Here is a 144,173-nt window from a genome sequence, read left to right as displayed (position 1 = left end):
ATCCCTCATCTCTGGAAGCATTCTGGTAAATTTCCTCTGCCACTCTCCAAAGGGCCCTCACATCCTTCCTAAAGTATAGTGACCAAAACTGGATTCAATACTCTAGTTGAGGCCTAATCAGAGCTTTACAAGTCGTCAACATAGCTTTTATACTCAATAGCACTTTTTATAAAAACCCAAGATCCCATAAACTTTGTTAACTACTCTCTCATGTCCTGTCACCTTCAAAGATCTATGCGAATACACCCTCAGGTCCTTCTGTACCTGCACACTCTTTAGATCTGTGCCATTCAGTCTGTATTGCCTCTCCCTATCCCTTCTCCCAAAATGCATCACCTCACACTTCTCTGTACTAAATTCTATCTGTTACTTGTGATATCTATTCTGCTAGCCAATCTATATGCTGTTACAGCCGATTAGTATCATCCTCACTGTCTGGCACAGTTCAAGTTTGATATCAAACTGAACACTCTGAAGTAAGAGAAAAGGTTGATCTGGCTAAAAAAAAACTTGCCTGTATATAGGGACTTTCTCAACATCCATAAGCATTTTTCAGTCAATGAAGTTTTGAAGTGTAGTCACTGTTGTAATGAAGGAAATGCAGCAGCCAATTTGGACACAGCAAGCTCCCACAAACAGCATTATGACAATGACCAGATCATCTGATTGAGGGATAAATATTGGCGAGGACACCAGGGATAACTCCTGTTAGGAGGAAATTAAAAATGCTAAAAGAGTAAGAATTTTATGAAAACCCCTTAAAATCTCCAGGCAGACATGGCTGCTAAACATATTAAGAGCTGAAGATTACCAGATGAACATTGCACAGCCTTGAGAGTCAGACTGGAGACAGAAGTATGATATAAATTAGATTAAGTGTACTCCCCTCTCACATAGGGAAGGGGCAGAAGGTTTTAGCTTAGATATGGGAAGACAAACAATGGACAAAGAGGGAGCTTTGATGAAACACATTCTTGAGTTGTGGGAACCAAAGTCCTTGTGTATGTGTTTTAATTTTGATTGGATAATATAATTACGTATGCATCCTTTAGAATAATTGGTTAGCAAAATCACCTGTTTATGCACCCAGTAGGATAGAGTTAGCATGGGACCGGTGTGTCAGTTACCGATTGGATGTATTCAAATGCACTCAAATGTATTATGATAAGAAAAAGTACAAAAGTAATGAAATGTAATCAACCTGGGAGCTGGGTCTTCAGTTCTTAGGAATAATTGCATCTACCTTGCATATGCTTGAATAAAACCGGTTAAAAGGAAGCCTGATTCTCTGTGGTCATGGGATTGGAGAGTGTAACTTCTCCTCTTCAACTGGCCTATGTGATCGTTGCGGAATCTGAGAAGGTACCTTCTTCACAACCTTGAACTTATTCAAAATAATGTCGGGGGCCTTTTATGTCTACATGAGAGGGCAGACAAGATTTGGATTAGAGTTTCATGTAAAAGGCAGCTCCTCTGAGTGCCAGTTTAGATTTTTGCACTCAAGCGGGATACTCTCCATTGGCTAGGATGATTGCATCTCCAAAGACACTCATGTCCAACACTATCCAAGACAAAAACAGCCCGCTTGATTGACACCTGATCCACCACATTCAACATTCACTCCCTCCACCACCAACACACAGTGGCAGCAGTGTGTACCATCTGCAAGATGCACTGTAGCAACTCACCAAGGCTCTTTCAACAGCACTTTCCAAACTCACAGCCTCTCACAGAGGGACAAGAACAGCAGATACATAGGAACACCACCACCTGCTAGTTCCCCTCCAAGCGACACACCATCCTGACTTGGAAATACATTACTGTTCTTTCTCTGTCGCTGGGTCAAAATCCTGAAACTCCCTTCCTAACAGCACTGTGGGTGTACCTACATCACAAGGACTGCAATGGTTCAAGAAGACAGCTCACCACCACTTTCCCAAGCGCAGTTAGGGATGGCCAATTAATGCTGGCCGAGCCAACAATGCCCACATCCCTTGAAAGAATAAAAAAAATTGAATGAACAATTTTCTGATTCAAAGGTGCAACTGTTACCAATTGAGCCATAGCTGACTGTAGTACAATAGATAAATATATAAAAATAAGTATATATAAATATGAACTTTTGGAAGGCATTTGGCAGTGTGTTACACAGGAGGCTTATGAAGAAGATAGAAGACCATAGAATTAAACTGTTAAATGGGTGCTAAATTGGCACAGTGATAGGAAACAAAGGATGGTGTTGGATGTGTATTTTTCTGCTTGTGAGGTGGCTTGCAGTCGTGTCCCCAAGTTTGGGTCCAATGCACTTCAATGTTTTAATAAAAGACCTAGGCCAGAATACAATGCTTGTCAGGCAGGCGTGCGCCCGACCTGACCATGTGTAAAATGACGGGCAGTGACGTAGGGCGAGCGTCCCCGTGTCATTGCGCGGTATTTCAGTCGGCAGGTGCGCGTGGGAATTGGCAAAGCACCTGCCAATAATTAAACGGTCCTATTAAGGCCAATAAAGTTATAACTGAAAGAAATTTTTCGCTGCCCATCCAACCTTATGGTTGGCAGGCAGGCGAAAAGGCCAAGCAGCCTTTGTATTTTTTAGGAAATCTCATCCAAGGGCGGGGTGAGCTTTCCAACAGCAAATAAAAATAAAATATAAATTTTAACATTTCAGAGAGCTGGGAGACTTTGGCGTCCACATATACAATTCCTTCAAGGTGTGGCAAGGCAAATTGATAAAATTGTTAAAAAAGCACATGGCTTACCTGCATTTATAAATAGAGCAGTGGAATATAAAAGAGGGGAGATGAAGAGAATTTTTTTTCTTTCAGGGAGTAGTTGGGATCTGAAGCACTAACTGAAAAGGTGGTGGTAGAAGACTCTATAAATAATTTTGAAAAGGAATTGGACAGATACTTGAGGATAAGGAACTTGCAGAGTTAGGGTCAAAATGCAAGGTGTGAGACTTGGCACAGAACCATAGGAAAGTTAGGGTGCAGAAAGAGGTCATTCAGCCCATCGTCTCTGCACTGGACAGAGAAAAAAGAAAGTAGCCGCTCATTTTTAATCCCACTTTCCAGCACCTGGTCCGTAGCCTTGCAGGATAGAGCACTTCAGATGCAGATCCTTTTAAATGAATTGAACATTTCAGCCTCAACCACCAACTTAGGCAGTGAATTCCAGATGCCCACCACCCTCTGGGTGAAAAGGTTTTTCCTCAGGTCCCCCTTAATCCTTCTACTAGTCATATTAAAACTATGCACCCTGGTAATTGACCTCTCAGCTAAGGGAAACAAGTCTTTCCTGTCTACCCTATCTAGACCCCTCATAATTTTGTACACCTCAATCAGGTCACCCTCTGTTTTAAGGAAAACATCTCTAGCCAATCCAATCTCTCCTCGTAGATGCAATTTTCAAGCCCTGGCAATATTCTTGTCAATCTCCTCTGCACGCTCTCCAGTGCAATTATGTCCTTCCTGTAATGTGGTGACCAGAACTGTACATAAAATTCCAGCTGTGGCCTAACCAGCGTTTTATACAGTTCCAACATTACATCCCTGCTTTTGTATTCAATACCTCGCCCAATAAAGGGAAGCATTCCATATGGTTTTTTTACCACCTCACCCAGCTGTCCTGCCACCTTCAAGGACCTGTGGATATGCATTCCAAAGTCTCTCACTTCCTCAACCCTTTTCAATATCCTCCCATTTACTAAGTACTCCCTTGTTTTGTTTGCACTCACCAGATGCATTACCTCACAATTTTCCGGATTGAATTCATTTGCCACTTTTCCACACATTGAACAAAACCATTGATATCTTTTGGAGACAACAGCTATCCTTTTCACTATCAACTACAATTTTTATGTCATCTGCAAATTTCCGCATCATGCCTCCCACATTTCAATCCAAATTATTAATATACACAACAAACAGCAATGGCCCCAACACTGAAGCTTGTGGATCACCACTGAAAACCACTTTCCGTTCACAAAAATTTCCCTCGACCATTACCCTTTGTTTCCTGTCACTGAACCAATTTTGGTTCCAACTCGCCACTTTCCCCTGTATGCTCTCGGATCTCACTTTCCTGACCAGTCTGCCATGTGGGACCTTGTCAATTGCCTTACTGAAATCCATGTAGACAACATCCAGTGCACTACCCTCATCAATCCTCCTTGTTTTTTTGAAAAATATACTTTATTCATAAAATATCTGGAAGAACATTCCAAAACATTTCAAAATCACCATCACAAATGTACAATCAGATTCAACTTTTACACATGAAACACAGGGTGCATCAATACAATCAATGAATATTACAATCATTTCAATATGGTCAATGCAGACAATCAGACAATGGGATTGGAGTTATCAACATACATCATATTGCACTCTGAGGTGCTTCAATACAATTATAATACAATTAGTATTCAATGCATACTTTCATTTTGAGCTGTACAGCCCGAGGGGCTCTCAACATTTCCCAGCCCCTCGGTGCACTGTGGCAGAAAGGTCTTAGACAGCGACCCTTCCCCATTGGGCCTTTGCAGCAGCTGCCCCAAGCTTTAGTGCGTCCCTCAGCATGTAGTCCTGGACTTTGGAATGTGCCAGTCTGCAACAATCAGTCGGGGACAACTCTTTGCGCTGGAAGACCAACAAGTTTAGGGCAATCCTCCTTGTTTCTTCCTCAATTATTAAGTATTATTAAGTAAAATAAAATATTAAGTGAGTAAGGCACGATCTTCCCCTGACAAAACCATGGTGACTATCCCTGATCAATCCTTACCTTTGTAAGTCATAGTGACAGGCATAACTGCCCTTTCTAAGAGCAACCACAGGCATGATGAACTGAATGGCTTCTTTCTGCACTGTAATTTTCTATGATTCTCAGATTTGAGGTGACCAAAAAACTGGTAAAAAAAATATAGGTTTTAAGAAGCGACTTAATGGACAAGCAACAACTAGAAAGCTTTAGTGAAGGATTTCTCAAGCTTAAGGTCCAGGTACAGACATCAATGATGGAATGATTAAAATTGGGTAAAAGCAAAATACTGCGGATGCTGGAAATCTGAAACATATATAAAAATAACTGGATAAACTCAACAAGCCCCACAGCATCTGTGGAGAGGAACACAGTTAACGTTTCGAGTCCGTATGACTCTTCATCAGAATTGAGGAAAAATAGAAATGAGATGAAATATAAACTGGTTGAGGGGGGTGGGACAGGTGGAGTTGGATAGAGGGCCAGTGATAAGTGAAGGCAAAGAAGAGATTGCCAAAGATGTCATAGACAAAAGCAAAAAGGGGTGTTGACGGTGGTGATATTAGCTAAGAAATGTGCTAATGGTGACATAAAGGGTAGAAAGCAGGATGAGAAAGGTACATATAGCACTAGTGGGGATGGGGTGGGGGGTTGGGATCGAAATACGCTAAAAGGTGGAGATGAAACAATGGATGGAAATACATTTAAAAATAATGGAAATAGGTGGGAAAAGAAAAATATATTTAAAAAATATAAATAATTAGAAAAAGGGGGTGAGGATGGAGGAGACAGTTCATGATCTGAATTTGTTGAACTCAATATTAATTCTGGAAGGCTGTAAAGTGCCTAATCGGAAGATGAGGTGCTATTCCTCCAGTTTGCGTTGAGCTTCATGGAACATTGCAGCAGGCCAAGGACGGACGAAGGCATGAGAGCAGGGTGGTGTGTTGAAATGGCAAGCGACAGGGAGGTCTGGGTCATGCTTGCGGACAGACTGGAGGTGTTCCGCAAAGCGGTCACCCAGTCTGCGTTTGGTCTCTACAATGTACAGGAGACCGCATTGGGAGCAGCAAATGCAGTAGATTAAAATTGGGGTTGTGCAAGAGGTCAGAATTGAAAGGTTGCAGATATCTTGGAGGGTTGTCAGGCTGGAGAAGTCTACAGAGATAGGGACGGCTGAGGTGATTGATGGATTTGAAAACAAGGTTGAGAATTTTAAAATTGTGGTGTTCAAAGTGATGAGGGGTTTTGATTGAGCAACTAAAGAGATGCTGCTTCCACAGTTCCGAAGAAGAGTTATATTGGACTCGAAAAGTTTGTTTTTTTTTCTGATTTCGAGCATCTGCAGTATTTTGCTTCTATTTTACTGTTTCCACTACTGTTTTTGAGGGATTGACATGCGTGCTTAATTCGGGCCCAAAAAAGACTGTTGCTAAGGTAAAACCCAACAGCACTAAAGAATTCAAACAGAAAGTGCTGGAAAAACTCAGCAGGTCTGGCAGCATCTGTGGAGAGTGAAACAGAGTTAGCATTTCGAGTTGAATATGACTCTTCTTCGGAGCTGAAGAGGAGTAGAAATATGGTGCATTTTATGCTGTTGACAAAGTTGGGGAGGGGCAGGTGGTGCAAAATAGAAGGTCAGGACTAGGTTAGAGAGCATGGGAGATTGAATGACAAAAATGTCATGGAACAAAACACAAAGGGAGTGGTAATGATAATATTAAAGGCACAAAGCATTATCCAAAGCAGAGTAGGTGTTAAAAAGCATTATCCAAAGCAGAGTAGGTGTTAAACACGGAATAAAGGTCAGCGCTATCTGAAAGCAAAATAGCAGAATGTGGTAACAGGAGAGAAATGGTCAGCGCTCTCCGAAAGCAAAAAAACATGAGAACAAGATACAGACTGGCACTTGGGGGCAAAAAATCGAAAATGGAGTACAGAATACATGGTCTGAAGTTGTTGAACTTAATTTTGAATCCAGAAGGCTGTAACGTGCCTAACCAGAAGATGAGGTGCTGTTCCTCCAGCTTGCACCAGGCTGCACTGGACCATTGAAGCAGGTCGAGGAAAGAAACGTGAGCATGGGAGCATATTAATTCTCTAACATTTATTTATTTTATAACATTGCAAACTATATACATTGCATCCAATACAATATAAATATCTACCATAGCAAATTAATGACAACACTTCACATTGAAATCCTTCAAAATCACTCTGATCATTATCTGATCTGAATCACTGAACTATTTGTCCGAATAACCTGGCCGTATAACATCATCAAATGGATCTTTCCTCATCTTCATCATCATTGGTAATACCAGTAACCTTGGCATTATTATTCCACAAGTAACCAACCTCGGTACTGTATAGTGCATTCGATATTCCACATTTTATAAATGATTTTTTTAAACAACATTGAGAATGACTTTATTCCACACATCTACGACCCGTTGACACAATGCTGCTAGTGAGGGTGCTCATATATTTTCATCTTCAGTGAATTTTTTTACCTTTCAGCATCTAATTTTTCAACATCTTTCAGCTCCTGTCCTTGAGAGGTTTATTTATAGACACATCCAAGGGCTGAACGACACTCATAGGACCACCAGGAATAACTCCCACATCAGGGTTGGTTGATCTCACATCGTACATCATCGAGAAGCTTTTATTTGTTCATGTCCCAGATGAGCAAACACTCTTCTTTGCAAACCCTGCCTGGTCTCAAATTCCACACTTCTTTGATCGATTTCTTGCAACAGCCTTCATCCCTCTTACCTTTGTCGTGAACATGAATGACAATACCTTTCTGAAGTTTCTCTTTGGGGAGGACTTTGTGCTTGATTGTCACCATCGGCTTGAGCGTTGTACCATTCACTGTGCAAGATAGAACCACTGTGAGCCGTGTCTTCTTGTGGCCAGTCGTCTTTACAAGGATGGTGTTTCCACCAATCTTTGTAACAGTCTTAGTTGCCGGCATGTCAAAGTTCAACGGTGTTTCATCCATTTCCAAAGCAGACCAATCAATTTACATTCTTCCCTCTCCTTTGGATGGTAAAACGGTGGAGTTTGATGATTTTTACCATTGCCTTCAGGTAGCAGATGCTGTGAAATTTTTGTTTTCTGATGAGCTATTAAATGGGCTTTTTCATGAATCTTGTGCACCAACTGGTACTGGCCTTGACTTCTGAAATACCATCTTTCTTCACTTCTCTGAGGGCATAGAGGTGGATGGCTCCATGGGGTTTGCCCGTGCATCCACTCTGCCACCTTTTGCTCCAGTTCAAATTGAGCTGTGTACTTTTTACTCTTTCTCAAAGGAATTGTGATAGGTCGTGTGGTACACATTAGTCTTGTCGATTGGGTGCAAAACTGCCGCTAGAATTAGCGGAGAGAAAAGGCTAAAGATTTCCACATGTGCCTTTAAATTAATGAACCGTAGCAATTACCGACGAGTAATTATTAATCACAACGTGGTTTGATTCTGGAAAATCTAAGATCAACTTTTGCACAAGGTATATGAAAAATTATGTTTTTTCAGGAGAAAGTTCGTGGAGTTAACTCTTATACAAAATTGACTTTTACACTAATATATACAGTAGTCATTGGGCTGATAATCAGATGACACAGATTTAAGATAATTGGCAAAATAATCAGAGAGGTGACTATTTTTTAATGCGGAGTTGTTACGACCTGGAACGCGCTGCCTAAAAGGATGGCGGAAACAGATTCAATGGGCGGAATGTTCCGTGCCCGTTGGCAGCGGGCGTGGTTGGCGGCATGAGCGGAAAATATGGCGAGAAGCGCAAAAATTGGTTTCACGACATCGTGAAACAAGTTTGCATCAACCGCTCTGCTGGTCAATGACGGGCCGCGTTTCCCACCATCAAACATCAGGAACTTCACTGTACTATATCTGCGTACCATTATAAGCCCAGCTCGCCAGAATCGTCCACTACCCCCCACGCTGGATCACCCGAGCCCGACGTGTTTCACAACTGTACATAAGCGGGGTGGCGAGTTGCACTTCACTCAGGACCTCGAAGTTTTTTTGCCTCCCATGCTTTGGGGCAGCATTTGCAATCATCAACGCCAGGCATCGCAGGCAGCACCACATCACTTTTGGGGGACATCATGGGCCGGTCTCTGCCTACCACACTAACTAACTAAAAGGCGGGGGTGGCCTTTCAACAGCTGCAGGGCTAGGGTTTGCTTGGGGAAGGGGAAGAAGTGGCCACAGGCAAGGGAAGAGGCTGCAGGGTGAGGGCTGTACTGGGGAAGGGGTTTATCCCAGGGTGCAAATGGGGGCATAAGGATCTGTGCAAGTGGCCTCAAGGTAGTGAGGGCTGGGTAGGCAGCCTGCGGAGGAGATGAGGTCAGGTGGACACGTGAGGGTATGTGTGTGAGAATGACGGTGAGTGAGCTGGCAGTGAGTGAGATGCCAGTGAGAGTGTGGTGGGCTTGTGAGTGTGTGAGTTTAGAGCGATGAGATGGTTGCCTTACCCTGGCAGCATGGATGAGAACATTCATCCTCTTTCTGCGCTGGGTGGCTAACACCTTCTGTGCAGCATTGGCACTGACCACCACTGCCATCGCCTACCAAGCCAGAGCGGTAATGTTGCTGCCCCTCCTGCAGCCAGAGTGGGGTTAGAGGACATCATGGCGAGCCTCCATGGTGTCCAGAAGGCATTCCAGGGATGCATCACTGAATCGGGGGCTGCAGTCTTCTTGCCTTTCGGAGCCGTGTTTTCTCTGCAGCAGTCCTGGGCTGGAAGTGCTGAGAGGTGTGCACATAGCACCCGGCATGAGGAAGCAGCGAGGTGACAATGTGGTGGGCAAATGAGAGCCCACCCGCCCGCCTTGGAAACGGCGTGATTCCCGGGAATGCACAGTTAATGAAGTGGGATTGGGACGATACGGCATGGAAAGCCACCATTGCGGCCTGCAAGTAAAACGTTCTTTTTCCTGCCTGCTACTGCACTTAGTGCAAATCTGGGATGATTCTGCCCAGTAATAGCTTTCAAATAAAATTGGCTAAGTACTTGCAAGGCTATAAGACCATAAAATGTAGGAGCAGAAGTAGGCCATTTGGCCCATCGAGTCTGCTCCGCCATTCAGTGGGATCCTAGACTCTCCCACAAGGGGAAACACCTCTCAGCATCTAACCTGTCAAGCCCCCTAAGTATCATATATTTCCATTAGGTCACCTCTCATTCTTCTAAACTCCAATGAATATAAGTGCAACCTACTCAACCTCTTCTCAGAAGAAAATCCCTTCATACCTGGGATCAACCTAGTGAACCTTCCCTGGATTGCCTCCAATGCCAGTGTATCTTAGATAAGTTGACCAAAACTGTTCATAGTATCCCAGGTGTGGTCTGACTATGGTGATAGAGCAATGGAGTCCGGATAATAGGGTAGCTATTTCAAAGAATAGGAACAGAAACAATGAGCCACTATGGCCTCCTTTTGTGCTGTACAATTCAATGATATCCAATTGCTTTTTGAAACTTATGACTGAATTTGCTACTGTCACACTTTCAGGTACTGCAAATCACACCCTGTTTTTCTGGCCCTAAAAATCATGGTTTTCATATATTTGGCGTATATGCTGAACACTCACCCCGCCCACACTTTCAGCCGTGACCTGCTATACAAGCATACGAACAAGGAGCAGGAGTAGGCCTTTCAGCCCCTCGAGCCTGCTCCACCATTTAATAAGATCATGGCTGATCTGATAGTAACCTCAAAGCTGCACCCGCCTACCCCCTATAACCTATCACCCCCTTGCTTACCAAGAATCTATCTACCTCTGCCTTAAAATTATTCAAAGACTTTGCTTCCACTGGCTGTTCAGGAAGAGAGTTCCAAAGACTCATGATCCTCTGAGAGAAAAAATTTCGCCTCACCTCCATTCTAAATGGGCCACCCTTATTTTTAAAGGGCGACCCCTAGTTCTAGATTCTCCCACAAGAGGAAACATCGTCTCCACATCCACCCTGTCAAGACCTCTCAGGATCTTAGATGTTTCAATCAAGTCACCTCTTACTCTTCTAAACCCCAGCGGATACAAGCCTAGTCTCTCCAACCTTTCCTCATAAGACAACCCGCCCATTCCAAGTGTTAGTTTGGTAAACCTTCTCTGAACTGCTTCCAATGCATTTATAACCTTCCTTAAATAAGGTGACCAAAACTGTACACAGCACTCCAGATGTGGTCTCACTAGTACTCTGCATAACTGAAGCATAACCTTCCTACTTTTGTATTCAATTCCCCTCACAATAAATGATAACATTCTATTAGCTTTCCTAATTTTTTTCTGTAGTGGTATACTAGCCTTTTGTGATTCATGCACTAGGACACCCAGATCCCTCTGCATCTCAGAGCTCTGCAATCTCTCATTATTTAGGTAATATGTCTCTCTTTAATTCTTTCTGCCAAAGTGGGCAATTTCACATTTTCCCACATTATAGTCCATTTGCCAGATCTTTGCCCACTCACTTATATCACTACCTATATCTTTTAGTAACCTCCTTAGGTCCTCTTCACAATTTACTTTCCTATCTATCCCTATGTCATCAGCAAATTTGGCAACCATCCCATCATCCAAATCATTTATATAAATTGTAAACAGTTGAGGTCCCAGCACTGATCGCTGTGGCACACCACTCGTTACATCCTGCCAAACTGAAAAAGACCCATTTATGCTTACTCTCTGCTTCCTGTTAGCCAGCCAATCTTCTATCCATGCCAATATGTTACCCACCATACCATGAGCTTTTATTTTGATAATCTCTGATGTGGCACCTTATCCTTCTGAAGATCTAAGTACAGTACATTCACCAGTACCCTTTTACCTACAACACATGTTACTTCCTCAAAGAACTCCAATAAGTTGGTTAAACATGATTTCCCTTTCGCAAAACCATGTTGGCTCTGCCTGATTACCTTGAACTTATCCAAATGCCCTGCCATAGCTTCTTTAACAATAACTTCTAACATTTTCCCTATGACAGATGTTAGGCTAACTGACCTGTAGTTTCCCACTTTCTGTCTCCATCAGGACCCGGATACTTGTCAGCCAGCACCTTTAACAAAGAACAAAGAAAAGTACAGCACAGGAACAGGCCCTTTGGACCTCCAAGCCTGAGCCGATCATATTGCCTGTCAACTAATACATTTTGCACTTCCGGTTCTGTATCTCTCTATTCCCATCCTATTCATATATTTGTCAAGCTGCCTCTTAAACACCACTATCGTACCTGCTTCCACCACCTCCTCTGGCAGCGAATTCCAGACACTCACAACCACCTGCGTATAAAACTTTCCCTGCACATCTCCTCTATAGTTTTCTCCTCTCACCTTAAATCTATGTCCCCTAGTAATTGACTCTTCCACCCTGGGAAAAAGCTTCTGACTATCTACTCTGTCCATGCCACTCATAATTTTGTAAACTTCTATCAAGTCGCCCCTCAATCTCTGTCACTCTAGTGAGAACAATCCGAGTTTCTCCAACCTCTCCTCATAGCTAATAACCTCCAGACCAGGCAGCATCCTGGTAAACCTCCTCTGCACCCTCTCCAACGCCTCCATATCTTTCTGGTAATGTGGCGACCAGAATTGCACGCAATATTCCAAGTGTGGCCTAACCAAGGTTCTATACAGCTGCAGCATGACTTCCCAGCTTTTATACTCAATACCCCTGCCAATGAAGGCAGGCATGCCATATGCCTTCCTGACTACCTTATCCACCTGCGTTGCCACTTTCAGTGACCTATGGACCTGTACACCCAGATCCCTCTGCCTGTCGATGCACTTAAGGGTTCTGCCATTTACTGTATTAGACCTTCCAAAATGCATTACCTCACATTTGTCCGGATTCAACTCCATTTGCCATTTCTCTGCCCAGGTCTCCAACCGATCTATATCCCGTTGTATCCTTTGACAATCCTCTTCACTATCTGCAGCTCCTCCAGCCTTAGTGTCGTCTGCAAACTTACTAATTACTAGTTCTAAGGAGCAGAGTCAGAGGGCGGAGTTCCAGAGAGGTGAGTATAAAAACCTTACCTCAGGGATCCATGGCCTAGTTCCAGGGAGCAGAGTCATAGGGCAGAGTTCCAAAGAGGTGAGTATAAAAATCTTACCTCGGGGATTCGCGGCCTAGTTCCAGGGAGCAGAGCCGGAGGGCGGAGTTCCAGAGAGGTGAGTATAAAAACAATTTACTCAGTACCACTTCGCTGGTGATTATAATTTTCCTGAGTTCCTCCCTCCCTTCCATTTCCTGATTTAGAGCTACTAAACTTGCATTAATAGTCAGCATCAAGTTTTCACCCCCCCCCCCCAATACATTTTTACTTAATAGAAACATAGGAAGTAGGAGCAGGAATAGACCATTCCAACCCTTGTGTCTGCTCCCCCTTTCAATTAGATCATGGCTGTTCTGTTACTTCAATGCCTTTTTCCTGCATTAACTTAATATTCCTTGATGAATCTCGAAATCTATCGATCTCTGTCTTGAACATACTCAATGACTGAGCCTCCTCAGTCCTCTGGAGTAGAGAATCCAAAGATTCATCACCCTCTGAGTGAAGGCTGTTCCTCCTTATCTCAGTCCTAAATTGCCTACCTATTATTCTGAGACTATGTTCCCTGGTTCTAGATTCCCCAGCCATCTACCTTGTCAAGCCCAGTAAGAATTATGTATGTTTCAAAAGAGATCACCTCTCATTCATCACTCTAGAGATTGCCCAGTCTCCTCAATCTCTCCTCATAGGTCAATCTCACCATCCCAGGAATTAGGTTGGTGAACTTTCGTTGCACTCCTTCTATGGCAATTATATTCTTCCTTAGGTAAGGAGACCAAAACTGCACACAATACTCTAGGACCTGAACTTTCTGGTGGGTGTGTGGGGGCGGGTCCCGCCCTCCGACACGTGAAATGACGTGCGGTGACATCAGGGGTGTGTCCCAACGTCACCGCGTATCATTCCGATCCTCAGTTCGGCGGAAGTGCAGCGGAGTTGGCTGTATGCCAGCCAAACAGTCAGAGGCCTGTTAAGGCCATGATTAAACTAATTGAGGTACTAGGCTGGGCTGCCCGTCCAACCTAAGGTTGGCGGGCGGGGGATGAGCCTCACCCGGGGGGGTGGCGGGGATGAGGTTTCATAGAGCATTTATAAGTTTACTAAACGTTTTTATTAAAATTCATTGACATGTCCCAGCTCACATGACACTGTCACATGAGGGGACATGTCTGAAATTTAAAAAAATTCTCTTATTCAACTTTTCACAATCAAAGTAATCTTCCTGAGGCAGCTCCGTGCAAAATTGCGGCGTGCAACCGATCACAGGCAACGATCAGCTACACGCCTTACCGTGCCCGCGCCCACTCCCTACCCATCTGCCTGATGGGGGGAGAATTCTCCCCCAGGTGTGGTCTCACCAAGGCTCTATGCAATTGCATCAAGACATCTTTAATCCTGTACTCAAATCTTCTTGCAATAAAGGCTAACATACCTTTTGCCTTCCTAATTGCTTGTTATACCTGCATGTTATTTTTCAGTGACTCATGCATGAGCAAGGGACGCCCAGGTCCTTTTGGACATCAAACACTTGCCATTCTCTCACCATTTAAAGAACACTCTGCCTTTCTGTTTTTCCCACCAAAGTAAATAAATTCACATTTTCCACATTATACTCCATCTGCCATGTTCTTGCGCACTCACTTAACCTGTCTAAATCCCCTTGAAGCCTCTTTGCCTCCTCCTCACAACTCACATTCCCACTAAGTTATGTGGCCTTGGCAAACTTGGAAATATTACATTTTTCCCTGCATTCAAATCATTGAATTTTTTTATTCGTTCATGGGATGTGGGCGTCGTTGGCAAGGCCAGCATTTGTTGCCCATCCTTAATTGCCCTTGAATTGAATGGCTCGCTAGGCCATTTCAGAGGACATTTAAGGGCCAACTGCACTGCTGTGGGTCTGGAATCACATGTAGGCCAGACCAGGTAAGAACGCCCTACCTAAAAGACATTTGTGAACCAGATGGGTTTTTACGACAATTGACAATGGTTTCATGGTCATCATTAGATTTTTAGTTCCAGATTTTTTATTGAATTCAAATTTCACCATCTGCCATGGTATAGATTAAACAGCTGGGGCCCAAGCATTGATATTTGTAGTACCCCACTCTGCATAGCTGCCAACCTAAGAATGACCTGTTTATTCCTTCTCTCTATATTTTTCCCATAAAGTTGGGGAGGCGGCCACTGGACTGGTATCCCAGAAGGCCCAGGGTAATGCTCTGGGGGACCTAGGTTCAAATCCTACCATGGCAGATGGTGAAATTTGAATTCAATAAAAATCTGGCATTAAAAAGTCTCATAATGAACACAAAACCATTGCTAATTGTTGTGAAAACCCATCTGGTTCACTAATGTCCTTTGGGGAAGGAGATCTGCTGTCCTTACCTGGTCTGGCCTATGTGTAACTCCAGACTAACAGCAACGTAGTTGGCTCTTAAATACCTTCTGAACAAGTGCAATTAGGGATAGGCAATAAATGCTGGCCTAGCCAGTGATGCCAACATCCCATGAACAAGTAATTTTAAAAACTTCTTGATGCATGCCTATGTATTACCCACAATCCCATGTGCTCTCATTTTGTTCACTAACCTCTTGTGTGGGACTTTATCAAAAGCCTTCTGAAAATCCAAATACACCACATTGAATGGTTCCCCCTTATCTATTCTGCTAGTTACATCCTCAAAAATCTCCAACAAGTCAGTCATAATTTCCCTTTCATAAATCCATGTTGACTCTGCCCAATTGTACCATTATTTTCTAAGTGTCCAGTGATCACATCCTTTATAATAGATTCTTGCATTTTCCTTAGTACTGATGTCGGGCTAACAGGTCTGTAATTCTCCATTTCTCTTTCCCTCCCTCCTTAAGTAGTGGGGGGTACCATAAAACTGGGTGCACAGAATCAAGCAGGCAATACAGGCTCTGTTGCAAAGCTGCATGGGATGCACGTCCATTGTTTACATCGGAGGCTGCTGACATTTCAAAATGGCGACCACCCACACCCAGGCCAGTGGCTCACATTCCTCTTCAGCGTATAAGTCAACCTTTGTTTTTGGAGAGTGTTTTTGAGGCTTCAAAGGTCGACATATACAGTAATGCATTTCAGATCCAACCATATCTGTAAATGCTCCAACCTCGCACCAGGTGGCAGTCTCTTCCACAAGTTAACAGCTCTGAGGAGTTTTTTTTAAAAAGTAATTTCCATGGTCTAAGAATGTCATTTGAATTTGCTTTGTTTGCTTTAAGTTAACTGTTGAAACACAAGACAAGATTTTTCTTCCAGAATAGATAAAATACTCCAGTGAGGTGGATTGGAGAATGGATTGGGAAACTATACCATTCCCAGAGCTTTTTGAAGTGTTGACTCAAGCAAAAAATACCTCAAAAACACTGGGTGCTCAGTATCTGGTGTTCCAAGCTGATGGGATGAGGTTGTTAAATAGCCAAAGTTACTCCTCAGTTGGATTGTTGTGACTAATTCTGGCCACATTTTAGGATGTGAAGGTCTTGGAGAGGGCAAAAAGGAGATTCACGAGAATGGTACCAGGGCTGAGGGGCTTTAGTTGTGTAGGACTAATAGAAGCTGGGATCGTTCTCCTTTGAGCAGAGAAGGTTAAAAGAAGATTTAATCGAGGTGTTCAAAATTATGCAGGGTTTTGATAAAGTGAGTAAAGAGAAATTATTTCCATTGCTGGGAGGAGGTTATTCATAATATATATTAATGATTTAGATGAGGGAATTAAATGTAATATCTACAAATTTGCAGATGACACAAAGCTGTGAGGAGGATGCAGAGATGCTTCAGTGTGATTTGGACAAGCTGAGTGAGTGGGCAAATGCTTGGCAGATGCAGTATAATGTGGATAAATGTGAGGTTATCCATTTTGGTAGCAAAAACAGGAAGGCAGATTATTATCTGAATGGCTGTAAATTGAGAGAGGGGAATGTGCAACAAGACCTGGGTGTCCTTGTACACCAGTCGCTGAAGGTAAGCATGTAGTTGCAGCAGGCGGTAAAGAAGGCAAATGGTATGTTGGCCTTCATAGCCAGAGGATTCGAGTACAGGAACAGGGATATCTTGCTGCAATTATACAGGGCCTTGGTGAGACCACACCTGGAACACTGTGTGTAGTTTTGGTCTCCTTATCTGAGGAAGAATGTACTTGCTATAGAGGGAGTGCAGTGAAAGTTTACTCAGCTGATTCCTGGGATAGTGGGACTGACATATAAGGAGAGATTGAGTCGGTTAGGATTATATTCGCTGGAGTTCAGAAGAATGAGGGGGGATCTCATAGAAACCTATAAAATTCTAACAGGACCAGACAGGGTGGATGCAGGAAGGATGTTCCCGATGGTGAGGGAGTCCAGAACCAGGGGTCACAGTCTGAGGATATGGGGTAGACCATTTAAGACTGAGATGAGGAGAAATTTCTTCATCCAGAGAGTGGTGAGCCTGTGGAATTCGCTACCACAGAAAGTAGTTGAGACCAAAACATTGTATGTTTTCAAGAGGAGTTAGATATAGCTCTTGGGGCAAACGGGATCAAAGGGTATGGGGAGAAAGCGGGAGCAGGCTATTGAGTTGGATGATCAGCCATGATCATAATGAATGGCGGAGCAGGCTTGAAGGGCTGAATGGCCTACTCCTGCTCCTAGTTTCTATGTTTCTATGATTGACAACTAGCAGATGCAAATTTGAGATCATTAACAAAAAGCAGGAAGAAGAAGTGAAGTTATTTTTTTATCTCAGCGAGTTGTTAAGATCTGGAATTTGCTGCCTGCAAGTGAGTTGGAAGCGGACGCAATAGTAACATTCATGAGGGAATTAGGCAAATACTTGAAAAGGAAAAAGTTGGGGAACCACAAGGGAAAAAGCAAGGAGCTCTTTCAAGTGACAGCACAAGCACGATGGGCTGAATGGCGTCCTCCTGTTCTGTGGGATTCTATAAAGTGAACACTATTTACCAAGAGCTGGAGCACTAGTGATGTCGCTTATTTGGAACCTTTTCTGCTGATAGGGGAACCAGTAACATGGTGAACGGGAGCCCTTTAAGATGCGACAGGTATGATGAGCTTGCACCAGCATTCCCTACCCCTTCCATTCATCCCATTGATAAAGAAGAGCAGACTTGCAATTCACAGCCTCACAATTTGCCAATCCACTTTACAGCCAATGAAGTATTTTTTTTAAGTGTAGCCACCGTTCTAATGTAGGAAATGTGGCAGCCAATTCCTGCACATCAAACTCCCACAAGCAGCAACGTGATAATGATCAGAGCTGCTGGTTTTGAGGGACGAATATTGGCCAGGACACCAGGATGAATTCCTCTGCTCAACTTCGAAATAGTGGCCCTGAGACCTTTACAAGCACCTGAGACAGAAGGCAGGGCCTCGGTTTAACATCTCATCTGAAAGATGGCACCTCTGACATTATAGCACTCCTTCAATACTGCACTGGGAGCATCGGCCTGGATTTTGTGTTCAGGTCTCTGGAATGAGAGTTGAGCACTTGACCTTCTAACTCACACCCGAACTTGCTGCCCACTGGGCCATGGCTGATACTCTTGGAGAAACATTGCAACTCTGATTGAAGATGTTCACACCATTGAGATGGCCAAGCCTTAATTTAAAACAAGACTTCCCAAATCTCCAGATCCATGAAATTCAAATGGCACTGAGAAGTCAGCCTAGGATTTTTCCTGAGGTTGCGAAAGGCATTATATAAATACAAGCTGTTTTTCTTCATAATATCTTCATCGCTGCCAACTCCAACGAATCCCTCATCGTACCGGACTGCTCAGTGTGACTGCAAATCTGATAGCACCATTGAGATGAGTAACACCCTGAACAAAATGTCCTCAGCATGATCGATTTATCCTAGACCACTTATCACCCTATTTTGCATCTATCTGCTGCTTCCATTCTTATCCAATCAGTCACAGCAGAAAATTGGCTTCTCTTCCCATTCCCACGCCGTTGTCCCTCATGCCACCCAGTGATCAATCCTCGGCCTCCTCCGGTTTCTCAACTACACGCTGCTCCTTGGTGACATCATCTGAAGCCAGATTCCACATGTATGTAGCTGGCACCCAGCTACCTCACTTCCAGCTCTCTCTCAACTTGGCCAATGTCTCTAAATTGTCTAAGCAGCTTGTCTGATATTGTACGAGCAGAAATTTCCTCCAGCGAAATATATGGAAGACCAAAGTCATTGTCTTCAGTCTCTGCCACAAACTCCACTCCCTTGCCACTGACTCCATCCCTCTCCCTGCCAGATGTCTAAGGCTGAACCAGACCATTCACAATTTTGGTGTCGTATTTTACCCTGAGAAGAGTTTCCAACCACATATCTGTCCCATCAAGAGGGCTTTTGATAGGGTAAATAGGGAGAAATTTTTCTCCCGGTGGGCAAGACTAGAACTAGGGGTCACAAATATAAGACAGTCACTAATAAATCCAAGAGGGAATTGGGGTGAGACCTCTTTACCCTCAGAGAATGGTGAGAATGTGGAACTCACTACACAGGGAGAAGTTGAGGTGAATAGTGTAGATGATTTTAGGGGGAAGCCAGATAAACATGAGGGAGAAAGGAATAGAGATTATGTTGATAGGATTGGATGAAGGGGAGTGGGAGGAGACAAGTGTGGAGCTTACGCACTAACATAAAGCTGAGCTGCCAAATTGCTTGCTTCTGCACTGTAAACACTTTGCAATATTTATAAGGTGAGTCAACAGCCAGAGGCAATCAGCAAAAGAATCAGAAGGAAGGGAAAGAGAATTTGTACGCAGTTATGATCTGGAATGTACAGTCTACAAAATGTACAGCAGTAAATCGCCAAGGCCCCTTCAACAGCACATCTCAAACCTGCGACTTCTACAACCCAGAAGGGCAAGGGCAGCAGATACTTTGGAACACCACCACCTGCAAGTTCCCTGCCAAGCCACACACCATCCAGACTTGGAACTACATCGCCCTTCCTTCATAGCCGCTGGGTCAAAATCCCAAACTCCCTTCCTACGCCATGGACTGCAACGGCTCAAGAAGGCTGCTCACTTCCAACTTTTCAAGGGCATTTAGGGATGGGCAACAAATGTTGGTCATGATGGTGATGCTCACATCCCATGGACAAATAAAATAGAGTTGCTCGAAAGGGTGATGGAAACAGATTCAAAAGAAACGTTCAAAAGGGAATTGGATAAACAAAAAGAAGGGGAAGAATTTGCAAAACACTGGAGAATAGGAACTGGCAGGTGCCATTTTTCCCCTCGACCCTGTTCCATCGTTCAGTGAGATCATAGCTTATCAGCAACCTAACTCCATATACCAACCTTTGCCCATATCCCTTAATACATTTGGCATACAAAAATCTATCAATCTCAGTTTTGAAATTAACACTTGGCCTAACCATTGATCTAGGACAATGGGGCATGAGCAAGAGAGTAGAGCTAATTGGAGAGCTCTCTCAAAGAGCTGGCACAGATATGATGAAGTGAATGGCCTCCTTCTGTGCCGTGTCATCCTGAGCTTCTATGATAGTATCTGATTCTGATTATTATTCAATGGCTGCTGTGGACATTATGTGGACACTGGATTGGATTTGCAATATCAATTTGCAATGTGCATTAGCTTCGACTCACTTTGAAGCATGTTTTGTTTTGCCAATGCATTTGTAAGACAACACTGCCCCTTGAGTATTCTTCTCAGCTTCCCTTGCCCGTGTTTTTCTGCTTACCTCAGATGTCTCTGTGATGATTGGATGTTTATGGAATTTCAATAACATTTCCTCAAAGTCTAGCTACCTGCTTTATTTATTCAGTTGCAAATAGTTCATGGTTCACCAGCATCTTTTCAGTGACATAGTGCTTTCCAGCTGTAAACCTCCAGCCTGCATTTCCTCCCTGTTGCACATTGTTCTTTGATGTCCCCAGCAGACCTGTATGGTTATAGCAAAACTAATCCTTTTTTTTCCACGGGATCCCTCAGAGCTCTTGTTTTGATGTGTTAGACGCATTCTTGACTATTTGTTTCATTGACAAGTGGCTGAAGGATTGTTTCAGAGCAGGTAGCCATTCTAGATGAAAGTGAACACAAACTTTTCAAATACTTTGAAAGTCTCCATATCCCTGTTCCAAGCATAGACGTCCAATGGACCAAACCACTTCATATTCGCTCTCATTACATAGAATTTTGAAATACCTAATTTTTTCCAATTTGCTTCCATTTTATACAAGCCCAGTGGACAATACCCCTTTACAACGACTGTTGAATACATTTCCAATGAGCAAAAGACCTTTCCATTCACTTTAATTGTATAAAATATGAGGTGTCAACCTGCTAAAGCTACAACACAGGAGTACTTGCATGCCAAACAGCATAAGCAGCAAGTGATAGAGCTAAGTGATTTCAACGGATCAGTGTTAATCTCTGCAGTCCTGCAACATCCAGTTGTGAATGGTGGTGGACAATTAAACTTCTCACTGAAGGAGGAGGGTCCCCAAATATCCCCAACCTCAGTGTTGGGGGGGCACAGTACATCAGTGTAAAAGATAAGAGTGATGCATTTGCTACAATCTTCAGCCAGAAGTGCCGAGTGGATGATCCATCATGGCCTCCTCCAGAGGTCCCTAGCCTCACAGATGCCTGTCTTCAGCCAACTTGATTCACTCCATGTGATATCAAGAAATAGCTGAAGGCACTGGATACTGCAAAGGCTATGGGTCCTGACAATATTCTAGCTATGGTACTGATGGCTCGTGTTCCAGAATTTGCCGAACCCCTAGCCAAGCTGTTCCAGTACAGCTACAACATTGGCATCTACCCGGCTATGTGGAAAATTGCCCAAGTATGTCCTGTGCACAAAAAGCAGGACAAATCCTCACTCCAGTCTTGGTTCAAAAATGAACAAAAAGCTGAACTCAAGGGATGAAGTGAGAGTGACTGCCCTTGACAATAAGGCAGCATTTGACTGAGTGTGGCATCAAGAAGCCCTAGCAAAACTGGAGTCAATGGGAATCAAGGGGAAAACTCTCCGCTGGTTGGAGTCATACCTAACACAAAGGAAGATGGTTGTGGTTGTTGGAGGTCAGTCATCTCAGCTCCAGGACATCACTGCAGGGGTTTCTCAGGGTAGAGTCCTCAGCCCCAACATCTTCAGCTGCTTCATCAATGACCTTCCTTCCATCATAAGGTCAGAAGGGGGGATGTTCGATGATGATTACGAAATGTTCAGCACCATTTGCGACTCCTCAGATACTGAAGCAGTCCACGTCCAAATGCAGCAAGACCTGGACAATATACAGGCTTGGGCAGACAAGGGGCAAGTAACATTCGCACCACACAAGTGCCAGGTAATGACCATCTGCAACAAGAGAGAATCTAACCATCACCCCTTGACATTCAATGGCATTACTATCACCAATCCCCCACTATCAACAAGTTGGGGGTTACCATTGACCAAAAACTGAACTGGACTAGCCTTATAAATACTGTGGCTACAAGAGCAGGTTAGAGGCTAGGAATTCTGTGGCAAGTAACTCACCTCCTGACTGCCCAAAGCCTGTCCACCATCTTCATAGTCAGGAGCGTAATGGAATACTCTCCACTTGCCTGGATGAGTGTAGCTCCAACAGCACTCAAGAAGTTTGACAACATCCAGGACAAAGCAACCCGTTTGATTCGCACCCCATCCTCAAACATTCACTCCCTCCACCACTGACGTAAAATGGTAGCAGTATGTGCTATTTAGAAGATGCACTGCAGGACCTCAACAAGCCTCTAAGTCAGCACCTTCCTAACCCATGACCACTACCATCTGGAAGGACAAGGGCAGCAGATAGATGGGAACACCACCACTTGGAAGTTCCTCTCCAAGTCACTTACCATTCTGACTTGGAAATATATCACCGTTCCTTCAGTATCTTTGGGTCAAAATCCTGGAACTCCCTCCCTAACAGCACTGTGGGTGTACCTACACCACATGGACTGCAGCGGTTCAAGAAGGCAGCTCACCACCACCTTCTCAAGGGCAATTTTGGATAAGCAATAAATGTTGGCCCAGCCAGTGATGCCCACATCCCATGAATGAATAAAAAATAAATTCTAATTTATTCCTCTTCTGTGCAATGCCAATGGCCCAACTCACTTTCAGTTACTTCCAATTATTAAAAATTAATGTATTCACAGGATGTGGGCATCACTGGCAATTCCTATCTTCTGGCAATTCCTGCTTCTGCAGTGATTGTAGTTTCACCAATTACTGTAATGTTTTTTGTATCCTCTATAGTGAAGACAGAAGCAAAATATTTTATTTCATCAACCATTTTCTTATTATCTACTATTAACTCTGCACTGTCACTCTCCAAAGAACCAACACTCACTTTACTTACACTTTTCCTTTTTAAATACCTGTAGAAACAATTGCTATCTGTTTTTACATTTCTAGCTAGCTTCCTCTCATACTCTAATTTCATACTCCTGATTAGCATTTTAGTCATTCACTGCCATTCTTTATATTCTGACCGATCATCTGACCTGCCACTCATCTTTGCACAGTTATATGGTTTTTCCTGAAGTTTAATGGTTTCCTTAACTTCTTTAGTTAACCACAGATGGTGGGTCCTCACTTCAGAATTTTTCTTTACATATAATATATTTATTCTGAGTATTCTGAAATATCCCCTTAAATGTCTGCCACTGCTTCTCTATTGATCAATGCCCTATCCTAGTAACCCAGTTCAATTCAGCTAGCTCAGCTTTCATGCCCACATAGTTGTCCTTATTTATGTTTAAAATACTTATCTTAGACCCACTCTTCTCCCTTTCAAACCGGATGTACAGCTCAACCATATTGTGATCGCTGCTACCTGGAGTGCTTTCACTCTGAGGTCATTAGTTAATCCTGTCATATTACACAGTACCAAGTCTAATATAAGCTGCTCTCTGCTTGGTCCCAGAATGTGCTGCTCTAAGAAACTATCTCGAAAGTATTCTATGAACTCCTCATCCAGGCTGCTACTGCCAATCTGATTTTCCCAGTTTATGTGTAGATTAAAATCACCCATGATTATTGTGATCCCTTTATCACAAGCACCCAATATTCTTGTATACTTTGTCCTAAATTGTGGTTACTGTTAGGGGTCCTGTAGATTACTCCGACTAGAGACTTTTTCCCCCTACTATTCCTCATGTCTACCCAACCCGATTCTATATCCTGATCTCCTGAACCAAGGGCATCTCTAACTATTACACAAATGCCTGCCCTAAAGGACACTAATGAGCCAGTTGGGTTTCTATGACAATTCAATCACGGTCATATTTACTGATGCTAAATTTTCAAATTCTAGTTAACTGAATTTAATTCACATTTTCAGTTTAGTAATCCAGCTCTCAGGATTACTTGTCCAGCAACATCACCATTATGTTTCTCTGGTAATCTGATGTGTAATACACCTATAAGAAGAATGTTATAATGGAAGATCACATGATCTTATTTTCCAATAGAAGAGTAGCGTGGGCTACCTAGTCTATAGTTAGAGTCTGTAGTGTAAAGACAGAGTTTGAGTTGAAAGCACACAAGTGTAGCTGCTGAATACCTTTGTAAATAAACAGAATGTGTTCCACCTAAGAACTGTCTACTGGCCTACTCTGTTTATTGTACCAACTTGGCCATCCCAAAACAAGCGTGCAACTCGGATCCATCAGTCCGAACAGAACTGGTAACCAGGACCCAACAAACTCGCGACAAGGAAAAAGCAAGAAAAAAGCGAGGAAAACGGTGAAGATACAATAAACAGGCTTCGAGAATAAAACAAATTAATGAAAGAAATCAAGAGAAACAAAATCGAACTGTACCTTGCATGGCAATCATAAGTAGAATTTCTGTCCTAATGGTCAAAGCAATTCCCTCACAGAATGCCGCAATTCAGAAGAATTGATCTTTTCGATCCAGCCATGGACGATTGGTCTCATTATATTGAATGCCTCGCGTTAGTTTTCCAAATGACTGACATTGCAGGGGAAGAGAAGAGACAAGTGATCCTCTTATCCAGGTGTGGGAGTAAAACCTATGGATTGATTTGAAGTCTGACAGCACCCGGTGCCACTGATTTGAAAAGTTTTGAGGAACTGGTAGACCTCGTAAAAGATCATTAGCAGCCGAGGCCCTCGGTAACAATGCAATGGTCCAAATTTAACTCAAGAAATAGAGCCCCAGGGGAGACATTTGCTTGTTATGTGGCAAGTTTGAAACAGTTGGCAGAACATTGCGAGTTTGGTACATCTTTAAATGACATGCTCTGAGATCGTTTAGTGCGTGGTGTAAATGAAGACACAATTCAGAAGAGATTACTGTCTGAAACAAATCTGGATTTTAAGAAGGTGCTAGAGATAGCACTGGCTACTGTAATTTACCTTTAAGAAAAATGTTATAATGGAAGATCACATGGTCTTAGCATCCAATAGAAGAGTAGTGTGTGCTACCTCAGTAGTCAGTAGTTATAGTTAGAGTCTGTAGTGTAAAGGCAGAGTTTGAGTTGAAAGCACACAAGTGTAGCTGCTGAATACCTTTGTAAATAAACAGAATGTGTTCCACCTAAGAACTGTCTACTGGCCTACTCTGTTTATTGTACCAACTCGGCCATCCCAAAACAAGCATGCAACTCGGATCCATCAGCCCCAACAGAACTGGTGACCAGGATCCAACAGTTTCTATACCCATAACTGCACAGTGTTCTCATTCTTCTTCATGTAGAGATGCATTGTATGAATTTTCAGCACAAAATCTCTTATCACTCACTCACATTGTACGGAAGTGTAATACAGCACTTCCTTGTTGGGACCAAATTCAGTGGGTATTCTTAGTGATTGGAATGCAGTTCCAACGCCCCAGTTGCATTTTTTTGAGGACCCCTAATTTAGATATTCCCTTGAAAACTTAATCAGTTTTTTGGAACAGTTGTCGTTCTACCTTCCAATGCTCTATGCAGTGGCCAGCTATATTTAGGGATACCTTTGACCACCATCCCCAATTTTATGGTACGTTACATCATGGACCCCATTGTGACTCCACAACAAACACTACAACAATACAAAGCTACTCAGAAATGAGGAATTGCTTTAGCTCATGGATTTCAACTCTAAATCAATACTTAAAATGAGTTTTAATGCAAAATTTCTGCTTAATAATCTACTTTCTCATAGAATCTTACAGCAGGGAAGGAGGCTATGAGGCCATCTGTCCAACTGTGCTTGTGTCGGGTCTTTGAAAGAGCTGTCTAATTCAGTCCCACAACTCAGCTTTTCCCGCATAAACCTGCAAGTTAGTCTTCTTTCTTTTTCATTCATGGGATGTGGACACCACTGACAAGGCCAGAGTTTGTTTCCCATCCTGAGTTGCCCTTTTTTTTGAGAGGGATTAAGAGTAAGCACATTGCTGTGGATCTGGAGTCACATGTCGGCCAGACCAGGTAAGGACAGCAGATTTCCTTCCCTAAAGGACATTAGTGAACCAGAGGGGTTTTTATGACAATTGATGATAGCTTCATGGTCATCATTACTGAGACAAGCTTTTAATTCCAGTTTTCTTTATTTTCCAGTGACCATGGTGGGATTTGAAACCATGTCCCCCAAATATTAAAAACAAAAACAGAATTACCTGGAAAAACTCAGCAGGTCTGGCAGCATCGGCGGAGAAGAAAAGAGTTGACGTTTCGTCAACTCTTTTCTTCTCCGCCGATGCTGCCAGACCTGCTGAGTTTTTCCAGGTAATTCTGTTTTTGTTTTGGATTTCCAGCATCCGCAGTTTTTTTGTTTTTATCCCCCAAATATTAGCCTGGGGCTCTGGATTACTTGTCCAGTAACATTACCATGACACCACCATCTCCCCTGCAAGCAACTGTCCAATCTGCTTTTGCAAGTTTCTATTTAATCTGCTTCCATACCTTTTCAGGTTCTGCATTTTAGATAGGGGTAAAAATCTTTCTCTTCATTTCATCTCTCATTCTTTTGCCAATCAATGACCTCTGATTACTGACCCACTTTACCAGTAGAAACAGCTCACCCCTATTAACTCTAGTTAAAACATATGCTAACTCTGTTAGATCTCCCTTCACCTTTACAGCCACGAGAAAAGCAATCCCTCCTTCCAAATTGTTTTATTCCTGGCTTCCCTTTTTCTCTTGTATCAAATTTTTTTACCTTACTTTTATATAATATCCATCGATTAGGTTCTGCTCTAGGGCAGGTTCTAATTCAAGTCTCACATGAGATAAAAACAAAAAACTGCGGATGCTGGAAATCCAAAACAAAAACAGAATCTTGAGCCACTCACCGAGGAAAGGTAACAGGTCATCATGGAATCTATCTTTAGAGAACCTTCCCTAGGTTTTTTTCAATTCATTCGTTCATGGAAAGCGGGTTGGCTAGACCAGCATTTGTTGCCCATCCCTAACAGCCCTTGACAAGATGGTGGTGAGCTGCCTTCTTGAACCGCTGCAGTCCATATGGTGCAGGTAATTGCACAGTGCTGTTAGGGAGGGATTTCAGGATTTTAACTCAGTGACACTGAAGGAATGGCGATATAGTTCCAAGGTGGGCTACAAGCAAGGTTAGTGAACCCCATCTACCCTTTACAATTGGGGGATGGAGCCGCTTGAATGTAAGTACCAAGTATTCAGAGCAGGTGGTACAGTTTCTGCACATCTAAGCAGCCTGGAGCTGGGATAGGCTGGGGCTGTTATCCTTGGAACAAAGGAGGTTGAGGAGGCTTGAATTGAAGTTTATAAAATTATGAGATGTCTAAATACAGTCAATAGGATGGTCCCACTCCTCTTCGTTGAGGGGTCCATAAATTTAAGGTGAAAGATAGAAAGTTTAGAGGGGATTTGAGCAGAAAGGTGGGGATCTGGAATTCACTTTCTGAAAGGAAGATATAGGCAGAATCCCTCATAGCACCTCAAACGTTCTTGGATATGTATTTGAAGTGCTGTAACCTAAGGCTGTGGATTACAAGTGGGAAAGCAAGAGCTAGATGGCTTCTGTTGGCTGGTGCAGAAGCAGTGGGCTGAATGGCCACCTTCCATGTTGTACATTTATATGATTCTACAATATCCACCTGGTATTTAGAAACCAAATTCTAGTCTCCTCTCGCTGGAGTTGTCTGGAGCATGGCTCGAACCCTTCATCTTCTGACTGAGAGGCAGGAACTACTGCCATTGAGCCAAGAACTTGCTCCTTCTATGTAGCTATGTGCCCACGTGTCATGATGTCACGGTGTCCCCACACAAATGTAGAATTTCATTAAAAAAACCCAATTGAACAGCATCGATGTTCATTATCCGTAAGGTCATTCATCCCAAATCCCATGACCTACCCTGTTCCCATATCTATTCCTCCTGCCTTCAACCACCTATCTAACCTAAGGGCAGGATCTTCCCTTCATCAGGCTGGCGCAGGCCCGGGAATGGCTGTGAAACGGACCACGATCAGGCTCTGACCGCGATTTCATGCCAATTAATGTCCAGCCAATGTGAAATGAGCACTGAGAGCCTCAGCGCTGCCAGGGTGGGGGGGTGGAGCGGGAGGAGCACGAGCACTGAAGTTTGCTCATGCACATGGGTGCGCTCACTGAAAGCTCCCTGAAGGCTCAGGGAGCTGAAGAATTTCAAAAATAAAAAATAAAGATTTTACAAATAATATAAACATGTCCCCACATAAGACTCAGTCACATGAAGAGGGACATGTTAAAAATGATGCTAAAAAAATGTTATTTCTTTTTATTTACTGTTGGGAACCTCATCCCACCCATGGATGAGGTTTCCTAATAAAGATGCAAAGGCCGCTTGGCCTTAAGGTAAGGTTGGACGGGCAGTGAAAAATAACGTTCAACTACCTGCTTAATGGCCATAATAGGCCACTTAATTGTCGGTGAGCACATTGCCGACTCTCACGCATGCTCGTGTGAGTGTGCAATAGCGTCGGGACACTTGCCCAAGTCATCGCACACTACTTTACTCCCTCGCGCCCGCTCACGGGATGAAAAATTCTGCCCTAAGTGTCAACATGAGCTCTGTTTTGATCTCAACAATCATCTCTTGTATTTATATAGCACCTTTAATATAGTAAAATGTTCCAAGGCGCACCAAAGGAGTGTAATTGAACAAACTTTAACACCGAACCGCATAAAGGCATATTAGAACAGGTGGCCAAAAATAGGTCTTAAGGAGCAATTTAGAGGAAGTAGGGAAATGGAAAGGTTTAGGAAGCTGAAGGCACAACCAGCCAAGGTAGAGCGATTGAAAGTGGGAATGTCTGGAAGGCCAGAATTTGAATGAAATAGCTCACTAGCTCCACTAGTACACGCCTTTATAAGCCTTTATGTGAAAACACTTCTCTAGCCAGGAACTCAAAGCAGGTCTTAGAGGCACCAGTGTGAATCTTACCTCCTGACCAGAGGAAGCTGATTGGTAAGGGGATCAAAGGTTACGGGGAGAAGGCAGGAGAATGGGGTTGAGAAACTTATCTGCCATGATTGAATGGCGGAGCAGACTCGATGGGCCGAATGGCTTAATTTCTGTTCCAATGTCTTATGGTCTTATGGTCTAAGCTCTGGTGAAGGTGTCTAGTGGTCCTGGTTCATTCTGGACATGCGGACGAAAGACTAATTGAAACATCTAACAGCAGAATCCCTCCGAAGTTTCCCTCATGATATCAGGTGCTCATCCATGTGCAGTTTAATCTGGCACAACGAATGATTAGGGGACTTGGGATGGAACAATCTCAACCTGTTCTCAAATTGTATTCTAATAATCGCTTGGTATAACAGAGCCTTTGCGTGCAAAGGACAGAACACTGCATATGAATATATGTTGCTTCTAGCAAGCGTAGGTGAGTCACACTGAGCTTGATTGATAAGCTAAAGCAGATACTCATAGGCAGGGACCTGTCTTCTGCAGAAGGAACATGTCCAGGCATTGTGCGTTTTTTGAATTGAACAAAAGGGGACCATAGTTCCCTGGTGCATTCTCCATGGCAAGATCTCAGCCAATCAGAGCCAACTTTCCAACCTATCTGCACCCTTTTCTCATGTATTATAAATTGTTACTTCCTTTGAAATTGGGCGTTTTTGTGCCTGTCCTGATGAGTGAAAGACAAAAAGTTTCCACAGCACATCTCTTCGTTCGGCAACACTAAACTGTATTCTCCTAACCTCGATGTGAATTGAGAAGTGTTTCTGTCCGAACGAGTGAGGTATCAGAAGTCCAAAAACTGTATTCATCCGAATACCTTGCAGGAGGTGTCAATGCAGAGCTGAGGGAAAGAGAGGGAAGTTAATTTTTCCATTTTCTGCCAGAGGTGGGATTCCTGGATTATTCTTCTTTGTGCATGAATGGTGAGCAGAGTTAAATTTGGTAACAAGTTACTTCAGTGCCAGTGCTGTCACTTCAACCCAAGCTAACTCCACATTTGGGCCACCAGTAGTTAGCTGCAGAATGAACAATATCACAGGATAGATTGAGAGAAACTATCTCCGCTGGTGTGGGGAGTCCACAACAAGAAGGCATAATCTTAAAATTATTCAGGGGGGTGATATCAGGCACTCCTTCAAAGGTAGACGAAAGCTGGAACTCTCTCCCCCAAAAAGCTTTTGAGGTTGGTGACGGGTAGGTGGGAGGGGTGGGGGAGGCAACTGAAAAATTTCAAAACTGAGTTTGAGAGATGTATGTTAGACAAGGGCCTTAAATATCATAGAACCAAGGCCAGTCAATAGATATATTAAGACACGCATGTTGAGATATCGAACAACCATGATCTAACTGAATGGCAGAACAGGTATGAAGGGCTAAATAGCCTCCATCTGTTCCCTCAATATGTCACCCACCCCTCACTCCAGCCTCAACCTCCATATTTCCAAGGCCCACGCTTATCAAGTCTGACCCTATTGTCCCAAGTACAAAGACCCCTGACCATTTATCCGTGGGCCTCTGCACTAGTATCAGAAGCAGTAACCTTGCTCCAACTTCCCCCAGACCAATAACTGGAGCTCCTTGGAGATCACGATTTGCATGCAGTGTAATAACCCTACCACAGGGAGGATGACCCAAAAATGGTCACTCCCTGAATTTAACCATCAGGGTTTCCCCAGACAAGTTAGTTGTAAGCACTGAAGACTATTTGAGGTACACTATAATCTCTCCAGTCAGGTAATTTTAAGTCCAGAATCATCAGTTGTCTGGAAATTCTTTGAGCGGATCCATGGACTCCCCGCTCAACTGTTCACATGGCACAAGCAGTTCCAGTCCATTACAGGCAGCCCACCCAACAGCACTGAGGCAATCTAAGAGCTTCCGATCAGCAAGCACATCTGACTATTCATGTCGCTGCTGCAGAGGTTAGCTTTCACAATGGCAGCATGTCTCTCGATGGCGATTGCTGATGCTGCTAATGCGACAAACATATTCCCCTTGGGAAGAAACCACTGAAACGAGGTCAGCGTCATGGTCTGACCGGCCGAAAGCACAATCTTGAAGATGTCAGCACCACCCGCAAACAGATCAGAGCCTGCCTAGTTCCCAATGAAATAAAACACCGATGAGCGTAACTTCTTACATCTGCAGATTAGGAGAGTTTTAGTAGGGGAGATGGTAGTTTAGTGGTAATGTCACTAGACTAGCAATCCAGAGGCCCAGGCAAATGCTCTGGGACATGGGTGCAAATTGCACCACTGTAGCTGGTGGAATTTATATTTAATTAATAAATCTGGACGATAAAGCTAGTTTCAGTAATGGTGACCATGGGCAGAATTTTCGGGTCGGCGAGTGGGGGCGGGGAGCTCGCCGATGTGTAAAATGACGCGCGGTGATGTCAGGCGCGCTTCCGGCCTCACCGCGTGTCATTCAGATCTTCAGTTCGGCGGGCACCCACCGGAGTCGGCTGCACACCAGCCGAACTGTCAAAGGCCTATTAAGGCCATTTAAATATTGATTAAACTAATTAACAGAGCTGCCCGTCCAACCTTAAGGTTGGCAGGGGGCAGGAGCAGAGGCCAGGCGGCCTTCGCATTTATCATGAAACCTCATCCACGGGCGGGATGAGGTTTCATGAAGTGTTTATAAATTGAATGAAAGTTTTTATTAAAGTTCATTGACATGTCCCCGCTCTGTCATATGAGGGGAAACGTCTAAAAATTATTTTTGTCTTTATTAAAATTAAAAAAAAAATCAAACTCATCTCCCTGAGGCGGCTCTGTGCCTCAGGGAGATTTCTGTGTTCTTTTGTGCACATGCGTGAAAGGATGCAGGCCCCAACTCAGCCTTCCCCTCCCCCCCGAGCACAGGGAGCGCTCAGCGCTTGCGGGTTCATGTCATGCTGGGCGGGCCTTAATTGGCCTGTCCACCTAAAATGGCGGCATACAGCCAATCGCGGGTGGCGGTCAGCTGCGCGCCTGCTCCCGTCCAAACACCCCTACCCCCCGTGGGGAGAAACTTCTCCCCCCATGAAACTATCATTGATTGCTGTAAAAACCCATCTGGTTCACTAACGCCCTTTCGGGAAGGAAATCTGCCGTCCTTACCTGGTCGGGCCTACACGTGACTCCAGACCCACAGCCATGTGGTTGACTCTTAACTGCCCTCCGAAATGGCCTAGCCAGCCACTCATTTCAGGGGCAATTGGGAATGGGCAGCAAATGCTGACCCTGCTCACATCCCATGACCAGTAATTTTTCAAGGATGACGAAAGGACAGAGAGCAGAGTTGATACTCAGGTCCTGGGAATTGTGCTTGGGCTCCTCAAGATTCCCGTTCGGTTATAATGGAAAACTTATTAAGTATTCGTTGTATAAATGGGAACAGTGCGTGGCATTCCCCCCGTTTCTACAAAAGTATACATATTCTATGCTGTTTTCCTGTTCCCACACTTGTGGTTAGGTATTCTACCATCTGCCATCATTCTATAATCACAAAAATTCCAAAATCAAGTATTCCAGACTGGAAAATTTATAATGCATTAACACTTTGAGCAAAGTTTGCTCATGAGCCTATTTGCTTGCTGCCATTGACTGAATTTGCACAAATAAAACATCTGGTTAAGGCTTGACATATGTTTGTCCTCAGCCAAGTGCCTTGGGACATTTTCAATTTCTCTATCATTTAAAAGGAAACTGTTGTATCCACTCAATTGACTCATACTTGTTTTTAAAACAGCGCAAATAAAAGTTTGATTTATTGAGCTTTTTTTCAAAATTTTTTTTTTTTTTTGCATTGCATTAACCCTTTAGCAAGTTGGGTTTTTTTTTGCATGTGTGACAACCTTATATTTTACATTTTTAGAAGAAAATATTCCAGCCAGTAATATACAGTAATGTGCAGCACGATTTGGTAACCAGGGGGGTTTGAGCGTCTGTGCCAGTGGGGAGAAAAAAAAACCCAAAAGGATTGTCAGTTTAATGGTTGCTCAGACCACCGAGGCCACTGAGGTCACCGAGGTGATTTTGCTGTTGTCGTCAGCCCAGGGCTGGAGGTTCTGCAGGGCGTAAAGTGAGGCATTGTGCAGGCACAAGGGGTCCTGCTGAATGGGCTGAGTCAGCGATTTCTGGAAGGCCTCCTGCTGAAGCTGGATCATCAGTCGGTTCGCCTGTTGCCGCTCGGCTTCACGTTCCTCAGCCGTCTGCCTCCTGGTTTTAAAGACAATCACAGAGAAAACTGTGTATTAGGGAAAGTACTCACTCGCTTTCTTTCCACCACAATTGACACGCTTTCAAAGCCCGAGTTGGGCGTCAACACATTGCTCATTAGCTCAATTTTTTTTTCTGACTGTTAACCAGTGATGGTGACGCCCTTGTTAAAACATGTCTACCCTATTTATATGCTTATGAGTCTGTGTGTGTAAGCACATGTACTGTGTCTGTATGGTGCATGCATCAGCATCTTGTAGGTGAGTTAGAAACTTCCTAACCTGAAAGAGATGATATTCTTGTTAGATAAAGGCGTCAAGGGAAACAGAGCTAAGGTGGGTAGATGGAATTAAGATACACATCAGCCGTGACCTAATTCAATGGCAGAGCAGACTTGAAGGGTGATTGTGGCTCTGTGGTAACACTCCAATCTCTGAACCAGAAGGCTGTGGATTCAAGCAGTCCAGATACTTGACACAATCCAGGCAATTGGCCCCAGTGCAGTACTGAGAGTATGCTGCACTGCTGGAGGTGCTGTCTTTCAGGTATGGTGTTTAAAGTGAGGCCCTGTCTGCCCCCCTTGGGCGAATGTACAAGGTGCTATTTGTACAATGAGCCCAGTGTCCTGGGAGAATATTTACCCTTCAACTAAAATCTGTTTAGAAACAGATTATCTAGTCTTCATATATTTTTTAGGAGCTTGCTGTGTGCAAATTGGCTGCTGCACTTCCTAAATTATGATAGTGGCTACATTGTAAAAGTAGCTATGAAGTCCTTGAGACCTCCTGAAGTTGTGAAAGGTGCTACATAAACAACGGTCTTTCCTTTTTACCCCTGTTCTTGAGTACGTGTGTATTTCTTATTTACTCATGGAATTTATGCATTGCTGGTAATGTGATTGCCCTGTTATCTGCAACTGCCCTTAAGAGGGTGGTGGTGAGCTGCCTTCTTGAATACAACTGAGTGGCTTGGAAGGCCATGAGTCAGCCATGTTGCTGTGGGTCTGGAGTCACATGTAGGCCAGATCAGACTAACCCCCTTGAGGAGCTTTCCATCCCTAAAAGGGGGTTAGTTAACCTGGTGGCAATCCAGTTGTGAACTTAGATTCATTGCTGCTATAGTGGGATTGGAACTCATATTACTTGGAGCATTAGCCCAGGCTCTAGATTATTAGTCGAGTGACATAACCATCATGCTACCACACCCCTAAGTATATCAGTGCATGTAGGGTTAGCCAGAATTGGAAGAGGAAGGGTTGAGCTGAGAGCTAAGGGTTAGCAGAGATTGCAGATGCAGGGTGGAGTAAGCCCATAGATGGCTCTACAAATGAGTCCACATGGTTTTAGAAATGGATGCATTGCAGGACAAGAAGCCATTGCGATTTGGTTAAGATGAGTGAGCAAGGCATTTTACTGAGCTCCTAAACTATGTTTTAGGAAGATGGAAGGAGGTAAGGTGTTCCAGACTGTAATATGAGATTAAAGTCTCGTATCAAAGACTTTCATATGAACATACGAACATAATAGGAGCTGGAGTGGGCCATTTGGCCCTTCAGTGGTGTTCCACCATTCAACAAGATTGGTGACAGCCTTCCGTCTCTGAAATTTGCGCCATGGTGGTCAACGCTATGTTAAACACCTGGTGTGGTTAAGGAGCTCCGTCCAACATGGCAGGCTCTGCCACATTTACTGCAGAGGAAGACAGTGGGCTGAGAAGGTGCCTCTGTTTTCTCTGGGCCCTCTTCTCGGCCAGCTGAGCCTTTCGCTTCTGCTTGCCTCCTCCAATGCCCTTTCAAACAGTCAATCTCCAGAGGTCACGGCCCTCAGGCAGCCGTCTCCCAGTTGTCAGTGTCAATGTCTGCCACCTTCATATCTCACTTGCAGGTCTCCTTGTAGTGCAGCTATGATATGCCCAGCAGGTTGTGACCTGGTGGCCAGTTCACCGTATAGAAGGCCTTTGGGTATATGCTCATCATCCTTCCGATGAACGTGGCTGAGCCAACACAGACGTTGTTGGCTTAGCAAGGAGTGCATGATGATGGAATTAGCATGTTCCAGGACCTCTGAATATGTGACCTTGTCCTGCCAAGAGATGCCGAGGATACTGGGACAGTGCAGATGGAAACTGTTCAGCCTTTTCTCCTGCCTATCGTATATTTGCCAGGTCTCACCAGTGATGTTGCAGGCTCGTTAGAGTCACAGTTTGGTGTTCTCAGTCACATTGCTGTTGTTCCACACTCTCTTACTCAGCTTGGACACAACAGTTGCAGCTTTTGTGATGCGTGTGTTGATTTTAGCATCAAGTGACAGATTGCTGGCGATTGTGGAGCCTAGATATGTGAAGCTATCAACAATATCCAGTGTCACATTGCCAATGCTGATGGATGGTGATATGGTAACATCCTGGACCATGACATTTGCCTTCTTGATGCTGATGGTCAAACCAATCTCTTTACAATGACGAGAGAACACCACCACCTGGAAGATCCCCTCCAAGTCACTCACCATCCTGACTTGGAAACATATCGCTGTTCTTTCACTGTCGCTGGGTCAAAATCCTGGAACTCCCTTCCCAACAGCACTGTGTATGTACCGACACCGCATGGGCTGCAGCGGTTCAAGAAGGCAGCTCATCACCACCTTTTCAAGGGCAACTAGGGGTGGGCAATAAATGTTGGCCCAGCCAGTGAAGCTCACATCCCATCAATGAATTAAAAAAGAGTCCATCCATTTGCTACGGCAGGTATTTCTCCGTTTGGAATGCTAGTGTAGCATCGTCAGTGTAGAGCAACTCTCCGATGAGGACTTAGCGCACCTTTGTCTTGGATCTCAAACAAGCAAGGCTGAACAGCTTTCCATCAGTTCTGGTATGTAAGTAGACATCCTCTGTCGATGACCTGAAGGCATATGACAGCAGCAAGGAGGAGAATATGTTAAGGAGTGTCGGTGCCAAAACACAACCCTATTGACCCCACTGCAGATCTCTAAAGGTCCCAATGTTGTCCTGTCATAGTTGACCTTCCCCATCATGTTGTCATGGAAAGAGGAGATCACACTGAACAGCTTCAGAGGGCAGCCCATTTTCTCCAGCAGCTTAAATATTTCGCTCCTGCTCACACGGTCAAATGTCTTGGTGAGACTGATGAAGGCAATATATTATGGTCTCCTTTGTTCACAGCATTTCTCCTGTGGTTGCTGGCCTGAGAAGAATGCTGTTATGTCTGGTGATGGTTGGATCCAGCTGGTGCTGGTGCCCTGATCTTGGATGTCTCCAGGATATCTTATGGCACGGTTTGCTCTGAAAGAAGGTGTTAGTTACACAAAGCTCATGGTAGCACCTCAAGCAGTCTCTGTCCATTCTCATTTTTCTTTCCTGCGATGTCCAAGGCAGGAGGACCATGCCTCATGGTCCACCCCCATTCTTGCATTGAAATCCCCCAGTAAGTAAAGATGTTCTTGGCTTACGGATTTTGCTGATAGCAGTGTTAAACTCCTTATAGAACTGATCTCTCACCTCTGTAGTGGAGCACAGCATTGGAGCAGGAGCACATTAGGTTAACTGGCCCTGTTTGAGTTGAGAGGCGGATGGAGAGAACATGTTCTGAACCATTTGTGGGGGGTGGGGTTCTAGCATCGCGAGTGGTGCGTTCGTTACAGCGAAGCCTACACCTTGCTCACATTTCCTCTGAACTCCTCCCCTGCCAGACAAACATGTAATGTTTTTCTTTCAGTGATCCATCTCAGCGAGCCTGATCTCTAGTTGGGATGCTATATCAATGTTCAGCCTATCAAGTTCCCTGTTAATCCTAGCTGCACACGTTATCAAACAACTGCAGGTTTTCTCAGTCCCCTGCACGTGGTCCTGATGTTTCAGCTTGCCAACCGAAGAGCTGGCATCTTCTTTCTTCCTTCGAAGTGGTAGAGGTCACGGGTTTGAAGGTGCTGTCGAAGCATGTTCAAGGTTTGCCTGGTGCGATAGATTCCGTCCACTTGTAGAGCAGAGAATCTCGGCCCCCATTGAAGTAGATGGACTGTGGCAGGTCCGCACCTTACTAGTTGGGGGCTGCTCGACTTTAAGTCTTCAGGGCTCACCAGTGGGACTTGATGGTCCCTCTCACCCATCGAGCCTGCTCCACCATTTAAAAAGATTATGGGTGATCTTTTACCTCAACCTCTACCTTCCCGTACTATCCCAATATCCCTTAATTCCCTCAGTATCCAAAATTCCATTGACATCTGTCTTGAATATATTCAATAACTGAGCACTCAGAGCTCTCTAAGGCAGAGAATTCCCGAAATTCACAACTTTCTGAGTGAAGAAATTTGTCCTCATATCAGTACTAAAAGGCCGACACCTTATTTTGAGATTGTGCCCCTGCATTCTAGATTCCTTAGACATTGTTGCAACAAGTCTCAATTTCAACACAATGAACATACAGAGAGAGGGGCAAGAGTGTAGGAGGTGAGTCTGGTGCCAAGAGGAAGAACGAGGAGACATTTCCTCTTGAGCTGATTTTCTTTGTTTAACCTTGAGCATGTTGAGACTCCTTCAACAGCACCTTCCAAACCTGTGACTTCTACCACTTAGAAGGGCAAGGGCAGCAAATAGATGGCAAACCACCACCCATTGCAAGCTCCACTCCAAGCTACTCACCATCCTGATTTGAAAATATATCGCCGTTCCTTCACTGTCACTGGGTCAAAATCCTGGAACTCCCTTCCTAACAGCACTGTGGGTGTGACTACACCGCATGGACTGCAGTGGTTCAAGAAGGCAGCTCTGCACCACCTTCTCAAGGGCAACTAGGGATGGGCAATAAACCTCAAGTTCTGTCGAAGGGTCATGAGGATTCGAAACGTCAAGTCTTTTCTTCTCTGCCGATGCTGCCAGACCTGCTGAGTTTTTCCAGGTAATTCTGTTTTTGTTATGGGCAATAAATGCTGATCTAGCCAGCAATGCCCACATCCCATAAATGAATTTAAAAAATTCTTGATCAATACCAAGCAACAATAACATGCATTTATAAAGCACCTTTAATGTAATAAAATGCATGAAGGCTTTTACTGGGGTGTTATCAAACAAATTTTGATGTTGAACTGCACCAGGACATATTCTGTTCGCCCTGCTCTAAGATGTTGGTTTTAAGGAATATCGAAAATGAGGAGGGAGAGGTAGAAGGGTGGAAAGGTTTAGGGAGGGAATTCCAGAAAACATAAGAACATAAAAAATAGGAGCAAGAGTAGGCCATTTGGTCCCTTGAGCCTGCTATGCCATTCAACACAATCACTGCTGATCAATTCCACTTTCCCCCACTTCCCATATCCTACGATTCCGAGAGATCAAAAATCTGTCTCTCCCAATTTTGAATAGACTCAAAAATGGAGCACAGGAACTAGGAGGAGTAGTAGGCCATTCGGTCCTTTGAGCCTGCTCCGCCATTTCAATATGATCATGGCTGATCCTCTATCTCAATGTCATATGCCTGGTTTCTCTCTATACTCCATAATGCCCCTAATATCCAAAAAATTATCAATTTCTCTCTTGAATGTACTCAGTGACCCGGCCTCCACAGCCTTCTGTGGTAGGGAATTCCACAGGTTGACCACCCTCTGAGTGAAGAAGTTTTTCCTCATCTCAGTCCTAAATGACCTGCGCCATATCCTGAGACTGTGGCCCCTGGTTCTAAACCCCCAACCAGGGGAAACATCCTCCCTGCATCTAGTCTGTTGAACCCTGTTAGAATTTTATACGTTTCAAGCAGATCCCCTCTCATTCTTCTAAACTCTAGGGAACCCAGTCGAACCAATCTTTCCTGATACGACAGTCCTGCCATCCCCAGTATCAGCCTTGTGAACCTTCACTGCACTCCCTCTATGGCAAGTATATCCTTTCTTAGGTAGGGAGACCAAAACTGCACGCAATACTCCAGGTGTGGTCTCACCAAGGCCTTGTATAACTGCAGTAAAACATCCCTGCTTCTGAACTCAAATCCTCTTGCAGTGAAGGCCAACATACCATTTGCCTTCCTAATTGCTTGCTGCACCTGCCTATTTACTTTCATTGACTGGTGTACAAGGACACCCAGATCCCTTTGTACATCCACATCTCCCAATATATCACCATTTAAATAATATTCTGCCTTTCTGTTTTTCACACCGAAGCGTATAACTTCACATTTATCCACGTTATACTGCATCCGCCATGTGTTTGCCCACACACACAACTTATCTAAATTACCCTGAAGCCTCCTTACATCCTCCTCACAACTCACAACCCCGCCCAGTTTTGTGTCATCAACAAACTTATGTATATATCGTGAATAGCTGGGGCCCAAGCACTGATTCCTGCGGTACACACTAGTCACCACCGGCCACTGGAAAAAGACCCACTTATTCCCACTCTCTGTTTCTGGTCTGTCAACCAATTCTCAAGCAATGCCAGTATGTTACCCATGGTCCCAAGTGCTTTATTTTTGCCCACTAGCCTCTTATGTGGGACCTTATCAAAAGCCTTCTTGAAATCCAAATACAGCATATCCACTGGATCTCCCTTAACTATTCTACTAGTTAAATCCTCAAAAACTCCTGTGGATTAGTTAAGCATGATTTCCCTTTCATAAACCCATGCTGTCTTTGCCTAATCTTGTTAATGCTTTCCGAGTGTTCTGTTACCACGTGTTTTATAATACTCTAGCATTTTCCCCACAAGCCTTTGGGCTAGAGAATTCCAAAGATTCCCAACCCTTTGAGTGAAGAAATTTCTCCTCATCTCAGTCTGAACGGATCGATGATGCAATGAAAATTAGGGACAAGAAAGAGGCTAAGAATTGGAGTAGCGCAGAGAGCTCAGAGGGCCTTAGGGCTGGAGGAAATTAGATAGGGAGTGGCAAGGGCTTGGGAAGATTTGTAAACAAGGGTGAGAATTTTAAAATCGAGACATTGCTGTCTGTAAGTTGCAGATGAAGTCTTCACAAATACACTTACAGTGTTGCTAAACATTGAAGCATATTTCCTGCCTGAATGCATAAACACCTGCACTGAAAAGTATTCAGAGGAATCTAGTAGATACTTTGCCAAAAGTATTTTTATTTTGTTTGTCAAATACTATAAATCTGGGTCCTTTGGTCGCCGACTCTCTGGAAAGAGTTTCTCCTTATCAAAATGCCTGATCATTTTGACTGCCTCTATTAAGTCTTCCCTTCTCCCCTCCAAGAAGCTGGAGGTCAAAGGTAAAAGGTGAGACAGCAGATAAGCCAACAACCTTGTATCTAAATGGGCTGGATGAGGGAGCAAGTTGGAAGCACTCCCCTTTCACTTATTCTTACATTCTTCTGAAATTATCCTATTTATACTTTGCACAAGTGCGGCATGTTTGAACACATTGGCTGCTCAGCTAGCTGGCAGCAAAGTGAGCTGTAATTTACTGCACAAATTCTGGTAATTGCCATTCCCTCAAGGAGAGTATCAAGTTCTTATGTCAGTGACAGGCATTAAGACTGGTTCCTCAATAGCGAACATCACACAAACACCTCCCATGAACCTACTGACGCAGAGAGGGGAAAGTGACTGAATAAGCACCCCATACTTTAACTGACAGCCTTCAGTCCTCGACAAGGAGATCGCCAACATCAGATCAAAACTCCCCTTTCCATTTTCTCAGGGTAACAGGTGCTAGTAATGATTCGGCTGTAATCATTTACAACTCCTCCAGACCTATTACTTGTTTCTTTTCCCACCCACCATTTTATGTATTGGACTATTATTTCTTTTGTCATTGAATCACTCCTGCAATGCAGCCTATATCTACATCCTTTGCTCTTTACTCCACCCCCCAACCCTACGTCCCCATCCACAATCCTTCCCAAATAATTGTTCCTGGCCCTGAATTGCTCCTAAACTGCTCCATCTCTAACATCTTCTAGTTCTGATAAAAGCTCATAGCCCAGAAACGTCAGCAGCAATTCTAGCCTAACCCACCCATTGAGAAACTGATGAGTTTCAGTGCAGCTTTCAATATAGGGACAGATGGTAGCATCAGTGGTAAAGTCAGTAGCCTAGACAGGCCTAGGCTCTGGGGACATGGGTTCAAATCTCACCATGGTAGCCAGTAGCATTTAAATTCAATTAGAGTCTAGAATTATAAAGCTAGTTATGAAAATTAGCTAGATAGGGTTCTCCAAATTTTCCTGTCTTGCCCGTGACAATGGCCTCTGGTGTTGAGGTCAGATAATCCTGCCCTCTGTTTCTCTCTTGACAGATGCTGTCCGACCTGTTGGGTATTCCCCACATGTTTTGCTTCTGTTTCAGATTTCCAGTAGTCATGGTATTTTGCATTTGGGCCACCATGAATCTGATTCCTGCCTGCGATGTTTTTGCAGAATAATTCTCAAACTCTTCCCTTACAGAGAAACACCAAATTACCATTGAATTCACTGGTCAGTTTCAATTTTGTGCTGGTCTTCACCACTGTTCGGATGATGTATGCTGCTTCCTAAAAGGTACGTTGAATTTATATCACAGGCTTGCTATTCGGTTCAACTGCTCCCTGCTGATAGCTATACTCCACACAAGCGGGCTTTCCAATCTAACTATGTTTGCTGCCCTGCCCCCATATTTCTCTATTGTCTTCTGCTTTGTGTATGCCTCAAGCATGCCCTTAAATATGCCGCTGCTATCTGCCTCACCATTCCATGTGACAGTGAGCTCCACATTCTTATATTTTTAAGAGGAAGAGAGACTGATTACAAGAAGAAAAAAATACTTGCATTTATACAGCACCTTTCAGAACCTCAGGATATCCCAAAACACTTTCCAGCCAATTTGACATGGTCACTATGGTAATGTAGGAAAATCAGCTTTCAAATATCACACAGGAAGCTCCCACAGCCAGCAATATCATCAATGACCAAATAACTGGTATCAGTGTTGTTGGTTGAGTGATAAATATTAGCCAGGCTGATGAGAAGAACATTCCTGCTCTTGAGTATTGCAGAAAAAAGCTTTTTATCTTGCACTCATCAAGACAATTCTCAAGAAGACCAGATTGTAAAGGAAACAACAACTTATACTGCATGAGTAACCTGCCATTGACCGCGTGTTGATCCGAACCTCCGATCCGGAGTAACGGCCCGATAACCAAAGGGTGCCGGGGTGGGGGAGGGGGTGGGGTGGGGGGTTGGTGTGTGTTTGGTGAGAGGTTTCACAACTTTCCCTGGTTCATTGGTCTCTATACATTTTGTATTCTTGAAAATTGTCCTGATGAGTGCAAGACAAAAAGCTTCAACAATATCTCTTTTTTCATCAATACTCAACTTCTGTGCTACCAAGCAACTATTTATATTCCTGCTCTTCTGTGAAATAATGCCATAGGAACTTTTACATGCTTGGATTAGCTGATGGTCCAAGGACTAAGGGACACATGTTTAAGATTTTGGGTAAGAGATACAGGGGGTGTCAGGGGTGCTAGGGGGATATATGCAAAGGAAGTGGCCTATGAGAGTGAGGAAGCAGAGTCCATCAATGATTTCAAATGGACATTAGGTGGGCACTTGAGGAAAATTAACTGGTAGGGCTACGGTGATAGTGTGGGAAAAGAGGCCTGACTGGATTGTTCCACAAAGCGTCAGTCTGGACTCGATGGCCAGGTGGCCTTTTTCTGTGCTGTTATGACTCTGTGGCTCTATGAGAGAGCAGAGAGGTCTATGGTTTAACTTCTCAACCAAAGCATGGGTCACCCAACAGCGCTGCACTGGAGGATGAGGTTGCATTACGCACTCAAGTTTCTGATGTAGGAAACAAGCAACAATTTGCATTACGATAAGCGCCTTTAACAAAGTCAAATGCTCTCAAGGCACTTCAGAGAACTATTAATCAGTCAAAATTTGAATCAATAACCTTCTAACTCAAGAGATGAGAGCGCAAGCTGGGACTTGACACCCTAGAGTAGAGAAAGGAGGCCAACAGAAAAAGTTTATTGGAGAGAAATATTACCAAGAGTAAATTTACCATGCTTATGTTTCCTGGAATAGAAAAGGTTTAAGGGATAGTTTGAAGGAAGTTTTTTAGGATTTTGAAAGGAATTGATAGGGTAGATAGAGAGAAACACTTGTTGGTGGGGAAGTCTAGGACATAATCTCATAATTCCCAAAAAGGCCATTCAGGGGAAAAGTTAGGAGAAACTTTCTTTTTATTGATTCTTTCATGTGACGTGTGTTGCTGGCAAGGCCAGCATTTGTTGCCCAAACTGCCCTTGAACTGAGTGGCTTGCTAGGCCATTTCAGAGGGCAGTTAAGAGTCAACCTCGTTATTGTGGGTCTGGAGTCACATGGAGGCCAGACAAGGTCAGGACAGCAGACTTCCTTAAAGGGCACCAGTGGACCAAGTGGGTTTCTATGACAATTGTTGCATGGGCGCTATTACTGAGAGTAGCTGTATGTTTCAGACTTACTAACTGAACTTAAATTCCATAGCTGCTGTAGTGGGATTTGAACTTGTGTCCCCAGCGCATTAGCCTGGGTCACTGGATTACTAGGGCAGTGACATTATCAGTACTCCACCCCCTCCCTGTCTCCTCATGCAAAGGATGGTCTCACAAAAAGCAATAGGTATTAGCTTAATTAACATTTTTAAACCTGAGATTGATCAGTTTTTGCCAGTCAAGGTTATGAGAGGATATAGAGTGCAGGTGAAATAAAAACAGAAAATGCTGGAAAAACTCAGCAGGCCTAGCTGCATCTGTGGAGCTAGAAACAGAGTTTCTAGTTAAGTATTACTTAGACCACACCTAGAATACTGTGAACAGTTTGGTCCCCTTATCTAAGGAAAGATATTGGAGTAAGTCCAGAGAAGGTTCACTAGGTTGATCTTGGGTATGGAGGGATTTTCTTATGAGGAGAGGTTGAGTAGGTTGGGCCTGTGCTCATTGGAGTTTAGAAGAACGAGAGGTGACCTCATTGAAACATATAATATTCTTAGGGGGCTTGACAGGGTAGATGCTGAGAGGTTGTTTCCCCTTGTGGGAGAGTCTAGAACCAGAGGATATAATCTCAGAGCAAGGGGTCATTTTTACTTCTCTTTAGCTCTGAAGAAGAGTCATACGGACTCGAAACGTTAACTCTTTTCTTCTCTCCACAGATGCTGTTAGACCTGCTGACTTTTTCCAGCATTTTTTGTTTTTGTTTCAGAGTAAGGCGTCACCCATTTAAGACAGAGATGAGGAGGAATTTCTTCTCTGAGGGGGTAGTCAATCTGTGGATTTCTTTACCGTAGAAGCTGGGTCATTAAGTATATTCAAGGCTGAGATAGACAGATTTTTAATCAGTAAGGGAATCAAGGGTTCTGGGGAAAAGGCAGGAAAGTAGAGTTGAGGATTATCAGATCAGCCATGATATCGTGGAAGTGGAGCAGACTCGATGGGCAGAATGGCCTACTTTCGCTGCTACGTCTCATGGTTTTATAGAGTTAATGTTTCAAGTCAAGGTCCTTTCTTCAATTTTCTACCTCTTAAGAAAGGTCCCTGAGTGAAATGTTGACTCGGTTTCTCTCTCCACAGATGCTGCCAGACCTGCTGTGTGTTTCCAGCACTTTCTGTTTTTATTTCAGATTTCCAGCATCTGCAGTATTTTGCTTTTGCAAGGAGCTAAGAAAGAGATCAACCACAATAATAACATTAGAAATAGGAGAAAGAGTAGGCTATACAGTCCCTTGAGCTTTCTCCACCATTCAATAAGATCACGGTTGATCATCCACCTCAATTTCACGTTCCCACCATATCCCATGTCCAAAAATCCATCTACCTCAACCCTAAATGATGACCCCTTATTCCTCATTTTTAATATCTTCCATAGGATGCAGCCATCACTGGCAAGGCCAGCATTTGTTGTCCATTCCCAATCCCCCTTGAACTGAGCTGCATTTCAGAGGGCAGTTAAGAGTCAACCACATTGCTGTGGGCCAGGAGTCACACATAGGCCAGACCAGATAAAAACGGCAGATTTCCTTCCCTAAAGGGCATTAGCAAACCAGACGGGTTTTTAATAATAACCAATGACAGTTGTCATTATCACCATTACTAAGACTTGTTTTACATCCCAGATATTTTAACTGAGTTTAAATTCAACCAGCTGTCCCGGTGGGATTTGAACCCACACCCCAGCACATTTAGCCTATACTCCAAATTCTGTGACATCACCAATACATCATCACCCCAAAGCTCTAAATACTACAGCCAGAGGAAATAGCCTCTCAGCTTCTCCCCTAGCAAGCACACTGAATTTTTATGCGTTTCAGTGACACGTTGAATGACGGAACAGGCTCAAGGGGCTGATTTGCCCCCCCCCCCCCCCCCAACTGCTTCTTATGACTGGCGTTACCTCCATTTAGTCCTTCTGTTCTGGAACCAGGTCTTGACTTGAGCATCGGTCATCTTGAGGGCCTTGGCTAGCGTTGCCCTCTCGGCTGAGGCCAGGTACTTCTGCCGGTGGAAGCGTTTCTCCAGCTCACAGATCTGCAGGCGGCTGAACGAGGTCCTGGGCTTCTTTCGTTTTGGAGGTGTGCGGTTCTGGTATGGGTGGCCGATCCTCCTGGCCACGGTGAAGGGGGACAGGGCAGCTAGTGAAGGCAGAGGGAAAGAAGTCAATGGTCGGTCGGAGAAAAGAAAACACACACCATTGGAACAATGGTTTGGGAGTTGTCGAGTCGGCTTTGTTGGCACAAAGGGATTGAAGGGATATGGGGATATTGCGGGAAAGTGAAGTTGTCACTCGGCCAAACAGAACTTGAATATTGCTGGAAAGGGAGACATGTTGCTGAAGCTTTTCATCTTGCGCTCATCAGGACAAATGCAAGAATGCCAAATTTCAAACGATCACAACAATTTTTACTACAGAAGAAAAGGGTGCTGATTTGTTGGCAAATTGATTCTGATTGGCTGAGTTGTTGCCATTTAGTTGATGTGGAAGCTCAATCATGGTCTTATTGAGTGGCGAGCCAGGCTTGAGAAGCCATATGGCCTACTGCTGCCCCTATTCCTTATGTCTTTATGTAATGTGAAATTGCCTTTTGGCTCTCAGCTCATGGGAGATTGCATGGTCACTGCAATTACATCATCGTTTAAGTTTAATGTTTTAATTTTTATTATAATTTATTCTGCTGCAATTTGCTCTGTCTCACCCTCCCCTCCTCCTGAATTTTTCTGGCCTATCAAGGGCTGGGTGCAGCTGGCTCACCCTATTACCCTGCTGCTCAGCCAGACTCACTTCGCAGGTGAGTCCAAACTGCGAGTGTTGGATTGGGGAGGGTGTTGCAGTCAAACCTGCTCTTGTTCTTGTCTGGCATGGGAGACAATGCCAGTACACCTCAGCGATCAGGGAGTAGGATTGCCTCACTCTTCCTACTCTACTGTACGGTTATCCAACCAAGACCCCGTCTGATATCAGCCAACTCAGTGTAGGCCCTAGGATCTTCCTGACCTGTGCGCTCCCTTTCTCCTCCTGGCCCCTGCAAAGAAAGATGAGCGGAAATATTTAAAGACTTACTTCTTCAAACCTTTTGGTCTAGCTTTTCAAATTATAAATTCTCATCCTTGTTTTCAAATCCGTCTGTGGCCTCAACCCTTCATATCTCTGTAACCTCTGCCAGCCCTACGACACTCCGGTAATTCTGTGGCTCATCCAATTCTGGCCTCTTGTGCCTTCAGCTGCCTGAGCCCTAAGCTCTTGAATTCCCTTCCTAAAGCTCTCTCTGTCCTCCTTCAGGACGCTCCTTCTAGATGTTTTTTGCCTCGCACCTGTTCTACTATCTCCTCAAGTAGATCTGTGTCGAGATTTGTTTAATAATGTTCCTGTCAAGCACCTTGGGATGTTTTACTACCTTAAAGGCATTATATCAATGCAAGCTGTTGTTGTTCGAGCTTCACCCAGGGGGAAAACCACAATGGCTTCCCCGTTCTGTCCACCAGGTTAAATAATGCAGGCCCCGATAATGTTGTTGGAGTCCAATTTGCATATTTAAACGAGGGCCGTGCAGGAATCAGTCAGGCATCTTTGCCAGCTGCACAGAAGAGCAGGTTCAAATGGAAGACTGTTGAAAGGAAGCAAGACATTGACAGGTAAGTATCCTGGCAGTCTTTAATTGCCTACCCTCCAGCCTGTGTTCTACCACGCAAGGAGAGTTAAAATCGCCCCTGTGGAGTTGTCTGGAATGTAAAGATTTCCTGGCAGTGATAGCTGGGTGATGCAGAACTGAGGCACTACAGTACCATCATTAGCAGGAGGGTTTCATTCCAGTGTGACAAGTTTACATTGGCACAGTCTAACATTAATGTGGACATAGGAATGCATAAAGGAAAAAAATTGACATGGAAGCGTGATAGAAATCTGACAACAGGGCGTAAGCTTCTGTAGAGCAGAAGTTAGTGTGAACATAAGGTTTTTTTATATATTCCCAAGGTTCTACACTTGATATACAGCCTTTCTTGACTCAGAACATTAAAAATAAAGACTTGCATTTACAGTGCACCTTTCATGGTGTCCTAAAGCAGTTCACAGAAAATTAAACATTTTGGGATGCACAGGATAGAGAAATGTGGCAGCCAATTTGAGCAGAGCAAGATCCCACAAACAGGAAGTTGAAGATGACCAGCTAATCTGCTGTTTGTTATAAGAAATAGGAGCAGGAGTAGGCCATTCAGCCCATTGAGCATTCAATAAGATTATGGTATGTAAACGTCGGTAAATTTTACAACAGCTGTACAGGGCTGAGGCCACATCTGGAGTACTGTGTGCAGTTTTGGTCTCCTTATTTAAAAAAATAATTGCTTTAGAAGCAGTTCAGAGAAAGTTCACTGAACTTATTCCTGGGATGAAGGGGTTTATCTTATAAAGAAGGGTTGAACAGGTTAGGCCTATATCCATTGGAGTTTAGAAGAGTGAGAGGTGATCTTATTGAAACATATAATATCCTGAGGGGCCTTAATAGGGTGGATACCGGGAGGATGTTTCTTCTTGTGGAGGAGACTAGAACTAGGGGACATGGTTTAAAAATAAGAGTCTCCCTTTTAAGACAGAGATGAGGAGAAACTTTTTCTCCAAAAGGATCGTTAGTGTGTGGAATTCTCTTCCCCAGAAAGTAGTGGAGGCTGGGACTTTGAGTTTATTTAAGGCAGATTTAGACAGATTTTTATTAGGCAAGGGAGTCAAGGGGCATGTGGGGGGTGGCGGCAAACAGGGAAGTGGAGCTGAGACCACAACCAGATCAGCCATGATCTTATTGAATGGTGGAGCTGGCTCGAAGGGCTGAATAGCCTACTCCTGCTCTAATGTTCTGATGGCTGATCTGATTGTGACCTTGCCACCACTTTCTTGCCTGTCCCCCATAACCATTGACTTTCTTGTCAATCAAAAATCTGTCTAATTCAGCCATGAATACATTCAATGGCCCAACCACCACTATTCTCTGTGGAAGAGAATTCCAAATAGTAACAACCCTCTGAGAGAAGAAATTCCTCTCATCTCCATCTCAAACCGTGTCCCCTAGGAAAGGAAACATCCTTTCAGAATCTACCCTGTAAAGCCCCCTCAAAAACTTATATGTTTAAACAAGTTCACCTCCCATTCTTCCAAACACCAACGAGTACAGAATTCTGGAGTAAGGAATTAAGGAAGACTGGCTTAAATTTATATAGGGGAGGGGGTGGGGGGGAAATCTCTCCTCCTCTTCCTTGAAATACTCACCGTGGGATTTTTTACTTCCGCCTGAGAGGGCAGGCAGGGTACCTCTGACAGTGCAGCACTCCCTCTGTACTGCACTGGAGTGTCAGCCGAGAATCTAAGCTCATGTCTCTGGTTTGGGACTTGACTCTAATGTTTGTCAAGCACATCGGGTTGTCCTGAGGTCATGACGGGCACGATATAAAGGCAAGTTATTTTTATTTCTCACTGCACTCCAGTGACTTCTGTTGGAAACATATGTGAGCAATGATTGAAGACGCAGTGTTGAAGAGCCTACAAAACACTCGGAGGCTAAATTGGATAGCCCTCAGAAATGGGCCTGGGGATTGCGATGCGTGATTAACCCCTACACATTTGATGCAATGCAGGTAGCATGCCAACTTTGTGCTGCCTGCTTATTTGAATGATTGCTACATGCCTATATTCACAGAGGCCCAGAAGACCTTGCAGACAAACACTCAAAAGGCATTAGAATCAGCTAGCTGCAGAGGTCAAGAGTCCAGCTCTAAGGACTTGGATGCAGTGGCACAAGAAGCTCAATGATCTCACATGAGTGTTCAAAGTCAGCGAATGCATCTTCAAATGTCATATCCCACCAGCTGCAGCACTAACCTGCTAATCCAATCATCACACCCCCAACAGTTACCCACCAACAATCTCAGCCAAACAGGATTTATACCTGACATTAATATGCTCCACTACATCCTCACATGCTTAGCACTGCTGCGAGCCTCACACCCATATCTTACAGTTTGCACATACTGCCAGTTATTCAACCATGAGAGCCACACCGATCAAACAGATTACATGACGCTCAATGACACACTTCTATCTCTCTCGGAGGACTCAGCGGCTCGCAACCAGAAGCAGCAGGAATTAAACGAGGTGGGGGGGGAACAAGCCAGTACGCATGTCCTCACCTCCATAGAGAAGAGTGCTCGCCATTATGGGGATGGTCATAGTTGAAGCTGTGCAGGGCTGAAACTATCGAAGGTCTGGGTAGCCAAATACCTAGCTCTCCCTCTCACATACGTGTCACTTCCCCCTCAGCTCACACCCTCTTCTAATTTATAAGCTGCACATGTTGTAAGCAGCTCCTCCCAATGTCCTTCCCACCCTGCACCACAACTTTACCTTTCTGCCTTTCACCTATCAGACACCCAAAATCTGCAATCTGGCCAGGCAGTGGAGGAACACCAAGGAAAGAGCATTGATAAAACACCGTTACTTGATTGGACGCTCGCAGTCACCAGCCCAGATACTTACACTGCTCATTATTTAGAGGATAGAAGCAGAGGTGGCATCTAAATGTAGTGAGACCCCAGGTATGAGTGAGTAGTAATCAGGGCAGACCAGGGACAGCGCAGTTATGAGATCACCAGCGGGGTGGTGGGGGTGGGGGGGGGGGGGGGGGGGGGGTGTGGTGGTGGGGGGCGGGGTGGTGGGTGAGATTGCACACATGTTCCACTGCAGAGGAGTCAGGTGAGCATCTCGATGGGGCAGCTAACAGAAGAACACTGATGGATGTACACAACAAAATGGTTCATGCACTGAGGAGCTTGTGTCCAATATGAAGGAGCACAAAGAAGCCCAGTCCCAACATGGCACCGGGTTTTGCACAGAGCTTAACACCATCCCTTCCAATGTGGAGGTGGTGGACAACTCTGTCCACAAACTCATGGACCAGAACATGATGCAGTGTCTCAAGGCCGATGTTGCAGCTCTCACTGCAGCACGAGCAGCAATCACCCAATGATTGAATCTGACAATGCTGTTGTGATAGCTGTGGAATACAGTGCTGGAACGGGCTTGCAGGCTCTTACAATAGGCCAGCAATTTGTCCTCAGATTACTGGAATTGCTAAGATGCTGCCCCTTGGGGAGTGGCAGTAGCTCCCTGGAGCATGAATCTGCTGAAGACATCATTCATCCCCCCACTGCTGCCACTCCGCGAGTGCACTTGCTGTTGCATGCTGAGCTCGCCAGCTCAGGCTAATCTCTGCCACTCCGAGAAATAGCTCAGTCCGCAGCTGGGCCTTCTGGGGCCAGAGTTGTCGTCCTCCAAGGCCATCTACTTACTACACACATGAGCACACCGGGGTTGCACACCAGAGCAACCCTGTGGTCAGGCGATAGTCCTTGCTGCCTTCGGTTTTCCGTGGTAGCTGGCACAGTGTACTGCCATAGACATCATGACTGCTGCCAGGATACCAGCCATTGACCTGCATGATTCACTACCAATGCATTCTTTAACTTAGGCAAACTCGCAACCCTACAGAAGCCATGTGCTCACTCTGCCTGCTTGTCTCACTCAAGATAGAATGAAATGTAATTAGCTTTCATTGAACAGATAGCTTCAGTGACTTTTCTTACACAACATTTGATGGCCAACTGTGAGATGGTATAAATATCCCCAGCTCCAGCCTGGCAGGAGCCAGGCGTATAGAAGTTCACCATCACCTTCACAGCCACTGGCCATGTGATCCTTTGCCTTGCCCGGCAGCAGCTGGCTGATTTCCATGAGGATGTCCTGACTGAAGTGCAAATGCTTCACTGAGGTTCAGGTAGAAAAATTGTTTCCTGTATACCCTGGGCCGATGAGGCCTCCTGCTGATTGCCCTTCTCCTTCTCCTCCTCCTTTCTCTATGCGGCCTCTGTTCATTCTCCAAGTCATGCTGTGTCCAAGGGAAATTCCCACTTAGTACACCCAGGTCTGGGAGTAACTCATTTGTGCAGAAGCCTTGAAGTCAGCAAAACGTTCCTCAGCACCTGCCACGCCACTCCCTGTTGATTTAGCATTTTAAAACAATGATGGAAAACATTAAACCCTTGCCCAGAGTTGAAGCAACAGCTGGTGAGAAATAACCAGCAGCTATGGTGGAATGGCTCATGATCCCTTTAAACTGTACTAGTGAGGTGGTCCTTCCTGCTGCTGAACGCAAACTCGGCTTTGTAAGATTAAGAGAGCATTAATATCCCAAATAGCACCACTGGCATCAAAACCAGCACACACATCATGATCTGCTTGCACACTTCCGGCAGACGTTCACTGCATGTGCGCTAATGCTCTCATTAATTGCATCTGGTGCAATTCATGTCACAAATGTGCGGGCGAACGGCAAGCACCATTTTGGAGCTCTAAGGACGCTCTTGGTACCCCCGAAATGGGTGCTAATGCGCCCAGTTTCTAACCATCACTGCCTGGGTTATATCAGTGACCTTGGAACTGTATTCCTGAAGGAATCAGTGCCAGCAGCAAACTGAGAGAGAAATGAAAAGAAAAGCAGAGGAAGCCACGGAGTTAGCATCACAAATCAGTCATCCTTCAGTGTGGATGTTAAGCATCGTGCCCAGGATAGATCAGTAACAGCACAAAACCACACCCATGCCTGAAGAAACCTGCAGTATAAATGTTACTGAGTCGGCAGACTGAGCGCTGGCAGAATTAATCTAAGACTTCAGGGCAATGTTTAATCTCAATCTTTTTTCTTCATCAGTTTGTGACACGATGTGAATCTCAAAGTTTGATACCAATTTGCCGCAGACCAACACAGGCACGCGTGCACTGAGCGGACTGCATCCTCTCTCCTCTCTCAGACATGCTCTAAACTTCTTGTTCTGCCTCTGTGTCTCATTCTCTTAGTCTCCACTTCTCTTGCTTTCACTTTCTCACTTTTACTTTTCCATAATTCTCACTGTTCCCTATAACTGTATTTATTTCTGCCTCTTTCACTCCCCATTTGTCTCTCTGCTTTGTCTCTGTCTCATTCTGTCACTGTGACTGTTGTTTTGCCTCTCTCTATCTTGCTCTGTCTCTGTACATGTGTGTCTTTCTCTCCCACATATTGATTTGGGAGGTTTGCAGTGCAGATCCACAGGAATTATACCAGGACTACAATGGGTGAGGCCAGGAAGTGCTTCTTTATACACAGAACTCTCTCCCCCAAGAAGCTGTTGAGGATGGGGGGTCAGTTGAAACATTCAAAATCAAAACGGTAGATTTTTATTAGGCAAGGGTATGAAGGAATATGGAACTAAGGTGGGTAAATGCAATTGAGGTACAAATCAGTCATGCTCGAATTGAAAGGTAAAAGAGACTCAAGGGGCTGTGTTCCTATGTTCCTCTATCTTCCTTTCTTTCAGTGTGTGTGAACGTGTTTTTGTGCATCTGTCTTGCTCACTGCCTTTCTGTGACCCATATTTGACTTATCTAGAAGTTGGTCTCGCTCTTTCTCTCTCTAGCCTGTATGTATCTCTTCATCTCCCTATCTTGCCATGTCTCCCTGTGACTCACGTACATAAATATTTTTCTGTTTTCCTCATGAATAAAAGGTTTACTAAACTAATAACTGGACTGGGCGGGTTGTCTTCTGAGGAAACTTGGACAGGCTAGGCTTGTATCCGCTGGAGTTTAGAAAAGTCAGGAGTGACTTGACTGAAATACATTAAGGTCCTGAGGGGTCTTGACAGGGTGGATGTGGAGAGGACGTTTCCTCTTGTGGAAGAATCTAGTACTAAAAGTCACCGTTTAAATTAAGGGGTTTCCCATTTAAGACAGAGATGAGGAAAAACTTTTTCACTCAGGCGGTAGTGAGCCTTTGGAACTCTCTTTCTCAAAAGACAGTGGAAGCAGAGTCTTTGAATATTTTTAAGGCAGAGCTAGATAGATTCTTGATAAGCAAGGGGATGAAAGTTTATTGGGGATAGGTGGGAATGTGGAGTTGAGGTTACAATCAGCCATGACATTATTGAGTTGCGGAGGGAGCAAGCTTGAGCAGCCCAGTGGCCTACTCCTGCTCCTAATTCATATGCTCTTGTATGTTTGTAAAGTTTAAAAAACTAAATGGGCTGAATTTTTGACCAAATGCTGTGATTAATCTTTTAACCCAGCTAATATTGTAAATGACTCTATTTGCTGTGCGCGTGGTGGTAATGAGGGAAAGTCAATCACTTCTTTTTAATATAGCTCATAACTATCCCCCAACCAACACTGGTAAAGCATATTAGGTGTCATGATCACATTGCTGTTTATGGGAGCTTGCTGTGCGCAAATTGGCATTTCCCTACATTACAACAGTGACTTCACTTCAAAAGTACTTCATTTGGTGTAAAGCGCTTTGGGGGCATCCTGGGGTCACGAAAGGCGCTTTAGAAATTCAAGTCTTTCCTTTATTTTAATGGCAGCAGCACTTTGCGATTTAATTTTTCAAAGCAAGGATTAGCCAGGATTGGATTTTGACTGACTCGAAAGCTAACCTCCAAAGGCAGGTTAAGTCCTATTAAAATTTTAAATAAAATCGCCCCAACCTCCAAGATTGGGAACAAGATGACAGGAAAAGAAAAGGAAATAAAATATCGAAACTTAAATTTATAAGTTCCATGTGACTTGGTGTCCACTTTAGGCTGATTATGTGAAGTATTTTGCTATGTTAAAAGTGCTATATAAATGCAACTTAGTGTTGAAGAGACTTCCAGATTTCCAGTACCTTTTGAAAAGGTGTATCCTGATTTCACTCTGAAATTACCACGTTCTAATGTTAAGATAACATTCCCTATCTATGATCAGCAACTTCTTTGCCAACATTCCGAAGCCAGAAAGTCACAACCAAAATAACTTAATACATTATGCTGAGAGACGTATGGTCATTCTATCCTCCTGTGCATATCTCAGTGTGCTTTTTTTAATACGCTATTTTTTTTGAAATGTTGGGTTAGATCGCATTGACGTTAGTGACGAACACAGGAAAATTGAGGTGAAAATAAAAAAAGGACTGAGGTGTTTAGACCAAGGCATGATTCCTCTGTCTGCCAGTTTAACATAAGCTCATACGAATTAGGAGCAGGAGTAGGCCATTCGGCCCCTCAAGCTGGTCTACCATTCTATAAGATCGTGTGATCTGATCATGGCCTTAACTCTGCTTTCCTACTTGCACCCATCCCCCCACCACCACCCCACCGCCCATGACCCTCGACTCCTTCAATGACCCTCTTTGAGAAGAAATTTCTCCTCATCTTCATCTTAAATCACCTTGGATGGGATATTCCAGCCCCGTCGCTGCTGGGATGGTCTGGTCCTGCCAAAAGTCAATGGACTTCTGGCTGGGCCGCCAAATCTCCCGTGGCGGCTTCCACCACGATGAGGCTGGAAAATCCCGGCCCTTATTTTTAAACTGTGGCCTCTAATTCTAGATTCCCCTGAGGGAAACATCCTCTCAGTATCCACCCTGTCAAGCCCCCTCAGGATCTTATACATTTCAATAAGGTCACCTCTCACTCTTCTAAACGCCAATGTGTATAGGCCCAATCTGCTCAACTTTACCTCATAAGATAACCCTTCCATCTTAGGAATCAGCCTAGTGAATCTTCTCTGAACTGTTTCTAATGCAAGTATACCCCTCCTTAAATAATACCCTGTACGCATGTAGCAAGATTTCCCTACTTTTATACTGCATTCCCCTTACCATAAAAGTGAGTATTCCATCTGCCTTCCTAATTACTTGCCATACCTGTATGCTGACTTATTGTGATTCATGTACAAGGAAACCCAGATCCCTCTGTACTGCAGCATTCCACAGTCTCTCTCCACTTAAATAATATTCTGCTTTTCTATTCTTTCCACGAAAATGGACAACCTCACATCTTGCCACATTATATTCCATCTGTCACTTACTTAACCTATCTACATTCCTTTGAAGACTCTTTGTATCCTCCGCACAACTTACTTTCCTACATATCTTTGAATCATCAGCAAATTTGGCTACAATACACTCTGTTCCTTCATCCAGCTCATTTATATAAGTGGAGAGAGACTGCAGAATGCTGCCGTACAAAGGTATCTGTGTGTCCTTGTACATGAATCACTAAAAGTTAGCATGCAGGTACAGTAAGTAATTAGGAAGGCAAATAAACTTCTGTCATTTTTGTAAGGGGGTGGAATATAAGAGTAAGGAAGTCTTCCTACAGCTGAACAGGGAGTTGGTAAGACTGCACCTGGAGTATTATGTGCAGTTTTTGCCTCCTTGTTTAAGGAGGGATATACTTGCATTGGAGCCAGTTCAGAGAAATAGTTAATGCCCAGCACTGATCCCTGTGGTACTTCACTAGTTACAGTTTGCCAACCTGAAAACGACCCATTTAACCCAACTCTCTGTTTCCTGGATGTAAGAGCTATCAGACAGCACCACGTGAGGCTGGAGGTAGTTGAATGGGTTTACAGACCATCGAGGCTCCCTCTCATAGCTGCAATGCTTAGGTGGGCTCAAGAGCTTTGACACCTGCTAACAGATGACCTGAAGCCATGTTCCCTGAGCCACCAAAGCTTCCAGCATCTGTGAAAATAACAATGCTCCAAAAGTAACTGTTTTGTAACAGTTAGATTTCAGAGAATCACTGGCTGCAATAGCCACATGGTTATCCACTCACATGTGTAGATGCGCCCAGCAAGGGCATGGTAGCTACATGTCGCCCTTGGACAACAGGGACCGAGTGGGTGAGTACATGCACCATTTGAGTCCCTTCAGCCTGCCGCTTTTCGTCTAATGCAGAGGGACAGTCAAGTCCTGTCTGCCCTCAGGACTCCTGTCATGGAGGGAGACTGATAGTAATGGACCTTCCCAGAGACCAACATCGACGATCTGTTGGTACCTTCCCCTTCATTTGGTTTTCTGTCACAACGGCCCATAAAATTGTCAAACTATGAGAGAATTAAAAAAAACTAATGATCATTCACTCACAGAATGCAGTTATCACTGGTGAGGCCATTGTTTATTGCTGATCCCTAGTTGGTAGTGGTCTTTCTTTTTGAATCATTGGTTCAATACGACCGAGTGGCTTGCTATGTCACTTCAGATCACAGTTAAAAATTAACCATGTTAGTGTTGGACTGAAGACCGATAGGCCCCGATTGGTAAAGACAGCTTTCATCCCTGAAGGACATCAGTAAACTATTTGGGTTTTTATAACAATCCAACTGCTTCATGGTCACTTTTTCATGATCCCAGTTTTTTTTTCCAGATTTTTTTTTAACTGAATTCAAATTCTCAAACTACTGTGGTGGGATTTGAGCTCATGACCATTTGGATTCCTAGTCCAGTAATCTGTACATTACAGATACATTTCAGAGCTCCCTCTTTGGTACTCGTATATGAAGGATGCCACAGGCACCTGTGTTTCAGGATGCCTGGGCCTTCACAGGGAAGCGATGCCTGATGACTTAAGGCCTCAGCTCAGACGGGCTACGCATTAGAGAGGCATCGTACTGTCACTCACTCCAGGGACACGTGCGCACCAGCACCTCACACGTGCGGGTCATGAGCTTTTGCACACTAGTCCACATGGGGTGGAAGTTGATCGACAGACACATTGCCCAATGACAGTAATGGCCTGTCATGGTCTACAAGGACTTTGTCTAGAGTACAGGGAATCTGCCACCACCGCCTATACAGCTGCTAGAGGAGGCTCTCTCGTCCCCTGATGAGGGACCTCCTCTCCTTCCTCCGTCTGCTCTTCCAGTTCTCGGTGATTTCACCTCAGTGCTCCCCTTGCACTTTGCATCTGCATCCGTCAGTGGACCCCCCCCTCAATAGCCCATCCACCGCCCACCTCCAATCTCAGCACCCCTGCCCCCCTCCCCCAACCCCGAGTGGAGGCTGCTGCAATGCCAACTTTTGGAATTGTGACAAGGTGACAGGTGAGCTACTTCTTGAAGGTTGCTGGGAGGATTCTGCCTCTAATAGCTCTGCTATCCCTGTGAAGACATAAAGAAGAGGGAAAACATGAAAGCAAATTAATAACTAGGTAAGTGAACAGTCACGGATTTCCTCACCACCTGATGCATTGGAGGGTCCTGAAAGTTGACCTAGAATCATACAGCACAGAGAGAGGCCATTCAGCCCATCCTACGTATGTCATCTCTTTGGCAGAGATATCCAATGAATCCCACTCCTCTGCTCATAACCCTGAAAATCTTTTCCCTTCAACTATTTAGCCAACTCCTTTCTGAAAGTGACTATTGAATTTGCTTCCACTATCTGTTAAGGCAGTGCATTCCGGATCACAACAACTCACTGTGAAAAAAGATTTTCCTCATTGTCCCTTGGGTTCTTTTTGCCAATTTTCTTATATCTATACCCTCTGGTTATTGACCCTCCAGCCAGTGAAAGGGGTTTCTCCCTATCTGCTGTTATTAAAACACTTCAGAATTTTGAACAAACCTTCTCTGCTCCAAGGAGAACAATCCTTCACTAGCCTCGCTATAGACTCTGCTCTGCACCTTCTCCAAGGTCTTGACATCCTTCATAGTGTGATGCCCTTTTTGGACATATTGACCAGTACTGAGATGGAAAGAAAAATGGGGACATGCCCACCCACTTCACCACCTCCTTCTTGTCCCTTCCTGTGCTGCTGGAATTTTACAGTCCATTTCTCAAATGTGGTAACTTGCTGAACTGTAACAGGTCTTCCTCCAGCAGTGGAATGCGAGCACAGTGGCGATGTTACTAGACTAATAATCCAAGGCCTGGACTAATGCTGCAGAAACATGAGTTCAAATCATACTGCGGCAGCTGGGGGAAGTTTCAATTAATCAATGAAACTGGAATAAAGTGATAGTCTCATTAATACCAATTATAAAACTGTTGGATTGTTGAAAAAACCCATCTGGTTCACTAATGCTCTTCAGGGAGGAAATCTGCCTTATCTGGTCTGGCCTCCATGTGATTACAGACCCATAGCAATGTGAGACTATTACCTGCCCTCTGGAATGGTCCGGTAAGCCATGGCAGAAACAAAAAGCTCTGTGAGTGTACTTACACCACATGGGCTGCAGCGGTTCAAGAAGGCAGCTCACCACCACCTTCTCAAGGGCAATTAGGGATGGGCAATAAATGCTGGCCCAGCCAGCAGTGCACAAATCCCAGGAACAAATTTTTAAAAAGTATTTGGGGATAGTCCGCCTACTTCCACATTTAAGCATTGTGCGGCACCTCTCCAGCACTGTGGCCTCCTACGTCAGAGGTATCTGATCCCTTGGCATTCAGAAGGAGTTCCAGCCACTCCAAAGATGGGACTGCTTCACTGAACCTCCTTCCATTAATTCCGCAAATATTTCCGTGGAGCGGGAATGGATTATGATCAGTCTTAATTATACAGGAGGCCACACCATACCCACAAGAGACTTTTTTAAGCAGCTCACTAACACTGAATGATAACAAACATGAGGAGGATAGCATAAAGCTCACAAACATCTTTTAAGAATCTGTGTAAAGCTGTATACTTACTTCACAGTCCTGGTGAGATCATTAAACTTCTTCTGGCATTGCTCCTGCTGATGGCTTGAGCTTCATCTTACCAGGGCATGTGAGTACTGACCTTCTTTTAATGCTGAGGAAATAGAACATCGTCCAATGCTCAACTTCCTGCAGGAGTTCTTCAAGTGTCTTGGTATCAATGCAGCCTTCTCTATTGTGATGTGCCCTCATTACAGATCTATCCCACAGTGATTTTACTTTAACTGCTGCCATGAAAACGTGCAATGTCACATTAAAAGATTAACTTCTGGCAACAAAGAAAATCACTTCTCAGAAACACGCCAGGGTGTCTGCCTGTAATTTTGTCTAGCTGCTTGTTAGGGTTTCCCTCCACACGTGCCCCCAAGCCCATCCAGGCCCCTGAAGGCCTGCAGCAGCACTTCATGCCTATGTACAACAGGAGGCCTTAATGTGAGTCCATGTGGCACCCAAAGCATGAAAATCACCCCGCTGGAGGAATTCGGGATCAGAGAATGGGTGTCAGTCTGCCCCCCACTTGCCATGCCCATTTGCCAGGGCCCCAGGAAAAATGCCCCTGGGACTTGGTTGTTTTACAGTCCTCAAAAAAACAGTGGCATCTCCAGATTAGTGAAATTCTTAAAATAGCAAACAGAACATCTTGACGCCGGTTTTTAATGGGTTAATTACAGCTCCAAATGAGAGACAAAGTGGGACAAGTATGTGTTTAAATGTTAGTTTGTATTTTGTTGTTGCTTATTTAAAGAGGCTATTGGTAGCACTCCCATAACAAATCTATACCAAATACTTGATGTGATTTATAACTGTAATATCAGTGTTTAATTATAGTGTCACAAAGCACAGATTATCCAATTGATGTTACCTCAACACCAGCACTCACACCATTGTTATGGTTTCAATGCTGATGGGAAATTCAGGCACAAAACAAACACAATGAGCTGGGCTGGGGAGGAGAACCATTCCCTGACCTCAGAACAGTCAAAGACCTTAACAAAAACAGAATTACCTGGAAAAACTCAGCAGGTCTGGCAGCATCGGCGGAGAAGAAAAGAGTTGACGTTTCGAGTCCTCATGACCCTTCGACAGAACTTGAGTTCGAGTCCAAGAAAGAGTTGAAATATAAGCTGGTTTAAGGTGTGTGTCGGGGGGGAGGGGGGGGGGAGAGAGAGAGAGAGAGAGAGAGAGAGAGAGAGAACTGGAGGGTGGGGTGTGGTTGTAGGGACAAACAAGCAGTGATAGAAGCAGATCATCAAAAGATGTCAACAACAATAGAACAAAAGAACACATAGGTGTTAAAGTTGGTGATATTATCTAAACGAATGTGCTAATTAAGAATGGATGGTAGGGCACTCAAGGTATAGCTCTGGTGGGGGTGGGGAGAGCATAAAAGATTTTAAAATATTTAAAAATAATGGAAATAGGTGGGAAAAGAAAAATCTATATAATTTATTGGAAAAAAAAAAGGAAGGGGGAAACAGAAAGGGTGTGGGGATGGGGGAGGGAGCTCAAGACCTAAAGTTGTTGAATTCAATATTTAGTCCAGAAGGCTGTAAAGTGCCTAGTCGGAAGATGAGGTGTTGTTCCTCCAGTTTGTGTTGGGCTTCACTGGAACAATGCAGCAAGCCAAGGACAGACATGTGGGCAAGAGAGCAGGGTGGAGTGTTAAAATGGCAAGCCACAGGGAGGTTTGGGTCATTCTTGAGGACAGACCACAGGTGTTCTGCAAAGCGGTCACCCAGTTTACGTTTGGTCTCTCCAATGTAGAGGAGACCACATTGGGAGCAACGAATGCAGTAGACTAAGTTGGGGGAAATGCAAGTGAAATGCTGCTTCACTTGAAAGGAGTGTTTGGGTCCTTGGACGGTGAGGAGAGAGGAAGTGAAGGGGCAGGTGTTGCATCTTTTGCGTGGGCATGGGGTGGTGCCATAGGAGGGGATTAAGGAGTAGGGGGTGATGGAGGAGTGGACCAAGGTGTCCCGGAGGGAGCGATCCCTACGGAATGCCGATAGGGGGGTGAAGGGAAGATGCGTTTGGTGGTGGCATCATGCTGGAGTTGGCGGAAATGGCGGAGGATGATCCTTTGAATGCGGAGGCTGGTGGGATGATAAGTGAGGACAAGGGGGACCCTATCATGTTTCTGGGAGGGAGGAGAAGGTGTGAGGGCGGATGCGCAGGAGATGGGCCGGACACGGTTGAGGGCCCTGTCAACGACCGTGGGTGGAAAACCTCGGTTAAGGAAGAAGGAGGACATGTCAGAGGAACTGTTTTTGAAGGTAGCGTCATCGGAACAGATGCGATGGAGGCGAAGGAACTGAGAGAAAGGGATGGAGTCCTTACAGGAAGCGGGGTGTGAGGAGCTGTAGTCAAGGTAGCTGTGGGAGTCGATGGGTTTGTAATGGATATTGGTGGACAGTCTATCACCAGAGATTGAGACAGAGAGGTCAAGGAAGGGAAGGGAAGTGTCAGAGATGGACCACGTGAAAATGATGGAGGGGTGGAGATTGGAAGCAAAATTAATAAATTTTTCCAAGTCCCGACGAGAGCATGAAGCAGCACCGAAGTAATCATCGATGTACCGGAGAAAGAGTTGTGGAAGGGGGCCGGAGTAGGACTGGAACAAGGAATGTTCCACATACCCCATAAAGAGACAGGCATAGCTGGGGCCCATGCGGGTACCCATAGCCACACCTTTTATTTGGAGGAAGTGAGAGGAGTTGAAGGAGAAATTGTTCAGTGTGAGAACAAGTTCAGCCAGACGGAGGAGAGTAGTGGTGGATGGGGATTGTTCGGGCCTCTGTTCGAGGAAGAAGCTAAGGGCCCTCAGACCATCCTGGTGGGGGATGGAGGTGTAGAGGGATTGGACGTCCATGGTGAAGAGGAAGCGGTTGGGGCCAGGGAACTGGAAGACCTTCTTTTACACAATGTGGGAGAGCAACTTCATTTCACCCTGTGATTGACTGATGACATTGAGGGCTGAGTGGCTTCCATTATGGGCTGCCTTCTGTGCAGTACAATTGTATGACTCGAAGAGGACAGGGAAGTGGGGCTAATTGGATCGCTCTTTCAAAGAGCTGGCACAGGCAGGGTGGGCTGAATGGCCTCCTTCTGTGCTGCACAATCCTATGATTCCATGATTCTAACTTATGACGTTGAAAGGTAGGGTGTCTGAGAGGGTGATGGTGTTAGCAGGTAGTGAAAGGCAGTCAGGGATATGTAGCCGCATATCTTTTTTGTGATTCAAGCTTTTCACTTTTTAAGAGTTAAATTGTGCTTTGGGGAAGCAGTTTGCAAAGGATTTACAGATCAATCGCAATCTCCTTTTATTGCAGAACAGATTCACAAGGCTGAACAGCCTCTCCTTGTTCCAGTGCTCCCATGGATAGCTTCCTTGGTACCCAATTTAACACATGGTTACTTTAACCCCTCTCTGTTGGAGATACTGTCTTTGGATGAGACACTAAACCGAGGCCCTGTCAGCCCTCACAGGTGGGTGCAATACATCCCATGGCACTATTTTGAAGAAGAGCGTTGGAGTTATCCCCAGTATCCTGGCAAAATTTATCTGTCAATCAGCATCACATATGTGGTTGGCTCTTAATTGCCCTCTGAAATGGCCTAGCAAACCACTCAGTTGTATAAATCGCTATGAAGTCTATAAGGAATGAACCCGAACAGCACTGTGGGTGTACCTACACCACACGGGCCACAGCGGTTCAAGAAGGCAGCTCACTACCACCTTCTCAAGGGCAATTAGGGATAGGCAATAAATGCTGGCTATCCTATGGGTGAACATAAAAAAAGCAAATTATCTGGTCATTATCATATGGCCATATGTGGGAGTTTGCTGTATGCAAAATGGCTGCCAAATTCCTCCTATTATAACAGTGTCTACACTTCAAAAGTACTTCATTGGCTGGAGAGCACTTTGAGATGTCCAGTGGTCATGAAAGGCACTATATAAAAGCAAGTTTTTCTTTCTTGTTTCTCTCCTTCAATGTTAAACACAAATTCCTCAAGTTGTCAACCATGGGCTCAGTGGGAAATTTTCTCACTTCTGGGTTTTAAATTTTGGATTTCTGATTCCACTCCAGAGACTTGAGCACCAAATTGGGCTGAGTGTTTTTGTTGCAAAAAGCAGCCATTCATAACACAAAGCTTCTCGCTTTGGTCCATGGTCTCTTGGACAAGATAACACAAATTCTAGGCAGACAAATTTCTGACAGAAGACAGAAAACATGGAGCAGATTAAAGCATCGCAGCACCCGGTTGATCTTGGGATCTTCTTAAAATTCATTCTCTTGATATGGGCATCGTTGACAATAAGGACAACATTTATTGCCCTGCACTAACTGCCCCAAGAAGCTGGTGATAAGTCACTGCAGTCTATATGGTTACATCGAATTACAGAGTTTACAGCACAAAAAACTGGCCATTCAGCCCGATGGTTCTGTGCTGGTGTTAACGTTCCACAGGGCCTCCTCCTACCTTACTTCACTCACCGTTATCAGCATCTCCTTCTATTCCTTCCTCCTTTAAGAACTTACCTAGCTTCTTCTTAAATGCACCCTGTTATTCATTCCTGAATAACTGAATTATAACCTCTCAGTTCCGGTACCATTCCTTTAAATTTTTTATGCACCTTCTCTACAATTTAATATAATATAACCTAGAATTTGTGTTATCTTGTCCAAGAGACCATGGACCAAAGCGAGAAGCTTTGTGTTATGAATGGCTGCTTTTTGCAACAAGAACACTCAGCCCAATTTGGTGCTCAAGTCTCTGGAGTGGAATCAGAAATCCAAAATTTAAAACCCAGAAGTGAGAAAATTTCCCACTGAGCCCATGGCTGACAACTTGAGGAATTTGTGTTTAACACTGAAGGAGAGAAACAAGAAAGAAAAACTTGCTTTTATATAGTGCCTTTCATGACCACTGGACATCTCAAAGTGCTCTCCAGCCAATGAAGTACTTTTGAAGTGTAGACACTGTTATAATAGGAGGAATTTGGCAGCCATTTTGAAGCGTAGACACTGTTATAATAGGAGGAATTTGGCAGCCATTTTGAAGTGTAGACACTGTTATAATAGGAGGAATTTGGCAGCCATTTTGCATACAGCAAAATTTATAATATAAATCTCACTTTCTTGTCCCAACAACCACCCCCCCCCCCCTCCCCCCACTTAAACCAGCTTATATTTCACCCCTTTCCTATTTTTACTTAGTTCTGTTGAAGGGTCATGAGGACTCGAAACGTCAACTCTTTTCTTCTCCGCCGATGCTGCCAGACCTGCTGAGTTTTTCCAGGTAATTCTGTTTTTGTTTTGGATTTCCAGCATCCGCAGTTCTTTGTTTTTATCTCTGTGTTTAATTGACTGCCACTTCTCTTCAAGGAATGCCTAAGTTGAAGAAGTTTTGCTCTACTCTCCGTCAGGATTTTCATATCTCCTTCTTGTCCCAACAAACCCCCCCCCCCTCCAAACCAGCTTATATTTCACCCCTTTCCTATTTTTACTTAGTTCTGTTGAAGGGTCATGAGGACTCAAAATGTCAACTTTGCTTTTCTCCACCGATGCTGCCAAACCTGCTGAGTTTTTCCAGGTATTTCTGTTTTTGTTTTTGTTATAAAAGTAGGGATTTGGCTCAAGAGCAAATAGGGATGGGCAATAAATGCTGGCCTAGCCAGTGACACCCACATCCCATGAATTAATAAAAAAAACCTCTAACAAACTTCCTCTCAACCCTCTCTTTTCCAAGGAAATCCATCCCAACTTCTCCAATCTAATAACAAGACTATAAAACGTGCAAACAAAGCACTGGCTTCCTTTCACGAGGGATAGAATTGAAAAGCAGAGGGCCTATTTTAAACTTATATAGAATCTTGGTGAGACCACACTCAAGGAGAAACCTTGTGGAGGCAATGGGAGCCTCTTTTTGGGAAGTTCTTCCACCCAGATTAAGGATCCCGAGGCTGGAAGTCCTGCCCACTGGGATCTTCTGGCAAATCAGAGGCAGGCAGCTCTTCTGCTCTCAGCAGCACCAACAAGGAGGCGGTGGCTGCCGCTGGTACTACACCCACCCAAGGTCTCAGATCAAGGAGGGACCCAAGCATAGGTGGGTGATGGTGGGAAGGGGGTCTCGGGGTGGGGATCACCGGAGAGGGGGAAGGGTGTTGGCAACAGGTTGGGGGGTGGCTCTCAGCGGGCTGCGTCCTTTGATCAGGCACTGAATGCCTGTGAAAGAGGGTCCCTGTCTTGGAGCCCACCCTGGCGTGTTTGCTTGTCATGCTCCTTGATGGCAAGGAGGTGGTGAGCTGCCTTCTTGAACTGCTGCAGTTCATGTGCTGTAGGTACACCCATAGTGCTGTTAGGAAGGAGAGTTCCAGGATTTTGACCCAGTGACATTGAAGGAACGGTGATATATTTCCAAGTCAGGATGGTGAGTGACTTGGAGGGGAACTTCCAGGTGGTGGTGTTCCCATCTACCTGCTGCCTTTGTCCTTCTAGATGGTAGTGATCGTGGGTTTGGAAGGTGCTGTCTAAGGAGCCTAAGGAGGTATTCAAAACTATAAGAGGTCTGGACAGGGTACATAGGGAAAAACTGTTCCCACTCGTGAAAGGATTGAGAACAAGAGGGAACAATTTAAAGTAATTGGTAAAAGAAGCAAAAGCAACACAAGGAAAAACTTTTTCTCGCAGAGAGTGGTTCAGTCTGGAATGTGCTGCCTGAGAGTGTGGTGGAGACAGATTCAATCAAGGCACTCAAAGGGGAATTAGACTCTTATTTGAAAAGGAAGAATGTACAGGGATATGGGAGAAGGCAGGAGAATAGCACTAGGTGAGTTGCTCATTTGGAGAGCTGGTGCAGATGCGGGGGGCTGAATGGCCTCCTCCTGCGCTGTAACAATTCTGTGATTTTCTCAAATGGTGAGAAACTGGGAACTATGGAGGAGCAAAGAAACTTAAGGATCCATATACACAAATAATAAGCTAGTGGACCTGCAAAAGGCAATCAAAAAGGCCTTTATCTTAAGGGCAATGGAGTATAAAGGTTGGAAGTGTTGCTTCAGTTCAATAAAGCTCAGCTAAGGCCACAGCTAGAGCACTGCATTCAGTTTTGGGCACAGAATCACAGAAGGATGTTTAAGCCATGCAACGCAGAGCCACCACAATGACACCAGGGTTCAAAGGGTTAAATTATGAGGGCAGGTTGCATGTACTTGGCTTGTGTTTACTTGAGTGTAGAAGGTTAAGGGCTGATCCAATCAAGATGTTTAAAATGACAATGTGTTCGGGCGGATAGAGAGAAACTATTTCTTTTGGAAGGGATTCTAGAACAAAGCAGAACAACCTTAATATTAGGGCTGGGTCATAGAGGAATGAAATCAGGAAGCACTTTTTCACACAAAAGGTACTACTACAGCAGCAACAACAACTTGCATTTATACAGCACCAGTAATGTAGCACAATGTCCCAAAGCACTTCATAGGAACGTAATCAGACAAAACTTGACACTGAGCTAAAGAACTCCTTAGTTATATCCTTAGAAAGCTTGGTGAAACAGATCATTTTTAAACAGGATCTCTTTTAGGGAGAGGTTTAGCATACAAGTTCAGGAGCCATCCCAGACGGCAGGGTAAATGGTGTGGGGTGAGCTGAAGTTAACAGGGAGTGCGAGAAACTGGCCAGGAGAGCTTTGGAATAGCCAAGGCTGAATGTGACAAAAGATGGGGTGTGAGGCAGGAGGTAGTGATGGGTAATGCTATAGAGGTGATTTTGGAATGGAGATATACGGGTTCACAACCTCAGCTGAGGGTCCAACAGGATGCTGAGATTGTGAACTATGTGGTTCAGCCTGGGACAGTGGCCAAAGAGAGGGATAGAATTGATAGCAAAGGAACGGAACTTGTGGCAGGGCCTAAAGACAATGGCTTCAGTCTTCCCATTGTTTACCTGGAGGAAATCAGTCCACCCAATACTGGATATCGGACAAGCAGCATGACAACTCAGAGGATGTAGAGGAGACCAGAAAGGTAGTGATCAGATGGAATTGGGTGTTGTCATAGTACATGTGGAGTCTTGTCATTATGACAAGGGGCAGCATGTAAATGAGAAATGGGATGGAGTCAAGAATAGATTACTTACCAGACTTCAGAGTTAATGGGAAGAGGAGCTATTGAAAATGATTCTCTACCTACCATGCTGCCTTGCGCATTAGAAGGATCGGTTTGAACAGGTTCTGTTACACCACTCATGAGTGTCTAGTGCAGCCATGAAAAGTAACCCCCGGAACACTTACACGTAAAATTAGTTCCTAGCTAATTAGTTTAGATATTTACAGTAATACAGCAATATATAACAAGAACCAAAAGCATGCAATGATACTCAGCTGGACAATGGAGGAGAGGCATTGGGTAAAGATGTTGCGGTCAACCACATCAAAGGCTACAGAGAGGTCAAAAAAGATGCGTTGGGTCACAAGCACAAGGGGAGTCATTTGTGACTCTGCTAAAGGCCACTTCAGTACTGTGGCAAGGGAAAAAAACCTGACTGGAGAGGTTTAAACATTGAGAGTTGACTGCATGGTTTTGGGTGGCAACGGCACATTCAAAGAACCAAAGCAAAACATTACAGATGCTGGATCTTAAATGATAGAAAATGCCCAACATAGTAATCAACCCAGGGAGCACCGTGAGGAGAGATACAGTGGTGCAGATGCTTGCTGCCAACTCTGTGAACCGGTCTTTAAAAATGGCTGCCCACAGGTCAGATTTTCATTCCGTGGAGTGGGCCGAGTTAGAAGTCAGGCCCGCTGCCTCTGGAAGGAGTGCGGAGGTTGCCGGGTGCAGAAGGCCGGATTTCCATGCTCCGGCTCTGTGCAGAAATAAATTATGAGAAAGGGAAATGTCCTTCCACCTCTTACCTCCAACGACCTCCCCCCCACCCCACCCCAACCCCCGGCCCACATGCTTCACCCGTGCCAAACTATGCCACCTCATGCCTGTTTTTTCCTTTCTTCTTTCATGGGATGTGGGTGTTGCTGGCAACGCCAGCATTTGTTACCCATCCTTAATTGCCCTTGTGGCTTGCTAGGCTATTTCAGAGGGCAGTTAACAGTCAACCACATTGCCTTGGGTCTGGAGTCACATGCAGGCCAGACCAGGTAAGGATGGCAGATTTCCTTCCAAAAAGGACATTAGTGAACCAGATGGGTTTTTTTAAATGACAATCAACGATAGTTCCACAGTCATCATTACTCAGGCTAACTTTATATTCCAGATTTATTGACTGAATTTAAATTCCATCAGCTACTACAATGGGATTTGAACCCATGTCCCAAGAGCTGTAGCCTGGATTACTAGTACAGTGACATTACCATTATGACATTGTCTTCCCATGCCTTACATCTACCCCCATGGCCCTTCATACCCCTACACCAACCCATGCCCCTCTACTCACCTCGCCATGGCTCCTCATACACAGTATGCTAACCAATTCCCCTCTACTCACCTCCCATGGCCCCTCATATCCCCATGCTGTCCACATACCCATGGGTATTTATAGCCCATATGAGAATTTAGTGCCAACTCACGACCCCACCTACCACCATTTGCCTTTACCCCATCCATGCCAACTCACCTAATATGCTTTGACAGCTCCTTGACAGCTGTAATAACTTTGACAGTTCCTTGACAGTTTGACAGTTCTTTGACAGCTGGACAGCTATTTGACAGATGGGCAATTCTTTGACAGATGAGCAGTTCTTTGACAGCTGAACAGTTATTTGACTGCTCTTTGACAGCTGGACAGTTCTTTGAAAGATGGACCGTTCTTTGACAGTTTGACATCTCTGTGACAACTGTACAGTTCTTGGACAGTTCTTTGACAGCTTGACAATTCAGTGACAACTAGACAGTTCTTTGAAAGCTTGACAGTTCTTTGACAGTTCCAGTGAGTTTGCGCATAAAAAGTGCATTGACATGTTCACTTTTAACAGTCGCAAAGGACACCTTAACTTTCCTAATGGGTGCTTTACCACTCCCAAATGTATCCTGGGACCATACCAAAGGGGTGCCTTACCTCTCCAAAGGAGTTCCCTGGCTAGCCATGTAAATCCACCAAGTTCAGACCTCCTCTTAGCTGGTCTTATCTGCACACTCCAGCTTTCACACTCTTAGCCTACCAAAATCCCCTTTCAGTGGAGGCAGCTGGTGACTTAAAGGGACAGCTGTTTCCATAAACTGTGCATGCATGAACCTGGCCCGATTCCACTTCCGCCCCCACAAAAATGGAACGTGTTCGGGGGTGGGAATTTTCAGCCATTTCCGGGATTTTCGCCACTACAGAGAGCCTCTCCATTGTAGTGAAAATCTGGGCCAGTGTTAACAATGCAGGTCGATGGCCTTTCACCGGAACACATGTGCATAAGGTCATAAGGTCTCAAGAAATAGGAGCAGGAGTAGGTCATTCGGCCCATGGCTGATCTGATTGTGGCCTCAACTCCACTTTGCCCCCAAAATCCTCGACTCCCCTTGTAGATCAAAAATCTGTTTCATTTGGCCTTGAATATATTTAATGACACAGTCTCCACTGCTCTCTATGGAAGAGAATTCCAAAGACTAATGACACTCTGAGAGAAAATGTTCCCCCTCATTTCCATCTTACATCGGAGACCCCTTATTTTTAAATTATGCCCCCTAAGGGACTATGGAGAGGAAAGAGAGATTGGAGATGGGACATTAGTTTGTAAGGTCAGGGAAACCAAGGATTTTTTTTTTTGTGAAGTGATAAGGGTGACAGATTGAAAGCGAGGGTACAGTACCTGAAGTAAAGGTATAAGTTACGACAATTGCTAACATGGGGCCAGGAAGACAAGTTGGGTGGCTAGCAGTTAAACTCTATGGGCGGAATTTTATGCCCCTGTCGTGGTGGGGGTGGGGCCGGAAAATGCGGCGAGCCGTTCAAAAGTCCGTTGGCTTCGGCGGGACCGCAAAATCCCACTGGTGGGAGGGGGTGTGAAATTCCGCCCCATGCCTTAGTTTCTCATCAATGGAAAGGACTAACCATTCAAAGAGTTCCTTCAGGATTCTCTGAAGAGAAATTGCAGGTTGGATTTCATCCCGACTTTTCAAATACAGCAGCAAGGAACAAAGTACGATGTCTAACCCGTGACTGTACAACTTCACCAATGTTTCTGACACTGAAGTGTTGCTCTATGTTAGCTCCAATCTTGTATGTTCAATGTTATATAGTGTGTAGAGAATCAAAATGAAATTATAGAAATAAATCAGATATATTAATCTGAGAAAGCGGTGGAAGAGAAGAGAGATAGAGTGTCTTCATGTAAAAAAATAGCATTTATATTCAATAAGAGGACTTCATTGCCAGTCACATGTCTCTGTGTATATTTGTGCAATTCAATAAACTCAGATTACAGAGAAACCGAGCGATGCCAGTCACAGCTACATCCAATCAAATACCCAATATTGCAGAATGAATCTATTGCTACTGGAATACCCTGTGGATAGGGGCTGAACCAGTCAGTGAACGCCTCTAGTTTACAGTTGGACAAACTGCTGTACCTCTCGCATTTGAAACCAGAAAGGCTGATCAAAATCTCTGATTTAAAAATAAACCATCTGGTGCACCTCTCCGTTTTGGGACCAGTCAGTCTGAGGCATCTCTCCTGTTTCAGACTGGTCAGCCAGGTGTAACTCTCCGTTTTGAAAGTGGCCAGTTTGTTACAGCATCTTAGATTGGGACTTTCCCAGCAGGCTGCACCTGGTAGATAACATCTGATTTATAAGATGTCATCCACTTTTGGCATCCCTATTTCAGTGCCTAATGACATTAGTTACTGAGCCCTGCAGTGAATTTTCAGCATCTGCTCTTTAACCTTACTGCTGTCATAAAATATAGAGGGAGGCCATTCAGCCGGTCATGTTTCTTCCAGCTCTTTAGAAGAGATATCCAATTAGTCCCACTTCCCTGCTCTTTCCTCATAGCCCTGCAGTTTTGTTCATTTTCATGTTTATACCCAATTCCCTTTTGAAAGTTACTGTTGAATTTTCTTCCATCACCCTTTCAGGCAGCACATTCCAGATCATAACTCCATATATAAAGAAATTCTCCTCACCTTATCTCTCGTTGTTTTGCCAAATATCTTAAACCTGTGCCCTTTGCTATTGATGCTCCTGCTACTGGGCGCTGTTTCTTACTCTCTCAAAACCCCGAATTTTGAACCCGTCTGTGAAATCTCCTCCTAATCTACTTGGCTTTAAGGAGAACAACCCCAGCTTCTCCAGTCTCTCCATGTATCCGAAGTCCCTCATCCCTGGTACCAGTTCAGGCAATCTCCTCTACACTCTCTCCAAGACCTTGACATCTTTCCTAGCGTGTGGCACCCGGAATTAGACACGGTGAGTTGAATTTTGCCGCTAATTTGCAAGTCCCGCCATTGGGGCAAAAGTGGGAGGCGAAACTCCTTCAGCAGGTAGCGGGGCCCTGGGTGGCACATTGTTGGCTGCGGCCAACTAAGATGTTGCCCCCTAGGCACTAAAGGATGACAGGGTGCCCCCAGGAGCTGCCGGCCCAATCGGGGGATCGGCAGCTCAGCAGTTCCTGCAGCTCCAGGACGAAGAGGCCTCAATGCTGAGGCACCCTCGAAGAGCCGGTAGGTTTCTTCGGTGAAGCCAAGGTTAGGGGTCGTGGACCTCTGGCAGTACCTTGCTGTCGGAGTCCTCTGCATCGTGGAGGGCCACCCCCTCCAGAACCGGCTGGAAGGTCGCCAGCGTTCACCCGCTGATCTCCCCACGCGGTGGTGGGCTCTGCCAATGCTGGTAAAATTATCATGGAAGCAGCAAGTGGCCCTTAATTGGCCATTTAAGTGGCTCAATAGGCCACCTGGTGGACAAAAAGCAAGGTGGCAGCAACACATTGTGCTTCCCTCCTGATGCCACCCCACACCATGTTTCCAGCCCTCCTGCCTCCCAGCCCATTGCCAATGTGCTGGAGAATTCAGCCCATTCTGCAGCTGTAGCCTAACCCAGGATTAATTAAGAATTGGCATAACTTCCTTAATTTGATACTCTATGCCTTTATTTATAAAGCCCATATGCTTGGAAATTATGTAGCTCTGCTAGCTGTGGCCTTCAACTAAGCAAAACAGTAAATGTGGCATGACACTAACTTGGCAACATGGCTTTACAAAGAATGGTTAAAATATCACACTTGTGTGTAGGGTACACCTTTTTTTGTGCTTAGGCCTGAGTCACACTATGATAATACATGATCGTAAAGTCATAAAAAATAGAGGAGGTTTTACTCTGTATGTAAGCTGTGCTGTACCTGTCCTGGGAGTGTTTGATGGGGACAGTGTAGAGGGAGCTTTACTCTGTATCTAACCCTGTGCTGTACCTGTCTTGGGAGTGTTTGATGGGGACAGTGTAGAGGGAGCTCTACTCTGTATCTAGCCCCGTGCTATAGCTGTCCTGGGAGTGTTTGATGGGGACAGTGTAGAGGGAGCTTTACTCTGTATCTAACCCCATGCTGTACCTGTCCTGGGAGTGTTTGATGGGGACAGTGTAGAAGGAGATTTACTCTGTATCTAACCCCATGCTGTATCTGCCCTGGGAGTGTTTGATGGGACAGTGTAGAGGGAGCTTCTTTTTGTATCTAATCCTGTGCTGCATTTGCCTTGGGACTTTCATGTTTTTCTTTTTACCCTGTTTAGCACAAAATTTACAAAAAGAGTTGAAGAGAAAAAGGAATGCAGTGAGAGTTAAACAATAGAGAGCGTTGTTGTTTTGTTGAATACTACAGTTGCTATTGGCAACCACTTCAAATTGTTTGAATGACTCATTGGGTGCAAGCGCCCTGAGGTTATTAACTTAGGCTCTCCTCTGCACAGGGAACATTGATCTCTTAGTTCGATTACCAGTATTTCACAACTGGGTGGCATTTTATGAATGGGCTGCAGGAAACTGAACCAGACCTTCCACAAAGTATACTTAAAAAATCATTTTCAGGATGTGGGTGTCACTAACCATTCCAGCATTATTGCCCACCCTTAGTTGCCCTAGAGTAAATTATGGCAACTGATTTGAACTGAGAGGCAACCACAGTGGTGTGGGACTAGAGTCAAGAATAGTCCAGAGTGGGTAAGGATCGCAGATTTCCTTTCCTAAAGGACTTCAGTGAAGCAGTTGGGTTTTTATGACAAATGACGGCTTTGTGATCACTTGTTCATAAACATTTCTATTAGGTGAGGCTCTGGAACCAAAGTGGGTTCAGCCATGATCCAACTGAATCAGAGTCGAGGGGGCGAATGGCCCCCTGCTGTTTCCATGAATGGTGAGTTCAGCTCTGGGGACCAAATGGCACGCTCCTGTCTGTATATGGTGATACCCCTAGGCTCTGGATTACTAGTTCAGTAACACAACCACAACATTGGAGGCTGGGTCATCGGATTTATTCAAGGCTGAGTTAGACAGATTTTTGATAGGTAAGGGAGTCAAGGATTATGGGGTGGGGGGGGTGGGTGGTGTAGAGCAGTGGGGTTGAGACCACAATCAGGTCAGCTAGGATCTTATCGAATGGTGGAGCAGACTCGAAGGGCTGAATGGCCTATTCCTGCTCCTAAGTCCTGTTTTCCTATAACCACTATGCTGCCAATGCCCTGTGAACTGCGGGCAGTACTTTCTCCCTCTATGTCAGTTAAGAGAATGTTTTACATAGGACAGCAGCTTCCAGACTCGCCCTCTGGTCTCTTCTGGGTTCACTGATTCTCAACAATTTTGCGATAACAGTGTGAGCTGGTTGACCCAAGTGTCACTGGGCCAGGGACAGTGAAGGTCAGACAGGGCCCCAGCTCTTGATCATTACCCAGCGACAACTGCTTGAAGTGTGCACGTGCAGGTATTAAAACGGGGGGCTATACTATATAGTACTTCAAAAAGCTCTTCATTGTTAAACTTCGATAAGTGAGTATCACCCTCCCTCTTAAGTCAGAATCTCCACAGCCTCAAGTTTCATTCAAACGGCTTGAGAATGTAGTTTAGACTGACATTCCCAGTGCAGTATTGAGGTAGTACTGCGCAGTCGGACATGCCATATTTTGGATTGTACCTTAAACCAAGGCCCATCTGCTCCTTGTCTTCTGGGCTCAATGTACTTTGAGATGCATCTGAGATGCTACCAAGTGCAATATAGATACATCAAAAACAGGGGATATGAGGATACGGCAAGAAAGTGGATCTAATGTAGGGGATTTGCCAGGGTCTTATTGAGGGGCAGGATGCAGGGGCTGTGTGATCTATTCCTGTTCCTATTTCTTATCATTGCAGGAATTCAAGTTCTTTTTGCGAAACTGTCGACATGTTCTTTTATAATGTGTCAACCACGGGGACTGCTCCCCCTTCGGCTAGCAGTGATCCTTCTTGTGTGAGTGTAGACAGGGCTACTGCACCACAAGGGGCATCGCGCCTGAACTGGACCCAAAACTGGTGTCCACAAACTCCCATAATCCTGCAGGGGCCAATGGCCGGCAACAGGAGCAGGGAAATTGTACATGCAGGGTTAGTGTGGGATGGAGTAAAGTCCTGCTCACGCAGTGGTGCAAGGAGGCACATGACCCAGACCGAGGATCAGTGTGGTGCTGAGACCTAGGGCAGAATCGTCCCAGATTTGTACTTAGTGCGGTAGCAGGCAGGAGAAAGAACGTTTTACCCACCGGCCGCAATGGCAGCTTTTCAGGCCACATCATCCCAAACCCACCTCGTTAATCATGCCTTCCCGGGAAACACACCCTTTGGGTGGTGGGCGGGTTCTTATCCACCCGCCACGCCACCACCTCCTCGCTTCCTCATGCCGGGCGCCATATTTAAAGTGCAGCCGTGCAGACACCTCTCGGCGCTTCCAGCCTGAGACTGCTGCACAGAAGATATGGCCCCGAAGGGCAAGAAAACTGCGGACCCCCGATTCGGTGACGCGTTCTGGATATCGTGGAGGCCCACCGTGATGTTCTCTATACCCGCTCGGCCGCAGGATGGGCTGCAACAGTCCAGAGGCTCCTCATTTGACTCGGACTCAGCAGATTTCTGGCCTCCAGCAGTCCTCCAAGTGACAGAAACTTGGGAAGGCAGCGGTGGTCAGTGCCAACGCCCTGCAAAAAGAGGGCAGCCGCCCGGTGCTGAAAGAGGGTGAATGACCTCCTCTGTTCTGCCAGGGAAGTCGCTCTTCTCATCACTCTCAACTCACATACTCACAAACCCAGCACACGTCCACAGGAATCTCACTCACTCAAGGGACATCACCATTCTCTCTCTCACACTCACCTTCATTGCCCTCATCCTGTCCATGGAACAACTCACCAGCCACACATGCCTGGCATACTTATCAGCTGGCCTGGTAGGTGTCCTGCTTACGCTATCTCCATCTCTATTCCTGCAGGACAAGCTGGCACCCAACGAAAGGGACAGGTAGCAGACCGGTGGAGGAATGTCTGAAATCAAGGTCCTAACGGACTTTGAAAATAGAGTCATCCAGCTGGCCGGCGAGGATCTGGACTATTCCATGCTGTGAGTGATGTGTCCTGTTTCTCAGGCCACTGCTGTGCACTAATTATCTTTCCTTGCTTTTGCAGGCACATCTTGGAAACAGCTGAGGGAGTCCATGACCAAGGTTCACGACTCAAGCCCTGAAGACACTTCAGAAGAAGATTCTGCTGAAACGCCAACTGAAGTCCCGTCAGAGCGCTCACCCACACCCTCCACCAACACAGAGACACACAACTCGGTGGGACCTAGTTCCAGAGTAGCCTTGGGGTCACAATCTGGTGAGCACATCGCACTGTCTGATCCACAGCAGGCGGAGGCAGGGACTTCCCAGGTTTCTGGCACTCGGAGGACTGCTGGAGGCCAGAAATCTGCTGAGTCCGAGTCAGATGAGGAGCCTCTTGACTCAGTCATACCTCAGTTGCTGGCGCTGCAAAAGCAAGCTCGGGAACATCAGGAAGTGATGTCCGCTTCACTCCTCAGATCGCAAGGCATGATGGAGGAGTCCATCTGCCTTCAGTCGGAAGTGGTAGCACTGGCATGCCAACAACACCGAAGTCAACACTGGTATGATGGCGGCTGGCATGGAGACCTTAGTCTAGGGCATTGGTCTTGCACTGCCGTGTGAGGTGAACTCGATTGCTGACACATAGTTGGCCTCCAACAGTGTCAACGCAAGAGGGGTCCGGGGCAGCTCGATCTCACTGAAGCTTCCCCTTCTCCTAAAGGAGTCAGCCATGGGCCCTCAGGCACCCATAGGGAGGAGAATCAGCAGGTGCACCCCCCCCAGGGCCATCTGCCCAGGTGACTCCGGGAGTGTTCGGCCCATCCTAATTCCCTCTTCCTGTGACCCCAACAAATCCAGCTCCACAGGTCAAGGAGGGTGCCACTGCCACACAGCAGGACCCCAGAAGTAGTTTGGGGCCCTCCAGGTCTCGGCTCTCCAGAGGACACCCGTCAAGGTCATCACAGACAGGGCGTAGCAGTCAGCAGGCTGCCTCCACCTCTGCTGTGGATGTCCGGGGAGCACCAAGACGTAGTGGCAGGGTTTGGAAAGTTAAAGAGGATGTAGTTGCACAGCTGGGCATGAGTTTTAATCAGTTGTGCATACGTACCTCACCATCTGCATAGGAACGGTCCAGCTCTTCGCTGGCCAGCTGGATGACTTTGTAAATGAACTCCAAGAATGTCTCCTTGCCTATGGCTCCTTGTTCTGATGAGCAGTGTTCGTGTCGCTCAGCTGTGAAACCTTGGTCCTTGCACAAGATAAAGGCAGATGTCTCAGTCCAGGGTCTTTTCCCTGTGCAGTGTGTAACCTTCAGACCAAAGCGATGGTCCAGCTTCACACTCACTGGAGACATTACCGATGTCTGCACCTCTACGGTGCTTGTCATTGTTGCCTGAATGTCGTGGGCAAGCATCACAGAGTTCCATCATTCTCTCTGTGTGCTCTCAGCACCTTTACGATGGGGCTGGCTCCCATCTTTTCAGCATCTGTGACTGGCGATGCTGTGCTCCTGAAGGGCTGAGGTGCTGAAGCCTGACAAAGGATCAGGTGCTTTTAAAGTTTCATGGCTGCGTCTCTATGATATGACCCTGATCACAGAGCCCAAGCGAGCTGCCCTCAGCCACACAGGAGTCAGACATTCTCAGAGGCTATGTGAAGATTATGGAGTGTCCTCACTGCATGTCATCATCATCCTCCTGGAATTGAGTGTCTATTAGGGTGGCCGCTGCATCTCCAATACAGGATCCTTATCACAGAGGGTATGTGCGCTGTCATAAGCCAGGCTGCAGTCAAAGATTCACAGACGCAATGTGAGGATCTATGGTGTCTCCTCACTGCATGTCGTCATCATCCTCCATGAATGTAGCAGCTATGAGGGCCTCCCGAGCGCGCCTGCCTCATCTGGCCAGCATCGCCTGCATCATCACCTTCGAGGACCTCCTCACCCTCATCTCCGTCGACATTCTCCTCATTGGAAGAGACGTGAAGCTCCTCCATCTCCTCCTCAGTCAGCTCCTCTCTCTGTTCAAGTGTCGGGTTGTAAAGGCCACAGCAGGTGACGACAATGCATGGCGCTCTCCGCGGACTGTATTGCAGGGCTCCACCAGCCCGATCCAGCCACCAGAACCTCATTTTCAGCATTCTGGTGGTTTGCTCCACCAAGCTGTGAGCTGCAGCATGAGCCATGTTATATCTTCGCTCTGCTACACTCTGAGGCTGCCGCACGGGTGCCATCAGCCACGTCCTCTGTGGGTAGCCCTTGTCCCCGAGGAGCCGCCCCTGCAGCCTCTGTGGACTCTGGAAGACGTCAGGGATCTGAGACCTGCTAAGGATGTAGGAGCCGTGGACACTCCCTGGGAACTGTGCATAGACCTGCAAGATGCATTTGTGATGGTTGCACAGCAGCTAAACATTCAGTGAGGGAAGCCCTTGCAGTTGACATAGTTGACCATAGTTGCCATGGATATGAGCACCATGTGAGTGTAGTTGTTGGCACCCTGCACCTGTGAGAAACCTGAGATCTGGGCAAATCCCAGCACTCCCTGGCTTTCCTGGTCCTGGGTGAAATGCACAAAGTTGTGTGCCATTGCAAAGGTGGCGTCCGTGACCTCATGGGTGCATTTGTAGGGGGAGGCTTGTGACTTGAGGGCTTGTGGAGCCCTGAAAGGAGCCACTGGCATAAAAATTGAGCGCCATTGTCACTTACACGGCCAGTGTAAATGGATGCCCTCCATGTCCCCATGGCTCCAAATCCTGCAGCAAGTGGCAGATGTGACTGACCAGTTCCCTGGACACGCGTAGTCTTCAGCGATACTGGTTCTTGGTCACCTGTAGGAATGAAAGGCTATAGGTCCTGCGTCTAGCTAGGCACTGACCAATGACAGATCGATGTGGCTTTTCAGCAGCGTGAACAGGAGTCGCAGACGTCCCTTCATCCTGAGGGTGTTGCTCCTCCCTCTGTCCAGCCAGGTGCCTCCATTGCTCTCTCCATTGTCTCCACTCTCTGTAAGGAATGAGACACACAGGTCTGTCACCAGGCTCCATGCTTCTGATGTACTCCTCCAAGAGGAAAGAGAGAGACACATGGGTTAGCATGGGTGCACTAAGAACCTCTCTTGGTCAAGTCTGAAGGCGTCTTAATGCATCCCAGAAGTATTGGCAACCACTTGGATGACCAGAGTTCAGTGCACTGCATAGCTGCCCGATAGCCCATCCACCTCTGCTCCACTCCGTCTGACCAATTTGGCGGCAGCTTTGCCCACTGGTCTGCATGCTGTGCTCTCAGCTCAGGCACAGACATTCTCCTAACCCACATTGCAAGGCTGCCAGGGGGAGACTGGTCCAAACTGGGATGATGACATTGCAAGGGGCTGTGAGACCCACCAGTGACTGCTCCAATCTTAGCAAGGAGATTGGACAACTTTCCCAGCTGTCCAACCGTACTGGAGTCCACTAAAACGCTCATTAGTTTGCAGTCTTTGCCCGAGGGCTAAAGAGTTCTGGAACATTTGGTAGCACTTTCAGGACTCTGCATTGCTTGAATGGGCAGGTAAGCGTGTAATGTGGCTGTGCCTGAACTGTCTAAGTGGCAGAGGAATGGTCACTTTATATAAAGATTTCCTAATGCGTGGCCACTTCCCTCCACCCACTCCCCCCACACACGCTTGTGCAGCACCATCAACGGCAGTGCAGCCCTTTACCCCGCCCCAACATGCCCCCACCCCAGGGCAGCCCTTTGCCCCCCACCAACTTGCCTCAACCCCAGGGCAGCCCCTGTCCCTCCCCAACTCCCCTCAATGCCAGGGCAACCCTTGCCCCCCCCACTAACTCGCCTCAATCCCAGGGCAGCCCTTGCCCCCCACTAACTCCCCTCAACCCCAGGGCAGCCCTTGCCCCCCCACTAACTTGCCTCAACCGCAGGACAGTCCTTGCCCCAGCACTGCACTGTCAGCCAGCTTGGAAAAAGCGACTTGCCTGTGCCCGCGTCTGAATGTGCGGCTCCTCAACCTTGAGGTCCAACAGGCGACCCTCGCGAGCGCTGAGCAACGTTACTGTGCACTCACCTCCGAGTTCCCCTCGAGGTGCAGCTCGCCAGCTGCATGCCTTATATATGCTGTTGTGAAACACATCGGCGTGAAGTGCTTGGATGATCCAGTGTGAGGGGATGATTCCGGCGAGCTGGGCCTATAATGATATGCAGATGTATTACAATGAAGCTCCTGACGCCCGGCAGCAGGAAATGCGGCCCGCCACTGACGGGTGGAGCGAATGATTGCAAACGTGTTTCACGGCGTGAAACAGATTTTTGGCCTTCCCACCAGAGTGTCCGCCCACACCCGCCATGGTGCCCAAAGCCAGCGGGCACTGAAAATTCCACCCCTGGACATGGATATAGCTCCTTGCCTGTGCCCTTTACTGTTTATATGTATATAGTTAAGATTAGTTAGTAAAGACTTGCTAGTAATATACAGAAGGCTACGAAGACTTCTTTAACAGACACTTTCAGTAACCAACACTCTTCCCATCAGCAACCTGCCTGATATTCCCCATCTTAGCTATAGCAAAAAAAACTTATATTTATGAACTACCTTTCACGGCTTCTGGCCCCAAGGAGGTTTACAGCCAATGATGCATTTTTTGAAGTGTAATCACGGTTTAATTGTTGGAAGCATGGAAGACAATTGGCACGACCCCTCAAAAGAAGAAGGCCTTGCATTTATATGGTACTTTTCTATAACCACCAGACATCCCAAAGTGCTTCACAGCTAATGAGGTACTTTTTGAAGTATACTCGCTGCTGTAATGTAGGAAAGGCGGCAGCTAATTTACACACAGCAAGATCCCGCAGACAGCAATGTGATCATGACCAGATAAACTGCATTTTGTGATGTTGGTCAAGGAATAAATATTGGCCAGGACACTGGGGAGAACTGCCCCTTCTCTTCTTCAAAGTAGTGTCATGTGATTTACATTGACCTGAGAGGACCTCATTTTAACATCTCACTCAAAAGACAGCATCTCTGACAGTGTAGCACTCCCTCAGTACTACACTGGAGCGTCAGCCTTCTGAGCTCACAACCCACAACCTAACTCAAAGGAATACTGAGTTCAACTGCAGTGCTGCAACTGTTGTACCTATCGCAATCCGAACCACATTTTTCCTTAAACAAATGATAGAATCTTGCTGAACAGAAGAAAGGACATAATTGCATTAGAAACAGTTCAGAGAAGGTTTGCTCAGCTGATTCTTGGAATGGTGGGGTTACCTTATTAGGAAAGGTTTGACAGGCTGGGCCTATATCCATTGAAGTTCAGAACAATGAGAGGTGATCTTATTGAAACATGTAAGATCCTGAGGGGACTTGACAGGGTGGATGCTGAAAGGATGTTTCCCCTTGTGAGAGAGACCAGAACCAGGGGATACAGTTTAAAAATAAGGGGCCTCCCATTTAAGATGGAAATTAGGCGAATTTTTTTCTCTCTGAGGGCCTTGGGTCCCTAGAACTCTAACAGCAGTGCAGTTGAGGCCACAATCATTTCAGCCATGATCTTATTGGATGGCAGAGCTGCCTCGGAGGTGATCTACTCCTGCTCCTAATTTGCATGTTCGTATGCAAGTAGATGGAGGTCATTCAGCTCCTTGAAATGGCTGTCCAATTAGTCTCAATCCTCTGCTCTTTTTTCATAAAATTCTTCCAGTAAAATTTTCCTCTTCAAATACATACCGATTCACTTTTGAAAGTTACTGTTGAATCTAATTCCAACTTCTCTAAACTATCCGTGGAACTCGTTCTTGGAACCATTCCAGTAAACCTTTTCTGCGCTCTCTCTAAAGCCTTCACATTCTCCCTAAAGGGTGTTGCCCAGAGCTGGGCAAAGTAAAGGTTTAGAAGAATTTCCTTGCTTTTGTATGAAGACAGGGATTACATAATTGGGTATTTTAGCTACCTTATTATCTTTTCCTGCCGTTGCCTGTGTGTATACTAATCTGTGTATCTATCTTGCAATAGGTCTAAATGTTTCTACGCCCACTTTAAGATTTTACTATTCCGTGAGAAAGGCTTCACGGTTGAGAGATCTATCCTGCCCTATAGACCCATCTCCTGTTGCAAGTTGCAGAGTGTCATTGCCAGGAGCTGTTAAGACTTGTGCACACTTGGACCTCCTTTACTCTGACTGGTAACTTGTAGAAGCAGGAAGGCAAGAAAGAAAATATGAAGGGATAAGGGGGAGAATAAAACAAAATTAACCTAGCAAGAAATTAGAGTGACGTGTATCATTCTGCCAGCTGCCTTCCTTTGCTACAGCCTTGGTTCAAACATAAACAAAAGAGCTGAACTCCAGGGGTGAGGTGAGAATGACTGCCCTTGACATCAAGTCTGCATTTGACTGAGTGTGGCATCAAGGAGCCCTAGCAAAACTGAAGTCAAATAAATGGGAATCGGGGGAAAACTCTCCACTGGTTGGAGTCACACCTAGCACAAAGAAAGATCGTTGTGGAGTGGGGATGTTCGCTGATGATTGCACAATGTTCAGCACTATTCGTGACTCCTCAGATACTGAAGCAGTCCATGTCCAAATACAGCAAGACCTGGACAACATTCAGGCTTGGGCTGACAAGTGGCAAGTAACATTTGTGCCACACAAACGCCAAGCAATGACCATCTCCAACAAATGAGACTATCTCCTCAGCAAGGTTCTGGGTCTCTTTTCCATTGAAGGTTTCTTATTCCCTGATTTGTTCTGTTTGAAATCTGCTATCCCTGAACTTTGGAAAGACTCAGGCCCAGCACTGTTGCCTTGTTGCTGGACAAATCCCAAACACCGAGCCTTCATTCACAAATGTCGTATCAGTGCAACCACTTTCTTACTGATACTAAACATAGCACAGCAATAGGGACCATGGCCTGAACTGATCCCGTGAGCCTCCTGTGATCCTTGCTTAGGCTAATTCTGGAGTCAGGTGGGGCCCTGATGTTAGAACCAGGCTGTTCAATTTATGTTTTTTTATTTATTCCCCCCTTTTTGTTTCTTTATAAATTAGGTGCTTGTTAGGCCACTTCAGGGGACATTGGGCTAACCAAGGAGCGTAGGACTGGAGATATATGTAAGCCAGACCATATGGGAGTGGCACATTCCCTTCTTGATGAACGACATTAGGACAATGGGGAGGCAGTGGCATAGTGGTATTGTCATTGGGCTGGTAATACAGAGACCTGGGGTAATGCTCTGGGGACCCGGCTTCGAATGGCAATAAAAATCTGGAATTAAAAGTCTCACGACCATAATAAAAACACAGTCGACTGTCAGGAAAAACCCATCTGGTTCACTAATGTCCTTTAGGGAAGGAAATCTGCCAACCTTACCTGGTCTGGCCTACTCGTGACTCCAGACCCACAGCAATGTGGTTGACTCTTAAATGCCCTCTGAACAAGGGTATTTAGGGATGGGCAATAAATGCTGCCCTAGCAAGCAACACCCACGTCCCATGAAGGAAAAAAAAATGGTGACATAAGAATTAGGAGCAGAAGTTGGCCATTTGGCCCCTTGAACCTGGTCTGCCATTCAATAAGATCATGACAGATCTGATTGTGGCTTCAACTCCACATACCCACCTACCCCTAGAGCCTTTGACTCCCTTGTTTGTCAACACTCTATCTACCTCTGCCTTAAAAATATTCAATGACTTTGCCTCCACAGCTTTCCAGGGAAGGGGGTTCCAAAGACTCATGAACCTCTGAGAGAAAAGAATGGCTGTGTCTTATCATTGCTAGAACAGATTTAATAAATTATTTGGGAATTTTTAAGATTAAAGTGAAATTTTTGGAGAGGGTGCTGAAGAGGTTGACTGGAATGGTTCCGGAGATGAGGGAGAACCTGGCGTTGTTCTCCTTTCAGCAGAGAATGCTAAAAGGGAGTTCAGCATAAGTGCTTGAAATCATGAATGGTTTAGATAGAGTAAGTGGAGAAACTCTTTCCAATGGCTGAGGGTTGATAACCAGAGAGCAAAGATCAAGGGTGATTGGCAAAATAATGAGAGGAGACATGGGGAAAACCATTTTTATGGAACGAGGGTTAGTATTTAAAATGCACTGCCTGACAGGCAGGTGGGAACAAGTCCAATAGTAGCCTTCAAAGGGGAGTCAGGTCAATACTTGAATGAGTAAAAAGTTGCAGGGAATGGGGAAAGAGCTGGGGGTTGGGATTAAATTGCGGAAAGAACCAGAGTAGCCTTGATGGACTGAATGGCCTACTACTCCATACTACTCCATAATTGCTTATCCTATAGTGATACAACTTTCCAGGGTGTGATTTGAATTCTCACTGCATGAGTCACTAGTCCGGCACCACAACCCACTTGGTGTTTGTAACACACCTAAAAGAGCGCTGTCTAAATACCCTGGGCATGGATTTCAGAAAGATGGAATGAGCTGGGGCTGTTCTCTCCAGAAAAGGGAGTGATGAGGGGTGAACTGATTGAGGTCTTTAAAAAGATGAATATGTTTGAAAGAACTTGGCACCATAAATATAAGATAGTGATTAATAAATTCAATTCTATTCTAATTCAGAAAAATGCATTTAGACGGTGGTGAGAATGTGGAAATTGCTACACAAGGGGAGGCTGAAACATTGTTGCATTTAAGGGGAAGTAAGAGAAGTACAGGAAGGAGAATTTGGGTAGGAGGAGCAACTACAAAGCACAACTCCGGACTCTGATGGAATCCTTTCCACTTGCCTGGATGTGCACAGCTCCGACATCACTCAAGAGGCTCAACACCATCCAGGACAAAGCAGCCCACTTGATTGGCACCCCAAAGTGGCAGCACTGTGTACCATCTACAAGATGCGCCGCAGGAACTCACCAAGCCTCCTTAGGCAGCACCCTCGGCCACTACTATCTAGAAAAACGAGGGCAGCAGATAGATAGGAACACTACTGTCTGGAAGTTCCCCTCCAAGTCATTCACCATCCTGCCTTGGAAATATATCGCCGTTCCTTCACTGCGCTGGGTCAAAATCCTGGAACTCCCTCCCTAACAGCACTGTGGGTGTAGCTACACCACAGGGACTGCAGCGGTTCAAGAAGGCGGCTCACCACCACTTTCTCAAGGGCAATTAGGGTTGTGCAATAAATGCTGGCCTAGCCAGCAGTGCCCACATCCCATGTCTGAAAGGAATGTGCTGTATAAGCACCTGTGGTGCCGAACGGCCTGTTTCTGTGATGTATATAATTCTATGTAACATTGTAGCTGTTGAGTTTGTACTGCAGTTTTCATGTTTATTAGCCCACTTTGGTTGCACAGCAATCAGAGGCAAAAGAAGTGTTGTTTGGAAATCTAGGCTTGTTGGTGTGCAAGGTCAGGAAATCGCAGCTATGAGGGAAGATTGGAAAGGCTAGGGTTGTTTTCCTTAGAACAGAGAAGACTGAGGGGTGACCTAATTGAGGTGTACAAAATTAAGAGGGGTCTAGATAGGGTAGACAAGAAAGACTTGTTTCCCCCAGCTGAGGGATCAATTACTGGGGGACATAGATTTAAGGCGATTGGTAGGCTTAGAGGTGACAAGAGGAAAAGCTTTTTCACCCAGAGGCTGGTGGGTGTCTGGAATTCACTGCCTAAGTTGGTGGTAGAGGCTGAAATGCTCAACTCATTTATAAGGCACCTGGATCTGCATCTGAAGTGCTGTAACCTGCAAGGCTACAGACCAGGTGCTGGAAAGTGAGATTAAAATGAGTGGCTAGTTTCTTTTTTCTCTTTTTGGCCGGTGCAGACATGCTGGGCTGAATGGCCTTTTTCTGCACCGTATTTTTTCTATGGTTTTATGGAACTCCAAGTCCTTGACAAGCCCAGGTGTTTCCATGCATGTGCAGACCAGGAAAGCCAAGAGGGCTTAAGAAAAGCCCTGGTGATGAAAGAAGGCTGATGACTGCATGCTGCAGGGATTTGGGGGTGAAAATACCTCTTTGGTGCAGTAGTATTCTGCTCAGTACAGCCAAAGACCTGAAGCTGCGCTAATGAGTTGGTGCCTGAGTGCATAATCAGGAATTCAGGGGAACGAAATCTCTGGAAACAAGATTGAAACCCTACAAGGTGGGCTGTTGTTGACATCGTCTGAGTTGCAGCGGCCTTTGGAGTGAATTCCAAGGTGAGATCTTCAAAGGTGAAGACTGAAATCCTTCGTGAGGGAGACAGAGTTTCAGTGAGATTGGTTGACTCCGTGTTTACTGACATCTGGGTTGGTTGTTGAGAAATCCAAGGAACCTGTCTTGGTTGCACCTGCCATTTATTGTGCAACATGGTATGTTCGATCACAGTTTGCCTGTTAATTCATATGTACCTCATATTAGCCCTGAGTGTTAGAGTATAAGACAGATATTGTAAATTGTTTTATCTTTCTGACCTTGGACAGTAAATTTATTTTTGTTTGTTCGGAACCCATAGAATCTTGTGGCTTTATTCTCTCCGCAAAGTGTCTTGAATCTCAAACTTTGTTATCGGTCCCTAACTGGATCTTACCAAAAACTTGGGATTCTGGTCCAGGATCATAACAGTGTAAACACACCTTGAAATCTGTTGATATTGGTAACTTGGGCTATATGAAAAATAAAGCTAGCATGGATTTAAATGTTATAATTTACTCCACAGGTGAAGACCCACAAGGCAGGCCAAGACCGATGAGGCTGAAAAGAGCAGGAGAGCTAAGGTCAATGAGGAAGCAGTAGTTAGACTGATGGCAGGCATTGGTTTGTGAAGCCTACTAGAAAGAGGAAGGAAGACATCAGGACAAAACTGAGTCAGAAAAGGAGAATTTGATGTTTGGGAGGAGTTCACCATTCAACCATCGCTCCTTTACTCACTGATCTACATTGTCTCCATGTCCAGCAAACATCTCAAGTTTAAAATTCTCAATGTCATGTTTAAATCCATCCATGGTCTCACCTTTCCCTGCCTCTGTAAGCCTCCGCAGCCTTACAACTCTCTGAAGTCCCTGCACTCTTGTCTGTCACCCACTCCCTTCTTCCACCACTGATTGCTGCGCCTTCTGCCAATTAGGTCCTTAGGTTTGCACAATCTTTTTAAACTTCTCTTGTTCTCCACATCCCAGCTCTTGAGCAAGTCTCTAACCATCCTTCCTAATATTCTCCTGCTTACAGTCGATGAGAAGTGCCTTGGGATGTTTTTTCTAGGTTAAGGGTGGTATATGGATGTGAGTTGCCATTGTTATCTGGAGTTACATAAGAACAACAATTTGTATTTATATAGCACCTTTAACATTATAATATGGCCTAAGGTGATTCACAGAGGCATTATAAAATAAAATTTGACACCAAGCCACATTAGGAGCTATTTGGGAAACCAAGCAAAAGCTTCATCAAAGAGATAGGTTTTAAGCAGGATCTGAAAGAATGCAAGTGAGGTAGCGAGGTGGAGAGGTTTAGGGAGGGATTTCCGGAGCTTGGGACCTTGACAGCTGAAAGCATGGTCAACAGTGGTAGGGCAATTAAATTTGGGGATGAATTAGAGGAACACCAGATATCGCAGAGGATTATAGGGCTGGAGGAGGTTACAAAGATTGGGGGGGTGGGTGGTGGGATGAGCACATGGAAAGGTTTGTAAAACAAGGATGAGAATGTTAAAATTGAGCCATTGCTTAACTGGGAGCCAGTATAGATCAGCAAGCACAGGGAAATTTGTGTGAGCAGGATTTACTGCGAGTTAGCACACAGGTACACTTGTCCTCAAGTTTATGGAGAGTATAATGTGAGTGGCTGGTCAGGGATGTGCAAGAATAGTCAAGTTTGGAGTAACAAAGGCATAGGTGAGGATTTCAACAGCAGAGGAACTGAGGGAGGGGCATAGTCAGGCACTGTTACAGAGCTGGAAATAGGCGGTCTTGGCAACAGCACGGATATGCAGCTGAAAGCTCATCTCGCGATCAAATGTGGCACCGAGGATGCAGTCTGGTTCAGCTTCAGACAGTTGCCAAGGGGAGGGATGGAGTCGGTGGAGAGGGAGCAAGCAAGAGGGCTTCAGTCTTTCCAATATTTAATTGGAGGAAATTTCAGCTCATCCAGCACTGGATGCTGGACAAGTAGGATAATTTGGAGACAGTGGAGGAGTTGAACTGGGTTAAAGGGAGAGAGAATATTGGTGTCCTTAATATATATATATATATATACACACACAAACGCATACATATATGCATACATATATACATACTGTACCTAGAGGGAACACACACAGACCTGTGTTACACACATAGACTTACACAGAGCAATAAAATAATAGCTTCTCCCACAAAGTGTTCACTGCAGGGTCTAACCATTGATAAACGAATCCTAAAGAGCATATTCCTCTGGTGAAATATTAATGGACATGCTCTGCTATTAGAACTAGCCTCTACACAGCTCAGATTTCACTACCTGGGGCTACCGGCTGAAGAACGGGCCTGAGTTTCACAGCCTCCCCTGTTTAATCCCAATTCCACAATCACTGAGGAAATCATTCTGATAAAAATGATTATAATATTAAAAATAAAATCCAGGTTATGGAAAGCACATCATAAAGTACACGGATTTGGCGGGGGGGGGGGGGGGGGGGGGGGGGGGGGGGGGCGGGTGATCAGCGTCTTTAGAGATAGATTTTAGAAAACAACTGTTTTTGGAACGCAAACATTAATAGACAAGGACAAAAACGGTGTGTTCTATCTGTGACTTATAGTGTATACTTGCACATACAAAACCTCTGCATGCATATAATGTGCCGTTTATACAACAGGCAGGCAAACCATTCCTTGCACGCTCATTACTGATCATTAGGTACAGATAATGCACTATAATATATGATAAGACAATTACTGAGCTGTGACATTTAACAAGACTCTGACCTCAGTACTTGTTTCATTTTGCATTACTTTCTGCTTCGTTTCCTGTAACAGATAACCGCTGTTGTGTGCGAGAAACGGGCTACCTGGGTATGCAGTTACGGACATTAAAAATCATTTCTTAGACCTGTCGCTAAAGTGATATTTTCAGTGTTACTATGCACGTCACTGTTTTTTAGAACCCCAGCACCAATCCGAGCGGTCACATTTTTCCAATGCGCGCAATTGTGCTTTTTTTTTATAACCCTGGTTTTGTTCAAAAAACATCTAACATCATTGACGTACAAAAGGGGTGGATGAAAACAAAAAAACTGCGGATGCTGGAAATCCAAAACAAAAACAGAATTGCCTGGAAAAACTCAGCAGGTCTGGCAGCATCGGCGGAGAAGAAAAGAGTTGACGTTTCGAGTCCTCATGACCCTTCGACAGAACTTGCGTTCGAGTCCAAGAAAGATGACTTGGGGTTTGGCGGGACACAAATTGTGTGAAACTCTGGCGGCCCAAGGCGGATTCCCGGGTAAATCTTTGTCCCCATACAGTAGTGTCTGTGCAGGAAGGTCATGTAGCTAAATGAACAAGCGAGTGGAAATGGGAAAGGGACAGAAAGATATGCTGTGGAGCTTAATGGGACCATACAGTCAGCGGTTCAATACAAGGTTGTGCCAATGATTGTCCATTGAGGATGGAAAGGTAAGAAAAGCTGTAAATCAACAGTCCTACCTACACAGGCAAATGCACACAGCATACACAATACTTTATGCAATTAAAATATATATATATATATATATATCCAGACCCATATATACCCGGGCACGCACAGATAAGTATATGTGTAACTAGCTGTTCAGCTATCAATCGACCACAAATTATACATTTGTTATTAAAATATAGTAAAGATATATCTATGAGTTCAAGGCTGGCGGATTATTTAATCTACTGTTACATTTAAACTACATATACATGGTAAATGATATAAACAGGACGACACGCCGCTTATTTTGTGTTCATAAATTATTAATTTATATTGTGTGTATATGTATATATGTATTGGGCAGCCTTAATCATTATGCAATATATATCATCCTTGTTCAATAACTATTGCAACATATTTGTGCCCACTATATTTCTTGCCGGGAATGATTTTGAAAAGATATAGATCTATTTCCAAAGTTATGATGGTGGATTTAGAACTGTTTGGAACATACTGTTATATTTTTGACTGAATAATGCAAGGTCCTATAGTGCAGACACCAGACAGATTGAGCAGCAGATAAATCTCTAATTGATGGGTTTTAACGAGACCAATGGGTCAAACTCTGATTTTAAAAGCTTGTAAACTGTTTGGATTGAATGCTTGTTCATATTTTAGCTTCGAAATAGAATCTTCACATTGGACTGTACGTAATCTGTCCGTGTTAAAATGACATCACCCAGGATAATCAATTTCTCGTTTTAAGGAACCATCTTTATGAAAAGACTTGCAGTAATATAGCGCCTTTCGCCGCTTCATGACGCACCAGGGCGCTTTACAGCCACTTTTGGCCGTTGTAATATAGGGGTGCAGCCAGTTTGTGCACAGCACAAACCTGTTGTGATCACGAGCAGAAAATTGGCTTTAATTAGTGATGTTGCTTGAGGGATGAATACTGGCCCATGTCGCCCATGGAGAACTCTTCTTCAAGAGTGCCATGGGATTGTTTCCCCCCATCTTCCTGAAGGAACACCTGGGGACTTGGTTCGAGGTGTCACACAAAAGACAGCACCACCAACAGTGCAGCACTCCCTCAGCACTGAACTGTCAGCCCTAGAGGCACATGGAGCCAGCCTTGATGCCACAAACTTCTGAGTCAAAAAAGAGAGGGGCACCAACTAAGCCACCGCTGGTAAATGCTGTGCTCCCCACCTATTGGGTTTGACATTGTCATTACAGTTCAGAAGGTCCATCATACCTGTTCCGGCTCTTTGAGAGAATTAGCCATAATCCCTACTCCCCTGCAGTTTCCCTATAGGCCTGCATGTTCATGTTTTTCCGAGTGTATATCCAATATCCTTTTGAAAGTTATGCTAGAATCTGTCTACTCACCCTGTCAGGCATTCATTCGAAACCATAATAACTCGGCTGTGAAAATTCACCCTTCTTTTTTTCATTGAACCTGGGCAGCGCTGGCCAGGCCAGCATTGCTATGTATCTGGAGTCATGGAGGCCTGACCAGGTAAGGATGGCAGATTTCCTTCCCTAATGTACATTAGTGAACCAGATGGGTAATTTTTTTTACAACAATTAACATCATCAGAGAATGAATTCCAGACTTTCTATTGGACTCAAATTTCACCATCTGCCATAGATGGGATTCAAACCCAGGTACCACACAGCATTGCACTAGGTTTTGGAACACTAGTCAATCAACAACACCACTATGCCACCACCTCTCCTTCTTGTGGTTAAATATTGTTGCAAGGCAATTACGATTAGCGAGCTGGTGAGGGAGGGGTGGAATAAAGGTCTGGAAATGAATCTAGTCTCTCCTTGATTCAATGTTTAAATATTAAGTGGATATGTGGGCCTCTTTCTTCATTCAGATAACATGCTTGTGTGCCTGTTTCCAACTCCTGATAGACCTTTACCCCATCTCCCCACCCCCAAACAAAATGTTGCCAGCTTCCCAAATTAATTTCTTTAAGGCTACCGAGGCAAGGACAATGACTATGAGTCTTGGGGGGGCGGGGTGCGCTGGATTCTGGCAATGGATGTAAATAGCTTTTTAAATAGAGGCGTTCAAAATCTGGAAGAAGTTTGACAATGTGGACGAGGACGAACTCTGGCAGAAGGCTCGGTGACCAGGGGACATAGATTTAAGATCATTCGCGAAAAGGAAACAGGAGAAATTAGGAACACCTTCGATCTGTCCGCAAGCATGACCCAGATCTCCCTGTCACTTGCCATTTCAACACTCCACCCTGCTCTCATGCCCACATGTCCGTCCTTGGCCTGCTGCATTGTTCCAGTGAAGCTCAACGCTAACTGGAGGAACAGCACCTCGTCTTCCGACTAGGCGCTTTACAGCCTTCCGGACTGAACATTGAGTTCAACAGTTTTAGATCATGAACTCTCTCCTCCATCCCCATCCCCTTTCCGATCCCTCCTTTTTTCCAATAATTTATATAGATTTTTCTTTTCCCACCTACTTCCATTATTTTTAAATGTATTTCCATCCATTGTTTTATCTCTCTACCTTTTAGCCTATTTCGATCCCTTCCCCCCACCCCACCCCCACTTGGACTATCTGTACCTTGCTCGTCCTGCTTTCTACCCTTAATGTCACCTATTAGCACATTCCTTAGATAATATCACCACCTTCAACACCTCTTTGTCCTTTTGTCTATGACATCTTTTGGTTATCTCCACCTTTCACTGGCCCTCTATCCAGCTCTACTTGTCCCAACCCCCCTCCCCCCTTAAACCAGCTTATATTTCACCTCTTTTCTATTTTTCCTTGGTTCTGTTGAAGGGTCATTCGGACTCGAAACGTTAACTGTGTTCATCTCCGCAGATGCTGTCAGACATGCTGAGTTTTTCCAGGTATTTTTATTTTTGTTTAGGAGAAGTTAGGAGTCCCTTTTATATAGCAAATTGCTATGATCTAGATTGCGCCGCCTGAAAGGGCAGTGGAAGCAGATTTCAACAGTCACCCTCAAAAGGGAATTGGTTAAATACTTGAAAATGGGGGGGGGGGGGGGGGGTGGTCGGGGAATGGGATTCATTAGCCAGCCCTTTCCACAGATCTGGTATAGACACAGAGGCTGAACGGCCTCCTGTGCTATAAGAATCTAAATAGATTCCAGGTTTGTGGCACAGAGGTCCACAGTTAGAAGGTGTCAAGTAAACCGCTGGGGTGCGGGGTTATTTTTCACCTTAAGATCTACCCGGAGGGTGGGGGGGGGGGGGGGTCGGCAATAAAGGCCAAGAGAGACCGGCCAGACGTTCCCACGCTGGCTCTCCACTCACGGAATGAGGTCGGCTCGGGCATGATTTGTTACCACTAATTTCACTTGCATTGTACGGCTGTCAATCGATATTTTACAACAAAAAAAATGAAGACTACCATACCGCCAGGCCCAGGGAAGAGGGGTTGACGGGGATCCGCGGGGAACTGGTTGAATCCCGCTTGATCCAAGTGACGCTTTACATTATATCAAATAAAAACTTCAACCATCCCAGTCTTTACCGAATTGTCCATTTTACCCCACAGAGAAGTGCATGTCGACAAAAAGCTGAATCCCCACACATACAGAGACATTATTATTCGATGTTGCAGTGTCTGGGTCGAATCTGCAAAACGGGCGAACGCTGAAAATCGCTCACTTCTACGATTATTACAAATATCTACGGATACTCTTAAATATCCGCCAGAAATATAAAAGGCGGCACTTGTAAGAATCAAAACCTTGATCTCCATTTATTCCCGCTTTTTATCCATCCTCACCTCCTTCATTCCCTCCCGCTCATGGTTTCCCCTTTTTTTATCTCTTCATCTTACTCCTACGTTTATTCTTTTTTTCTTCTCTCTCTCCCTCTCGTTCCTATTTTTAATAACCTTTTTTTTTGCCTTCTCTCTATACCTATACTTAGTAATGTATCACAATTTTATATCTCCCCCACCCCTCCCAGCCCCCTTTTCTTATTGCCCTCTATCTATCTCACTTTTTTTTCCCCCTGTATCTTTGCAAAGACACACGGAGAAGGCAGTAGGGGCCGCTGAGACATTTCGGTTGGTTTCCAGGGGCTTCCCCAGGCACCATGTGGACTGGAGCGAGTGCCTCGGCGCCCAGTCGATCCCTTTCCACGGGTTAATATTGCCTCAGCTTGCCGACTTGGCTTGTCTGTTCAGACCTGTGGATCAAGCCAGGTCGTTTCGATTGTTAGAGCATTAATGCAGTCCCACGGCGTGGCGCGGGGGTTTGCGAGGGTGACGTGAAGTGAGCCGACAGCCGCTGCAGGACCAAGCCAGAAAATGCTGAAGATGCTCAAAGGTTCGCGACGCGGAAAGAAAGTTGCCAGAGAGCGGACTCCTGAATGAGACAGGTCAGGCCGAGCAAGGAAATGACCCTTCGTTCATGCGGCTCAGCCCCAGGTCCTCTTGCAAGCAACGAAACACTTCTGAAAATAATTTTTTAAAAAAAAACAGAACGTACTGGAAAAGCTCAGCAGGTCTGGCAGCATCTGTGGGGAGAGAAGCAGAGTTAACGATTGGCGTGGAATCTGACCCCTTCCAAGTAGCTTTGACGCTTTGTCATGGACGGCAAAGGCAGAACGAATCTGGGTCCAGCAAGATGCCACACCATCAGCCTGACCAGACCCTCTGCTTTAGTGTTCTGGTTTGAGGGATAAATATTGACTAGGACACTGGAAGAACTGTCCTGCTCATCCAACCCATAGTGTCCTGGCATCTTCCACATTCACCTCAAAGGGCAGACTGGATCTTCGTTTGAAATCTTCATCCCAACCAATACTTTAAGCTTCCAAGATCGGATCAGAAGCTGTCAGGGAAACTTGTCTCAAACGGGGAAAGCGAGGATATGATGGAAAAATAATGTTTGGAATGAGGTCACCGCTCAAGGCTCCCCTCCAAGTCAGTCACCATCTTGGAAATATATCACCGTTGTTTCGCTGTCACTGGGTCAAAATCCTGGAACTCCCTCCCTAAATCCAAAAAGCTGTTCACTAAGTTGCATTAACATTTGTACAGAGGTGACCACCTTCTTGCTTTCTGGCGATAATCAAGCCGACTGGTACATTTTCTCCCTCCCTAACAACACTGTGGGTGTACCTCCACCGCATGGTCTGCAGCGGTTCAAGAAGGCAGCTCACCACCACCTTCTCAAGGGCAATTAGGGATGGGCAATAAATGCTGGCCCAGACAGTGAGACCCACGTCTTAAAGAATTGTCTTTGTTTAAAAATTATTTTTTCTGATCAGTCCTTCAGAGACCTTGGGCCTCATTGTATATTCCCAGAATGTTCCGATGTTATCATTTTTTTTCTCTCTTTATCAAAATCATCCCTTACAAAGGGCCTCTAATTAATTTAGCAGTCACTCACACGTACAACGGTATAATTTTATTTGTACTTAAACATACAGGCATCCAGATATCAGTGGGCCCAGTGTCCACAGAGACACATGTGCACCCAGATACTCGAAATATTAATACATCCGCACACGTGCCAATGTTATTATTAAAAGCGGTAGGTGAATAGATATAAGAGCAGATGCGGAGCGTGTATTTATTTAACAGCTTCGGACTTCTTCAAATATACGCTCTCTGCGTCAGGGCAAGAAAGTGCATTAATTTGCAAAGTGTGACTACAGGAGTTGCAAGGCCCGCACAGACCGTCAACAACAGCAAGGAGTTTCTGGATTGGAAAGTTCATCTCTGCATTACATTAATCTTCTCATTACAGAATCTAAATTGTCCCTCAAATAACTTCCAATAGTGCTGCCGCAAATAATTCGTACGGCTGATTTATTCCAGACATTTCCCACTCTTGGAACAAGAACTGGTCTCGCTAACATGCGACAATTTGGTCGCTCATTTCAATTCCGGACCTTCTTTCTGTACTCACTTTGAAATAATGATCGGTGCTCCTTATACACACTTACCAATAATGGTTTAATATGTATATATATATATTTAAAAGAGTTTAAAATCAGAAACTTGTTTATATTTTGAAATGATTGAATATTAGAATGACTAAAACCAACAAAACATATACGTGTAAATGCATCGCGGAGATTGTTCATATACAAAATATGAACTTATATGAAATCATTAAGTGAACATTGTAATTTAAAATAACAATGAATAAACGAATGTTCACTTCTCCAAACGATGCCGTTTATCTCTGGAAAACACGTCAAGCTTTGCAGTTTAACGCTCTTGGATGGAGTGGACGACTGTTATTTTGTGGGTCTATTGCAGTTCTTTTGGAAATAATAATTCACTGAATATAATGTGTGTGGCTTGCGGGGTGGGGGGGGGGTGGGGGGGGAGCCTTCAGTTTGCGTCCAGTCTTTAAGCAGACCGTGGGGATCCCACAGCTGGCCCGGCGCAACAAGAAAGCTGGTAGATGGGGCGGAATAAGATGCGCGGCAACACAACGGGAGCTAATAAAACTGACAAAATCAGTGAACAATGTGGGGCCAAAAACAACGGGCTAACGCCACGGCGAGCAGCATCCATAATATTAATGCCTGTCTTCAAAGCAAACGCGGCCTCAGTTAGAAGTGAAATCATATTTAATGTAACGCACAAAACACCACATTCTTCAAAGCCGAGATCTATTACACAGCAAGACTGCTATAAAGCTGTAATAAATATCATTTCAAGTCACGGGCTGACTCGTAGGGAGGTCCTATTGATAAATTCACGCCAAACATTTTAAATGATGCATGCGTTTTGGACACATATACTCTTAAATAAAAAATTAAGCTAATTGCCAAGGACATTCCTAAAAAAAATTATTATATGGTATTTAATTATGTCCTTAGTGATTGATTCGCTTAATCCTCTCTCTCCATATATGTATACATGTACACATTATTCTGTCTTTAGGGTGTTAATGTGGTTGTGTACATGCATTATATGTTTCTAAAATTCTATTCTTTAGGGTGTTAATGTGGTTATATACACACATATATATAGTCCTGTTGTTCTTTAGGATGTTAGTGTGGTTATATACATACATGTATATATTATTCTGTTCTTTAGGGTGTTTATATACATATATGTAATTATATTCTTCTTTAGGGTGCTAGTGTGGCGTTTAATTATAGATAATTAAAACCGAACAAGGCCCAAACCATTACTGGAACAGGTCACACGAAATATCCTTTATATCACTGCAATGATTCCAAATGATGGAAATTCTATCAATGTCTCCATCCCAGAATGGGACCGACAGTCCGTCCTTGTTTGGTTCCAAATGTGATTAATTTTCTTCAACTTCCAAATAGAATAAATTTTCTGCGATTTATTTTATTTTGAGAAGTTCCCTTTTCGCGTTTCTGTTACAGTAGTGTTTTCAGATGATCACTTCGTTTTTCATACCTTTTTTTTATATTTTCCCCCATTATGAGATGTAGCTCTCATCCAGACATTTTATTAATATAGCTCAGGAGACCATTCGGCCCGAAGTGCCAGTGCCGGCTCTTGGAAAGAGCTAGCCAATTGCTCCCACTCCTCCTGATCTTTCACCATAGCCCTGAATTTCTTTCAGTGATAATTAAAAAAAAACACAAGTTATATCAAACATTCACCCAACACCCACACAAATGCAAGACCTCACCTGTTAATCTGTCTTTGGCAAACCGCCTGCTGCTCTCCATCCAGGGAAAAGTTAAATTAGATAAGTTTGCCATGTTGCCCATGCTGGGGAGACAGGGCACGGTTGGCATCCCGGCCGAGAGAGGTGGAGGAGGCATAGGTCTGTGAGCGGGCACTCGGATCACCCCGGCCCCGCTGTTCATATTAAGATTCATATTCATACTTACATTCATATTCATAGACATGTTAACATTATAGGATCCCGGTAATCCGGCCATACTGCAGGCGCTATTGTAAGCATTACTGTAGCCATCGGGGTGAGAGTTGTACGCGTTGGTAGCGATCTGGTAATCCGATTCAGCAACTCGGTTAGGGTGCATGCAACTGCCTGGCTCCGAATTGTTCAGTATTTGGTCAATTCCAAAGTTTATAGGCTCGTGTTGTGAATGCGTTTGCTCAATTGCAGCATGATCCATGTTTTTGAACTATAATTTTTGTCTCAATTTTCCAATTTTTTTTCTCTCTCCCCCAAAATGTTTTTTGTTGTAGTTGTTGCTGTTGCAAAAAATGAATGAGAAAAGCAAAGTAAACAAAATAATCCACACGGTCCACGATGGATTTTTTTTTCCTCCTCCTCCTGATTTGGGCGAATTAATAAATAAAATAAAAAATATATAATAATTATTTTAAAAAATTAAGAGCGCATTTGCTCTCTGGCGAGTTACATCCGAGTTTCTGCAGGTAGCCGAGCCGGTGCGCCGAAAATCCCGGGGTCCTCCTGCCTCATTGGTCGGCGCCGTCTTTGATTGACAGCTCACCTCCTCCTCCCGCCCACCTCGGCTTGCCATTGGCTCTAGTCCTGCTATGATTGACGGCCGAGTTCTCCTCTCCTGCCTCGGCTCTGGGCGGGAGCCACCCCAGCTTCTGGCAGCAGCAGCGGGTTCCCATTGAGAATTTCGGCGGCCCCTTCCTCGCCCCGCCTCCCATCCAGGGGCCTGGATTCCGATTGGCCAGCGGCGCGATGGATGGGCGGCTCTCAAGCACGCGCCCTTTGCAGCAAAAAAAACCTCATGCAGTGGAGGTCAATAGCACTGAAAAATGACTTGCAATAAAGACGCGAAAAAGGACAAAACAATCCCAACGTCTCTTGCTTTTTGCATCATTATCCCCTCTGTTGTTAACAAATAGCAAACACGCAAAGACGGAAAATCCATCCACAAATTTTCAAAAAATTCTCCTGAACTCGTTATCTATGCACTTTGTTTTTTGGAGATGAAAACATGCTTTTAACATTTGCAGGGAGAATGCAACGTTACTAAATTAGGTTTAAATTATTCAGTTTTCAGCTGGGTTAAGCTCCATCACAGCCTCAAATGCGCCGAGTGGACTGGGGCGCCTAGACTAGGGGTAATGGAATGTTAACTATTCTCGCGGTAAACTGTTTCGGAATCCCGCCTCCCCCCCCAAAAAAATACCCCCAAACACTAGTGTTTTAAAAATACAAAACGCTATTACGGTAAATCCATTCTGCCAAGTCGGAGGGTGTCTCCTTGGTGAGTATTTATCTCACTCACATTCTGACCAGGGATTTTTTTTTCTATTGCGTGTGCGAGAGGATTTATCAGACTTGCATGGCACATCTAGTTTTATTTTCATAACACTGGAAACTCTTCCCCGCAATTCATATCCTCCATACATTTCGCTAAAACTGGGAATGATAAAGGATGAGGATTTGCTGAATTCCTGCCTTGCGTAGTTCGATATTTAATCCAATTTAACGTAATTTTTTTCGAAGCGCATAATCCGAGTTCGGTAATTACAATATCAAATTGTTTCACAAGCCTATAATTTAATTTCTAGAAAGTTTCAAAATGAATTTTAAATCGAAGCAAATATGATACAATATAAAATAATATTCATAATATAATTATCAATTATTTGCTTTGAAATATATATTAATAATACAAATGAATTGTACGCAAATTTTAATATATAATTTAAACATTCAGGTCAGATTTGGGGAACTTGACCCGTGTTTTTCCCTTGGTTTTCTGTTTAGAGTATTTGTGCTTACTTTTTTTGGTGAGGGACGACATTGAGATGTATTTGGGGCTCAAATACTTAGTCATTTATTGTGCATTTTTGTTGAATTCGATTTTATTACGCTCTCATTTTATCAACATCGAACCCTGGAACTGGAGAATTCAATAACTGAGATAAAGAAACGAGGTAACAATACAAACGAGAAATCAACCAAACAGGATCGAGTGCAAAAATATATTCTGCCCGATAATTACTGTTAATTAATTTGTCATAGAAAGTCCCTAGCCCGCACTCCCTGTAATAAATGAAACGAATGATAATTGCAATGCAGAATACATTTTACACCAAATATGACATAAATACATAATATTTAACATATATATTTGTGACCCCGTGAATAGAAATTTCTCTCATGAGTTCCTCCTTAATTATCTTAGATGTGAAGGATTGGCGGTGTTTGACCATTCATTTTCCGTAAGAGCCGAAGATAAATTATACAGATGGAGTGGGTGCCCGCAGTTAATAGCAACTGTGCCTATTATTACTGCAAATAATGACACTGCCGCTGCTTTATATAATGTTCCGTTTGCCTGCACAAGTTAGTGGATTGAAAAGTAATTCATTAACGACGCGGCTGGGGACGTTTCTGAAAGACTTGATGATGCTTTTATAAAAAGACTTCATATAAATAGAATTTATTTTGTTTCGATTTCTCCCGTTCGGCCCTGCTGATGTATTACCGAGATTGACGCTTTTCATTACTCCTACCTGAGCGGAAGGCTGTAGATATTAATAAGATCAGCTACACTTAACACAATGCCTTAATGCCATCACTTATTGATGCTTTTATTTATGAATTAGTGCCGTGTTCCTGCCCTCTGCCTGCTTCCTTTTTCCGCTCGACTGGCTTGGGAGAACTGTACAGCCCAGTGACAAGCCGTTCAGCCCATCGTGCCGGGGCTGGACTTTTGATCGAGCTAGCCAATTGATCCCGTTCTCCTGCCCTTTCCGCCCCAAACCCTACCAGTTTCCCCCCACCCCAACTTTCCAGTATTTATCCAATTCCCTTTTGAAAATTACTGTTGAAGCTGTTTCCACCGTTCAGCAATGCGCTTCAGGAATTCAGGAATGCCCAGATCCTCACGCCAACCCTGGCACCCTCTCCCTCTTTATTTGAAAATGTCAAAAAGTGTTCTGTGTATCACTTAAAAATCCCGGAATGCACCGGAGGAGAGGGGCAGCAGGAAATTTTAAACCATTGTTTGGCTGGACTCCAAGGGGGAAACAGTCTGTCCCATTCGGCAGAACTTCTAACAGAACAATCCAAATGTGGATATGAATATATCCATGTTTAATCTGTGTGAGCTGACCATTACAAGAGGAGTTGCAAAAGCGCCCGCATCAGTTCCAATGGTGTATTTGAAGGCCGCGTCGAGTTAGCTCCCACTTTTTAATGATTGACCAATTCCAGAAATATATCTATTATGCCATAGGTGATCAACAAATCCAACATATTTTTCGATGGTTATTCGATACGTATTTAAGGATAGAGAAATGTGAGTATCTTTACCGCTCTCTCTTTGAGAAGCTGAATTTCGGTCTTGCCACAGTGCTGGGAAGAAAACCTCTCCAATTCAACATGAGCTCCCATTTAACCATCCTCTCTCTCAAATAAAAATCCCGATGTAAATTGAAATTGTATTTACACCACACTCTGTCCCTTCCTCGATGTGCGCCTGCAAGCTCAGCTCATCTCCCTCCGCTGAAACGTGAGCTCATTTTTGTTCTGCTAAACTTTCAACTAAAACCATTTGTCGATTTAAATTTGCCTGCAGGATTGCGCTAGGAATATAATTCTCGGGTTCAAGAGGCGCCCACACCAACAGAGAGCAGAGGTTTTCATTTAACACTTTATTTAATAAATCAAATCATTTTAACATGATTATTTTAAAAAAGAGTTTAAACAGCACACTCATTATACACGCTTGTATTATTCTGAAATATTATGACAATTATTTGGTGTTTTGCGATTAATTTAAATTCAGTCATTCATCTCTTTTCCGTTAATCATGTTGACTTGCCGTTAATTCTCCCTAATCGGTATTGTTAAACGAGCGGCTAAACCTGTTCCCATTAAGGTTTTTCTGTGGTTGTGACAGAGGCGGCAATTATCCCAAGTGTCGACATGCCTTTTATTCAATGTCTAACTGTTGGTTATGAGTTACATGAGCGTTAGGCTCTGGCTGTAACCGGCATGAGTTAACCCACTGCTTCAGTTTCAGCCATTGAGTCTGAGCAGCATCTCTCCCCCCTCCCCCGCCAAATATTCTTTAATACAATAATCTCCCAAAGGCAGCCACTGGCATTGCCCTGCAGTTCCAGCAGCCTTCTTTCCCTTTGTGAAACTAGGTTAGATGAATGAGGTAAGTGCAGGGGAACTGCAGTATTCTGCTCCGAGTATCTGTGGAGAATGTGTGCGGGATAGAAAAGTGTTCGTTTACTTAATGAGTTAGCTAGTGAGAAGGAAGAAAGAAAGATAGATATAGATCAGTCATGTTTCGGTGTTCAATTATATGCTCTTTATATAAATAACCACAAGTTGCATGTATCGATAGATACAAATACATGGATTCGAGATACATATAGTAGCAATAGACAGAGATATGAGCACTGAGTATCTATCGAGCACTAATTTATAGAGCACTAATAGAGGAGTATCTTTAGAGCACCAATAGAGGGGTTTATATAGAGCACTAATAGAGGAGTATATACAGAGCACTAATAGACGGGTGTCCATAGAGCACTAATAGAGGGGTATCTATATAATACTACGAGGGGCATTTAATTAGCACTAATGGAGGAGCATCTATAGAGCACTAATAGAAGGGCATTTATTCAGCACTAATAGAGGGGTATCTATAGGAAGTAAGTTAATCATTTAGCCATGGACTTGTTTAACAATGGAGAATGTATCGTCTCTCTGCCTTGTTCCCCTCTTTACTCGCCCTCTCTCGTTTTTCCTTTCATTTTATTCCCCCTGTTTTGATTTCGCATTATGATTTATTTACCCGCTCACGTTCTATTCTCTCTTTCTCCCAGTTCCATTGGTTCCATTTCCTCCACTCCATCCCCCGCTGCATTCTCCCCGGCAGATTAGCTGTCAGCTGGTTGCGAAATCCAGCGCAATTTTAACCCCAATTAGCAACGTGCCCGGAATTTCTACACGGCAGGGTCTAACGCCTCTTCCTCGAATTCGAAGCACTGCGAAAAGCGGAGGAAGTATTTTTGACAGGATTGTCACTCTGAACTTGTCCATAGTGTCCAATTCAATTCCAGCCGTTCATTAATGCTTGTTAAGACAGCCGCGCTCCAATTGGTACGACATCCAACTCTTAAAAAGCACTGGCTCTAACTTGCACAAAGGACAAACTGTATCTCGCAGACACCTTATGGGCTATTTAGAACAAGATCCTTATTAAATTACATTTAATGCAATCTCATCGCGATAATTAAAATGGTCCCTGACAACTCTTTGCTACATGAGATATCCCCTTCAGTCGCTGATTCAATTTAAAAGGCTCTGCACATTAATTAGAGGAAGGCTAAGATGTAACGAACACGCGATTACACGGATTGGGAAGTTTACAGGACATTGAAACCTTTCCCAGTATGAGAGATTTATCATCAGTAAGGTGCGGGGTGCTATAATAATGCCGCTCCAGAAAGCTCAGCGACGGCCCCATGTCCATCTCTGGGCCTTTTCCACTCGCTCCACAGGTACCTGGTAGCTGAATGACCAGCAGATCATGAAGCCCAGGCAGGGGAATGAAACTGAACGAACACAAGAGAGGTGTTTATCAGGTTAACGAAGGAGGGGGAGAGCTGACATTAGAGATTGTGCGTTCCTCGTGCAGACGGGGAACCGAGACCAAGGAATAAATCTATGAACGAAAACTAGAACAGCAACGACTCGAGACAAGATCTCGACGCATTTAAAATCGATGATTTGAAAAAAAAATAGACAAAGGGACTAACGAAATCAAATTAAAATACACTGGGAGGTAGATTGGAACGAAAAACAGTTTCGACTTAGAATGGCTTTATAATGTAAGAAAATATTTTTAAAACCAATTATTATGATCATGTAATGATTCAATGTTCCTCCATGTTATATGACATTTTATGTTTCGATAATATATATTAATCTTGTGATATTATGATAAGAGTCCACCCTGTCTCAGCACATCTACTGATAAAACTCTCATCCACGCCTTTGTATTTCTAGACAGTCTACTATAACACGCTCCAGACTGGCCTCCCACTTTCTACCCTTTGTAACCTTGAGATCATCCAAAACTCTACTGCCCATATCCAAACTTGCACCAAGTGTGGTTCACCTATCACACCTGTGCTCATTGGCTCCCAATCAAGCAGTTCCTGGATTTTTAAAGCCGTTTCCTTGTTTTCATATTCCTTCATTGCCTTGACCCTCCTTGTCTCTGTAATAGTCTCCAGCCCCCACAACCCTCTGAGGCATCTGCCTTCATATAACTCTGGCCTCTTGATCGTCCCTGATTTTAATCGCTCCATCCGCTGATGGCTGTGCTTTCAGCGGCCTCAGCATTAAGTTCTGGAATTTTCTCCCTAAAACCTCTCTGCCTCTTTACTCCTCTCCCCTCCTTTAAGGTACACCTTAAAACTAACATCTCCTTATATCTCCTTATGTGACTGTGTGTCAGATATTATTTGATGATGATGAGCAGTGCCTTGATACCTTTCACTACATTATAGGCGCTATATAAATAAAAGTTGTTGTTAATAGTCGATCCTTATAATATGTTCTAATACTTTACCATAGTAATTTAAAGTGCACTAGAATATTAAGGTTCAAAATATCTGCTATATTATCTACATCATTACATTGTGTATAAAACATGCTGAGGATATATTATCGTACAATTTGATTAAATCATTTTAAATGCTAATGGTGTAATGTACATTATGCTATAACTTTTGATAGTCCATTCTATGATTTTACAATTATATTGTAACAGTGTATTATGAGAGCATATTGTATTATTAAAATATACTTGGCTGGTGAAATATTGGAGGCTGTTCATTTTGTGCAATCCTATGGATCTCAGTCACCCACTGAAGATGATTCAAAGTGCAGCCTAAGGCATTACACACAAATTTTGTCTTAAATGCCACTTCTAGTTTGCAGTTCCTTTCAAATTTGATTAAACAGATATGAACCATCCTAAATGAACCTGGGAGATCTTCCTGCCTGTGCAGAGCTGCCAGGGTTCAAACCAGCATTGGGGATTTCTCATTTATAGGTTTTATAAAAGTAAACTGACTATATCCTCAGTGGATCCTGCTTCGTTTGGGCGACTCAGTCTTGGTTAAAAAAAATCATTCTTGCGAAATGTTATTTTCAATGCTCATTTTTAACTAATCTCATGTCCTTACTCCAGTCTTTCCTTGAATAGCCCCAATGCACTTGTTAGTTACGTACATTTCTTGCTCTTTGAGTCAAGAAGTTCCACCTAATCCTGATCTGAAACTATCCCACTAATTTATGTTAGTCCTGCTTTCCTGTTTCATCTTGAAGTTTTTCTTTAACAGTAAAAGTAAATACCTGTTTGAAGCATTTGAGGAAGGCACAAGCAAAAGAATCAGAGGGGGGTTGTTTTTGCTCAGTGAGTTGCTTGATTCGGAACACAATACCTAAAAGGATGGTGGAAGCAGATGCAATAGTAACGTGTAAATTGGATTAATACCTAAAGGGGTAAAGTTCACAGAGCTATGGGGAAGGGCAGGGGAATTGAACTAATTGGATAGCTCTTTCAAAGAGGCATAGCCTATTTCTGTGCTCTCTAATTCTATGATCTATCAACTATTTAGTTGCACCTCTGTTCTGATATTTTCTCCCTTTTTTGCACTCATTAACATAATGTATAAGATTATGCTTAGTTTCACCATTCAATTGTTTATGGGGACTAGAAACAGCACTGGTCTCTACAGATCCTCACTTTGCATTTCCTCCCATTCCAACATTAAGCTCAGCTTCCTATTCCGCGAGCAACTTCTGACCCATTTCTATCCTAAAGATAAGCATTTTTTTGTTTAATCAGTAGTCTGTCTTGAGTCACTTTGTCAAAAGCCTTCTGAAATTATGCGGGTACTGCAAGTAATTAAGAAGGCTAATGGAATGCTATCCTTTATTACGAGAAGAATTGAACTTAAAAGTAAGAATGTATGGGGGCATTGGTGAGACCACATCTCGAATATTGTGTGCAGTTTTAATCTCCTTATTTGAGGGTCAGAGGAGGTTTACTAGATTGATATGGGAATGAATGAGTCATCTTATGAGGAAAGGTTAGACAGACTGGGCATGTTTCCACTGGAGTTTAGAAGAGCGAAGAGGTGACTTGATTGAAGTATATAAAATCCTGAACAGTATTGACAAAGTGGATGTGGAAGAGATGTTTCCCCTGGTGCATGAGTCCATGACTAGGGGACGCTGTTTTAAAATTAGGGATCATCCTTATAGGACTGAGATGAGGAGAATTTTTTTCTCTCAGAGGGTTGTGCGTCTTTGGAATTCTCTGCCTCGGAAGGTGGTGGAGGCGGGGTCACTGAATATTTTTAAGGTTGGGTAAATAGATTCTTGTTAGGTAATGGAATCAAAGGTTATCGGGGGTAGATGGGAATGTGGAATTCAAAAGACGAGCAGATCAGCCATGATTTTATTGAATGGCAGAGCAGGCTGGAATGCCTACTTCTACTCCTGTTTTATATGTTCACATATATTAAAGCACAGAAGTAACCAGCTATCTTATCTCCATAGGTGCTGCCAGACCTGCTGAGTTTTTCCAGCACTTTCGGTTTTCATTATAATAGGAAAGCAAGTTGTGTGGAGGATACAAAGAGTATGATAAGTTAAGTGAGTGGGGAAAAAGTGGCAAATGGAGCATAATGTGGGAAAATGTGAGGTTGTCCACGTTGGCAAAAAGAATAGAAAAGCAGCATATTAATTAAATGAGAGAGACTGCAGAATGTTGCAGTACAGAAGGATCTGGTATCCTTGTACATGAATCACAAAAAGAAAATATGCAGGTACAGCAAGTAATTAGGAAGGCAAATGGAATTTATTGCAAGGAGGGTGAAGCATAAAAGTAGATAAGTCTTATTATAACTATACAGAACATTGGTGAGACTGCACCTGGAGTACGGTGTACAGTTTTGGTCTCCTTACTTAAGGAGGGGTATACTTGCATTGGAAGCAGTTCAGGGAAGGTTCACTAGGCTCATTCCTGAGATGAGGGGGTTGTCTTATGAGGAAAGGTTGAGTAGGTTGGGCCTATACTCACTGGAGTTTAGAAGAATGAGAATTGATCTAATTGAAACATAAAGTTCGGAGGGGACTTGACAGGGTAGATGCTGCAAAGATGTTTCCTCTCGTGGGGGAATCTAAAACTATGGGGCACAGTTTGAACATAAGGAGCCTCCCATTTAAGATGGAGATGAAGAGGAATTTCTTCTCTCAGAGGGTTGTTCATCTTTGGAATTCTCTTCCCCAGAGAACAGTGAAGTCTGGGTCACTAAATATATTCAGGGTTGATTTTTGAGCAACCAGGGAGGCAGGCAGGGAAGTGGAGTTAGGACCACAATCAGATTAGACATGATCTTATTAAATGTGGGCACAGGTTCGATGGGTTAAATGGCCTGCTCCTGCTGCTTTTTCTTATGATCTTTTGAAAGTCCCGGGTGGGCATCTCTGGAAGGTTCCATGTAGATCGGAACTATATCATTAGTTGGGTTCCCAACCCAGAATTGAAAACCCCAGCCCTGTACTTGTGCTCATTTTATGTTGGAGATGGAGTTGTAAAGGTTAACAACAGAATGTGCATTTACGTAGCAAAAACCCAAGGTGCATCACAGGAGCACTTCAAACAAAATTTCTCTAAAAGTGACACTGAATCACGTAAGGCGATACTTGGACATATGGCCAAAAGTTTGAACAAAGAGATCAAACATTAGGCCCACTGATTTACAGTGGCTGAATAAGTCTGATTCCTTTTCTATTAAATGGTGCGCTGGGAAGTATGCTGATGCTTTGTGCTTTGAATTTTCCAAAACATTCCATTATTCTGTGGAACCCATGGTCCCTCAGGCGGGAACGTAAAACAAACATAATGGCATCGATTGCTCTGTGCTGCCCATGGGCAGAACCTTCTACCTGCTGGTGAGCTAGTCAGGTGCGGGCACAGGTGGGTGTGAAGCCGGTCGCTGCCTGTGTTCGGCTCCGTGCTGCCATTTTATGTGGGCAGGCCAATTAAGGCCCGCCCAGCGTGACACATGGCCGGTAGTGCTCAGCTCTACCTGTGCGGGCGGAAGGGGAGAAGAGAGAGTCAGGGCCTGCACTCTTTTGTGCATGAGCGTGAAAGAGCGCAGAAATCTCCCTGAGGCACGGAGCTGCCTCAGGGAGATTAAGTTCAGTTTTAATGATTGAAAAAAGGAATGATTAAAATTATTCAGACATGACTCCTCATGTGACACTGTCACATGAACTGGGACATGTTTACGAATTGAGGAAAACATATTTATTTAATTATTAAGCCCTTCACGAAACCTCATCCTGCCTGTGGATGAGGTTTCACGAAAAATCAGAGGCCGCTTGGCTCTTCGCCTGCCCAACAACCTTAAGGTTGGACGGGCAGCCCCGTCAATTATGTAAATTGGCTTTAAGTGCCCTTAATAGACCTTGGACAGCTTGGCAGGGGCAGAGCTGCCTCCGGCCCACGCCCACTGAACAGGAGATCAGAATGATGCGCGGTAATATCAGGAATCGTGCCCGACATCACCACGCAGTATTTTACGCGTTGGCATGTGGGGCCCATTCTCGCATGCTGAAGAGAACGTTCTGCCCCATTTCCTAACTCATACCAAGTTTGGACCACCCATCTTCTCTGAACTGCGTTGGCTCCCTGTTAAACAATGCCTTGCTTTTTCAATTCTCATTCCCATTTTCAAATGTTGAGAGGTAAGGAAGGTGGCAGTGGGTGGGGAGGGGCTATCCAGCACTTGGTTGTAGCTTTTCAAGATTCTTTTGTGATTAAATCCTAGAAGTGTACTTCTCTTTCTCTCTCTGCCCCTTCCTTTTATGGTACCAGTAATTCAAATGACCAACTCCCACTTCTATGTTTTTATCTACCTTTTGCCATTAGATCCTGGAAATGTACTTTCTTTTCCCTCTCTTCCACTTCCTTTTATGTTTCCATCTCCTTCTTTTGTGGCATAAAGGTCTGGCATGTAAAAGGTTAGTGTGGGTCTGAGTACAGTACTGCCCACACGGTGATGTAAGAGAACACCTAGGGGTCAGTGTAGTGTTGGACAAAGCCATATGTAGAAGTAAGCATGGAGACAGCTCCTAGTTTGAACCTTTAATATACCTATGTATATAGGTTCTAGTAGTTAATAAATTCTTATTGCTGAACTACCTCAGACTACAAATACATTAGCAAGACTGACTGAACTATGCCCAACACCTTAAAACATGGTGGTAGTGAATGGGACAATTCAAAACCTCACAGAGACTGTAGAAGAAAATTAAGATCCTGGAAAGCTGAAGGAAAAATCAAAGAAACATTGTGACCTAAAGCAAAGCTCAACAAGCGAAGGTGCAGAAGGAAATCGCCAGAGAAAAGCTCCAAAGAAAAGCTTGGAAGCTGAAGGCAGAAATTATATTTCTCACTGCAGCAGCAGATTCCATTGAATCCGGATCAGCTTCTGTACCCAGAATATGCAGAGTCAGCAGACCTAAAAGGGTGAGCCAAAAAAATTAAATTCCTCGACAATACAAGTCCTGAGAAAAGTTAAATACTGCAGTGATCAGAAATTGTGGTTAAGTTGCAGCCTGAGGAAACCTGAGTCAGCGCCTGAACATATGGTGGCCGAGCGCACTCCGGACATAGTAGAATAATAATAATAATTAATTAAAAATGAATTGCGACTGAGTAGGCAGCTTAAAAAAACAACTGCAAAAGCTAAGATTCGACGGTCCCGAGACCCGAGGGCATTGCACTAAAGAGGGGAAAACTCTAACCAGTTGATCCAGGCAGCAACTGTCGGAAAAAAATTAAAAGATGAGATTGTGAACATCACTACTGTGGGAGCCCACCAAAACTGGCAAGCACATGAAAACCTTTTCTGAAGAAGCATACAGCAGCGCCATCTTGGATTTTTGGAAATCTCTAACAGATGAATCTACAAGTTAAAAATTCTAACCATGGATCAGAAATCCACTCTTCCAGATCAATTTTTACTTATCAATGGCTCGGATCAATTACTAATTTTGGGTCTCTGGAGATACCTGATTGCTTCAAGTTTGGTTAAAAAGTCAGTGGTTAAAAATAGTAACACGCTGCTTTATGTGGTAGGCCTGATTGCCGACAATATAATAGCTAGACAAGGAATCAATGAGTCATCTGCAAAATTTGATGACGTTTTAAAATCAATTCAATGCTTCTTTTAAACTCAGAAGTAACAAAATCCCTGAAAGCACTAAATTTAGTCAGGAGAACCTGTTGACTCCTTCATCAATGAGCTGGGCAGAAGGCTGAAGGCTATGCTTATGGTGTCCTGAAACCTGAGACAACCAGGGATAGAGCTGGGACCAGAGTTTGTCCGCCCGACAAAGAATGGGATAAACCAACTGCCATCTATCACTACAACTGGGGAATTTACAAAGAGTGATTCTATGCCAAAGAATGGAAAAAGAGAAATTAAGGAAGACACTCAGATGCCAGAACAATCTCCAATTCAACAATGTTTACCTGCAGCAACAGAGCCGATCTCTCCTCTGAAAGTAATGAGAGCAAGATATAGACGGGTTATAAAGGCTCCAGACCACCTGAACCAATGAACTCAGAGGCTTCAGGGGGGTGGGGGTGGGGGGGTGGAGATGGGGTAGTAGTAATGATGCAAATACATGAGGTAAACTGGGATAGCTTGTAAATATGTTAGACAAAGACTTCGGGGGAAGTGTAGTACAAAGATCTGGTGCATAAAGGGTTAATATGGGACTGACTACAATAACGCCCACACAATAAGGTAAGAGAACACATGACCTGCACCTAGGGGTCAGTGTACTGTTGGACAGACCTGTGCGTAGAAGCAAGCACAGAGACAGCTCCCAGCTTGGACCTTTACTGTACTAATGTATATAGTTTCTAATAGTCAATAAATACTTAATGTTAAACTACCTAAGGCTACGAATACCTTAATAAGACTTACCAAACTATGCCTAACAGCTTACAACCACCATTCACATGCTGTGTCTCACTGATGCCTGCAATTCAAATGATTGACTCCTACTTCTATGTCCTTATGAGAATCAAATGACAATTATGGGCTTTTTTCTTTCAAAAAATCAACTTAATTGTTTTTGATTAACTCAAATTAGAATAAGAAAAGACATTTTGTCACTTTACACCTGCCTGTTCCTTTCATTTTCTTTGACTTATAGTAGTCAGTAATTACAGTGCTCAGGTTTCTATAAATCAAACACAAAAGATAATTGCAGGTGTTGTTTGCTTCAAAACTCAACATTATTTATTTAAAACAAACTGACATAAGAGTGAGTCTTTGTATGTATCTATCTCTGCTTAATATATGTTTATAAAATATTTATAATTGGAAACCAACAAAAGATGAAGCTTATATGTAATAAGTAGTGTTATTAATAACAATTTTGTCTCTCTATATCTTTCTCACACATGTACAAGAACAAATATATGACCTTTTCCGTTTTTAAAAAAATGTTCAAATAAATTTTGCTTTCAACTTTACTTGAAGTCATTTTGAAAAATAACAAAACTGATATTATAAGACAATAACTAATATTTTGTTAATTTAAATACCACTTATGTACTGTAGTGCAGCACTGAGGGAGTGCTGCACTGTCAGAGATGCCATATTTACGATGAGACATTAAACTGAAGCCCCATCTGTCCATCCAGGTATAAAAGATCCCGAGGTAATACTGTGAAGAAGAGCAAGGGAGCTCTCCTTGGTGTCCTGGACAATATTTGTTCCTCAACAAATGCCACTAAACCGGATTGTCTGGTCATTATCACGTTACTGTTTGTGGGATCTTGCTGTGTGCAAATTGGCTGCTGTTTTTCTTAACTGGAAGCCAGTTAAGTGAAGCAACTGCACTTCAAAGGTACATCATTGACTACAAAGCACTTTAGTATGTGCTGAGGTGAAAAATGCTATATAAATGCAAGTTTTTCTTTCCATGAAATTTCATACACTTCTAATATTATGACTGTAGAATGTGCATTCAGTTAATTGCATCATTACTCCAGCCAAAAATAGCTAGCCTGACCTCTTGGAAGAGGCAAACTTTATGTAACAGTATCATGAAGATGAATGAGGTACTAGAGAGTAAAAGGTAACATGTGCTATGGATAGAAAGGAACTGGTGGATGTTAGATTTCCAGAAAGCATTTGATAAAGTGCCACATCAAAGGTTATTGTGGAAAATAAAAGCTCATGGTATAGGGTGTAACATATTGGCATGGATAGAAGATTGGCTAGCTAACAGGAAACAGAGAATAGGCGTAGATGGATCATTTTCTGGTTGGCAAGAAATGATGTGCCACAGGGATTAGTGCTGGGACCGCAACATCTTACAATTTATATAAATGACTTGGATGAAGGGACTGAAAGTATGATTGCTAAATTAGTTGATGACACAAAAATAGGTAGGAAAGTAAATTGTGAAGAAGACATAAAGAGACTACAAAGAGAACAAGATAGGTTCAGTGAGTGGGCAAAGGTTTGGCAAATGGACTATAATGTGGAAAATGTGAAATTGTCCATTTTGGCAGGAAGAGTAAAAGAGAAGCATATTATCTAAATGGTGAGAGATTGCAGGGCTCTGAGATGCAGAGGGATCTGGGTATCTGAGTGCATGAATCACAAAAGTATGCAGGTATAGCAAGTAATTAGGAAAGCTAATAGAATGTTATCATTAATTGCAAGGGGAATTGAATACAAAAGTAGGGAGGTTATGCTTCAGTTACACAGGGCATTGGTGAGACCACATCTGGCGTATTGTGTACAGTATTGATCTCCTTATTCAAGGAAAGATGTAAAAGCGTTGAAAACAGTTCAAAGAAGGCTACTACCTGGAATGGGTGGATTGCCTTATGAGGAAAGGTTGGACAGGTTAGGCTTGGTGTTTAGAAGAGTAAGAGGTGACTAGATTTGAAAATATAAGATCCTGAGGCACCTTAATAGGGTGGATGTAGAAAGAATGTTTCCCCTTGTGGAAGAATCTAGAACTAGGGATCACTATTTAAAAATAAGGTGTCACTCATTTAAGACAGAGATGAGGAGAAAGTTTTTCTCTCAGAGGGTCATTTTGAACTATTCTTCAACAGGCAGTGGAACCAGAGTCTTTGAATATTTTTAAGGCAGAGGTGGATAGATTCTTGATAAGCAAGGGGGTGAAAGGTTATTGGAGGTAGGCAGGAATTTGGGGTCAAGGTTACAATCAAATTAGCTATGATCTTATTGAATGGCAGAGCAGGCTTGAGGGGCCTACTCCTGCTCCTAATTTGTATGTTCACATGTAGGGGAGGGATAAGGAGGAGAGGGAAGGTGTGTACATCTGTGTCCCCTCACCAATCAGCCCCTGAGTGAGTGTGTGTGTGGTTCAGTCTCCTCTCTCTTGTACAGTCACTCTCTCACATATGCATTCAGTCCCTCACTCACTTTCTTATCTTGCTCATATGGGTATTGCTGGCTAGGCCAGCATTTATTGCCCATCCCTAATTGTCCTCATTCAAGAGTCAAGGAATTAGGCCAGACCAGGCAAGGACAACAGATTTCCTGAACCAGATGGGTTTGTATGACAATCAGCAATGGTTTTGTGGTCATCAGTCTTTTAATCCCAGACTTTTATTGAAGTCAAATTTCACCATCTGCTGTGGTGGGATTTGAACCCTGGTCCCCAGAGCATTACTCTGGGTCTCTGAAATACTAGTCCAGTCACAATACCACTATGCCACCACCTCCTCCTCTTTTTCACTCACTCACTCACACACACATTCTCTCTCACACACACTATCACACATATTCATTCACACACATACACACACATTCTCTCACACACATATTCACTCACTCACTCACCCACTCACTCACTCACACATTCACTTGCACACTCAAGAAGGCAGCTCACCACCTCTCAAGGGAAATTAGGGATGGGCAATAAATGCTGGCCTGGCCAGGGATATCCACATCCTGTAAATGAATATTTTAAAAAAACAAACACTCACTCACTCTATCACACTCACTCAATCTCATGCACACTCACTCACCCCTCACACTCATTTACTCACTCTCTCACACACACTCAGTTTCTCATGCACACGCACTCACTCACTCACTCTCATACTAACTCATTCACACACAGACACAAACACACACACAAGCGCTCACACTCACAAACACACACATTCATTCTCATACTAACTCACTCTCACACACACCCACACACAAACATACACTCTCACACATATTTACTCTTTGTAGCTTTTGTTAAAAAGACCAAACTTCTCAGGTTTCTCTTCCTAGCTCTGCCTTCTCATTCTTCATAATATCCTGGTGGACCTACAGTGCCCCTTTTCTCTTACTTTGATATCCTTTCCATTTCAGTGTGCTCAAAGCTACACAGCCTATATCCAGCTACAGCCTTTCACAACCAGCACTTCCTCACTCACTCCCCCCAGCCTGGAAGGTTTAGAATCTTCTCACTGAGTAGGAATTCGGGATGGTTGTGAAGATGGAAAGATGGGCTGCCTCCCTGCCCAGTCAACACTCCAGCTGCTCTGGCTCTTGCTCTTGCTGCAACTGTTGCTCCTCATGGCATCCCCCTGGCCCACTTCACCATCTTGACTCCTGTAGCCCTTGAGGGGGCCAGTGCATACAAGGGTGGACTACATCATCCAGAATGCACCCTGGCTGTCAAAAAAATGGCCGTGCAGACTCGGGCTCTCGCTCCAAAAACTCCTCATATTACAGAACTTTGATCTGGAGAGGAGTGCCCACCGTGCACTTGTCTGCGAGCGTATTGAGGTGTGAGGCGGCCACTTGAGAGAGGGCCCAAGCATGGCCCTCTGAAGACATGGGCCTTGATGATTAGCATCCTGTGCACGCCCCTCTCCTGGGCCCTGGTCCAGTGACATGCCCACTACACCATCGTCTCCCCTGTATTGACCGTGCTGCCTCGGACTTCAGCTCCTCAGGACCTCACGGAATCCCCAGCCCCTTTAGCCTTAAAAACCTACAGATTAAAATCAAATCTCTGGCAGCTGCAATGGAGAATGATGCAATCCATTAGGCTATTTTGGTCAGTTTAATTATGTCTACTCACAATATAATGCAACTTTTCCTGACATGCTATCAATCATAATTTCATAAGATTCAGAATGCACATTTAATGCAGGACTTGCATGTTAACCTAATTATCTTAATCCTTCCACCACACAGAATGGAAAAAAAAACAATTTGAATTTCATTTTAAAAATAAACTTTGCAATAACGTTGGAGCCTTTATCGTGCAAACCCTCTTACGTTGCCTGTAGCCTGTTGGCAGAATTCATGATGAATAGATGTCCCGGGGGCTAAGATCTGCTCGGTTAATGAGTACCAGAAGCGAGACAAATTAGAATTTGTTACGGTTTGCTTGCCGCATTGTGTCATCCTGCTGTCTTGTTTGGGAGGAGCTGAGCATGAGGATTAAGAGCTCTTTACCATATGCTCACACAGAAAGAATAATTTGATCCTGTTCAGATCATCCTTCATCTCGGGAGCTTGTACAAATCTCATGTCAATAGACAGAATTGTAAAACATTACACCTTCATGAGGGCACATTTGTAGCACTTGACAAGGCCATTCAGCCCTTCTAGTCTCTCTGCCGGCATCAAAGATTGTTTCCTATGGAACAGAGGAAGCTGGGGGAAGATTTAATTGACATGTATAGCATGCTGAGGGGCCTAGATAGTCTGGATGGAAAGGACCGATTTCCTTCCGCAATAGTGAGTGGGCACAGATTTAAAGCAGAAGGATGGAAGGGGAGTTGAGGAGAAATCCTTCCACCCTGGAACTCATAGCCTGAAAGGATGGTAGAGGCAGAAACCCTCATCACCTTTAAAAAATAATTGGATTTGCACTTGAACTGCTGTAACCTGCAGGGCTGTGGACCTGGAGCTGGAAAGTGGAATAAGGCTGGATAACTTTTTTTCAGCCAGTACAGACACGATGGGCTGAATAACCTCCTTACACAAGAACACAAGAAATAGGAGTAGGAGTGGACCACATGGCCCATCAAACCTGCTCCACCATTCAATACAATTATGGCTGATCTTGGGCTTCAACTCCATTTTTCCACCTGCCCCTGGTGTCCCTTAATCCCCTGAGAGACCTGCTTGCTGCAAATTGTCAATGTTTCCATATTACTATGTGCATGCTCCACACAAGCCTCTTCTGGCATCTTTTTCAAAATTCATTCATAGGATGTGGCTAGGCCAGCATTTATTGCCCATCCCTAATTGCCCTTGAGAAGGTAGCGGTGAGCTGCCTTCTTGAACTGCTGCAGTCCATGTGGTGTAGGGACGCCTTTGGCGCTGTTAGGGATGGAGTTGCAGGATTTTGACCCAGTGACAGTGAAGGAATGGTGATATATTTCCAAGTCAGGATGGTGAGTGGCTTGGAGGGGAACTTCCAGATGCTGGTGTTCCCATCTATCTGCTGCTCATGTCCTACTAGTTGGTAGCGGTCATGTGTTTGGAAGATGCTGTGTAAAGAACCTTGCTGAGTTCCTGCAGTGTATCTTGTAGATGGTACTCACTGCTGCCAATACCACTGAGTGCAGCTGAGGAAACTGAGTGCAGGCTTGGAGTTTGGCGAGTGGGGGAGTTTAAAGTGTTAACTTTGCTCTTAAAATCTAATCCAGTCTGTAATTAGCAGTAACTGGAAAATACTGTGTAAGCAGGTGAAGTTATTTTTTTCTTGCAGCTTAGGCAAGGTAAACTCACTCTCTGCTGTGAGAGTTGAGTACTTAAGTAGCTAAATGGTTGAATTTGGCTACTCCAACCCCAGTTCAGTTAGCTATACATACAGGCCTCTTTAATGAATCTAAATCAAATGGAGTGCAACTGAGGAAACTGAATCAGACTTGAAGTTTGGTGAGAGAGTGAGGGAGTTTGGTGAAGGTGAGGGAAGGAGGCTTTTGTTTCCTCCCTCTGTAGAAATTGTTCCTATCTTTCTCCCTCTGTAGAAATTGGTCCTTGCTCTGCCACAGGGAAAGGAGCTAACTGTTTGGTGAGTGGTTAAGGTCAATTCTATTCTTAAGTTTTAAAATAGTATACAAATTAGTGTTAAAGTGAATAAATTATATAAAAAAAGCAACATAACTAAGTGAATATTACAATTAAGTAATTATTTAAAACACATTAAGGATGGCAGGACAGGTGATGTGTTAATGCTGCAGCATGTGGGAGCTCCTGTATAACATTGTGATCCAGGGCAAACATGTCTGCAGTAAATATTTGTGGCTTGAGGAACTTTGGCTCAGGGTCACTGAGCTGGAGGCTGATCTGCAGACTCTGTGACGCATCAGGGAGGGGGAACATTACCTGGATGCTTTGTATCAGGAGGCAGTCACACCACTTAGGAAAGGGTCCTCAGATTGGTCAGTGGCCAAAGACAGGAGGGTGCGACTGCAAGTGAGGCAAGTAAGGGGACCCAGAGGGCAGGAGTATGAGTCTTTGCAATTGTCCAACAGGTTTGAGGTTCTCTCAGCTTGTTTGGTTGAGAGTGGGGGCAGCAGGGTAGATGAGCTAACTGACCACGGCACTGTGGTACAGGAAGCCATCCAAGTGGGGGGAGAAAAAAATGAATATACTGGAGTAGGGGACAATATAGTGAGGGGGATTGACTCTGTTCTTTGTAGCAAAGAGCGAGAGTCCAGATGGCTTTGTGCCTGCCTGGTGCCAGGGTTCAGGACATCTCAGGGTTGGAGAGGTATTTACAGTGGGAGGGGAAGGATCCAGTTGTCATGGTCCATGTAGGTGCCAACAACATAGCTAGAATTAGGAAAGATGTTCTGCATAGAAAGTATGGGGAGCTAGGTATGAAATTGAAAAGCAGAGCCTCAAAGGTCGTAATCTCTGGATTATAACCTGAGCTGTGTGCAAACTGACATAGGACAAATAAGATTAGAGAGATGAACATGTGGCTCAAGCCTAGTGTGGGAGAAGTGGGTTCTCGTTTGTGGGGCACTGGCACCAGTACTGGGGAAAGTGGGGGCCGTACTGCTGGGATGGTCCACACCTGAACATTGCTGTGAACTGCATATCTAGGGAAGTAGAGAGGGTTTTAAACTAAATTGTGGGGGCAAGGGATCAAATGTGGAAAGATGTGGTATATCAAAGAGCAGAGACAAGATAAGAGAGGAAAATAGTAATAGGGAAATGAGGCAGAATGGCAGGAAGGAACAGAGAGAAAAAAACCTAAGAATGCACCAAGATTCAAGACTAAATGTAACAAAGATAACAGAAAGACAAAACTAAAGGCTCTGTATCTGAATGCACGCAGCATTCATAACAAAGTAAACAAATTGATAGTGCACACTGAAATAAATAAATATGATTGCTTCATGTTTGGTTAAATATAACGGAGACATAGCTGCACAATGACAAGATTGGGTCCTGAGTACTGAGGGGTGTATGATTTTCAAGAAGATTAGGAAGCTAGCTAAAAATGGAGGGGTAGCACTGTTAAACAAGGATGGCATTTGTGCAAGTTAGAGATAACCTTGGTTAAGGATGTCAGGGTATAGAATCAGTTTGGGTGGAGGTGAGGAATAGTAGGTGAAAGAAATCACTAGTGGGAGTGGTCCCCAGGCCCTCTAACAGTACCCACAATGTAGGTACCCACAAGAATGTACAAGAAGATATATTGGGGGTTTGTGAAAAAGGGAAAGCAATAATCATGGGTGACTTTATTCTACATATAAACTGGAAAAATCAGAATGGCAATAGTAGCCTGGATGAAGAGTTCATATAACGCTTTCAAGGAAGTTTCTTAGAGCAGCAGATTCTGGAACCAACCAGAGAGCAGGTTATATTAGACTTGGTTTGGGTAATGTGACAGGATTAATTAATGACCACAGGGTAAAGGCACCCCTGGGTCACAATATGATTGAATTTTACATCCAGTTTGAAAGGGAGAAAAGTGGGTCTATGACTAGAATTTTAAGCTTAAATAAGGGCAACTATCTGGGCATGAAAGTGAACTGGGATACTAGGCTAAGGGATAGATCAACAGAGAAATAGTGGCAGATATTTAAGGAGATATGTCAGAATAGTCAGAATAAGTATATTCCTACTATAAAGAAAAATTCTAAGGGGAGGACCCACCATCCATGGTTTACTAAAGAAGTTAGTGAAAGCATCAAACTTAAGGAAAAAGCATATAACTGCGCAAAGATGAGATGCAGGTCAGATGATTGGTCAGAATATAAAGAACAGCGGAGAATGACTAAAATGCTAAACAGGAGAAAGGAATTAGACCATGAGAGGAAGCTAGCTAGAAATGTAAAAACGGATAGCCAGAGTTTCTACAGGTGTTTAAACAAGAAAAGAGTAGGTAAAGTGAGTGTTGGTCCCCAAGGGAGTGAGAATGAGGAGTTAATAGTAGATATTAAGGAAATGGTGGATGAAATGAGCAAATATTTTGTTTCTTTCTTCACTGTAGAGGATATGAAAAGCAATAGCTCTAAATCTGTAGGTGGAGGGGAGAGAAGAACTTAATGAAATTACAATCACTAGGAAAGTGGTACTGAATGTCCTGGATGGTGTCAAGCTTCTTGTGTGTTGTTGAAGCTACAGCCATCCAAGCAAATGGAGAGTATTCCATCACACCCCTGACTTGTGCCTTATAGATGGTGGACAGGCTTTGGGGAGTCAGGAGGTGAGTTACTCATTGTAGGATTCCTAGCCTTTAACCTGCTCTTGTAGCCACAGTATTTATATGGCTAGTCCAGTTCAGTTTCCGGTCAATGGCAACCCCCAGGATGTTGATAGAGGGGGGTTTCAGCAATGATAACACATAAGATCCTAAGGGGTCTTGACAGGGTGGATGTGGAAAGGATGTTTCCTCTTGTGGGAGAATCTGGAACTAGTGGTCACTGTTTGAAAATAAGGGGTCGCTCATTTAAAACAGAGATGAGGTGATTTTTTTTCTCTCAGACAGTTGTAAGTTTTTTGTATTCATTCATGGGATGTGGGTGCCCAGCATTTATTGTCCATCCCTAATTGCTCTCATTCAGAAGGCATTTAAGAGTCAACTACATTGGTATTGGAGTCTTTGGAACTCTCTTCCTGAAAAGGTGGTGGAAACAGAATCTTTGAATAGATTTTTAAGGCAGAGGTAGATAGATTCTTGGCTAGCAAAGGGGTTATAGGTTATCAGGGGTAGGCGGGATGCAGATTTGAGGTTACTATCAGGTCAGCCATGATCTTATTAATACAGAGCAAGCTTGAAGGGCCAAATTGCCTATTCCTGCTCCTTGTTCCTATGTTTGTATTGAATGTCAAGGGGCAATGGTTAGGTTCTCTCTTGCTGGAGATGGTAATTGCCTGGCACTTGTGTGATGCGAATGTTACCTGCCACTTGTCAGCCCAAGCCTGGATATTGTCCAGGCCTTGTTGCAATTGAAGATGGACTGCTTCATCTGACCATCCACACAAGAATTGCCCGATACAAGGGAAAAAGCATACTGCTACCACCTTTACAGGGTAATAAGGATGGTCAATAAATGCCAGCCTCGCCAAGATCATTCACATCTTGGGAATAATTTTTTATTGCTGCCCATCTGAAAGGTTCTGAGAATAGAAAAGATTACTTTCATAACTCTCTGCCAGTCATAGAATCATAGAATGATGCAGAATTAAAGGAGGCCATTCAGCCCATTGGGTCAATGCACCTTTTCCAGAACAATCCAGTTAGTCTCATTGCCCCCACTGTTCCCCCACAATTTAATCTTCTCCAGGTATTTCATCAGTTACTTTTAAAAGCTGCTATTGAATCTGCTTCCACCACCCTACCGGACAGTGAATTTTAAATCCTATCCATTTGTTTTGTAAGAAAGGTTTTTTTTCATGTTATCTCTGGTACTCTTGCCAATCACTTTTAAACCTCTGCCACCTAGTTTTCAAGCCATTGGAAAAGTTTCTCTTTTTTGAGATTAAACTCAAACCAGGCAAGTCGACTCTGATCAGTCATAGCATTGGCATGGGGAATGAATAAGGGAATAGCTGCCCCCTAAGCTTTTTTTTAGTTGAGAAGGGTGCAATGCATGGACATGTTCTTTTTGTTTGCAAAGGACAGGATCCTGTATGTTCTAGCACGTGTAAGTGTGCCACACTATGAGTCTGACTGATAACCTTAAACTGGTTGTTCATATAGTTCTTAGCATAATCAGGATTGTGCAAACAAAAAGAATGTGTCCATGCGTTGCATCTTTTTGAACTAAACAAAAGGTTGGAGACAGTCATTCCCTGTTTCATTCCTCCTGACAATGCCTTGATCATTCAGATTCTACTTGTCTGGTTTGAATTTAAACAAAAGCTTGGCAGCTAACTGTTCCCCGGTGCATTATCTCAGGCAACAGCACTAACAATCAGAGTCCACTTGCCAACCAATCAGCACTTTTTCCTCATGCACTATAAATTGTTCTCCCTTTGAGATTTGGTATTCTTGCATCTGTCCTGATGAGTGCAAGATGAAAAGTTTCAACAACATGTTTTGTTTATTAGTAATACTCAAGTTCTATACTACCAAGTGACTATTTCACTTTTTTATTCTCTACCTAAACCCTTCATGATTTTTGAACATCGCTATCAAATCTCATCTTCTCCTTCCCTGCTCTTTTAGTATGTGAGCCAGCACCAGGAAGAATGACTGTGAATGCTGATAGTTCACTGAACTCATTCAGTGAAAGGAACCTGTTACCCCTAACTGATTTATACTATTCTGACACCATTTTCTTAATGCTTGGTACAAAGCTCAAGGTGAAAGTCCATCACCACATTCTCATGACAATCATGGATGGACAATAATTGTTTATGCTAGAGTCCCTCACTACTGCTGATGAATAAAGGTATTTGACACTAATTATTTGTTATATGATATAATATTGATAAATATTATATTTTTGACGGCATCTAGTACAATGGGCATTAAACATATCCAGTTTATAAAGCATGCAAGATGTGCAGAGTTATCAACGAGCTAGCTGTATGGTATTTCCTAGCCAATCCATTAGTGTGGCACATAAAATGGGAGTAACTCCACGCCTCCTCTATCTGAATCAGGGAAACATCTACAAAATTCCTCAAAGGGTTGGAACCCTGGCATTACTGTAAGTGAGGTCCAATCACACTCATTCCAAAATGACTGGTCAAGTTAAAAACAATGAGCCTAATCTGAATCTTTTCCTCAGTCCTTGCATTAAAAAGAAAAATAAGAGGAAATCGGAACTCCAGGTAGCGGTTGGCTTCAGAAATGAACACCAAATTGCATTCGTAGAGCTTTTTGAGCATGTTCCATTGTCCTTCACAGGAGCGTGATCAGTTAAGAATTGCTATTGGGCCACATAAAGAGCTAAAAGACAGGTGACCAAAAGTTGGATCGAAGAGGTGGTTTTTAAAGAGGGTTTTCAAGGAGATAAAGGGGTGGAGAGGTTTAGGGAGGGAACTCCAGAGCTGGGGGCTGGTCAGCTGAAGATACAGCCACTAGAGGTGGGGCTGAAGAAGTCAGTGATGTGCATCAAAATTGGAGGAACACAAAGTTTTCAACAGCATGAAGGGCTGGAAGAGATTACAGAGATAGGGATTCCACTTCCTTTTATCTAATCTAATTCTCTTTGAAAGTTATTATTGAATTTGCTTCCACCAGGCATAACATAACATCCGTGCCTGCATACAGAAAGACCCGAAACAACATTCAGTCTTAGTCTGATAAGTGGCAAGTAACATTCATGCCCTACAAGTGCCAGACAACAATAATCTACCAACTAGAGAGAATCTAGACATCTCCCCTTGACATTCAATGGCATTACTGTCACTGAATCCCCCACTATCAACATTGTGGGGATTACCAATGACCAGAAACTGAACTGGACTAGTTATATAAATACCGTGACTATAACAGCAGGTCAGATGCTGGGAATTCTGCGGAGCGTAACTCAGCTCCTGACTCCCCAAAGCACAAGTCTGGAGTGTGATGGAATTTTGGCCATTTGTCTGGATGAGTGCAGATCCAACATCATTCAGGAAGCTCGACACCACCTAGGTCAAAGCAGCCCACTTGCTTGGCAATCCACCCACCACCTTAAACATTCACTCCCATGAAAGACAGGGTGGTGCTGGAAAGGAGCCCTGGACCAAGGGAGCTGCCTGACAACTGCATTTTAATTGGTGCCTGACTTTGTGACCAGGGTTTTGTGTGGTAGCAATGCAGCAGAAAGCTCCTGGCCTGTAAAGAAAAAACATTTAAAATCACTTCCTTCATACCTCTATCACCTGCTCTCTCTGAAAACCCCTGCCAAGAGGCAAAGGGGAAAATCACTGTTAGAGACATTGAAAAGCAAGTTCTGAACCAGTGAACTAATACTGAAAGTGCTGGAAGACCACCTTGTGTCATCAACAAGAACTGAAAGGAATTTGGAAGACATTGATCAAAACCAACCCATTGAATCCTGTACTCCAGATTGGTGCTTTTGAACTGTTTTATCCCACCCTTAAAATCCATGTTTTGTGTGTCTTACGTATCTTGAATGTGCGTGTATAGGGACTTAAGAAGGGGGTGAAGTTTAAGTTATAATGTTAGAAGGTACCAGGTCATATTTCTTTCTTTTGCTACTGGTTAACAACAGTTTGTTCAATAAACAGTTATTTACTTATTAAGTTTACAAATCTAGTGCTCGTATTCTGTTAACCTAAATTAAACAGTTAGGTAGAATTGGGGCAATCTGGTGGCTTAGTCAAACTTTTCACATTTGTCGTGGCTCGAAGAACAGTGGGGGCTTGATATTATTGTGCACTATCCCCAGTGAGTTGTGACACAACTAACCTCTGAGATTGCTTTTCCATTTGGGCTTGTGTAGTGCAGTTCTGCTGGTCAATGTCATGTAACTCTTAAAAAGGAAATTTTTTTTTATTATTATTTTTTATAATCTTTTATTAGTCAGGTGAGTGTTATCAGCATTTATGGTCCTCAAGAAGGTTTTACTGTTGGACCTTCTTCTTGACCTGCTGTAGTCCGGCGTAGTGAAGGTGCTCTCATAGTGCTATTATAAAGGGAGCTTAAAGGATTTGACCCAGTGATGCTGAAAGAACAGCAACATAAAAAGGGATCAGTAGTTTACACAGAGTATAGGAGGCACAGACTCTAGTTTCAGTTCAGCTGTAGTTGCAGAATTCAGCTCAAAATGAACTAGCATTAAGATTGTATCACAATATTAACAACCTGAGTTTCAGAATTTTAAAGCATTCACACAAATCTTTGAAGTTGGGAGGACACATCTGGAATATTGTGTGCGGCTTTGGTCTCCTTATCTGAGGAAGGATGTTCTTGCGATGGAGGGAATGCAGCGAAGGTTTACCCGACTGATTCCTGGGATGGCGGGGCTGACCTATGAGGAGAGATTGAGTCTGTTAGGATTATGTTCGCTGGAGTTCAGAAGAATGAGGGGGGATCTTGTAGAAACCTATAAAATACTAACAGGACTAGACAGGATAGATGCAGGAAGGATGTTCCTGATGGTGGGGGAGTCCAGAACCAGGGATCTCAGTCCGAGGACATGGGATAGACCATTTAGGACTGAGATGAGGAGAAATTTCTTCACCCAGAGAGTGGTGAGCCTGTGGAATTCACTACCATAGGAAGTAGTTGAGGCCAAAGCATTGTATGTTTTCAAGAAGGAGTTAGATGTAGCACTTGGGGTGAAAGGGATCAAAGGACATAGGGAAAAAGCGGGAGCAGGATATTGAGTTGGATGATTGGGCATGATCATATTGAATGGCGGAGCAGGCTCAAAGGGCTGAATGACCTACTCCTGCTCCTATTTTCTATGTTTCAATGACAAGCTGAGAAAGGGGCTAAAAAAACAGTATGGGATCCATAAGTAGAAGCATAGCTGCAAAATCAAAGGGGTTATACTAAAACCTTATAACTCACTGTTTAGATCTCAGCTACAGAATGGTGCCCACTTCTGGGCAACCAACTGTAGGAGGGATGTCTTTACAACATTGGAGAGAGTGCAGAGGAGGCCTAGCAAAATGAAGGGTGAGGGCCTTTAGGTATCTGGAGAGACTAGAGAAGCTGGGCTATTCTCCTTAGAGCAAAGGCAGTTAAGTACATGGGAACATAAGAAATAGGAACAGGAGTAGGCCATTCAGCCCTTTGAGCTTGCTCCACCATTCAATGAGATCATGGCAGATCTTCTACTTCAACACCATTTTCCTGCGCTATCCCTGTATCCCTTGATGTTTTTAATATGCAGAAATTTACAGATTTCAGTCTTGAATACACTCAATGACTGGTGAATGGAGAGTTAATAGGGGTGTTCAAAATCATGATAGGTTTTCATACACTAAGTAAGGAGGAACTGTTTCCACTGAGCAAGGGGTTGATAACCAAAAATTTAAGATAATTGGTAAAAGAACTAAAGGGAAGATTAGGAGATTTTTTTTTAATGCAGTGAGTTGCTATGATCTTAAATACACTGCCTGAAGCAGATTCAATAGTAACTTACAAGAGGAATTGGACAAATACTTGAAAAGGACAAACTTGCATCACTGTGGGGAAGGAGTAAGGGAATGGGACTGATTAAATGTCACCTTTAAAGAGCTGGAAGAGACATAATAGGCCGAATGGCCTTCTTGTACATTTTAAGTCAATGATTTTATGGTTAGTGAATATTTACTGCGGACCTCATTTCCTATTGGTACAGGCATGATGGGCTGAATGGACTCTTCTGTGCTGTAACCATTCTCTGTTGGCTTCAACGACCCTCCTTGGCTCCCTAATAACAATGCACAAGCAGATAGAAAGGCAGAGGTGAACTGTCCAATACCGGATATTTTATGATGTGGATGAAAAGCTGTAATCTCTGGTGGCAGTAAATCTATTGAATGACCTGCAAACAATTATGTCACCCAAACTGTAATAATGGGGCACATCCAACCGAGGCTCTGCAAAACCAACACGGAAAGTTTTCCTTTCCTCTTTCACCTTCTTAATAAGATTCAAAATACAAACCCTGCAAACTAGTGGCAGTCATGAATGATGAGCAGTGGTTTATATTGGGTTCACCTGCCAATTTCCACAGCAATACCTGAATGTCTTATTTTTCTTGTCCTTAGACAAAACCTGACACTGTTCTGTGATGTTGCCATCGGGGGTCATAGAGGAATTCATTCACTGGAGCGTGGTTGTCTTTCAGCGAGTGGAACTCTCACCCCTTCAGTCAGAAAGCTGTTAATTCTAAGCTGCACTCCAAGGAGTCAACACGAGAGAGTGCAAGAGAAGGAGAGGCACTTGGTCATCATTTGCTCCTGAAGAGAAATTTGTAGACGGAGATGGAATAAGTTGGGCAGAGTCACAAGCAAGAGCAATTTTACATGACTCATGAAAGAGATGGGCTTGAGTCAGTTGGCGTCAGATCAGGGTGGATCTCTTCATAGCCCTCGGACCTCAGAGTCCTGACGTTTGCAGCTTCAAGACGCCACTAAAGGCTCAAGGACGCAATCTAGGATAGAATCATAGAATCTCCCAGCAAAGAAGGGGGCCACTTGGGGTCAGTATTTCGAAGAAAAGCAAAGGAATTCATTCAAATGTATGGGCAAACACTTATCCCCCAATCAACAACACTACAAAAAACAGGTTATCTGGTCATTACCAAATTGTTGTTTGTGGCAGTTTGCGCAAATTGGCTGCCATGTTTCTAACATTATAAGAGTTACTGAACTTCAACTTGTTCGTAAAGGGCTTTGGGACAATCTGAGGGTATGGAAGGTGTGCTACAAGTGCAAATTCTTGTTTTTTTTCACTTTAATGTCGTCACTCACTCTTCACCCTCACACACTATGGCGAGGGTCTGGAGGTTTACTAGAGTTCTGAGAGGTGTATCCAAGCAAAACAATAAAAGAGTGAACAGCCCATGTTATGAACTGTGTGAGAATTCATCTCAGTGTCTTTGGTGTGGGAACCAACAAATTAAAGCAAAACATGTAATCTTTTTGTGACACTTGAGGATCTGTGTGAACATCACAACCTTTCTTAAAATGTTGTGGATGAAGTCCCATGTATAAATCATTGGGCATGAAATGCAAACATCAAAGCCTTTGACACTTGCTTATTTACACAGTTGCACTGTTGTCTTTAAATCAGGAAGGTGTGGTCTCAAGCCCCATCCTAGAGGCTGAACACATATCACAGCCTGAATCTCCAATGACAGAAGGTGCTGCACTTTACATGAGAGTTTAACTGAGGGGTTTTCAAGATATGGTGATTCTGGTGTATGTGCTAATGATTCCATGGCTCTATCTGAAGAAGACCAGTGAGATCTCCCCCAGCTTCCTGTCTTCCCTAAACAGGACTATGTCATCCATCTCATTCCTGCTCAAAATGAACGCTGTGTACGCATGCATAACAAAAATCAATGCACTTGATAAGGGAAGAAAGAGCTTGCATTTATATAACGCCTTTCATGACCTCAGGGCTTTACTATCAAGGGCTTTACTATCAATGAAGTACTTTACAATTTTAGTCACTGTTGTAATATCGAAAATGTGGGAGCCAATTTGCGCACAGCAAGGTCCCATAATTAGAAATGAGATCATGAACAGATCATATTTTAGTGATGTTTGTTCAGGGTTAAATATTGGCCAGGATACTGGGGAATTTGCCTGGTCTGTTTCCAATTCTACCTTGGGACCTTTTACATTCACCTAAGTGGGCAAGTGAGGCCTCAGTTTAACATTTCATCTGAAAGATGGCTCCTCTGACAGTGCAGCACTCCTTCAGTACTGCATTAGCGTATTGGACTCTTTATATGTGAAGCACTTGGAGATATGGCAAGGTTCAAACTAAATGCAAGTTTGCCTTTGTGTGTGGGATCTTGCTTGTGTGCAGATTGGCCACCATGTTTCCTATGTTACTAAGTGATTGCACTTCAAGAGTACTTCACTGGCTGTAAAACGCCCTGAGATTGCGAATGGCATTATATAATTATACAATATTCCTTCCTATCTTTCATCTTCTGAAGACTGACCTGCTCTGGGTGGGTACCACTTGCAATTGTGCCCACTGCCTTCAGGTACCTCACGCTGGGATGTGTGTGAGCATGCCTGAGACAGCCTTTCCAGGACGATGGAAAAGTAATTAAGGGGAGGGCCTGAAACTGGTATTGTTGTCATGGGAACCCTTCCGTTGAAAAAAACATAAACCGGATTACATGTTTAATTACAGTGACTATACTTCAGAAGTAAATCGTTATCCGTGAAGCGCTTTGGGATGTTTTGAAATCATGAAAGGCGTTATAGACAGTGCGCTCTTTCTCTATAAACATCTTTGGATTGCAAACGTGTTTAGGCAGCTGACAAAACAGTGGCCATATATTCCACTCTGAGTTAATTTTGCCAAGGGAAAGTACAAGCATGAACAATGGGTGTATATTTAGATCTCTATTCACAATTTGTCATCGTCCCAAGATATGTGCAATATCAATGCCAGTCACTTACAGCCGTATAGTCTTCTGGCCAAATTGACACAGCAAGTTGTCCAGTCGTCTCTACGTTAGCCCAGGGTTTGGGGTGTCACTATAGCTGAAAAGTGAGTGCAGAAGAGCTGACCTCAATCTTATCTGTTGGAGTTTGCCGTGCTCAAAATGGCTGCTTCGATTCCCTGATAACAACAATGGCTGCACTTGAAAAGCATTTCATTGGCTTTGTCTTGTCAGAGTCAGCAGGCAGTGAAAGGCGCTATATAAATCCAAGTTTTTTTTAGAATAAAAGCAGATGCTGGAAATCTGAAATAAAAACAGAAAATGCTGGAAAAACTCAGCAGGTCTGGCAACATCTGTGGAGAGAGAAACAGAGTTGACGTTTTGAGTCTGTATGACTCTTTTTCAGTTCCACACTGGTAGCCAGAGAGCTTGCCTGGCTGGAAATTGATATCACAGCACTTGGTAATGTTCATTCCCAGCATCATAGACAGAGCATAGCGCAGGTCATACACTTCTTTTCTGGTCAGGGAATGGTAAAGATGTTGGATTTATGATGGAAGAACTCCATTCCCAGCAGTCTTCAGAACTGTCTCCTCCCCCATTGTTTTTCTTTGATTGACACATATCCCTACAACTACCAATCTAGGACACCATTATCAACCGATATGATCCCATCCTTCAAGGTGGTATAGTAACAAAAGAAGGCTTCTACCCATGACCTGCACAACCTTTTACTGAAAGCTGACTCCAAAGATAAGCTCATCATGCTTGGAGATTTCAATGCAAGAGGTGGGCACGACCAAGAGAATTGGAAAGGTGTCTTGGCCAGACAGAGCATTGGCATCTGTAATGACAATAGTCGACTTCTGTCGGAATTCTGCATCCAGCATGAATCCAACATCAGAAATTCTCTATTCCAGCAGAAAGCCAGATCCATAACCATCCTAAAGTGCCTATATTCAAAGCACCAGCATCTTTTGAATTATATTCTGTTGCTCCAAGATGACGTACAGGATGTACTACACATGAGAGTTATGCCCAGTGCTGACTGTTCAACTAGAGACAGGCTGGTTTGAGCTAATATTGCCTTCAGAATCAACCCATCACCTGAAAGGAAAGGCTGACAAACAAAGGAACTACAAGTCCATAGACTCCATCTAGTAGAGGTAAAAGTAGTTTTCCAGAGCAAGCTTGAAGTCAGACTCCAGAGTGAGCTGACTCCGGGGCAGTGATGTTAACCCAACAGAGCAGCGGGAACTGAAGAATTCTGTCCCACAAGAAACAATTGCAGAAGTGGCTGGTTCCTCAATCAGAAGAAACTAAGATTAATTGGATGAAAATGAGATAGGAATCACGCACTGCCCCCGAAATGCATGGTATTCTAGCTGAGGTCTTTAAATGAGGTGAAGATGTGGCCCTTATCGCAAAACGAGAGAAAGGCAAAGTGCCTCAGGATCTTTGAGATGCAATGATTGTCTCTCTTTGCAAAACAAGGGTGTGGAGTCTGACTGTTCAAACTACAGAGCCACCACCTTCCTCTTCATTGAAGGTGTAATCTTGGCAAGTGTTCTTCTAAATAGACTTGTTCTGACAACAGTCGAAGAAAGCTTCCCTGAAAGTCAGTGCAGGTTCAGACCCAATAGGGGAACTATACAGACATGTTTTTTGTGCTGATTCAGATCCAGGAGATGTATATAGAACAAAAACATGAGCTTTGTACTTGACTTTGCAGAAACATAGAATTGTTACAGCATAGAAGAAAGTCATTCGACCTCTGTGTCTGGCCCAGCTTTCCAAAGGGGTAATTCAACTCGTGCCATTCTTCTCCCCGTGGCCTTGCACATTCTTCCTTTCCAGATAACAATATAATTTCCTCTTAAATGCCTCAATTAAACCTGCCTCCACCACACTCTCAAGCAATGTATTCCAGGTTGTAATCACTCGCTGTGTGAAAAAGTTTTTCCTCATGTCGCCATTGCTTCTTTTGCCAATTACCTTAAATCTGTGCCCTGTTATTCTCAACCCTTCCACCAATGGGAACAGTTTCTCTCTCTATTGACTCTATCCAGAGCCTTCATGAATCTGAATACACTATCAAATCTCCACTCAACCTTCCCTTCTCCAAGGAAAAACGTCCCAACATTTCCAATCTATCTACGTAACTGAAGTTCCTCATCCCTGGAACCATTCTCATGAATCTTTTCTGCACTCTCTCTAATCCTTCACATTTTTCCTAATGTGTATTGTCCAGAACAGAACATAATGTTGCTGTTGAGACTGAAAAGGGTTCTATAAAAGTTTAGCATAACTTCCTTGCTTTCTATGCCCCTATCAATAATGCCCAGAACGCTGTATGCTTTATTAACTGCTCTCTCAACCTGTCCTGCCACTTTTTGTCAGTGACACCCACACACCATGGAAGGATGAAGAAAATATACATCACTTCTGAACAGATGGCAGTCTCTTCAACCTTTAATGGCAATTGGCACAAATCAAAACCACAGAACAGCTTATCTTGGAGTTTCTCTTTACTGACGGTTGCTCCCATCTGACAGACATGGAGGAAGCAAGGCAGCTTATTATAAACTGTTTCTCTGAAGCAGCAAATGCCTTTGGTCTTATTATTGGTCTGGAGAAAACAGAAGTGCTGTACCAATCACAGCCTTTTTTTCATTCATTCATGGGATGTGAGTGTCGCTGGCTACGCCAACCTTTATTGCTCATCCCTAATTGCTCTTGAGAAGGTGGTGGTGAGCTGCCTTCTTGAACCACTGCAGTCCATGTGGTGTAGGTATGCTCACAGTTCTGTTAGGGAGGGAGTCCCAGGATTTTGACCCAGCGACAGTGAAGGAACGGCGATATATTTCCAAGTAAGGATGGTGAGCGGCTTGGAGGGGAATTTCCGGTTGGTGGTGTTCCCATCTATCTGCTGCCCTTGTCCTTCAAGATGGTAGTGATCATGGCTTTGGAAGGTGCTGTCTCAGGAGGCTTGGTGAGTTCCTTGATGCAGTGCATCTTGTAGATGGTACACACTGCTGCCACTGTGCCTCGGTGGTGGGGGAAGTGAATGTTTGTGGATGGGGTGCCAATCAAGTGACTGCTTTGTCCTGGATGATGTCAAGCTTCTTGATCCATCATGGATCAGAGTTGACAGCAGCAACCTCAATGCAGTAGAACAGTTTACCTATCCATGTCCGCATCATCTCATATGGTGCCAGTGTCAACATAGACAATTGATTATTGAAAGCCAACAGCTCCTTTGGCTGCCTCTTGAAGTGGGTTTGGTGATTCCATTTGCTTTGTACTGCCACCATGTTCTGTGGGCTCTTGATCTGGTTCCAAGTTACTGGTATGCACGACCTATCTTCCCTAGGTAGACTGTGGTCTTATTGTGGTACTTGCTTTAAACTGGTTTGTTAACAATATATATAAACAGGTTACGGAGTAGGTATGTCTCTCCTGAGCATGCCATTTAGGGCTGAAATGAGGAGGAATTCCTTCGCTCAGAGTGTGGTAAATCTTTGGAATTTTCTGCCCCAAGGGCCTGCTCAGCCATTGAGTATGTTCAAGACTGACATTGATAGATTTCTACATATTAAAAACATCAAGGAATGCGGGGATAGTGCAGGACAATGATATTGAAGTAGAAGATCAGCAATGATCTCATTGATTTGTGGAGTGGGCTCGAAGGGCTGAATGGCCTTTTCCTCTCCTGTTTCTTATGTTCTTACGGTCCATCCTCTTTCTTGAGAGAGAGTCTAACACATGACTGTCTGATGTCACTGATAATTCATCATCTACATCACTCATTAGCATCTCTATTAACCTATTACACTACACCATTCACCATGCTTCTCTCCCAAAACTCAAGTATACAGAGTGGTGGCCATCAGCACCCTCTTGTATGGGTTACAATCATGCGTTCTGTACAGAAGACAACTGTGACTGAGCACTTCCATCAACACTCTGATCCATTAGGCATGTCAAATTGCAGGTATACATCACAAACAATGAAATCCTCAACAGAGCCTGTTTTCCCGGCATTGAATGCATTTTCTTACAATCCCAATTGTGCTGGGCAGGACATATGTTTTACACGGAGGATTCTAGAATGCCTAAGGCAATGCCATATGGTGAACTCTGCTCTAGTAAGTGAGACTGAGGTGCAGCTTGAAAAAGCTTCAAAGATCAGCTGAAAGGACTGCTGTCTCTGGCTGACATTGACCAACTGATGTGGGAACAGGAAGCTGTCAATAAAGACAGTTGGCAGAAAGCAACCTACAAATCCAAGGCAAACAGATGTGAGGCTACTAAAGAATGATGCAGAAAACAGAAGGAATCTGCTTATACCTGAGCTGCTCCAAACCCAGAGTTCCTGTGGCCCAACTGCCCAAGAAGCTGCAGATCAAGGATTGGTCTCTTCAGTCAAATACCACAGAGACAAGCCTTCCCATGATCTTCATCTGTGAAGAAGGTGCTATCATAATAACATCATTTATTATCACCTACCTTCATAAGATCAACACTGAGGTGTCTCTTTTGATGGCTGAAAAGTTAAATTTCTTCTGTTCTTTCCTCATATCATAGCCCATTAACATCAGTGAGCAGCCCCATGGCTCTTCTCTGCATTGATTTCAATGCTGAGTGTCTTCTCTTGTGCCACAGTCTATAGTGGTCGAGGAGTGATCTATATAATTTGACCATAACTTCCTCTGTCTTGCCAACCAATCAGCTTCCTTTTCTGCTTTGGTATAAATTGTTGTGACTGTTTGAAATATGGTATTCATGTGTTTGTCCTGATGCGTGCAAGACAAAAAGCTTCGACAACATCTCTCTCTTTTCAGCAATGTTCAACTCCCTCTGTATTCAAAAACAGAAATTGCTGGAAAAGCTCAGCAGGCTTGACAGCATCTGTGGAAAGGAAGACAGAGTTAACATTTTGAGTCTGTTTGTTTCAGATGTCCAGCATCCGCAGTATTTTGCTTTTATCCCTCTGTATTCTACTGTCTTGTCGATGTGGTTTGAGTTTCTGCTCAGACTTGCTATCACACGGGCTGAGGTGATTACCATAGATGCATTTAAGGAGAATCTAGATAAACACATGAGCACAAAAGAAAAGAAAGATATTCTGAAAGAGTGAGATGGAGGAGAAAGAGGCTCATGTGGAGCATAAGTACTGGCACAAACCTGTTGGGCCAAACATGCTGCTTCTGTGTTGTAACATTCTCTATAATTCTATTGGCTTTAGTTCAGTTTATATAATGCTGCACTGTATGCATTCATTATGTTGATCATTGAAGTTTATCAAGACTCCAAGGTCCCTTTCAACTTCTTCAGTACCTATTTCAAAACTGGGGATGGTGGTAGAATGCTTATGTTATTGGACTAGTAATTCAGAGGCCTGGGCTAATGTTCGAGTGACCATGAGATAAATTGGGAAATTTAAATAAAATATGGAATGAAAAGCTATTATCGATAACGGTGACCATGAAACAATTGGATTGTTGTAAACACCCATCTGATTCATTAATGTCCTTTAGGGAAGGAAATCTTCCATCCTTACCCCATCCGGCCTACATGTGACTCCAGACCAACAGCGATGTCGTTGACACTTAACTTCCTTGCCGCCTTCCTGCCCTCTCTTCCAATTTAGTCCAGGGTGGGAAGGCTCAACGGTAGCCTTCCTGCCCGGAGGCCAACTGATTTTCTAGTCGGTGGATGGGCATCCCTGAGGCGCCAATTGTGTGAAGCACTTTGAGATATGTGACAAGGTGTTTCATAATTTTAAGCTTCTTCCTTTCCTTCCTTTGCTTCTTTTCCTTCTTTCTCTCCTTGAGGGAACGTGCATTGCTACGGAGTTCTTACGTGTTTTGTTGACATTGCAACCAGCTAATTTGAATATCTTCCCCCCCAACCCCTTTTTCCCGGCGTAATTGTACTACTCTGTCAGGACAAGAATGGACCTGTTCCGCACACTGTTACTCTCCCACCTGCTGCCATTTCCAAATATAACACTACTGGAGATTCGCTGCTGGTGCACTTGAACAAACAGAGATATCAACAGTCAAGCTCTGCACCTGGCTGGCTTTCTTGTTTCTCATGAGTTCATTGCATGTTTTAGAAATAAATCTGAACCAGCATCTTTTTAGTGAAACCTAGTCAGAAACCTGCAGAAGGATGAGTTGAACCAGGAGTAGAAACATTGAGATGCATTGAGGGAAGAAGTGAAAGATTGAGAGAGAGAGAGAGAGAGGAACACCCCATCACAAGAAACACTTTTTGTCTCTCTCTATCCATAAGTTAATTAGACAAATAGAAAGACCCCAATACACAGAGGAATAGAGATAGGAATATGTAAAGATGGTTTCAAATACAGCTGATGTAAATACTGATAAGTACAGATTGACACTAATGTAGAGAAATAATCTCTGAGAAAATCAAATAAAGAATCAAATAAAGGTAGCAATACATTCAGACAGAAATATAAATAAGTAGAAAAACAGATAGATTGGTACAAACAGTTATAACAACTGAAACATAAAAATACAGAAACATTACAGAATAGACATACATAAACTCAAATACCAATAAATATAAATGCAGACAGACATAAACAGGTAGATTTAAATCTGATACTATTACAGAAACATTATAGAACCTACAGATGTAAATATACATGGATTCAAAAACTAATAAATATAAACACTGATCAGTATAAAGATAGGTAAATATAAACATTGATAGATGGAGATATATACTGGTTTGTAAATGGGTATAAACAAAGATACAAAGGACAGAATCTTGTGCCCTCCCCATTGGTGAGTATGGTGGTGGTGGATATTTAAACAATCAGGATGTTGGCAGGTAGGGACCCACCATCTTCCCCCCTGCACCCTGATGAAGTCCGTGGTGGGTCCTGCTCTGTCGCCAATTGAGGCCCATAGTTGGGCAATTAATGCTCACTTAAACACCTCATCCACTACTGCTGGTATTAACCCAGTGCCAGGCGAAGGGGTGGGGGATGGGGGTGGTGGGAGGATGTCACTGACATGCAGGGAGCATGACAAGCAAGCCCTGGTGTCTTTGCTTGCATGCTTCCAGGGGATGGAATGGGAGGGGTGGTCCATCATTCAATGGCATTCAGTGCCTGATTGAGGTACCCAGCATCAGGAAGGGAGAGGGCCCGCTGACCCCATGCCCCTGTTACTGACACTCCTCACACACCCGCCCTGCAACCCCAAATCTGTGACCCTTTTCCTGCCATCTTCCACCTCTGGCCTGGGTCCCTCCTTGATTTGAGGACTTGGGTCTTTGTATTACTGGCAGCTGCCATCAGCACCATGATGGCGCTGCTAAGTTCAGAAGAGCTGCCGGCCTCTGGTTGGCTGGCAGCACTCACTGGGTGGGACTTAAGCCCCCGGGGTCCTTGATCCCAGGGAAGTCCGGCTGTCGGCCTCCTAAGTGCCTGAGTGGTAAAAGATGGGGCGGACCTTCCTTAAAAAAGCAGGCAGCTGAGACCCCCATTGCTTCCACAGGATTCCACTCCCCCAAAAAAAAATATTTATACACAGTTTGATATTATTCAGACAGATCCTGGGGGATTCAAATGAATGGATATGATTGCAGATAAATAGAAATGCAGAAACAAATTAATAGGTGTATTTTTAAGAAGAGATGTACAGAAATACAATGGATAGCTAACAATATATAAATACAAATAGGCAGATATAAATAAAGCTATAGATGGGTAGGAATACATACAGATATATATATATATATATATTCTATAACATAGAAAAATACAACCACATAGATTTAAATATCTATAAATACCTATACATAACCATAGTTCAATCTAAAATTGGATATAAATACAGAACAGAAACTTATTAATACATAAAAAATGCAGATAGAAAGATATAAATATATATTGATATAAAAAGATAGAAGAATACACATTTAGATAGATGTGGATAGATACAGATTAATACAAATATAGGCATAATTGCAGGGTATAGATACAGATATAAATAACTGTATAAATATGAATAACAGATGAACGGATGGACAGTGTGATGGCTTTTGACCTGAAAGCAGGAACAATAATGAAAATTTGTATTACTTTAAAAATGTTTGGGGAATCTGTAATTGTTTTAAAAAATGTTTGGAAGTACTTTTAAGAGTTTAGATCACTTGTTAGGGATTGATTGTAATTTTTGAATAATAAAAAACACTAGTCTCTGTGATCTGGTGACCCTTGACCTGGAAGGAGCACCCTCATAAAGGAAGTTAAAATACAGAGGCCATGTGATACACAAAAAGGAAAGGGGAGAGCTGGTGAGAAGTGTCCCAGTAGATCCTCGCTACCACGACCGACAGGAGCTGTGAGTTGAGAAGGATGCGGAAAGAAGTGCATCATATGCTATCACCAATTTGGAGGCTACCATTATCCAGAAACTAATCTAGACCAGCCCTCAAAATACTGTGTCTAGAAGAGCAGGTCAGCAGCTGAGATTTCTGTGATGAGGAACTTTGTTGGTCTGGAGTTGAAGTTGTAGCACTTAGTGTTTCAAATACTCGGGTGACAATGTTTGATTCACTTCTTGTGCTCCTTGGTGTTGTTTTTTTTTTTGTTGACAATCTGTTTTCCTTAGTTGGATACCATAGGCTTATCCCTCGTCTTCCAAAGGGAATGTTTGCTCCGTTCATTCATAGAGTGGACTCCGGTTTTCTTTCTCAGTGGGGTCCGTTACGTTCTTCCTGGAAGTTGAGGATTTACCTGCCTTATATTTGTATGTTCCTCACCCTTGAGGTCAGCCAGCAGTTTAGCTGCTATTGTTGTGCCCTGCTTCCTCATGTGCAATTGTGCCTCCCTGAGTTTTGTCCTGGTGAGTTGGTGGTCACTTCTCTCCTGCTCCAGGATCGGATTCGTGTTGTGCATGTGAGTTGAAGCTCCAGCTTCGTTGCTGTAGTTTTTCCTGGTTCTGTGACGGTGGTTGTTTGACTCTGAAGTTCGGGCTCTACCTTATGCTGCTGCTCCTTCTCCTCTGCACCTTCTGTTTTCAGTGTGTTGGTGCTCATCTGGAGGTTTGGCTGGTCTAACCAAAGCAGAGTATTTTCTGCCGTCTGCAAAGGAGCTGGAAAACTGCCTCAGCAAAGAGTGAGGACAATTCCGAACTGAAGTCCCAGTCGAGATTATCAGCACAGGTGGACCTCTTGGGAGTCTCCAATTCAGTAGTTGACTACAGCGGTTGTTTTGATACCTTCTGCCATTTTGAGGAGGTTGAGGCCAACACAGGCACATCTGCTCAGGAGAGAAAAGGGTTAATTGTGGGTGACATACAGAATTTTAATTATTTGCTTGTTGCCAAGCTGAAGCGACTTTTGAATCAGGCCTATGACCAGTAGTTGGATTCCTCTGGGACCATACAGTGGTGTGTCTGTCATCCAGAGCCAGAGGTCTTTTAGCCATGGTTCCTGATCTGACAGAACCATCACACTGGCTCTTGCGTCTACCTTGAAATTTGTGCAATGGCCGTTTGCAGATACGTCCGCATTCCAAAATGGGAATCTGGGATCCTTGATTTCTCCCAAGAAGCGTTGTTGGACTTCTTTTTCGTGTGGCTCAGTTATCTTGTTTGGGATCCTCTACACATCTTTCCAGGCCGTCGCAGTGAAAGAACTTGCCAATGATTCCTGGATTCTGCTCATGCCTGCGTGGTCTTTTGGTGCCACAGCACTGACGTGGTATTTTGCTCGAGTATTGCTTTCCTTGCCCTGGAGCTGGACTGCTGGGGTTTCTCTGTACCACAGTTTAACTTCGTCATGCAAAATGGATCAGTCTTGCTGGCAGACCTCTGATTATCTGGCGATTCGGATGGTTTTTTTTCCAGAGTCAGATCTTTAGATTGGAGTACATCTGAAAGAGTATCATCAGCCACTCCCAATACTGTTGAGTCTCTTATGAGCTTTGACTTAAGGTCACTATATTCACAGCCTTCAGCCATGTGGGAGCTCCTGTATAACTTTGTGATCCAGTGAAAACACATCTGCAGTAAATTTTTGTGGCTTGAGGAACTTTGGCTCAGGGTCATTGAGCTGGAGGCTGATCTGCAGACTCTGCAATGCATCAGGGAGGGGGTACATTACCTGGATGCTTTGTATCAGGAGGCAGTCACACCACTTAGGATAGGGTCTTCAGATTGGTCAATGGCCAAGGACAGGAGGGTGCGACTGCAAGTGAGGCAGGTAAGGGGACCCAGAGGGCAGGAGTGCAGGAGTATGAGCCTTTGCAATTGTCCAACAGGTTTGAGGTTCTCTCAGCTTGTTTGGTTGAGAGTGGGGGCAGCAGGGTAGATGAGCTAACTGACCACGGCAGCGTGGTACAGGAAGCCATCCAAATGGGTGGAGAAAAAAAGGAATCTCGTGGGGTATAAGGTCATTATATTCACAGCCTTCAGCCAATCTGTATAACCCATTTATGAAGGAGTCTATGGGTTCCCCAGGCTTTTGCACACTCTTGTTAACTTGTGCTTGCTCCAAAATTTTTTCAGGTAAAATTAAGTGTCAAAGGACTTCATGACCTCTTCAAAGTTATTGGGAGATTCATTTATTCCTGGTCTGACAATTATGTCATTGGCTATTGGACCAACTGAATATAATAGTGTTCACTAGTTCAGCCTCTGTTTTCTTATTCAAGCCTGATGCCTTCATATATCGTAAAATCCTCTTCTCCATAACACCCAATTTTGTGCCTGGGTTGGCCCTTCTGTCTGCCTTAATTGGTCTGGCAGTGACTTCCCGCACTTGCCGAGATTTGGCAGGCTCCCATCATGGTGATGGAGCTGTTTTTTAAACTTCAGCGATTGTGCATAAAATGTTTTGAATGAATTGTTTTGACCAGTGAGTCACTTTCCTAAGCTTGGAGAATTGAATTGAAGCCTATATTTTGCTCTGACTCTCCTTTTAATTTTTTTCCATTTTAGCGTGTTCTCCATGTGTTGTGTCGCCGACTCAGGGTCCGGCTGTAGCATTCTTCAAGCTGCGCTCATTAAATAATCAGTTTACCAATGCTGCCTGATTAGTGTGCTGAATTTAAAAGCTTATTGCAGCCTTATTTTGGAGTTACATGCACTGTAACCCTAATTTAGATTTATCACTTTCCCCCTTATGCTGAACTCACATGTTACCCTATTATTTCCGACTCTAGTGCTATCTGTATTCTTTGCACCTTGGTATCTCTCTCCTGGTTCCCACACCCTCCCTAATAGCATGAGGAAATCACCTCACAAGGAAATTGGTCTGGCTCTGTTTCGGTGCAACCTGTCCGGCCTGTACAGGCCCCATCTCCGCCGGTCAATAAGAACAGCAACAGCCACTTGCATTTATATAGCACCTTTCATGTTGTAAAATATCTGAAGCTGAATCAATTAAAGAGATATTAGGACTATTTAATTGGAGGAAATTTATGTTCATCCATCACTGGATGTTGGACAAGCAGCCTGATAATAATGGAATGGTCAAGAGAGGTGGTGCTGAATTGAAGTTGTGTGTTGGCTATTCTTATGTAGAACCTGATGTTTTGTTCTCGGATAATGTTTGTTTGTGCGCGCATGTAGAATCGTATCATCAGAGAATGGTTACAGCATAGAAGGAGGCCATTCAGTCCTTCATGCACATGTTAGCAAGAGCAACTCAGCTAGTCCCCCACCCCCACCCTTCTCCTGTTGCCCTGACAACTTCCTCTTTTCAGCTGCTTATCCAATTCCCTTTCAAAAGTCACAATTGAATCTGCTGCCTCCACCACACTCTCAGGCAGTGTTTTCCAGATCTTACCCACTCGCCGTGTGAAAAAGTTTTTCCTCATGTCGTCATTGCTTTTTCTGTCAATCACCGTAAAGCTGTGCCCATGCTCTTTGACCCTTCCACCAATGAGCACAGTTTCTCCCTATGTACTCTGTCCAGACACCTCATGATTTTGAATATTTCTGTCAAATCTCCTCTCAACCTTGTTTTCTCAAGAGAGAAACCCCGGCTTCTCCAATCTATCCACGTAGCTGAAGTCCTTCATTCCTGAAGCCATCCTTATAAATGTTTTCTCTACCCCCTCTAAAGTCTTTATGTCCTCCTGCAGTGTCCAGAGTTGGATACGTGACTCCAGTGGATCCCAAAACAGTGTTCTCTAAAGGTTTGTCATGCCTTTTGGCTATGGAGTGGATTTGTGTGGTCCCTTCCAGTCTGTAATCAGGATGTTTGTGTGTAAGGTATCTGTATTGCCTTATCCTCAGAGTGATTTTTCTCAATTTACAATAAATTCAAGAGCCGGCTTTCTAGTAACTTTTAAAAGTAAAGGAGGTTACTTATTATCACACACTTTCCCCGGATGTTTGAACACAAAATCTCAACCACTTCTCTCACTCACACCATCACACATGCAAATATTAGACACAGATGCAGTTAAAGCCGTAATTACAAAAATAGAATTTATAGCTCCTTCTTGATATGGATACAGGCCTGGTGTCTAATTGTTTGAGTTGATACTTTAATTGGAGTGAAGATCTTTTAGAAACAAAGGACTCTAAAGAAGTTGCAAAGCATCTTGTAGATGAATAGCCAGGAGGTTGGTTCTCAGGTGGAGTTGCAAGTGAAACAAGTACCGCGCTTTAGCAACATTAGAAGATGTGTAAACTTCACATGGCTGCGAAGTACCTTTACTCAGACCCATGATTAACTAAATATTGACCACCGAATCAAATATTGTCCAACTTTAAATGTCCATAGTCATATGTTCAGTTGCAGTCATCTTAAGAAGAGTTTATGTCCACATTCACAAAGTATGATCTTGCAGTCCATAATATCCAATATCCTCACGTTTGTACTGAGCATGACACTCTATTCCTCTTTATAAATTTCATATGCCTTTTTAACCACTTTATCAACCTGCACAACCTGCATCTTCAATGATTTGTTCATAAACACCCCCTAGGTTTATCTGCTCCTGCACCCCCTTTAGAATTGCACCCTTTATTTTATATTGCCTCTCTTCACTCTTACTACAAAAATGCAACACTTCATACTTGCAGACATATGAACAAGGAGCAGGAGTAGGGCATTCAGCCCCTCGAGCCTGCTCGCTATTTAGTAAGATCATACTTGCTCTGATAGTAACCTCAAATCGGCATCTGGCCTACCCCCGATAACCTATTATCCCCTTGCTTACCAAGAATCTATCCACCTCTGCCTTAAAAATATTCAAAGACTCTGCTTCCACCACCTTTTAAGGAAGAGAGTTCGAAAGATTCACCACCGTCTGAGATAAAAAAAATTTCACCTCATCTCCATTTTAAATGGGTGGCCTTTTATTTTTAAACAGTGGCTTCACTGCATTCGATGGACATATCTGTCGATAGGTGTGTTTGCGTATGTTTGTCTACGTGTCTGTCCTGTGTGTTTGTGTGTGTGTGTGAATGTGGTGCCTGCTCTGTGTGTCTATGTTTGTGTGACCTTGTCTTCAGATCCCTGCATGTGTGTATGTATATTTTATTTCTATAAAAACAAAAAAACTGCAGATGCTGGAAATCCAAAACAAAAACAGAATTACCTGGAAAAACTCAGCAGGTCTGGCAGCATCGGCGGAGAAGAAAAGAGTTGACGTTTCGAGTCCTCATGACCCTTCGACAGACTGTCAACTCTTTTCTTCTCCGCCGATGCTGCCAGACCTGCTGAGTTTTTCCAGGTAATTCTGTTTTTATTTTATTTCTATGTCTGCTTATCTATCTTTGTGTGTTAATTTGTGTGGCTGTCAATTTATGTTTTTGTATCTATATACGCCTGCATGTGTGTGTCTCTGCATTTGTGTGCATGTGCATGCTTGCCTGCATGCATATGTATGTTGATGTGAATGTGTGCGTGTGTGTGTTTGTGTGCGTCTATGTGTATATATGTGTGTCTGTGTTCTGTGCGTGTATATACCTGTATGTGTGTAGTTGTATGTGTGTGTGCCTCTGTGTGTGTATATACATGTGTTTGTGTCTGTGTGCATATATGTGTGTATTTGTGTGTCTGTGTGTATATACACGTGTGTGTGTGTCTGTAGTTGTATGTGTCTTTGTGTATGTGTGTGTGTGTGTGTGTGTGTTTGTGTGTATATACTTGTATGTCTGTGTGTGCCTGTGTGTATATATACGTGTGTGTGTTTGTTTTCCTGCTAATGATGTTCCTCAGGCTCATTTCCAACCTGCTGATTGTAAAGTGAAGTGAGGGAACTGTCACTCTGGCTTTGTGTATTTTGCCCAATTTTTAAGTGTCTGATTGATGTAGTCGGCGCCAAGGGTTTTCCCAAAGGGAAGGGAAGTGCAGAACTAGGTTTGGTAATGTAATCCAATCTGGGGATGGATACTGTTAATTCCACTCAGTGAGGCAGGGGCCACAGAGAGTGGGAGGTGACAGGAGATCAGTCGAGAGAGTAATCCATAGGGAGGATTCTGATAACGGAGCTAATGGGATGTGAATAAAGACAGTAGCAATGATATGGAGGAGGCCTGTTAATTGGAACATAATGGGAGAAACTCTATTATCCGGCTATCAAATCCTGCATATTGGACAAACAAGATTAAGACTGACTTTAGTAGAAGGAACGGAGGCTTCCTCAGTGCCTTAGCTAATTAGGCAATGAATGGCTCATGCACACAGATTAGGAAAGGCCCTCCATCTCTACCTTGGCCATTAGGGCATCACAGTTAAAGTTAGTAGAAGTACAATAGGTGGCCTTAGCAGCCCCTTCCCTCCCCTTCCCCAAAACTCACTAGCACTGTTGGCTAGTGCAGAATTAGAGATTCACGCAATCCAGGAGGATTTGAATGAGGGCGTGAGGATTTACCCCAGGTGCACCAAGAACTGTTTGCCAATGCTCACTATCCAGACTATCACATGGAGGAAGGCAGAAGGAACCAACACAGTCAACACTGTTATTAATGATGTATGAATGATTTGGATAAATGTGGGAGGCATGATTGGGAAATTTGCAGATGACACAAAAATTGGCCAGGTAGTTGATAGGGAAAAGGATAGCTGTTGTCTCCAGAAAGATAGCAATGGTTTGGTTGAGTGGGTGGAAAAGTGGCAAATGGAATTGAATCCGGAAACGTGTGAGGTAATAAATTTGGGAAGGACGAACAAAGCAAGGGAATACTCAATAAACGGGAGGATATTGAGAGGGGATGAGGAAGTGAGAGACTTTGGAGTGCACGTTTACTGAAGGTGGCAGGACAGGTGGACAAGGTGGTAAAGAAAGCAAATGGAATGCTTTCCTTTATTGGACAAGGTATTGAATACAAAGGCAGGAATGTAATGATGGAACTGCATAAAACATTGGTTAGGCCACAGCTGGAATTTTGTGTACAGTCCTGGTCACTACATTACAGAAAGGACATAATTGCCCTGGAGGGAGTGCAGAGGAGATTTGCAGGAATGTTGCCAGGGCTTGAAAATTGCAGCTATGAGGAGAGATTGGATAGGCTGGGATAAAAGCAAAAAGCAAAAAACTGTGGATGCTGGAAATCCAAAACAAAAACAAAAATACCTGGAAAAACTCAGCAGGTCTGGCAGCATCTGCGGAGAGGAACACAGTTAACGTTTCGAGTCCGAATGACCCTTCCACAGAACTAAGTAAAAATAGGAGAGGTGAAATATAAGCTGGTTTAAGGGGGTGGGGGGGGGACAAGTAGAGCTGGATAGAGGGCCAGTGATAGGTGGAGATAACCAAAAGATGTCACAGACAAAAGGACAAAGAAGTGTTGAAGGTGGTGATATTATCTAAGGAATGTGCTAATAGGTGACATTAAGGGTAGAAAGCAGGACAAGCAAGCTTCCTTCACCCCACCCCACCCTCACTATTGCTATCTGTACCTTGCTTGTCCTGCTTTCTACCGTTAATTAGCACATTCCTTAGATAATATCACCACCTTC

At 44.0% G+C, this 144,173-nt stretch overlaps 1 protein-coding gene across 1 annotated transcript; it reads right to left on the bottom strand.

Annotated features, from left to right (window-relative positions):
* Positions 1-33,145: 33,145 nt before the first annotated feature.
* Positions 33,146-97,913, bottom strand: tlx2 (T cell leukemia homeobox 2). The gene is made up of 3 exons (XM_041194621.1): positions 97,310-97,913; positions 45,885-46,122; positions 33,146-33,514 (listed from the first exon to the last, which is right to left on the bottom strand). The coding sequence occupies exons 1-3, from the start codon at positions 97,761-97,763 to the stop codon at positions 33,295-33,297; spliced, it is 912 nt and encodes a 303-aa protein (XP_041050555.1). The 5' UTR covers positions 97,764-97,913; the 3' UTR covers positions 33,146-33,294.
* Between the last annotated feature and the right edge of the window lie 46,260 nt (positions 97,914-144,173).

The sequence above is a fragment of the Carcharodon carcharias genome, chromosome 1 (assembly GCF_017639515.1).
Source record: "Carcharodon carcharias isolate sCarCar2 chromosome 1, sCarCar2.pri, whole genome shotgun sequence".
Classification (NCBI taxonomy): domain Eukaryota; kingdom Metazoa; phylum Chordata; class Chondrichthyes; order Lamniformes; family Lamnidae; genus Carcharodon; species Carcharodon carcharias.
This window is presented reverse-complemented; position numbering and strand designations above follow the sequence as displayed.

Bases quoted from the DNA above. Each gene is read 5' to 3' on its own strand.
- tlx2 (XM_041194621.1), bottom strand. From the start codon at position 97,763: ATGGATCATGCTGCAATTGAGCAAACGCATTCACAACACGAGCCTATA. The intron at 46,123-97,309 runs GTGAGGTCTTGC...TGCCTTCACTAG, and splicing joins TGCCAAAGACAGATTAACAG to CTGCCCTGTCCCCCTTCACC. The intron at 33,515-45,884 runs GTAACGCCAGTC...CTTTAAAACCAG, and splicing joins AACAGAAGGACTAAATGGAG to GAGGCAGACGGCTGAGGAAC.